The 144,179-nt window shown below is 37.0% G+C and overlaps 2 protein-coding genes across 2 annotated transcripts in view; one reads left to right on the forward strand and one right to left on the reverse strand.

The window, feature by feature from the left end:
- GPRC6A (G protein-coupled receptor class C group 6 member A) overlaps positions 1-182 on the reverse strand; it is a gene marked incomplete at both ends in the record, with an annotated part of 27,215 nt that extends 27,033 nt beyond the window's left edge. Inside the window, 2 exon segments of the mRNA XM_081250493.1 lie at positions 1-125; positions 129-182. The exon segment at positions 1-125 is cut by the window's left edge and continues 12 nt beyond it. Of these exon segments, the coding sequence (XP_081106619.1) occupies positions 1-125; positions 129-182 (179 nt within the window).
- Positions 183-33,812: 33,630 nt separating this feature from the next.
- Positions 33,813-90,853, forward strand: RFX6 (regulatory factor X6; the record flags this gene model as incomplete). The annotated part of the gene is made up of 19 exons (XM_081250940.1): positions 33,813-34,035; positions 34,305-34,461; positions 37,353-37,476; positions 39,177-39,238; positions 51,545-51,622; positions 52,734-52,761; positions 70,685-70,792; positions 74,294-74,371; positions 74,494-74,607; positions 76,757-76,806; positions 79,176-79,335; positions 80,311-80,455; positions 81,765-81,874; positions 82,830-82,947; positions 84,390-84,512; positions 85,173-85,379; positions 86,488-87,000; positions 87,864-88,076; positions 90,678-90,853. The coding sequence occupies 19 exons, from the start codon at positions 33,813-33,815 to the stop codon at positions 90,851-90,853; spliced, it is 2,787 nt and encodes a 928-aa protein (XP_081107066.1).
- Positions 90,854-144,179: the final 53,326 nt, after the last annotated feature.

Consider the following 144,179-nt stretch of genomic DNA (forward strand, 5'->3'; position numbering starts at 1 on the left):
TGGATTTCTGGCCATCTGGGGTAGTCTTCTGAGGACAGCATTTTTTCATGAATGGCAAACAAACCTCCAATCATGATATGCCCTGGAGAAGTGGCAGCCACAAAGTCATCAGGGGTCTGGCAAGGCTAGGAAGTAGCAAAAATAATCACAAAACAGGTAATCAGTACTGTCAGTAGTGCCATGTTTCTATCTCATTTGCTCACTTCTTGCGAGTTCTGAGGAATCATTGAGCTCACAGAGTGCCAGCAACATCATTCTTTTTTTTTTTTTTTTTTTTTTTGCGGTGCAGGCCCCTCACTGTTGTGGCATCTCCCGTTGCAGACCACAGGCTCCGGACGCGCAGGCTCAGCGGCCATGGCTCACGGGCCCAGCCGCTCCGCGGCATGTGGGATCTTCCCGGACCGGGGCATGAACCCGCATCCCCTGCATCGGCAGGCGGACTCTCAACCTCTGTGCCACCAGGGAAGCCCCATCATTCTTATTTAACCTGTAAACACCATATAACGTATTGGATAGTGTCAAGGGCCAGAAACACTTGGTGTTCACATACTTGATGACAGTCAAAACAGATCTTCACCAATAAGAACATAGCAGACTTTCTCACAGTCCGTTGTTGATGTGTGATGGCAGTAATGCCAGGTAAACCTGATAGAATTAGAAACACAGCTCCTCACTGTGATAGCATCTTTTACTCAACTGACATGTCAAGGGCTTTGAGTCATGCTGGCATTTCTTTTGAGGTAAGATATAGAATCTTCAAGAGGGAGCAGTTTGGGAAAGTTTTCCCTCTTCAGAAATGGACAGTTTTGGGACTTCCCTGGTGGCACAGTGGTTAAGAACCCGCCTGCCAAGGCAGAAGACACGGGTTCGAGCTCTGGTCCGGCAAGTTCCCACATGCCGTGGAGCAACTAAGCCCGTGCACTACAACTACAGAGCCTGCTCTCTAGAGCCCGCGAGCCACAGCTACTGAGCCCACGTGCCACAGCTGCTGAAGTCTGCGTGCCTAGAGCCCGTGCTCTGCAACAAGAGAAGCCACCACAGTGAGAAGCTCACGCACTGCAATGAAGAGTAGCCCCTGCTCACTGCACCTAGAGAAAGCCCATGTGCAGCAACAAAGACCCAACGAGCCAAAAAATAAAAATAAATAAATAAAATATTCTGAAAAATTAAAAAAAAAGAAGAAATGGACAGTTTTGCATTTTCCAAGGTATCACATTCAAGGCACAAAAGCTGAAAAGTAGTTTATAAACCGTTTAGAAAAATAGCATCCCAAATTTATTTCCCCAGAAAAGCTCTATGTAAAAAATGAAATTCAGTTATATTTAGGTATTTATCACTGTGATTTTACATGTGTTAGAAATAAGTAGTTTCTGTGGTGATGGGCAAAACTAAAAATGAGATGAAACTTGTCTGATGTAGTAGTATTTTGCTTTGAACAAGAAAGTTCTGTCATAGATCATTGACATTTCCACCGCTGTTTGTGGATTCTATTTTTATACATTTGGAACTCTTCAGGCTACATGTTCTCAGTGCTTCAGAATCTGAACTAACTAACATGACTTTGTGGATATCTTATAGAATTTAACAGAAGATAGATAAACCTCAGCGACTGGCACTATCAAGAAGTTAAAAAAATTTTAATTTACTTTTTAAAATCAGTCTTTTTCAAACATTGGTTTAAGGAGGAATACATCATGGGCAAGCAATTCCAAATCTAATACATCCAGTTTATTTGATGGGTAGCAGATACATTTAAAAGAATTTCAGAAAATAAAAGAGTTCAATGGCAATTATGATATTTTTCATCACTGAAATTATCCTTAGGTTCCATTGACATGTGGAGCTGTGCCAGCTGAAGGGTGGAGAAGTCACAGCCCTTCACATGGCATCACATGTTTCCTTAAGTCTTACCATTTTTACTAGCGGCAGGATTTCCTCTTAGGATCCAATCCAGTGAACTTCAGTTGTCCAGAAAGTTTAATATACAGGAGTCTGAAGACTCTTCAGATGTTTAGCAATTGCATTTTACCTAATTAATCTTTATTATGCATTTGTGTATGTGTATATGTGCAATTGGATAAATTTATGTTTTCATGAATTTAGTTATTTTGCTCAGATATCTCCAAGATCTGCTATGATTATAAGTTCAAAGATGATTCTGGTAAAGATATACTAAAAAATAAGAAATTCAGATAATTGTCTATCAAAAGTATATAATAGGTATTAGGCAACTCAGAATGATTCAGAAGATATGACCCTCATGTGACCATATTGCTCAGACCTGACATTTATTTGAAAAATCAGTGACAAAAGTTATGTCCATGATCTCTTAGGCTGTAATTTTAACAATATTTAGGGTCTTTGTTATCTGACTTTCTTATTTTAATAAATATAATCTAAGTTGTAAAATCTATTTCTATAAAGGAGCCTTCTGAAAGTAGGAAAACAAAAGTTTTCAAAAGCGTTTGTCCTGTAAAATTCAGTGGCAGAAAGTGCTCAAGCTTCAGAAGCTGACAGACTGGGTGACCATGAATGTGACCATGAATGAGTTACAGGACTTTTCTGAGCAATAATTTTCTCATATATAAAATAGGTAAGATACTCTATCTCATGGATATGTTTTGGAAGTTGAGCTGAATCGATTTGTAAAGCTCCTGTATTCTAGTTGGCACTCAATAATTAGCTCCTGTCTTAATCCATCAGGGCTACTATCACAAAAATACCATATACTTGGTGGCCTGTAATCAACAAACATTTATTTCTCACAGTACTGGAGGCTGGGAAGTCCAAGATCATGGCGCTGGCAGATTCAGGGTCTGCCGAGAGCCTGCTATTAACCTCACACGGCGGAAACGACAAGGGAGCTTTCTCAAGGTTGCTTTTATAAAGGCACAAATCCATTTGGGAGGGCTCTGCCCTCCTGACCTAATCACTTCCCAAAGGCCCCACCTCCTAATACAATCACCTTTGGGCTTAGGTTTCAACATCTGAATTTTGGGAGGGCATAAACATTCAGAACATAGCAGTTCCCTCCTTCCCCTTTCCAAAATCAAACTGAAAGTTATTAATTCCTAAATTTGGAATGCTTTCCACAATTGGTTAAATCATTGTTCAGAGCCCTTTCTCAAACATCTTAAATGCATGCCTGGTAGAAATGATGATGTTTGTAATTGTATCATTAGCTGGTTATTGTCTCCCTAAAATATAAATCCATTACTGAGTTCAGGGTGAAGGAAGATACACAGTATACTGATTACTTCAGAATTTCACTGGACACATTATCCTCATTGTTGTAGTTTCTATTATTATCCAGATTTGATTTTGGACCAGGGACTAAACTTTTAGCCATCATTTTGAATCTACAGTTACTGTACATTTTCTTCAATTTACAAAGACTTAAAAATGACAACAATAAGTCTTACTATTTCAAAAGATATTTTTTTAAGCCTTAACTGTTTCTGAAAGACAAAAACTGGAAGAAGTTTTGAGAGATGAATTACTAATGGCAGTAGCTTACTCCTCCTTTTGATCTCAAGGTTCTATATTTCTTTGTAACTATCTTTATATGAAGAGATATCTGCCTAATATTATTGAAAGGGAATAGTACTGAAGTGATAGCACTACCCAAGTAATTCTTATAAAGACACCATCGCCCCATTGGGACAAGTATAGTAAGGGATGTAAAGTCAATGAGTAAGGGTGCTTTGCTCTATCATTAGTTGGTAGCACTTCGATGGGATGACTTACTACAGACCCAGTAAGCTAACCTGAGCTACAGTAGTCACTAGATATGATCAGCATCTTAGATGGCCTATTACTATTATCATTCACTTGCAAAAATCAAATTATCAATTAATATGATGCTTTAGCAGCATTGAATGCTAGAGGGATACCATTGTACTGTAAGTCACAAAGTTCAGCAAACTTCAGCTAGAGGTAAAATTAGATGGCAGAGGCCTAAATCCCCAGTGGACCCAGTTGGCTGCATAGCTAAGTAATTGATTTTGTTTAGTTGGATTTCAAATATATCAATAATTTTAGAGTTGGTTCTTAAGAAGGTTATAAAACAATTGAGTCAAATTTTGGTCATCTTGCAATCTTTCCTCTGTTGGGTCCCCTGTTCCCCTGTACTTACTCAGCTTGTCTCAGTATTCCATCACCGTGTACTCCACATTGAATTGTCAGTTATCACTGCAACACTTCTGCTCCATCATACCCCGTCTGCTGCACTCCTGTCTGTAACTGAAATTTCTCTCCTAGCACTTTTTAATGTAATATATAGTTTTAGCATTAGGAAATTAATTTTCTTTAATGTTCAACATAGAGGATATTATCCTACTCAGGTCATCCTAGGATGTCTATGGATGGACTTCATAAAAGTCTGTGAATCCCTTCAAATTGCATAAAAAGTTTGAGTGAACATGCACATGTGGGTTTTTCTGGGGAGAGCATTCAGTGTTTTTATCAGATTATCAGAGTCTGTTTCCCCCAGAGAAGTTAAGCACTACTGTCTATTATGACTAACTTGAGCCCTGCTTCCCAGGAAACACAGGAATGTTTCCTGAGATAATGATCCTGCCTTTGTTGTTACCTATTTGTAACTCAAATCATCCTCACTAATCTTCCACCCACAACTTCATCGTTTGTTTGATACCCATTCATCATTTAACACCACCAGTCAAAAGACCCACAAAGTACTTATCCATCACAAAGCAGAGGACAACTAGCTCACCACCCGAAGAAGACCAGGCCTACTTACCTTACTTGCCACAAAATGAAGGGAAGGATTGTTGTTTTCCAGTGAAGTTAAGCAGCAGAAACAGTCTATACTGTTTCACTAGTTCAGAACAGAACAGGCCAAATGTTCATTTTTCAAAGCTATTTTCATTTTATTTTTTTCTACCAATCATGCAAAAAATGCTGTTATTAAAATAATTATTTTGTTGTAATTTGAGGGTGTGTGTGTGTTTCCCTCTTAAGAGGAGAACTTTAATAATTTAGGTTACCATTTAGATCTACCTTTCATAATCTCACATGGAATGGTAATGTAGCATTTCATCATCTTCTCTTTTAGCTCTGATATTACTGTTCCCGTTATAAAAGTACTTCTTTCACCCAGCTCATCCCTAATTGTAAAATAGGCAAGGAAATCAAAATCCCAAAGGATTTGCCTCAGTATCCAATCATTGCCTCAACTTTTTATGTATTGATTGAATCTCTCAAATTTCAAATTATATTTTATCTTCAGTGGAGTTATAAAAAAGTTAAAAGGCTTTCATCTTTTGTTTAAATTACACATGCTTTAAAGCCATTTTCAATATCAAGCTAAATTGGAAAAACAAATCTGCTGAATCACTACTTTCATGCTGTTGATACAATTAGTTGATTGAGTGAACATCTCACTTTTCAGTTTTTGTGGTATGCGGGCCTCTCACCGTTGTGGCTTCTCCCGTTGCAGAGCACAGGCTCTGGACGCACAGACTCAGCGGCCATGGCTCACGGGCCCAGCCGCTCCGCGGCATGTGGGATCATGTGGGATCTTCTCGGACTGGGGCACGAACCCGTGTCCCCTGCATCGGCAGGCGGACTCTCAACCACTGCGCCACCAGGGAAGCCCTACTTTTCAGTTTTTTGATGTGTACATACATAGTCCAAGACAAGTGCTTAGCTCTCTTTTCTCTATGGTAAATAAATAATGCATAATTTATAAAATAAATTTTCTTCAGGAATTTGCAAACTGTGCTCCTGTACCCCCACATTCCTTAATAAGTATTCTGTATACAACAGATGCTTATGTTGGTGAGAAACCTACTCCTTCTTACTCAGGTTACTGTGTTGAGCTCAAAGTTGAAAAAGTCTAAAGATAATCTTTTTTTTACCCTAGAGATGTTGATACTACAGTATTTTCAACCTGTTTGTAATTGGGTTTTGGCTTTAACTGTCACTTCCTTAGAGAACTTATTTTCTTCACAGCATTTATTAATATCTCTCACAGTTAGTTATTTGTTTACTGTCCATCTGCTCCATTATATTTTAAAACTCTATAAAGATAGAGATTATGTCCACAGGGTTCCTTGGCTATATCCAGTATCTTTTACAGGGCCTAGCACATGGTAGACACTCAATAACAAGCTTTTGGACAAATGAATGAGTACATCGGAACAGCACAAAAATGGGTGGCTACAGTTTAGACTGCCCTTCTTGGCTGGGTGCGTGTAACTTTGAACCTGCAGCACCCAGAGGAACTCTGAAAGCGGAATATTGGTAAATCCCACTCACAAGCTAAAAGCAGAAACTCCAAGTTCACATTGTTCTTCTCTGGTTTGTGATCTCAGAACGAAGATTTGTTTGGGGAATCAGTGACACCTGCTCCCCTATTTATTCATTCTCCACCCTCCACTCCTAATGAGGTGGAGTAGTAAGCCCCTGGCTGATTTTAGATCCAACAGACTGTTCATGACCTGTTATTTGTTTTCAACATACTCCATTAGGTTCACAGTTCACGTTGTGAATGTCACATGTCTGTGTTTTAAGGATAAATAACTTTTTATATGTGCTTCACATGCAGCGGTTTGTTTCAGTTCAGTAGCAGGAACAGGCCAATGTAAATGATAAGTAATTAGACAACAAACTCAGAAACTCTGTCATATGAACAGGTTATTAGTGGAAAAACTGCAAGATTGCTCAGGAATGGGAGTATTTCCCTTTATAGGTTTCACATCAATATAGGCAGAAATAAAGAGGTTGGTGAGCTTGAGTGGGAAATAAGACATTATCTAAGAGACAAGCTCAGCTCTTCTCCCTTGAGAGTCCAGATAATCAACAGATTTAATCCCTCAAACAAAGGCAGACAAATTTGCTTAAACCAGGTTGGTGAATTATTGTAGATCTGGCTGCTCCAGCTGTCAAGCAATCACTGAAGGGTTTTTTCAAAGTTTACTTATAAAAAGAGATAACAGAGCTATTGAAAACAAACAGGTAAAATCTTCTCTGTTATGATTACAAAAAGACATTGTAACAGATAACTTATTTAGAAAGATAACAATTATACTTATGACTGCTATATAGAATCCTAGTTGGTTAGACTCAATTGACCAGCATCATTTAGCTCTTTGAATCCATCAATTTGTCCTCAAATACTGTAGAAATAAATGTATATAATTCTTTAAATCTGTAAAGTAGAGAATGAGAGTTGGAAACAAGAAATAAAGTTGAATCATAAACATATGTGTGCGGATAGACTATTATCCATTTCCTGAGGTACTATCAAAGGTAAACTGATTATGTATCAGTTCAGTGCTTTTGAGGAAATGTAGAGAGAACTTGGATCATTTATACTTGCAATTCTGTTCTAAGGCATGCTTTATCTAAATTAGTCTCAGTGCCTGGCAGTTGATCAAAGTTACTTTTCATTTGTCTGTAGATTCTTTCCTTTCTTGGTAAAGAGTCATATTAAACTGTGCCTATAGTGTATTCATATTCAGTAAATACTTACTGAGTGTTTGCTGTCTCTGGCATAGGTGCTGGAAAAACAGAAGTGAACAAAACAGAAAAAGAAATCCATCCCTCATGAGGCTTACATTCTAATAAAGGAGGCAAATAATTATACAAAATGTATGTCTTATAATATATTGGAAGGTATTAAGAAGGTTATAAGAATAATGAAGCAGTGAAGAGACATAGGAAGTTCCAGAGTCGGTCTGGAATTTTGGTCAGGCAAGTTGGTTATTCAAGGGCTTGCTGAGAAGATAACATTTGAGAGAAGATTTAAAGAAGGTGAGGGAGAGAAGCCTATGGATATGAGAGGGAAGAGTGATCCAGGTAGAGGAGTACAAAGGCCTGAAGAGGGAGCACCCAGAATAGCAAGGAGGCCAGTGCATTTGGAGTAAAGGGAGCAAGGAGGAGGGTAGTAAGAGATAAATCAGAGAAATGACAGGGACCATATATGAGGACCTTGCAAATCATTGCAAGGACTTTGGTTTTAAATGAGAAGTTATTGGAAGGTTTTGAGTAGTAGAGTGATATATCTTTTTTTTTTTTTTTTTTGCGGTACGCGGACCTCTCACTGTTGTGGCCTTTCCGGTTGCGGAGCACAGGCTCTGGATGCGCAGGCTTAGCGGCCATGGCCCATGGGCCCAGCCGCTCCGCAGCATGTGGGATCTTCCCGGACCGGGGCACGAACCCGTGTCCCCTGCATCGGCAGGCGGACTCTCAACCACTGCGCCACCAGGGAAGCCCCTAGAGTGATATATCTTGATTTACATTTTTGTTAGATCACGTCATTGCTTTTTCATTTTCTTTTTTTAATTTTTTTTGGAGTATAGTTGATCGACAATGTTGTGTTACCTGGTTTACATTTTTAAAGGGTCAGTTTGTCTCTGTGTTGAGAGTAGATTGGAAGCAAGTTGGTAGCCGTTGCAATAATTTAGGCAAGATGAGGCTGGCTCTGATGAGTCTGGCAGCAGCAGAGAAAGTGATAAGTAGTCAAATTCTGGACATATTTAAAAAGTAGAGCCAGCAGAATTTGCTAACATCATTACTTAGAAAATGGCCAGCTCTAAAATATTTTTTTCATTTCTCAGTTTCCATTATATAGCTATGCTAAGGACGCTAGTATAGATTCAGGCAGTCAGATTACTTGGCTATAGAGACTATATTTTGAAGTAGATAAACGTTCAAGAAAAACTACATAATATTTCTCAATATTTTGTACCATTATTATATTTATCCTAAGATATTCAATAAAATGGTATAAAAGATAAAATGCAAAGTTTGTATTTTCTCTTACTAAGTATATAGTAAATATTATTTTTAATGAGCTGTGGCCGAACATTTATTTTGAACTTCATGGTTCTGTCTTTGTGTTTACCTAACAATAACAGAATATGTCCATCTCGGAAAATGCAAAAGATCAAACATTTGGCTTCAAAGACAGTAAAGGGAAAACAGGAAAAGAATAATAGTTGAATTTTTCAACTTTTGAAATCTGTCACTATCTCTTACTTAGTGTGTTTTCACACTTTGCTTTCATGCTTAGTTTAAAACCACTATAACTTGCTTTAGTAAACAAGAGATGATAAAAGCATTTTCTTGTGATTATGAAGTAAACAAAAAATTTAAACTCCACTTAAGAAAATATCTTCCAGGAGAGATAAGAAAAACAAAACACTGATGAGTTACAATTTCAGTGAATGATAGAATGCTAGCAAGAGAGGTGTCTGATGACTTCCTAGTTTGGGTGCTAGGAAAATCTGAGAGAATTTTATGTGAGCTATTAGAGGAAAAGAAAAAATTAAATCTCTAGGTCAAGGTTTCCCAAACCTCCTTAAGATGTTAATAGTTGTCCTTTGATAAAAGGATTTTTTATTTAAATAAAATAGGAAACATTGGGTTAAACTAAGTAGTCATATCCCCCCCAGCCCACCACCGCAGCCCAGGTCTCTGATTTCTCAGCCTTTATTTACCTCAGAGAGAAACAGCCACATGGAGGTATCTTTTACAAAACGCATGTGCTAAGTGCTTTGTCCATTTGAAAATGGGATTTGTCCCTTTTTCTTACTGATTTGAAGGGGTTCTTTATCAATTCTGCTAGACATATGAATTAAAATAATTTTCTAACACTGTATATCTTGTCTTCTCAAACCTCTCTCCATTGTTATTCTCTGAAGTATCAGAGAAAAATAATGTCCCATTTAGGTTAGAATGATAAGTCCAAGGAAAGAACTTCATGGGTAAATCAGGAAGGGATTGTTCTTTTGTTGCTAAACTGGAAGTTTCCATAGATGCCAACAAAACCCCACAATGAAACTGAAGCTGAGGTTTCATTTGAATGCTGTATTTTGGGCCCTGAGGGAAATAATATTTGCTAGTTTCACTTCATCTTTAGGATATTTAGTCAGAATTGACTCCTAGGATAAAACATAGACAGGCCATCAATAAATACCTTAAGCTGAGGTACGACCAACAGTGCACACGTTTAAGTTAGTTTCTCTTTTAATATCTTATTAGGCAGAAAATAAGCAAAACATGAGTCCACTAAGGCAGAGCTGAAATTCTGTCTCCACCATCAAATAGTTGAATGAACCTAGCTAAGTAACTTAATTTCTCAGATCCCTTATCTGTAAACAGGGCTAATAATACCAACCTCCTAGGGTTGCTATGAGGATTAAATAATACCAAGTATGAAAAGTACCTAATTTAGCACCTGGCACCAGTAGTTGCTAAATAGGTATTATTAGTGAAAGGAGAAGGAGTCAGACTCTAGTATTTTCGGCATGTGGATTAGATGCAAGCACTAATTCTTCATTTCTATTTTGTAATCCACTCCCAAAGCACTGGGTCCAAAATTGAGGTGAGACATTGATTTAGAGTCACTAAGCAGCCTCGAGGCAACAGACTGACCCCTGCAGTGAGAAGGCCTTTCTCCAGAAGCTCCAGAGTTCATATTCTAGGCTGAATCCAATCTTTTTTATGGTTATATTGAAAACTTTAAGAAGTTATTTGTAAATTTTGAGAAAAAATTTCCATTAAGAAGAGATTTTGTAATATAATAGGGAAGTTCTTTATTCATAGGCCTATTTTTTTTTTTTAAGTCAGGAACAAGGCTTGTGACAACCTAGAAAAATATTGTTCAACATCCCCACCTACTGGTAACTCTAAATAATATTATTCAACTGGTGAAAGAACTGAAAATTCCTAGTTTTAAAGATATGAAGTACTACTAATAATGATAATGATTAATGTGTACTGAGCACTTACAAGGTCTTGGAGACTTTCTCAAGAGTTTTATGAGACGGTAAATCACAGAATAAGAAACTGTTTTGGATTGAGTCAATATAACCTAAGGAAGCAATAATAATTTTCAGCGTTACCACTGGGCAAGAGAACGAATCACTGACTCAATCCAAAGCAGGATCTTGGGTCCATGTCATCTTGGGTGTACAAGATTGCAACAGCCTTCTAAATGGCCTCTCTGCCTCCCGTTTTTCCCCAAGCCTATCCATTTTGTGCTGTGACATTAATTTTCTCATGATGATTAAAAACAAAGAAAGGAAATAAGTTTCTGAATAGACTTTAAAAAAAGATTTAGGGCTTGCTTGGTGGCGCAGTGGTTGAGAGTCCGCCTGCCGATGCGGGGAACACGGGTTCGTGCCCTGGTCTGGGAAGATCCCACATGCCGCGGAGCGGCTGGGCCCGTGAGCCATGGCCGCTGGGCCTGCGTGTTCGGAGCCTGTGCTCCGCAACGGGAGAGACCGCAGCGGTGAGACGCCCGTGTACCGCAAAAAATAAATAAATAAATAAATAAGATTAAAAAATTTTTATATCAGAGACAACAGTCTTAAAGCTAAGATTTTCAGTTGATAGGGTTGAACCTGTGGGAGAAGAAAAAATATAAAGATGAAGGGCAAAAGGCAAGCGAACATGAAGCATTTGCCTTATAAAGTTGATGTGAAAAAATATATGATGATATCAAAGCAGATTTCCCCACCCTGATTAGAGTAAGATCTCATAGGCCAGGGGAAATGGGAAATTGGGAAAAGACGTGATCTAGATAATGAGCCGGAGCCTGGTGTCATAAGGGAATGACACATTTAGGGATTTGGGGAGAGAGGGAGTGTATTTTAGAAGTGGAAGGAATACAAGTAATCTGTGGTCACAGAATGGACTGGAGAGCTTGCCATATATTCTTTGACACTCCTGTCACTGAGAAAGGAAAGATGAGATCTATGGCCCCTCTCCTTGAATTTTGGCTGGTTCTGTAATTTCTTTGACCCCCACAATATCGCAGAAGTGACACGATGCCAGTTTCCAGGCCCAAGTCTTAAGAAATGGGCCTTTTCCACTTCCTGATTCTTGGAATAGTCTAGGAGCCCTGAGGCTCCATGTAAAATCCAACTACACTGAGACCTCCATGGTGGACAGGCCACGTGTAAGAACTCCATTGACAGGACAGGCCATGTGTAGGTACTCCATTGACAATCTCAGCCCAAACTTCCAAAACACTAAAGATATGAGCGAAGCCACCTTGGACTCACCAGAGCAGCCCTTCCACCAGCAAAATGCCACTAAGTGACCTTAGGTGATGACACATAGAACAGAAGAATTGCACAGCTGAGCCTTGCCTGCATTTTTTGACTCATGAAATCAAGAGGTACAATAAGATAATGGTTGTTTTACAACACTACATTCTGGGGTAAATTGGTAGCCAGCTACAATCAGAACATCCCCATGCAGCCCAGTCTCAACACAGCAGCCAGAGGGAACATTGAAATGTAAGTCAGACCATGTCCCTCCTCTGCTCAAAACTCTGCAAAGTTCTGTCAACTTTTTGTAAACTTTGTTAACACTGTAAACCCCAAAGTTCTTATAGTCGCCTTCAAGGCCTTACATGATACAGTCCCTGTTACTTCTCTAACTTCATTCCCTGCTACTGTCTCCCTTGCCCAGTCACCACCTGCCACTCTGACCTTCTGCTCTCCAGGAAGAAACTCAGCAGGTTCCTGCTAATGGCTCTAGCAGTTTCTCTGCCTGGAACACTCTTCTTCCACAAAGCTACTTTGCTAACTCCCTCACCTGTCTTAAGTATTTTCTCAAATGTCAACTTCTCAATAGGCCTTTCAATGAGACCTATCCTGATGACCTTATTTAACACTATTAATTGTCCCCACCCCTGGCACTCCCACCCTCCCAGCACTCTTGATCCTTATCCTGTACTATTTTGACTTTTTTCCCATACTTATGCCCTTTTAACCTACGACATAATTTATTTATTCATAATTTTATTAAATTGTTTATCTGCTTGGGTAGAATATGAGCTCCCCAAGGGCAAGATCTTTTTCTGTTTTGTTCATGGATGAATCCCAAGTGCCTGGCAATTACTGAAGTACTCAGTAAGTACCGTTGAATACTTGAATGAATGAGTTTACCTCGAATTAATACTGTTACAATGTCTTCTGCTGAACATACATCGGTCTTCAAAAAGTAAGTTTAATTTAGTTTTAAAGAGAAAAATATGTTAAACTTTAGCTAACTTGAATTCTCTGAATGTGAAGCTATTTTTCCTGCTGTATGCATTTGAGCCAGAAGACCCTAGGCAAGCCTTTTCATCCTTGGAAGAAACAATTTTCCAAATAGAATATAATCATCATCACAGTCATTATCATCATCATCATCATCATCATCATCATCATCTTTGTCACTGCTTGAAAACCCAAATTGAAAAATAATTTTACCAGTGCAATTCCTTTTGTGAGACAGGAGTAAAGCATCATCTCAACTATTTTCATTCGTTATTCTCAATAGTTTTCCTTTTTGAGCCCAAATTAAATTTTCATCTTTTCCTAGTTTGCTGAGTGCTTTGGTATGAATGGCTGCTGACTTACGTCAAATGCCTTTTCTATGTGTATTGAGTTTTTTTTTTTAAAGAATTCTGTTAATGTAGTGAATTATACTGATTCATTTTAGCATGTCAGAGTATTCTTGCATTCCTGGGATGAAACCCCTTTGTCATGATATGTCATCCTTTTAATATAGAAGTCACTAAAGAAACCATTCAGACCTCAAGTTGTCTTTAAGGAAAAGTTTTTGATTGTGATTTCAATTTTTTAAAATAGAAGAGGGTTATTCTGATTTTCTATTTCTTGTATTAGTGTTGATGAGTTGTTTTTTAGAAGAAATTTGTCCATTTCACCTAGATTTTTAAATTTAGTGGCCAAAGGTTGTTCCTAAATACTGCCTTATTATCCTTTTGCTATCTGTATCTAAGATCTGTAGTGATATTTCCTGTTTTATACTTGATGTTGGTCATTTGCATTTTATCTCATTCTTTTTATTATTATTCTTGCTAGGGGTTTATAACTTTTATTAATCTTTTCAGATAATCAACTTTTTGAATATTCTTTAATGTTTATCTTTTATTAAAATGATTTTTTTCTCACATGTTTATTATGCTTTTCCTTCTACTTACTTGGTTTTAATTTGCTTTTCTTTTGATAACTTCTTAAGATGGAAACTTACATCACTGATTTTAAACCTATTTTTCTTTACTAGTGTAGTAACTTAAAGCTATATGTTTTCCTTCAAATATTGCATTAGCTGAATCTCATGAATTTTGATCAAAATCAAATTTTGATAGATTGTTTTTTATTATTATTCAGTTCATTTTCTTCTCTTATGATTTTTTCCTTTGACCCATGTTTACTAAGAAGTGTGCTATTTAATTGCCAAATATCTGGGGATTTTCTAGATGTCTTACTGTTGTCAATTCCTAATTTAATTCCATTCACAGAAAATACTTTTTTGTTTTGTTCATATCTTCTAGGTACTAATTTTTTGTCTACTTGTTCTACCAAGTATTAAGAGATGAATGTCAAAATCTCAACCTATGATTGTGGACTTTCTGTTACTTCTTTTAGTTCTTCCAGTTTTTGCTTTATGAATTTTGAAGCTTTGTTTTTTGGGGTTTTTTGTTTGTTTGTTTTATATTAAAGTATAGTTGATCCACAACGTTGTGTTAGTTGCAGGTGTACAGCAAAGTGATTTAGTTATATATATACATATATCTATTCCTTTTCAGATTCTTTCCCCATATAGGTTATTACAGAGTATTGAGTAGAGTTCCCTGTGCTATATACCAGCTCCTTGTTGATTATTTTATATATAGTCGTGTCTATATGTTAATCTCAACCTCTAATTTATCCCTCCTGCCCACCTTTCCCCTTTGGTAACCATAAATTTATTTTCAAAGTCTGTGAGTCTGTTTCTGTTTTGTAAATCAGTTCTTTTGTATCATTTTTTTTAGATTCCACATATAAGCAGTATCATATGATATTTGTCTCTCTCTGGCTGATTTACATCACTTAGTATGATCATCTCCAGGTCCATCCATGTTGCTGCAAATGGCATTATTTCATTCTTTTTTATGGCTGAGTAGTAATATTCCATTATATATATGTACCACATCTTACTTATCCATCCATCTCTTGATGGGCACTTAGGTTGCTTCCATGTCTTGGCTGTTGCAAATAGGGCTGCCATGAACTTTGTCCTTGAAGCATACATATTAAGGTCATAAAGAATTGACTCTTTTATCCATATGAAATGCCTTTCTTTATCTCTGATATTATTGTTTCTTCTGAATTCTACTTTGTCTTATGCTAATATAACTGCAATATTTTGTATAGAACTTCAATAAATGTTGCTTACCATTCAGAAAATCACATCACCAATAGCAATATCTCTCATGTATTTTAGTTGCAAAAAAGTCCCACACCAATATTATCCTACATGTATAACTGTTCTGTTCACTGTGATTCTATATTTAGATACAAGCGCCAGATTTCTTAATAAAGTGTTTTGGTGTATCTATTGAATATCTATTTTGATATGCATGCTACTTATTATTTTCTTTCTTTAGTTTACTCTTTATATTAGAGCCAGTGCATTATATTGGTTAAATATATTTGTGTAGTTATCTATGACTTTCTCTGGCATAGTAAAGACAATATTACAGAATATTTCTTATAAAAACAGGATGTGGGGATGTGAGTTCATAGGGCTGAGAACCACTGGTCCAAGTAGGTATGATACAGACCCTTTGCTGGTAGGAGGTCTAACAAGCTTGGTATTATACTGGTAAGACTATGAACCTTTAAATCAAGCAGGGCTTGATTCCTCATTTACTAACCATGAGACCTTGGGCAAGTAACTGAAATTTTTTGAGTCTCAGTATTATCATCTGTAAAAAAGTCACATTTTTACCTATGTCATAGAATCACTGAGGATAAAATGATATAACATATAAAGTACTTAACATGGTGCTGAGCATATTTGTGTTTGGTATACAATGTATTATTATTAAACCCCAGTAAGTATATTAATTCCTATAATGAGTATTGAGTACCAATTATAAGCAAAGTGTTATATACTGTTAATGATATAGATATTGATAAATGCTTTACATTTATTCTTTCATTCCTGAGGAACTTTTATCTCCATTTTGGCTCATAAGATTCAATGTGCTATCCTTCTACCATATGTTTTTTCCAAGTATGCCAAATTCTACTCCTTTCAGTTTGTCTTGGTTATTTATTCTGGGTCTTGAATTTGCATTCAAATATATCAAACACTTAGTTTTGGGTTTTTTTTAAATGTCCTTTTCTCTCACTTTCCATATGCTCATTAGCATTTCTTATTTCCCTGCTGGACCTCAGGACTGCACACAGGTGAATGTGAGGTTCAGCTTTCTTTGGATGTCATCAATCTGTGTACAGAGGAGATCATTTTGTTGGGTGAGGCTAGGCAGCCTGCTTCCTCAGCAAGCCTGGGAGTGTCCCCTTAATGCAGGAATTAAAAAGCATCACTGAGAGGGAGGGAGCCTCACTTCCTACACAAGGGTAGGGTTTTTCACAAAGCTACCCATACAGAGAGTGCATCATGCCTGCTGCTTATGGAATGAAGCAGTGAAGACATCATATCCTTCCATTCTCTGGCGCAATGAATCTTAAAACATCAGAAAGTCATGAATTTGAAAAAAATCACTTTACAATCTTAACTTTTAAGTTAAACTCAGAATTTCATTATCCATGACATGTATTCACAGTCTCACAAATTTTCATGAGTACCAGTTTTTCTAGGTTAAAAATTTGGATTCATTCACATCAAAGTGGATGATGAAATAATTGGAAGTCTAACATATGACTGCTGTTGGCACCATGGAATTACTTTTTCTCTCTATAGGCTTGTAATTATCAACATACCGGAACAGAGTCAAAACAGAAATCATCCTTACCGTGACCCTGACTCTACTCAAGTCCATCTTTTTACCTTAATCACTTCCTGTCTCAACTATTGCAATTTCCTTTTTTTATGGTCTTCTTTAATCCTCTTATTTCTAACTCTAAGTGAATGATGAAGGCAGCTGGCAATTAATAGATTATTTAATGGAAACTCGTTGTAGGAGAATTTTCCATTAGTTTAATTTTCCTTACGTGATCCACCACCAAATCATATAATGACCTTGACAATTTGCCTACAATCTCTGGAGGGACCAATTGACTTTTATGTCTCCTATGTCTCCCTTCAAAATTAACTCATGGTTAGAAATAGATAATCAAGCAGCTTTTTGATGTGACTTAAGTTATAAATTAGTAGCTATTATAGCTATGTTGTGAGGATGAAGTGGCTATTTATTCAGTTCATAAAATTGAAGCTTACTTCACATTTACTCTAAGTTTGTGAATAGGCTTAATATACACTTTGGTTTTACATCTGATTTTATGTTGCCTTGTCAATGAATTAAGTTCCTAGAGATGTGAGCAAACAGAAATTACCAATAGATCAACCTAAAACCTGTAATCATATGTAATTATTTGTTTTCCACGTTAGTGTAAATGTTGCTATAGTTTACTTTCGGTACTCTGTGCCATTTAATTTTTTAAATTGATATATTATTTTCAAAGTTATGTATCTTCTAATTTATTTTGATGCATACAATTGATGTTGAAAGATACATTGCTAAAATTCAACACAGTCGACTTAATGTATATATGGAAACACATTTTTAGTACTACAGAATTTAGGAAAATGATCAATAAGGATTTGTATTTGAAATATTAATCACTTGATGGTTTTAGCTATTTTTGATTGTATATAGTTAATATCAAAGCCAATTTTTTACTTCTCTGTCTTTTATTGACTCCCCCTCCCCACCTTTGTTTTTTTTTTTTTAAAGCTGAAATGCATGATGTTTTTTGTTTGTTTGCCAACACGATTAGCAAACAGTTTTCATCTCAGGAAAAATATGGGTTCTATCACCTTTCTATATATTCTGCATTTTTAACTTTATATTTCCTTATTTTATGTAGAATAGTAAAAATTCTCTTGAAATTTCACTTCACATCATACATATATGGCTAATCAAAAAGATAACATATGTAACATGCTTTCTGATACAGTAATTATTAAATTATTTCATTCAAATATAAATTATTTCTTGTAGTAATCAAGAAGAATATTCCACATGTAGTGTTCTATCCATTTAATAGTATTCACAAGTTGACTGTGGAAATGGAGAAATTATCCCATGACTTTCTTTATAAGGAGCTGGAGAAAGACCTGGCAACTTCTTGGTATTAGTTTTCCTATTCTTCAAAGCAGAGAAGGTGCAGGCAGTGCCCAGGCATTGCTATACCATGTAGTGATGTACACGCCAACCTAGAGAGTGATGGCTGCTCCCTGGAGGAGTTTCCCAACAGAGTGTCCCCAAGGGGGTAGCATTGATTCCCCCTCAGTCTCTTTTGGGGCATTCAGAGTCTCTGGTCTGCTTACCCCTGTCTATCAGAAGATTCATCTGTTTACCCCAGTGTGTTGGATACAACATTATCATTTTCTACATATGCCATGATGTGAAAAACCAGGAAAGCACAGCTGAGACTACTGAGAGGTTATGACCACCTTCTCATTCCTCAGCCTCCCCTCCATATTGGTCCCCTCCTCCTTCCTCCAACTCTCTCCTCCACACTCTGTTCTCAATGAGCCAATGCTAAATCATAATCTCGTTGACGGATCCTTTATTATGTCTCTAAGGTTTTAGACTGTGGCTTAGGCTGAGACATATTTTCCTCCCTCGTATCTTCAAAAAGCCAATTTTTCTTGTCTTGATGTGAGAAATTTATGACACTATATTGATAAAATCCATTTCATGCAGTGATTCCCTGGTTCTGAGTTAGGTATCTGCATATTTCCTGTGTAATTCTGGTGCAGATGGTCCAACTTCAAGAAGTACCATTTTAAACCTTGCATTAGATCTGACCACCTACCTCTTCTCTTGACCTAATGTTTACTTACTTATTATGTTATTCTATCGTTCTTTATCCTTTACTGGCACCCAAAAGCAATATGTTATGGAAAGAGTAACATTTACTCAGCTCCTCCAATTGATAAATTGTTCGGTAAAGATGATATATTGGGCTCAAAAGCTTTCAAGCAGAGTGAGGGATGAGGAATAAATACATTGTACACACAGCCTTAGAACCACAACCTGCAGTTAGTAGGCATAGTATCCATTCCACTCAGTGACAAGTTACAAAATTAGTGATCTAAGCAAAACTAATCTTGTTTAGCTTGAGGAAATTACATGAGTTCTTAAAAGAGTTATTGATTTCAGTATTACATTTAAAAAGCAATATATTTCATCAAAATTACTAGTGATTATTAGTCAAACTATGATATACAGTAAAGTGATTACAAACAGTATATTCACATGTCAATTTTGTAAAATACAAAAATTCAAAGGCTGAGAAAAAATAAAAGCTACAATCTTCAATATTCATGGAAGGGGGATTCTAAGTAAAGGAATCATATAGAGTGTATGTCACAACTGGGCAATGATGTACAGAAGTATACTTAGAAGAAAAACAGGTTTGGAGCCAGCTATTGACTTAAAAAAAAGGTAAGAACAAAATTATGATAAATAATGTGTGCTGCCTTAAATTAGATCATCTAATTTCTTCTAAATTGTCCATGACAGTAGATACAACATGACTGAAAATTCATACCTACAATGTACATCTTTTAATTTTAATTATTGGCCTTGTTATGATGGAGATATTAGGACTAAAAAGCATCTCTGGTTTTGCCCATTTCTCCCAAGTAAACACTGGTATTACATGAAGTGGTTTACTGTCCATCTTTTTTGTTGTTTTTTTAAAAAATTAAACTATAGTTGATTCACAATATTGTGTTAGTTTCAGGTGTACAGCAAAGTGATTCATATATATATATATATATATATATATATATATATATATATATATATATATATATATATATATTCTTTTTCAGATTATTTTCCATATAGGTTACTACAAGATATTGAATATAGCTCCTTATGCTATACAGTAGGTCCTTGTTTATTTATTTTATATATAGTAGTGTCTATCTATTAACCACAAATCCTAATTTATCTCTTCCCCCTTTTCCCCTTTGATAGCCATAAGTTTGTATTCTGTGTCTGTGAGTCTTTTTCTGTTTTGCAAATAAGCTCATCTGAATCATTTTTTTAAGATTCTACATATAAGTGATATCATGTGATATTTGTCTTTCTCTGCTTGACTTATTTCACTTAGCATGATCATATCTATGTCCATCCATATTGCTGCAAATGGCATTATTTCATTCTTTTTTTATGGCTGGGTAATATTCCACCAGAAATATATATATATATATATATATATATATATATACACACACACACACCACATGTTCTTTATCCATTCATCTGTTGATGGATGCTTAGGTTGCTTCTATGTCTTGGCTATTAGTAATAGTGCTGCTATGAACATTGGGGTGCATGTATCTTTTCAAATTAGAATTTTCATCTTTTCTGGATATATACCCAGGAGTGGGGTTACTGGTTCATAAGGTAACTCTGTTTTTAGTTTTTAGTTTTTTAAGGAACCTCCATACTGTTCTCCACAGTGGCTTCACCAATCTACATTCCCATCAACAGTGTAAGAGGTTTACCTTTTCTCCAGACCCTTTTTGGTATTTATTATTTGTAGACTTTTTTTTTAATAGATCTTTATTGGAGTATAATTACTTCACAATACCGTGTTAGTTTCTGTTGTACACCAAAGTGAATCAGCCATATGCATACACATGTCCCCATATCCCCTCCCTCTTGAGCCTCCCTCCCATCCTCCCTATCCCAGCCCTCTAGGTCATTGCAAAGCACCGAACTGATCTCCCTGTGCTATGCTGCTGCTTCCCACTAGCTAACTATTTTATATTTGGTAGTGTATATGTGTCAATGCTACTCTCACTTTGCCCCAGCTTCCCTCTCCCACCCTGTGTCCTCAAGTCCATTTTCTATATGTCTACATGTTTATTCCTGCCCTGCAACTAGGTTCATCAGTACCATATTTTTTTTTAAGATTTCATATATATGTGTTAGAATACAGTATTTGTTTTTCTCTTTCTGATTTATTTCACTCTGTATGACAGACTCTAGATCCATCCACCTCACTACAAATAACTCAATTTCGTTTCTTTTTATGGCTGAGTAATATTCCATTGAATATATGTGCCACATCTTCTTTATCCATTCATTTGTCGATGAACACTTAGGTTGCTTCCATGTCCTGGCTATTATAAATAGTGCTGCAGTGAACATTGTGGTACATGACTCTTTTTAAATTATTGTTTTCTCAGGGTATATGCCCAATAGTGGGATTGCTGGGTCATATGGTAGTTCTATTTTTAGTTTTTTAAGGAACCTCCATACTGTTTTCCATAGTGGTTGTATCAATTTACATTACCACCAACAGTGCAGGAGGGTCCCCTTTTCACCACACCCCTTTTCACCACACCCTTTCCAGAATTTATTGTTTCTATATATACATATATATATATATATTTTTTTGTGTGTGTGTGTGTGTGTGGTATGCGGGCCTCTCACTGTTGTGGCCTCTCCCGTTGCGGAGCACAGGCTCCAGATGCGCAGGCTCAGCGGCCATGGCTCACGGGCCCAGCAACTCTGCGGCATGTGGGATCTTCCCGGACCGGGGCATGAACCTGTGTTCCCTGCATTGGCAGGTGGACTCTCAACCACTGCGCCGCCAGGGAAGCCCTACTTGTCTTTTTTACAGTTTTTTTCCTGTAATTGATTTCCAATCTCATAGCATTACTGTCAGAAAAGATACTTGATACGATTTCAATTTTCTTAAATTTACCAACGCTTGATTTGTGACCCAAGATGTGATCTATCCTGGAGCATGATCCGTGTGCACTTGAGAAGAAAGTGTATTCTGCCGCTTTTGGGTGGATTGGTCTATAAATATCAATTAAATCTATCTGGTCTATTGTGTCATTTAGAGCTTCTGTTTCCTTATTTTTTTTCTGTTTGGATGATCTGTCCATTGGTGTAAGTGGGGTGTTAAAGTCCCCTACTATTATTGTGTTACTGTCGATTTCTCCTTTCATGGTTGTTAGTGTTTGCCTTATGTATTGAGGTGCATAATGTATATGCATATACATTATGCATATAATAATATAATATATATAATAATAATATTATAATAATATGCATAATATAAATGCATAAACATTTATAATTGTTATATCTTCTTCTTGGATTGATCCCTTGATCATTATGTAGTGTCCTTCTTTGTCTCTTGTAATAGTCTTTATTTTAAAGTCTATTTTATCTGATACCAGTATTGCTACTCCAGCTTTCTTTTGATTTCCATTTGCATGAAATATCTTTTTCCATCCCTCTACCTACAGTCTGTATGTGTCCCTAAGTCTGAATTGGGTCTCTTGTAGGTAGCATATATATGGGTCTTGTTTTTGTATCCATTCAGCCAGTCTGTGTCTTTTGGTTGGGGCATTTTATCCATTTACATTCAAGGTTATTATCGATATGTATGTTCCTATTACCATTTTATTAATTGTTTTGGGGTTTTATTTGTGGGTCTCTTTCTTCTCTTGTTTTTCCCACCTAGAGAAGTTTCTTTAGCATTTGTTGTAAAGCTGATTTGGTGGTGCTGAATTCTCTTAGCTTTTGCTTGTCTGAAAAGCTTTTGATTTCTCCATCGAATCTGAATGAGATCCTTGCTGGGTAGAGTCATCTTGGTTGTAGGTTTTCCTCTTTCATCACTTTAAGTATATCCTGCCACTCCCTTCTGGCCTGAAGAGTTTCTGCTGAAAAATCAGCTGATAACCTTATGGGGATTCCTTTATATGTTATGTTATTTTTTGTTTTTCCCTGTTGCTTTTAATATTTTTTCTTTGAATTTAATTTTTGTTTGATTAATATGTGTCTTGATATGTTTTTCCTAGGATTTATCCTGTGTGGGACTCTCTCTGCTTCCTGGACTTGGGTGACTATTTCCTTTCCCATGTTAGGGAAATTTTTGACTATAATCTCTTCAAATATTTTCTCAGACCCTTTCTTTTTCTCTTCTTCTTCTGGGACCCCTATAATTCAAATGTTAGTGTGTTTAGTGTAGTCCCAGAGGTCTCTGAGATTGTCTTCAATTCTTTTCATTCTTTTATCTTTATTCTGCTTCTCGGCACTTATTTCCACCATTTTGTCTTCCAGCTCACTTATCCATACTTCTGCCTCAGTTATTCTATTATTGATTCCTTCTAGTGTATTTTTCATTTCAGTTATTGTGTAGTTCATCTCTGTTTGTTTGTTCATTAGTTCTTCTAGATCTTTGTTAAACATTTCTTGTATTTTCTCAACCCGTGCCTCCATTCTATTTCTGAGATTCTGGGTCATCTTTACTGTCATTACTCTGAATTCTTTTTTAGGTAGATTGCCTATTTCCCCTTCATTTATTTGGTCTTGTAGGTTTTTCCGTTGCTCCTTCATCAGTGACATATTTTTTTGCCATCTCATGTTTTTTTTTTTTTTGGAGTAGGATTGTGTTCCTGTCTTACTGGTTGTTTGTCCTGAGGCTTTCAACACTGGAGTTTGTAGGCTGTTTGTTAGAGCTGGGTCTTGGTGCTGAGATGAGGACCTCCATGAGACCTCACTCCGATGAATATTCCCTGGAATCTGAGGTTCTCTGTTAGTCCAGTGGTTCTGACACAGAGCTCCCATCACAGGAGATTTGGCCCGACCCCCAGCTCATGAACCATGATCCTGCAAGCCATGTGTGGTGGCAAAAAAAAAAAAAAAAAAAAAGAGAGAACAACAACAAAGTAAAAAGTAAAATTAGACTTGGAAACTAACAGATATGTTGTAAAGAATATAAAAATATAGATGAATCAACAACTGGAAGGTACAATAGTACTACAGTAGTAAAAAAAAAAAAGGAGGAGGGAAAAGAGGGAAAAAAAGAAAAACAGGGAAAAAGCTGTGGAGGGCAGGGCCTAAGCAAGGGAAAGTTTTGGGCAGTGGGCGGGGCCAATGCTCAGGACCCACAGGACTGGAAAAGGCCTTGGGGGCTGTCGGGGGTGGCGCTTAGGCTCAAGGAACAGAAGGCGCCCAGACGTACCCCCCACCCCAGGTCTCAGAGGGCGGGGGACCTCACCTGGGAGTCCAGCAGGCTTCCTGGGCTCGAGTGGGCAGGGCAAACGCCTTCCTCTCCTCTCCTGCTCCTCCTGCTTCTCCTGTCCCAGAGGGCCCCTCCCACCTGCCTCTCCTGTTTTCCCCTTGTCCTTCTTCCTATGACCCCAGGACCAATGCACCCAGGGGGAGGAGGGGAACTTGGAGGGCAGGGGGCTGGCCTGGGAGCTATGCAGGCTCTCCAGGCTGAGTGGGCCAGGAGATTTCCCTCTGCTCCTCTCCCACTCCTTCTGGAGGGCCCCTCCCACCTACCTCTCCTGATCTCCCTGGCCTCAGGGATGCTGATCCTGTCTGGCCTCCACTTCTCCTCCCCACTCTGTCCCCGCACATCCTACTGGTTCACTTGGGGGTTCCTCCCATCTCCTTGGGTGTCAGGGTCCCCCACCAGCAGCCAGCAGGCACCTTTGTTGCAGGGAGACACTAACTCGATGTCTTCCCACACCGCCATCTTGACTCCACCCTTATTATTTGTAGACGTTTTGATAATGGCTATTCTGACTGGTGTGAGGTGATACCCCCTTGTAGTTTTGATTTGCATTTCTCCAGTAATTAGCAATGTTGAGCATCTTTTCATGTGCCTGTTGGCCATCTGTGTATCTTCCTTGAAGAAATGAAATGTCTGTTTAGGTTTTCTGCCCATTTTTTTTCATTGGGTTGTTTGTATTTTGTTATTGAGCTGTATGAGATGTTGGTATATTTTGGAAATTAAGCCCTTGATGATCACGTCATTTGTAAATATTTTCTCCCATTCTGTAGGTTGTCTTTTCTTTTTATTTATGGTTTCCTTGGCTGTGCAAAAGCTTTTAAGTTTGATTAGGTCCCATTTGTTTATTTTTGCTTTTATTTCTTTTGCCTTGGGACACTATACTGTCTTCATCTTATACACTACACATTATGTTTTGAAATTAAATGTTGATAAAATAGCATATCTTTTTACATAAATTATTTATCTGAAATAATAGTAACTTCAGCACCAAGGCCACTGTGTGGTAAATATAATACTGTAACTAAAAAGTTTGAAAATGAATAGAGTTTGCTTAGCCCTCAAACATGCCTAATTTATTCAGAGGGTTTAGTGTTCACACTTGGAAGATCTTGTTCTGTTTATACCCACAGAGTGTGACTCTGTGTGGACTCTTTATTTTGAAGAAGCAAGTGCATAATTTGCTGGGTTTGGGGATAGAAAAAGAGATGTGCCTACAAAAATTACATTCCACCTGTAGCCAGAAACTTTAGAGAGAGAGCTGTTTTAGAGTGTACTGGGCACTCCATGTTGTTTCTCCCAAAAATGGGATGCAGATGCAGATCTGTGTGTGTGTGTATACCCACTAGTGTGAATTTCTTAAAAAGTCAAGTAAAAAATAAAGTTCATATAGTCTGAATATATACAGACGTATAAGGTAACAGTTATTTTTCATTTGGTGTTTTTGTGTGTATTATTGCATTTGATCTTTATTTGCATTTGATCTTTATTTGAACACTTTGAAGTAGGTTTTATTATTCAAAAATCTCCCTAACCTTTGAGTTCTATTCTTCCTCATCTAAAAAAAAACAAACACAAACCAAAAACCCCATGAAAAGCCAAAAATAAAAAATTGCTCTACACATACTTGCCAAATTGCTTTTCCCACGAGCTACTGCTACTTCAGTGTCTCAAAGTTCAACCAACTTTTTGTGATATGCAAGGCTATAACCAATCCATCACTCAATCAGTGAGTTTTTGATGTGTAACAAACCACCCCAAACTTTACTGGCTTAAAGCCACAATCATTTATTAGTGCATAATTTTATGGGTCAGCAATTTGGGTTGAGCTCAGCTGGACTGGGCTTCACTGAGACTCACTCATGAAGCTGCACTCACTGGCAAGTCAGCTGGAGGCTGGTTACTTTACAATGGCTTCATTTAAATCACTCATGTGTCTGGCAGTTGGTTCTTGCTATTAATTAATTCTGGGTGGCAGCTGGAGTGATGGGTCTGACATGTCTCCAGCAAGCTAGCCTGGCCTTGGCCACATGGTGGTATCTCAGGGTTTCCAGCATCAGCAACAGAAGTGGAGCCCAGAGCATAAGTCTTTTCAAGCCTCTGCTTGCATGTTTCCTAATAGACAAGTTCAGAGTCAGCATAGGAAGAAATTACCCAAAAGTATGAATGGAGAATGCATTAGGAGCCAATACTGTAAAAATCTATTACCATCACCATGTATGCATCCTCAATATGTTCTTGAATCACTCCTTTCTTTTCCATTTTCACTGCCGTTGCCCTAGTCTAAGCCTTTGTTTTATCACTTGGTCTTCCTAGCCTTCCTCATCCACAATTCACTCATGCTTTATACTTTTCTCCCTAAAATCTCTCAATGTGACTTGTTGTTTTTAGTTATAATAAACTATACATTTCGTAGCTTGAACAAGACCCTTCAACATCTGACCTCAATTCATGATCCTCCGTGTCCCATGATGCTCCTTATTCTCCAGCTACACCCAACTACTGACTCCACCAACTAGCCCTTTCTTGCCTTTGTGCCTCTGTACACTCTATTCTGTCTTCCACCTGTGAATGCATACCAATCCTTCAAAATTAGTTCAGATGTTCTCTGTGAAGCTTTCTGACTGTCCTCCTTGGACTGAGGCTGCCCTTGCCTGAGATGGTCACTCTTGCCTTTGTGCTCTTGGAGCACTTTGTGCATGTAACCATTATAGTATTTATCTTGTTATATTCTAATTTGTCTGCCTCCTCCAATTCATTGAGAATATTGAAAGAGAGAAATCATGTCTTATTTATTTGTGAATGAAGAGAAGTTGGAGAACTACTACCACTTTCCATTCATTTTTGTAATAAATATTTATAGGTATCTACTATGTACCAGCTATGGTTTAACATATACATCTAATATTTGATTTGCATGTTATATTTTTCCTTTTTACTATATGTATTTATTACAACACTATGTAAGAAGTAGTTCTCAAATACACATAAAGTAGTACATAATTTACTATTATATATGGACTAATCTAATCTATTTTATTCACTGTTGCAAACATACAATTGGTCTTATATTAAAAAAAAGACTGTTAGACTATCTTGTATTTGAAATGGAGAGAGAAGTAAGTGGTTATTTACATGTGAAGGATAAAGGTTACCAGAGACACTGGATGTTAAGGTTGAACAAAGTAACTTTCAATAAGAGTAGAGTGATTTTATTTTAACTAAATAAGTGAATATTCAAATATCTGAAATACACTCTCTCTCCATTTTTAACAGGAGCTTTGTAATAAATATATATATATTTCTCAAGCTTTAATATATTTTACATGTATATATGCACCCCTAGAATTATATAAATATCTTTTATTTATAAGCAACCAGAGGTCAAAATTTTACTAAAGATAAGATTTACCCTGCTTTTTAAATTTTGTTTTGAAACAGTTTTGATCTAGAGAAAAATAAAGTGAGTAACCTAGCACGCACATATGTACTCTCTATCCTGGCATTTTTACTTTTCTAAACAACATATCAAATAAGAAATAAACATATTAGCATCAGTCACTCAGCAGGGTTTATAGTATGGAGAGTTACAAGGCAAGAAAGGTATCTTATCACGGCCCTTAGGAAAATCTGATGAAATGTCTAGACACCTGAATGGGGTTGAGCAGCACTCTCTCAGTAGAGTCACTTCTGGTTCAGGACTGAGTTATTAGCTCTTGACTTCAGTTCAGGCTTAAGTCTCATCTATCTTTGGAATGATGGTGGTAAAAGAGGTAACCATTATTCATGAAATTGTCTGGTAACTGTGTTTGGCAATGGCTACAGTGAATTCTGGCTCAGTGTCAAGCAAGGAGCTGAGTGATTATTTTACATAGCAATTATTTTATTTTATTTTGTTTTATTTCATAGTTCCTAAAAACTGCAACCTGGGAAATAACTTCTTTTTCATGCAAGACTTGTCCATTTGTCACCAGGCAATGTTGATCCTCCCTTTAAATAACATTAATACCTGCCATTTATCCCATTTCCAAGGGCACGTTCCCTTTCCTGGTCCTGATCACTGCCCGGATGGAATCCAGCTATAGCTTCCTTGAAACCTGTTTTCCTGGCTTTTCCCCAAATTAATTGACGTTTTACATTGATTTGCCGTTATGGAAAAAAAAAAAAAAAACGGTTCTGCCTGCATCTAAACTGCAGCCATCAACTAAATTCTAACCAACTGGACATATTTCATCTTTATTTTTATTGACTCCCTCAATCCTCTCAACCATTTCTTGATCCTTTTTCTTTCTTTATCTCCTCTTTGTTCTTTGTTTTCTAGTACTTCTTTCTCATCCTACATGCAGTAAGAACAAGGAAGAAAGGGGTGGAAGTGGGGGAGGGAGAAAGGAGGGAAGGAAGGAAAAAATAACATGGCACACTCAAGACTGAAGGAGGAAGAAATTAGACTTGAAGAAGGAATGTAGACATAATTAGCTGAAATTTATAGGAAAATTGCAAAACTAATAGCTCATATTTTGAGAATAAGCCTGGGAAGTTTGTCCAAACTTTGTAAATTTTCTTCATAGCAAAGTCTTGGACTAAGTAGTCATTCTTATCTGGTAAGATATCCTATAACCTGAACTTGCCTATTTAAATATTTTTTCTTTATTGAGATAAAATCCACCATTTTAACCATTTTGAAGTGTACGATTCAGTGGCTTTTAGCATATTCACAATGTTGTGCAACCATCACCACTAATTCCAGAACGTTTTCACTACCCAAAAAAGAAACCCCATATTCATTAAGCAGTCACTTCCTGTTACTCCCACCTCCAGCCTCTCACAATGACTAATCTACTTTCTGTCTTTATGGATTTGCTTATTCTGCACATTTCATATGGATGGACTCATACAATATGTGGCCTTTATATTTGACTTCATTCACTTACCATTATATTTTCAAGTTTCACCCATATTGTAGCATATATCAGTTCTTTATTTTTTATAGCTGAATAATATTCCTTTTTATGAATATACCACAGTTTTTTTAATCTACTCAATAGTGATGGACGTTGGGTTGTATCTGCTTTGACTATTATGCATAATTATGCTATAAACAGTTGTATTCAAGTTTTGATGGGAACATATGTTTTCAATTCTCCTGGGTAAATATCTTGGGATGGAATTACTGGGTCATATAGTAGCTCCATGTTTAATTATTTGAGGAACTGCCAAACTGTTTTCCACAGTGGCTGCATTCTACATGCTCATCAGCAATGTATGAGACTTCCAATTTCTCCACATCTTATTTTCTTTTTCCTTTTAAAAAATTATAACCATCCTAGTGGGAGTAAAGTGCTATTTCATTGTGGTTTTGATTTGCATTTCCCTAAGAAAAATGATATTGAGCATCTTTTCATGTGCTTATGGAACATTTGTTTATCTTCTTTGGAGGAATGTCTATCCAAATCTTTGGTCCATTTATAAATTGGGCTGCTATCTTTTGATGAATTATAACAACTCTTTATATATTTTGGATTCTAGACCCTTATCAGGCAAATGATTTTTAAATGTTCTGCCATTCTGGGTGTTTCCTTTTCACTTTCTTGTTAGTGTTCTTTGATGCACACATTTTAGTGGAGTTCAATTTATCTTTTTTGCTTGTTGCTGTGCTTTTTGTGTCATATTTAAGAAATATTTGCTTAGTCTCAGGTCATGAAGGTTTACACTTAGGTTTCCTTTTAAGAGTTGTACAGTTTTAGGGACTTCCCTGGTGGTCGAGTGAGTACAACTCCGCAGGTTTCCTTTCAAGAGTTGTACAGTTTTAGGGACTTCCCTGGCGGTTGAGTGAGTACGACTCCGCACTCTCAATGCAGGGGGCCTGGGTTTGATCCCTGGTCGGGGAAGTAGATCCCACATGTATACCGCAACTAAGAGCTGGTATGCTGCAACTAAAAGATCCCGCATGCCACAACTAAGATCCAGCACAGCCAAAATAAATAAATAAATAAATATTTTAAAAATAAAATAAATAAAAGAGTTGTACAGTTTCAGCTCTTATATTTAGATTTCATCCATTTTGAGTTAATTTTTGTACATAGTGTGAAGAAAAGTTTCAGATTCATGTGGAAAGGATTTCCTTTGCGTGTGGATATCCAGTTGTTTCAGCAGCATTTGTTGAAAAGGCTATTCTTTTTTCATTGATTGGTCTTAGCATCTTTGCAAAATCAATATTTGCTTCATGTATTTGGGGGATCTGTCGTTAGGTTCACAACTGATCTTACTTTTATTTGAATGTAGCAACAACATGAAATTTTTTACCTGAAGGTAAAATAAGTAGTTTCTATATTTAAAAAGTAATCTTGGTGAACATAAAAAAAATTAGGTGAGGTATGAACTTTCACAGAAGAAAGTTTCATAATATATGGTCACTGCAGATCATACTACACTCAGAGTCTAGACAAGGAGGAAGATGTTTCTCAGAATCATTCTGCAATGAAAGAAAAAATTTTCTTTTTTTTGCCTATGAGCACTGAAAGCGATCTAAAGTTTCAGAATAAAAACATTAGGTACCTTTTATTGAATGCTTACTGTTCCAGGCACTGTATTAGGGTTCTTTTTATAATGTTTTATTTAATTCTTACATCAGCACTATAATATGGTGTCTTATGTCAGCAGAACATGAGTCAAGCAGTCATCTACAAATGTGATTTTTAAGAAAGTGTTTCTAGGAGAAACAGGTAAAGGAGTAGGGATAGCAGGACAGAGAAGGGGAAGTAGCCAAACAAGGATGGGATTCCAGGAATTATCCAGCAGAGAATGCTTCAGCCTGATCCCACAGAGGAGCTCTGGATTGTAAACTGCAACTCAGATTTATCTACCATGAGGTTAATGAGCTGGACTTTTATTCTCCTTAATCATCAGTCATTGGCTAAGGGCTACCCAGGGGATGTATAAACACTGAGGTGCTTGCTCGCTCTGCCTATGGGCAATGGTGGTCCAGGAGCCAAGGGCAGCTCCTCCAAAGAAGAGTCTCAGGTGCTTTCAGGTGGTGTTCGTGGTGGAGCTGGTTACTGGAAACAAAAGGAAGTTGAAGTTGGAGAAAGGGTGGTTTGAAAATGTGAGGGGGATCCAAGAGGATCTGGGCAAGCACCCATGAGTCTGCTACAGATAATGTACTATTTTTTCCAATTTAGAGAGAAAGAAACAGAAAGGATAAGTGCGCAGAGTCACAAAGAGAATGAATGCTAATGTATCGGACTCCAAATTCCTTTCCTCTTTAATGTGGTGCCTCCAGTCAGGAAGATAATGTCATTTGGGAACTTCCAAGAATCTCCTTTTTGTATATCGTTGTGTTATTTTCTTCAAACAGAATAAACTTTTTTTAGATATTCTTTTTTTGGGATCTGTCAAATTGCATGCAGAATTTTGTATGTGAGTGTATGTGTATGCTTTTTTTCTTCTGGGGAGAGAACCTATGGCTTACACAAATTTCTTAATGGGAATATAAAAGACAAAATGTTTAGAATCACTATTTTAAAAGATCATTCTCTATATTTACCTATTTTCCTGCCTAGGTTTTTATGACTTGCTTATCACTATTACGTCTCTAAAACATTGTTCTCATGAGGTCAAATTATAATTATCACAGATGGCAATTTAGGATGATAGAAGGTTTTTTTCCCCTGCTCACAACACCACTTTTACTGCATCACATAAGTTTGAGAGGGATTGGCATTAACTCTTTTTTAAACATTTGGTATAACTCCGCATTGCAGCCATCTTGTCCTAGGCTTTTATATGTTTTAAGTGTTTTTATTACTAGTTCAATTTCTTTACTTATTGTAAGTCTTTCAGATTTCTATTTCTGACCAGTAGTACAAAGAACTTACATGTTATTTTGTTAGGCAGAGAGTTTACTTAAAATTAAGGCAAAAAGTTCATTTAGAGCCTTAAATGGTTTGTGTTTTCACTGATCAATTCTGGATAAGTGCCAGATATTCACTTAGTGTCTGTATGACTTACACACACACACACACACACACACAATCAACCTGGATATCAAGTGCTATTAAAAATTTTTTTGTTAAATCCCAGTAATTTTCCTGAATGTTTTTCTTCTGATTATGTGATATAAGTGGGCAGAGTCTTGTTGTGTACAGTTAACCACTACGACTTCCTTTACAAAATGAGTCTGAGGGTGTCTCTGTAAAGAAGGAAGATTCTAAAGTTTAGTATTGTAGAGCTAAGCCCCACGGACTGAGAAAACTCTGAGGCTTTGCGGGTGGGGGGACTGGGTAGAGGAGATTGCAAGATTTGCAAGGTTGTGGGGAGAGGTGGTGGTATAGCCTCAGAACTTTGGGTGCCTGGATGGGTGGATGGCCCCAGCCTGGACCCAGCTTCTGGAGGTACAGCGAAGGAGAAAACCTTTGACAGAGAGGTGGTACCTTTCTCATAATCGGTGCTAAAAAATGGGTAAGGGTCAAATACACTCATAATCTTGGCCACCTAGGCAAGTTAATGCTCTTAGATTGTATTACTCCTCCCCAAAATCCACCCTTCAGCCATCTATCACCTTGGGTCCCATTTTGTTTTTTCTGTGTTATATTTTGATGTAATATAGTTTAATATTAAATTAAACTTCAAGGGTGATTTATCTTTCTAACGCTCCAAATGAGGGTGACAGGTTGCAGGTTGTGGTGAGGCGATGTGAACCGAAGCAGGATTCTTGCCCTTTCTGGAGAGCACTAAGCATATAGATAGCAAGCACGGGGCATTATCTGTCAAAAGAACAGAAGGTGAAAGGAATGAAGGAGTATGTGGCAGTCAGGCAACAGAGACCCCAAGTCTATTGACTTCTCCTTCTTAAAGAGAGAACAAGGTATTTTCCACCACATGACTTTCTTGCCATTTTGGATTGGAAATGAAATATGGCGGTTTCTTTCATTTTTCATTTCAACAAACGTCCATTGCACTACTACTAGGTATAAGAGGTGAGGAATCGTCAGGGATGCATTTAAATTACAAACGTGTAGGGAGTGAATGCATCTTTTCCTCCAAGCTCAGGGCCAGATCCTGGAGGGCAGAGAGGCCCGGCATTCTGTGCCCGGGACCAGGGCCCTCTGGACACTCGTGGCATGCGCTGGCGTCTGTCCCAAGTCACTGAGAAGGGCCCTCACCATCCCCTAGGATTACTCCAGGAATAAATCAACCGAGGACATGTTGTGCAAAGACTGAGCGGTGCTCTGGGGTCCTCCTCTCCTGGCCTGGGCCTGCAGAGTCAACGCTGTCCGCGGAAGCATCCTTGTTGTCTCCTTAGAGATGCGGACAGTCGCTTTTCCCCCGAAGATGGCAGTGGAGCTTTCTTGGTTCTTTCTGGGAGCTTTGGGTGTGGAAAGAGTGCTCGGTCCCAGGGCAAGATGAGAGAAAAGGAGGGAAGAGGGGAAAGGAGATGTGGGGAATGGGACTCCATTGCTCCGGCTCGACGAGCGCAGGTGAGGACGTGAGTTCCAAGCTGAGCATCTGCCAGGATGGCAGACAGGTGGAGAGAGGCAGTCCCGCCTCGGCCCACCCAGTTCCCAGGGCGGTCCGAGCTGTACCTGTGCGCGGCCTTCCTTCTCCCCCTCGCCCGGGGGATCCCGAGCCGCAGTCTCCGTCCCCGCCCCAGCGGCCCCGGGTCCCCAGCCCCGCCCCGCCCCGCCCCGCCCCGGCTTCGGGGCTCCGCTGGGAGCCGGTCGTGCGGCGGGTGCCCGAGTCTCCGTGGCCAGGAGGATGGCCAAGGTCCCGGAGCTGGAAGACGCCTTCCTGCAGGTGCAAGCTTCTCCCCAGGTTTCCCCCGAAGTCCGGGAGGAGTGTTGTGTGCAGCTCCTGAGCAAGGGTTTGCTCGTTTTCCCCGAAGAAAGGGTGTACCTGGCGGCTGAAGCGCAGCCCGGGGGTGCGCTGGGCAGCGGGGAGAAAGGGGACGACCCGGAGCCGCCGGTGGGAGTGAAAGCCGGTGAGTGCTCTGCCCCGTCCCGGGACGTGATTGGGACGCGGATGTAGTTTTTACAGGGCATCTGAGAATAAAGAGAAACAAACCGCAGACGCGCATATATTTCCCCTAGGAAAATGATTGTTAACTAGAAATTAAGTCGAAAGGATTTTGCATAGCTCTCCTCTGAACGCCCCCATAGGCCACCCTGTTTGACGCCAAGATACATTTAGAGGCTAATTAATTGATTGTATATTCTGATTTTCTTTATCATCTTTTCAACTTGCAATCAGAAATGCATTTAAGCAATGGTAACTTTTCCTCTGAAGAAGAGGTTGCGGACAATCAAGACAGCAAAACCAAAGCAACCGATCCACACCTCTCTCAGAAGAAAACCATCACGCAGATTATGAAGGATAAAAAGAAGCAGACTCAGCTCACCCTGCAGTGGTAAGACTCGTCCAAGGATACCATTAAGCACCTGTTGAATTTTTAAAGTCAGAATATTCATATTCTTTGCTTTTCTCAATTTGCTTCTCCTTCAGACTTTCTTGGAGAAGTTTAAAAAACCGCTTAGAAATTCATCCAAAAATTGTTTTCACTGAATATTTGGTATAGAGACATACTCTGGTACAGGTGAAAAATGATCTGCAATAAAAAACCATCACTCTGTTCATTATTGACTAAAACTATAATTTCTTTGAATGTAAGCAATAATGAATTTTTTATTACTTATTTGCTTAACATGCAATCAATTCAGTCCTTATATATTTGTTATTTTTATGTTTATAAAACATGATTCTTAAAAACAACTTAAAAGGAGGAAGGATCTTAACGGTGCCTTTATCCGTAGAGGGCAAATTCAAAATTGTGTATTGGCCATAAGATGAAATGTGTTTGAACTAGAAGACATAGAAAAATCAGTTAAGATGACGCTATTAACTTAAAGAAATGTTCAACTACCTTTCACATATGATTTATTACAGTGAAATATCACTAATTGGATTTTGTGGAAAATCTTTTAAAACCAAGAGTTTATCAGTAGGCTCTCTACATATACAGAACATTTTATAATATTCTAAAAGGAAGAGAAATTTAAAGTAAAAACATAATATTAAACTTCCCTATGTAGTGTGAAGAAACAGAACTATAAATTTCCTCCCAAATTCCAAATAAGACACAAATAAGTAAAAATGTCTACTTGTTGATAAGTTACATGATCTGTTTATATGTAAAGTGTGATCTAAATCTTAGAAAAATACAATAGAAAAAACAGTATCTTAAAAAAAACTAGCACATCTTATTTTATTTAAACACTGAATTACAATTTGCATGTAGTAAGTTTTGTAATTATATCCTTAACTCTTTCAAATATTTGAAATATAAACTAAATATCTTTCTAAAATTATGGTTTAACTATTGAAGTTGATATCACATTTACTGGTTAAGAATATACTAGAGCAGTAAATAGTTGAGCTAATTATCTGAAATATTTAGGACACAACTATTTTTTTTAGGATAATTGGAGCTAAAAGGTTTTGACTTCAGATATGTTATAAAGGTCTTTTGAATGATCACTTGCATTATTCAGTTCAACTTGAATGAGTGGAAACAAACTTGGGTTTTTATTTTATAAATATAAATGCATTACAATTAAAGAAAAAAGTCATACCCCAAATTAACATTATACTTATGTCTAGGATTTTTCAGTATTTTGAAGACAAAAATAATGCCTACACCATCAAAATAGCCAGGTGAAAAAGTGGGCATTATATGCATGTCATTAAAATATAGTTTTAAATAGTTGAATATTTCTCAGTAATTTTCATATTTTTTGAAACTATAAAATGTTGTCATTTTGTTTGAATTCTCCATACTCTCTCTTAAAAAAGTGTTACATAATTTAAAAAAATAGCCTAGGTGAGTTATTTACTTTCTGATAATTTTTTCCTTAAGGTTATAGATTATAGCGGGGATGTTAAACAGTAGAATTGAAAATTAAAGTGAAAAATCTGCCTAACAGTAGAATTGAAAATTAAAGTGAAAAATCTGCCTAACTTCAATTTTCACTGTCAACTAGGTGTTTGGTTTTATGTATGCAAATTTTATTGGGTTTTGATTCATTTTTTTCCTTTGTCATAGAAAAATGGATGTCTGATGCTTTACCTGCTTAGGAAACACGTCCTGTAGCTTTTATCTCATGCACCTTGGGAACGTGTTAAATCAGATCTAAAGAGTTTAGAAGAGTTTCACTCAGTTTTAATCTGAATGCATATTCTATATTGCATTGCTCTTGTATAGTAGTAATTATGATTTTACTATACATAAAAAGAGTATAAGTAAATTTTAGCCAATATCATCTACTGAAAGGTTAGAAAAATTGAGAGTAGAATCTACAAGTTCTGATTTCCTGACTGCTGTTCAGATATTTATAACACTTAAATATATGTTATTACATTTATATAAATTGTGTGTAACTGCAATTGCAGGCATCCAAATTAAGTGGAATTACTTCTAAATTTTCAAAGTTTATATAATTATGTTTATAATATGGAGCTGAATTTACATGTCATGTTTGGAGGCATCTATAGAGAATAACAGTATGTTTCTAGTGTACAGGATCTTTTAGGTAATTGTAAGTACTGATTACAGTATAAAGTGTAGAGATAGAAATAGATCAGTACCATTTCAAACTTAAGTGAAGTTAATTTACTCTTATGTATTTTGCAAATAAATGTATCACCATGCTTCCCTAACTATTCAGTGTTTGGAACTAGTTTGTGAATGAAAGTAAGAGATTATAGACATTTGCTAACCTGAAGCATGGCAGCCCTTTAGTGTTGAGAATGTTATTTTTAAAAACCATCACCTTCAATTTCACTATTCGTATTTGATTATCACAGAGCAAAGCGTGATGAACAGGGAAGGCTTACACAGAAGTAAGAGAATGTTTAGTGTTGAGAATGTTATTTTTAAAAACCATCGCCTTCAATTTCACTATTCATATTTGATTATCACAGAGCAAAGCGTGTTGAACAGGGAAGACTTATACGGAAGTAAGACCTATTCTTTGGGATGTGGACCAGGCAGGAGTGGTTTTGTCTTAGCCATGGTATTTTAACTGCACTAGCAGGTGTTCACTGGGGTTATTGCTCTTCTAACTTTAATCCTTGTGATCATATTTTTAATATTATCCAGAAAAAAAGAAGTCTACTCATGTCTGCTCAAGAACTCATTTGTATAGAGTCTGTATTCAAAAGGAGCATTAAATCAACGTGAGAGGGGAAAGGAAAGAAGAAATAAAGAAAAGGTTTGACCTAATTCTTTGCCCTTTTTCTTAGGCTTGAAGAGAATTACATTGTATGTGAAGGAGTTTGCTTACCACGGTGCATCCTTTATGCTCACTATTTAGATTTCTGCCGGAAAGAGAAACTGGAGCCAGCCTGCGCAGCCACCTTTGGAAAGGTAAATAACACCTATTGGCTATACTACCTTACAACTGAAGTCATGTCAGGAAGACAGTATGGAAACAAACTTATCTGTTCAAATTTTCTTATAGAATATTAAGAAATCTGTTTTGTAAATGAAATCTCTTGGCTGCATTTGGAACTATTATATGTTTAACCTAGATTTTACCTACTATTTGTTTTACCTTGAATTACTATATGCTTTGAATATTAGAACCCTGGCTAGTAGAAGAATTTAATGTGACCTTAAAGGAAGCTCTATTTGAGCAATAATATTTCCTTTCAAAGATGGATACATTAAAGAGTATGGTATGGCCTGTATTGGGAAGCAGAATTAAGTGGAGGTGACAGGTATCTTGTTAATGTAATTGGTGACTGTGTTTATTCTATTTCATAAATAGTTCTCCTAATTCTCCATTTGCTCTAAGTATATTTACACTCCAAACTCCAAGATGTCGTGATGGGATTGGTTAAATTTCTCTCATTTAAAAACATTCCTTTTTACCCAATCTGTGTGGTTAGGATGGGAATCTATATAGCTGACATTACTGTACTTATATATGTTGATCTCATTTTAAGAATCAGGAAACAATATCAGTCTCTTGGGAAAGACTTGTTCTTTGAGATTCTTGTCTTGCTCTATTATCTAAAACCAAGGATATCCCAGAAAAATTGTAAGAAGCTTAGATCTCAAATACTGCATCTCTTATAAACTGAAATCCAAATTCTAACCTGTAGAGGGACTCGTTGTCTAGAAAATAATGATTACTATGGTCTGGCTTCCCAGTTTTTTTTAACTAAAATAATTTATTAATTTATTTTGAAAACCTATTGTTTACAGAAGACAGTGTGATAAAGGCATGGTAATCCAGTGATTTAAGTGCTAGGCTAGACTCTAATTTGTTGCGAGAACTGAAAAGCACTAAACTTCCTCAAAACTCAGTTCACTCATTCTGTAAAATGAGGAGGCTGCATCAGACAACTTCTAATATCCATTTTAGCTTTAATATTTTATTAGTGCCCCTTATGGCAGTCATTCTTAACTGTTTGGGGAGCCATAAAACACCTTGAGAATCTGATAAAAACTACAGAACCAGTCCCCAAGAAATTAACACATATTAATACACAGACTGTGCCATGGAGCCTTTAGAAGATCATGTATGGATCTCCGAAGATTCAGGTTAAAAACCCTGTTTTATGTAGAAGAGATTTTTGTTCTTTAATCAAATGCTAACTTTTAGCCAATTTAGAGAAAGGAACGTAGAAAAGAAAAAGTTTCAAACACGGCTTTGAAGATCTGGTAAGGCAAAGAAAATTTCCATGTCCTTTCAGGGTTGGAGATAGATACTTAATTGTGGGTAAATCTCTGCAAAGAATTACTATAAAGAAACCCAAATCTTCCCACAAAGCACATACATGAAGTAATAATTGCTTTGGCAGTAACATCAAGCAAGAGCAGATATTGGTATGATCTGCTTTGGACATTGAGAAAAGGGCAGTAGAACAATGTCATCAAAAAAGCACCTCCCTCCCTTTGCTGATGTGTCATTATGTATCAATATGTGTATGATATTATCTTTTCCAGACTAAATATTTACTCAAAGTTCAACATTTGCTTTCTAGAATTAAATGAATATGAGAGGCTTGCAACAGAACCACGCACTTTCTCAAAACTAAAGTAATTAACTTTCTTTTTAGACAATTCGTCAAAAATTTCCCCTCTTGACGACTCGGCGGCTTGGAACAAGAGGCCATTCAAAGTAAGGCACATGGATGAGCACATTTCAGATCTGTACATATGATGCATTGTATATGAGGACTAATGCAATGTGAAACAAGTATTGTCTTTATCAGTGAATAGAACTAGGTATTCTCTTTTTAATAAAGCAGACTTTTACCAACTCTAAGACCTAAAAAGAAAAATAAGTGGATTTTAGAATAATGTTTAAAAAGCAAAACTTACACAGAAAAATCATAATATATTATTTTTTCTGATGAAATAATCTAAATGAATCATTTTTGTAATCTTAAAGCCACGACTGAAGGTACCAGTGTCATGAAAGGGAATTACATATGGCCACATAAGTGACCAAATGGAATCCACAACCCTTCCAAAGAGCAAGGCCAAAGCCAGGGGTTGAACATGGTCCAGGTTCTTCCTCTGGTTTTCTTTCCCAGATAATAATTTCTTTATATTCCCCTCTTTTCTCTTCAAGACAAATGCCATGCCCATATGACTCAATGGAAATATAAATATAAAATAAGCAGTCATGAATTCTCTCTCTTGATAACTTTAGCTTTACTTATCTCTTGTGGCAACCTCTGTAGAAGCCCCAGTTACAGGTTCATGTTCACCCATTATTTCTTCTGTCCACCGTGTTTTTAGTTGTTCCTTTCCTTCTGTCTACAAACATATCTAGATCTCTTCTGTGTTGATAAAATAAAATTGTCTCAAACCTGCTATACTCTTTGTCATTGCTCTGTTATTTTTCTTCTCTCTGCTATTTCTTGAGAGTAGCTATCTGCTCACTTGCCTTAGCACTGATCACCTGCCTCTGTCCTGTCCATTTCTTTACCTGGGCAAAAACTCAATGGCTCGTTTTTACTGTTACTGATCTTCCTAGGCACCTGTCTAGCATTTGAACCTGCTGATAATGTCTTCTTAAAACAAATAAATGCATAAAACTTCCCCTACAGCTTCTCTGTTGCAACACTACCAAGTCCTCTTCCCTCTTCTGCCACTTATTTTCTAGTTTGTCCAGTGTCTCCTTCAGCTCTAACATCCAGTTCAGCATTGTCCAAAGAAATATAATGTGACCACATATTTAAATCAAAAATTTCTAGTAGCCACATTAAAAAAGTAAGATGGAACAGATGAAACTGATTTTACTATGTTTTATTTAATCCAACATATCCAAAACATGATCGTTTAACCATATAATAAAAATTAAAATTATTAATGAGATATTTTACATTCTTTCTTTCCTACCAAGTGTTTGAGATCCTGTGTGTATTTTATACCTACAGCACATCACAATTCAGACTAATCACATTTCAGATGCTTAATACCCACATGTAACTTGTGGCTATTCTATTGGCTAGCTCAGTCTTTTGGCTCAGTCACTTGCCAAAAGAATAGATCCTACTTTATTATGAATTCTCTTGAATCTCTCTCTCCATTCTCACTTTCAAAAACTGGCCTTGACTCTGTCTTTTTAGTCCGTTCAATACCATTCTTCCAAACTGACCTTCTGAAGTTCAGATTCAATCATTTCTCTGTCATCCTCAGACATTTTCACCTGCTCATGACAAACTTTTCTCACCTTGACATTCAAGGTCCATTATGATTTAGTCCCAAACCATTTTCTTACCTTATTATCTACTTCTCACTTTTCAGCATGCAGCCTATGCTCTCACCAATTTATTGCCCAGTCCCCTTTGCTTCCCTCTCAACCACCACTGTTTTGTTCATGCTGTCTTCCTCCATGAAAAATGCCCTTTCCCCTAGAAGTGTGTTGAAATCCTATCCATTTAAAAGAATGTCTCCTGAACTTCCTCATCTTTTGAATCTTTTCTTAGCCTCTTGATGTTTTGTAGGCTTTTCTTTGCACCCTCATAGCAGTTTTTGATACCTACCCTAATGCGAAATTAACTTATCTCCTCCCCTCAAAAGGTGGTATTTTGAGGACAGAGACTTTGTCTCACCCATTTTCATACTATTTCTGTGGTCTGCTACATAATAGATTATCAATTTATATCTATTTAATTGATTCCTATTAATGTTAATAGTATTGTGGCCTGAGAAATGAAATGCCAGATTGAAAAAAGACAAAATTGGCTCATTCCTTCTAACCAAGTCAGCTTTTTTTCAAAGTCGAATCAGTTTAACTGCCTAATTTCTACTGAATAGATTCCTATTGACTTGTGTAGGTAGAGAAAAGATTAGATAGTGTTTGAGATAGATAGTGGAAAAAGAGGCAAAGCAATGCAGAGAAATCCTCTTCACAGGATCTACAAGAGGACAGGCAGGCAGGCTGCAGAGAAAGTCAATTAATCCTAGAAGGAGCCTTTAGGATTAAGGATGAATCATTAACCTTGTCCATTGTGACACAATGAGGCTCCAGTGTGTAGGTTTATGTTGTAACAATATGTAGTGACTTCAGGCAATTCTGCCCAAGAGCATAGCATTAACAATTTGAATTTTTTCCTACTTAACTGATGTGCCATTTGCTTTTTATAACTTGCATATTATATTTTTGGTATTTTCATATCATGGGGAAAATTTTTTTCTATATGTAAACTATGTATTTTGAAAGATATGGCAAGATGTAGAGTTTGTGTATTTTGTCATTGTTAATATTCTGATGTAATTATTCTTAGCGAGATACTTTTCCTGATTTTATTTATTTCCAAGAAATACCCTCAGATTTTTTTATCTTGGAAGATAATATATCAAAAGGCAGAGTTGCCTAGTGGTTAGGAGCATGAGGTTTAAAATTGGACAAATCTGAGCTTTAATCCCATATTCCCATATACAACTAGATGAGCTGTTCAGCTTTTCATCAATAAGTTGGATATGCCATTATCTACAGGTTTGGTGTGAGAATTAAATGAAAAAGTATAGGAATGAATGGAGACATTAGTATGCTTTCAACCTCACTATCCTTAACAGTAATGAAATTATTAATAATAATAATAATATAAAATTAATAATATGATACAATGTATCCAAAAATCAGCAATGCATTAAAAGTTATTATTTACTGAGCAGCACACACACACACACAGACACACACACTCTCTAATCCTCACAATGACAATACAAGATTGGAATTACTGTGTTTTACAAAGGAGGAAACTGCAGTTCAAAGATCACTGACTTGCTCAAGGCCACAAAGATACTATAAAATAACAATGTTGGCATTTAGATCAAGGTTTATCTGGCTCTAAAGTTTGTGCTTTGTCAACTGATAAAGCTTCTTCTTTCCTATATCAGTCATATCAAAAAAATACTGGTTTTTTTGCGGTATGCGGGTCTCTCAGTGTAGTGGCCTCTCCCGCTCCGGAGCACAGGCTCCGGACGCGCAGGCTCAGTGGTCATGGCTCATGGGCCCAGCCACTCCGCGGCATGTGGGATCTTCCCGGACCGGGGCACGAACCCATCTCCCCCTGCAACGGCAGGCAGACTCTCAACCACTGCACCACCAGGGAAGCCCAACAAAATACTGTTTAATTGAACTTTTGAGTTTTTGAGGTATAAATTTTATTTATTTTTTCTTTTTTTATCATCTTTATTAGAGTATAATTGCTTTACAATGGTGTGTCAGTTTCTGCTTTATAACAAAGTGAATCAGTTATACATATACATATGTCCCCATATCTCCTCCCTCTTGCGTCTCCCTCCCTCCTACCCTCGCTATCCCACCCCTCCAGGTGGTCACAAAGCACCGAGCTGATCTCCCTGTGCTATGGGGCTGCTTCCCACTAGCTATCTGTTTTACGTTTGGTAGTGTATATATGTCCATGCCACTCTCTCACTTTGTCCCAGCTTACCCTTCCTCCTCCCCATATCCTCAAGTCCATTCTCTAGTAGATCTGCATCTTTATTCCCATCTTGCCCCTAGGTTCTTCTGACCATTTTCTTTTTCTTCTTCTTTTTTTTAGATTCCATATATATGTGTTAGCATACGGTATTTGTTTTTCTCTTTCTGACTTACTTCACTCTGTATGACAGACTCTAGGTCCATCCACCTCACTACAAATAACTCCGTTTCATTCCATTAATCTCCAAAACATACAAGCAACTCATGCAGCTCAATATCAAAAAAACAAACAACCCAATCCAAAAATGGGCAGAAGACCTAAATAGACATTTCTCCAAAAAAGATATACAGGTTGCCAGCAAACACATGAAAGAATGCTCAGCATCACTAATCATTAGAGAAATGCAAATCAAAACTACAATGAGATATCATCTCACACCAGTCAGAATGGCCATCATCAAAAAATCTACAAACAATAAATGCTGGAGAGAGTGTGGAGAAAAGGGAACCCTCTTGCACTGTTGGTGGGAATGTAAATTGATACAGCCACTATGGAGAACAGTATGGAGGTTCCTTATTTATTTTTTCTGATCTAACAGTTTTAAATGTTAATTAATATATTAGATTCTTCTTCAGAGAGCTAACAACATTTCTCAAGCATCAATCATAAGGCATTTTAAATTATTTTATATTTGTGTAGAGATATTTATGTTTTCTATAAAAGCAAATTTGTAGCACAAACACAGTTTTGCTTTCTGCTTTTAATTTTTGTCCAAAATGTTCTCTGTGTTGGTATATTATCTTCACAATCATCATTTCTATTGGGTGTTTAATATTTAAAAAATTTACATTTGATGAAAAACATTTTTATGTATATGGAAATATGAACAATTGATGATATAGAAATATAAATGAAGAAGTAAGCATATTTTGGAGAAACAGGAATTTATAATTTCTCCGAATTTTACTAGTAATTTTGTAAAACCTTGTATTGTCAAAGTTCCCAAAACATACTATCACTAAATATCTATTGAATTAGTTCTAATATATGAATAAATTTGGTATTAATTAATTTATAAATAAATAATAAGCTCTGCGCTCCATCCCTTCATTTTCTCTTACCATCCCCTCCCTGCCAAGAAAACCAACAATCCCAATGGCAGATTCTGCACGTTCTGAAAACCAAGATAAAAACTGACTTTGCTTTTGTGTTTTTCTTTTCTTCTCTTTGATTTACCACCAATACTAATAATATATCCTGATTTTCTTCCTGTGCAAAATTAAAAAAATAAATAATTTTATTTATTTATTTTTTAATTTTTGGCTGTGTTGGGTCTTTGTTGCTCTGTGCGGGCTTTCTCTAGTTGCATCGCGGGGGCCATTGCAGTGCTTGGGCTTCTCATTGTTGTGGCTTTTCTTTGTTGTGGAGCAAGGGCTCTAGGCGCATGGGCTTCAGTAGTTGTGGCACCTGGGCTCAGTAGTTGTGGCTCACGGGCTGTAGAGCACAGGCTCTGTAGTTGTGGTGCACGGGCTTAGTTGCTCTGCAGCACATGGGATCTTTCCGGATCAGGGCTCGAACCCGTGTCCCCTGCATTGGCAGGCAGATTCTTAACCACTGCGCCACCAGGGAAGTCCCAAAATTTTTAAATTTAGATTTTGAATAAATAAAAATGAATCAAAATTCTATAGGTACAAAGAGTATCTAATGAAAGGTAATTCTTGCCTATTTTATGTTATGAATGTATTATAGCAAGGATAATCAATCCATTCATATTTATATTGATGACAAAGCATGGTGCCAAAGAGTTTTTGAGGTGCAAACAATAGTAAGATAGGGTACATGCTGTCAAAAAATTTTCACTATTAATATTCATTTATTTAGTAAACATTTTACGTCTGTCCTGGTGCTGACTAGGCCCTAAAGATATAATGATTAGCAAAAGAGGCCATGTCCCACCCTTGCTCAAAATGGCTCAGCAGGGTAAGGGAGAACACAGTTGAGCCCACCGATTAGATTTCATGAGATTTCATGCACACAGTAAACTGTTTGATTTGAAGTTACATTTTAATTTCTTGTAGACTTTGATCAGTCACATCTTGGTTTTCAGACATGACGGATAAAAGCTATTATCTTATTTATTAGTAGTGATTTAGTGGGTTAATAAAACTGATATGGCAGCTGCTCTTATCATAGTAAGTTATTGCAACTCCCTGAACAACTTAATCCCATCATTTCCTTATCAGTTATCATTTGTATAATGTAAACTAACATCAGGGCTACTAGCTCAGTGGGAACATATGTTTCAGGAATTCTATATAATGACAAAATGGAAAAGAAGAAATATAGGTGCAGGTATAAATTGATCAGCAAATGAAGAAAAGTATTAGACACAAGGTAAATACTTTAGTACTAAAAAGAGGAGCAATAATTTCATTTGTCCTATTAAAATATAACACATTCACTGTAAAATGTGGGCATAAAAATTAATTAATTATTCTTCTTTATTCCTAAAATGTAAATGATATCTGTCACTTGATACAAGGCTAAGGACTGTTGATGCTAATGAATGAAGACAATTTTGTTAGATAATCACAAAGACTACTTGTATTATGCAAACATTTTCTTAGAGAAATTAGCTAATCATATCTAGGATTTTTAAGCAGTTATCATATATCTTTTAAAATAAAAATCATATAGGGAGAAAGAACTGTGAAATATTTGGGAATCTTTATTCAGAGTAACCTACAGGATAGGCATTAGCTATTGGTATATAAATTTTAAAAACTAGTTAGCCCACAGTGAGGCAAATGTGACTTTTTATTCAACATTTACCTGTATATATTCTTGTTATGCTAGAATATTTCTGGCAAATATTTCCTAGCAAGATTTATTTTAGGGTAATATATTAACAACAAAATAGTGATATAAAATGTTGCAAGTGAGATGAAAAATCCGTGTAAACTGTGTATGAAATTACTCTCCCCGGTTTTATGAGGTTTATCTTCAGCTGTTAGGAAGACAGAGAGCTGCTCATTTATTATCTCTTCTCAAAGACACTAAATCATCACTCAGACGATAACATGTTCCTAGTTAGACTAAAAGGAAGATTAAAGGGGAAGATTATTATATTGGCTCCAGAAGAAACTGGATATGAAATGTGCTAAAGCATTACAATGGTCATTGCAAAATATTGAGATTTGTATTTCTAGCAATTTCTAGTCTTTCCACCTAAATACGATGATTGCATGTCCTTTATATGCATTGTTTAGGGATACAACTTTTGTTCAATGCCAATATTTTACCAGTAACCTGGAAAGGCACAGTCCTAGGAAGCAGTTATTGAAAACAACTGGGCTTTAAGAGAATTTGTGTTTTATCAGTTTCCAGATTTCTAGCAGAACACATTGACTGGTCCAATAAATAAGGATTTTTCTTTACAGTAATTTCTAAGGGGGAACACAATGAAGGGGAAGATGAAATTCCCTTCCTCCAAATCTTATAGGTTAGTAGGGGAGGTAAGCCGTGTATACATATACCATTAGCAGAAGATGCAAAGCTCCATGGGATAACTGACCAAGAGAGGAGTTCAAAGGACAGAGAAATTAATTTTGCCTAAGAGACCAGGTAAAGCTTCATGTGTTGAAGCTGTGCCTTGAGGCATGGATAAGAAATGGGGACATGCAGGAAGAAGGGCATTCCCAATGAAGAGCTCAAAAAGGAAAGGCACAAAGTGAGGAAAGCACGCGTTATTTGTGGAGGGCAAGTAACTGATAGAAATAGATAAGTTTATACAGTACTAGTGGTAGAGTTAAAGGAATTAATAGATTTCCTTACATCACATTAGACAAGAGGCTTTTCAATCTCTACCAGATTTTAAATTGTGCTATGTTTAAGTATATGATACTATATGCATGCCTTTTATTAAAAATTCCTGCTTATAAAATTTTCTTTATGACACATTGTTATTTTTAACTTTTTTCATATTATAAATTTATTTAGTCAACAAATGTTTATTGAGTTCCTATTATAGGGAGCTTATATTCTAGAGGGAGTCTGTTTATATATGGAATTTCAAATATGAAACATTCAGATCAATGGTATAGTTCTTAATGATTCAAGTTAGTTATCAATTCTTAAAGATTCATGCTGAAGTTGAAGAGAGAGTGTATATGCTGAGTGCGATCATATTCAAACTATATTTCATTTAAGAACTTCTAATTATAAATAAAACTGAGATACAAAATTACATATACATACATATTTTGCATCTTGAGTATCGTCTGTTGAAACAAAGAGTGCTCTGTGGAGCTTTGGGTTTGAATTTTGTCTTCAAACCCATAACTTTTCACATATTTTTTCCAAACAAATCACATAAACTTTTTTTTGTGTGTGTGTGTGTGTTATGCGGGCCTCTCACTGTTTTGGCCTCTCCCCTTGCGGAGCGCAGGCTCCGGACGCACAGGCTCAGCGGCCATGGCTCACGGGCCTAGCCGCTCCGCGGCATGTGGGATCCTCCCGGACCGGGGCACGAACCCGTGTCCCCTGCATCTGCAGGCGGACTCTCAACCACTGCGCCACCAGGGAAGCCCCACATAAACTTTTTTGAACTTTGCTTTGAAATGGAGATATTACTTCACTTGCAGTCTGCTGTGGAAATTTGAGATGAAGTATACATAAAGTTTTTTAGATGTAATAGTTGCTCAATAAATGGTAACTATTTATATTAGGACCTACTATCACCTGCTTCAATTTTAGCACATATTAATTTTGTATTGCAGTTCTTTCTTTGCATGCTTTTTTCCCCCACAAGACTATCAACTCCTCCAGGGCAGAAACCCTCATCTGTCTCTTTTTGAATCCTCAGCACATAGCACACAATAAGCATTAAGTACATGTTTGAAGGAAAGAGTTCACTTTTTCACTCGTTCCCTGTGGGCCAGCGTAATTATAAGATTGTATTGATATAACATGCTCAGCTACATCAACATGTCTAAATTATGAGGCATTGCTAATGAGAAAAGGACATGCTGCTTCTCATTTGTAGAGTGGAATGTAGCTGACCAAGTTACCTTCCTTGGGTGTCAATGTGTGTCTGGTTGATGGTGTCATTTACATTTGGCCTACGAATAAAATACATTACTTAAAAGATTTTTTTTTTTAGATGTAAAATCTTGACTCTAAATGTTAGTGGAGGTATTAAGTACTTCTATTTTTAAAGATATTCTGCCCTAATGATTAGAAAGGAGGAAGCAAAATAATACAGTTGTTTTACAAAAATAAGGAACAAATGAATTGTAATAAAAATATCCTTTCCTTAAATATCCTAAGTAAGTAGTACAAATCCATGTTACTCAGCATTTATTGGGTCCTAAAGGATGTTGCCGTTTTTACAAAAAGTGTTCATCAAGTGATTTTTTTAAAATGGAAGTAAAATTTGCCTCAGGGCTGCTCAGTGTGGTCACTGTTCTGTGACTGGCAGGCAGTCTGGCTCAGGAAACCATGGACTAGGGTGGAATTCAGAAGCATATATGTTCCTGGCTCGATTATCCATGTCAGTTTTTAATCATTGTATTGACAGCTCTCACAGTGGTCAGGATTAGTGTGCCATCTAATATTTGTTGAACTCATGGTTATCCTTTTGATTTATCTTGTGATTTTTGTCTACCACCGTGAAGGCAATGTAGTTTCTTCTCAGTCTGCATGGCAAACCACTTTACCATGGTATAATGTTATTTACATGTTGAGACAAGGATTATAGATGAGAAACAAGAAGATCAAAGTTATAGTAAAAGAAGATTTATCAACTTTTAAAGCAATGCTTAACATGTATTGCTTTAGCAAGTGGCTAGAATGAAGTTATTTAAACTGTAGCATCCATAGAACAAACAGCAAGCTTTGCAAAAGACCATGAAATTGCAATATATTTCCATTGTAATAGATTCTCTTGTTCTCAAGCATCTCTTGCTTTATTTCTTCTAATACAAAGACATTTTCTTTGGTATATTAGTTCTAAAATCTAATAAAGAAAAATAGTTATACTTATTTCAGACTCATGTTCACTCACTAATCCTAATAGGCTTGGCTGAATATCATCTAAATCTGTTCATTTGTTATGGTTTTAGGTATTTACCTTATCAATTTCTATTAATATAGCTGCTTTTTGTAATGTCCTTTGCTTAAGTTTCATATTTCCTTCATTTCTCCCTTTGTTCCAATATACTGTAGAGGTTCTTTTCCCTTATCTACTGGAGGAGTATTTTCTTACTGTAAAAATGGAGTTTCTTCTGTTCAGGTTAACAGACTGCTATTGTCCTTCTACCAAAACTGAGGATTTGAAAACTTGTTCCCAGTCTGCCACACTCATAAAATACCTTCACTACCGTGATCACCCTTCATTACTGTTTCTCAAACATAACAGCCCTTTCTGAAACATTTCTTATTATAATATGTGTAATTTTTTCATATTTAAAAACTCTTTCTTCTCCATCTCAAATGGCCCAGGGTCATTAGAGGCAACTTCTCTGCCCTTAGAACCTAATGGGAGAGAAGCCATCTCTGGGACTCATACTTATAGAGGGCTCTGTTCCTCCCCTCCTCCAGCTGATCTCCTTCCCAGGAGACAAGGAGTCCATTGCCCGAGTGAATGTGTCCCCCGAGACTGCATCCCCCTTCAAGCTCACATTTCAGGTCTGTGGGGCCCAAGAATTTCGAACAGTCTCAGGCCTGCCTCCTGGGCCGAAGTGGGCCTCCTCCCTCATCCATCCTCAGGAGACATAGACCAGATGGGTGCCTCCCCCAGGGGGCAGCTGTCTGGGGTGTGTGTGAGAGTGGATCTTGGACATGGAGGCTGGAGTGTTCTCAAGAGGCCCCTCACAGTGAACAAAGCAGCAGAGGCTGGGGAGATAAGGGAGCTGGGGGCGGCCCTCCTCCCACCACCATGTTTCCTCACGGAACTCCAGGAGTCTAGGCATTCTAAGCTCAGAATTACCTACTAGATCATTATGGAGGTACATTGTCGAGATAGGAGGACAGGGACATTTTATTTCACAATGTGTTCGCTTGATTTATATATTTTAAGTAATTAGGCGTAAGGTATGTGGGCCTCCATTTGTGTACTCTCGTCCTGAGCCTTGAAAACATTTAGGGGTAGAGAAGTCCCTTCTTTTTTTTTTTTTTTTTTTTTGCGGTACGGTATGCGGGCCTCTCACTGTTGTGGCCTCTCCCGTTGCGGAGTACAGGCTCCGGACGCGCAGGCTCAGCGGCCATGGCCCACGGGCCTAGCCGCTCCGCGGCATGTGGGATCTTCCCGAACCGAGCACGAACCTGTGTTCCCTGCATCGGCAGGCAGACTCTCAACCACTGCGCCACCAGGGAAGCCCCCAAGTCCCTTCTTTATTACTGAGGTCAGCAAAGGGACCTTGAAGCATAGATCCTTCATTGTCCTGTCCACTTTAAACTCAGATGGTGATGCTAAGAAATAAAGTTTTAACTATGGTTACATAAACTATGGTTACACTGAAGTCTACTGGAAACCCCCTTATTCTTTTATTTCATTCCTTCCCTGATCTTAGATGAATGCAGATTGAAATGGTAAATAACCAGATAGGTAATGGTGTTGCGTGGTGCACAGAGAGGGGAAAGAAGCGTAAAGGCAGAAATTAGCAGGCTTTGGTCACCCTCACTAAATACCCAGTCTGACTAGCGGTTGTGTCACATGTGTAGCATTTGTACTTGGGCGTGGAGTAAGTCTGGGGTCTGCAGTTTTGGAGAATGAGGTACAACTTGAGAGATGCTACATTTGCCTGTGGCTCAGGATCCATAGATACGTTTATAACAAATTATTCATAACTGTTACAGTCCATGTTTCATATTTCCATTGATTCATCACAGAGATGTTTTTTTCCCCATTGTTGCACAAAAGTTTGAAGTGAAAATGACAGTGACTTGGGCTTCTCATTCCTCATGAGGAAAATAACTTTCAAAGGGTCAGATGCTTCGTACATATTCCGATGCATGACATCAACGTCTTTCCCACACATAATGTTATACTCTTTTCTCCATTCAATAGATGTACTACAAAGAAAACCCACCATTTTCTTATTCAGTTGACCACATGCAAATTGAACCAAACAGTCTGCAGATAGATATGCTTGATATACTTAGAGCCAATGTCTACATTTACAAATTTAAGTGCCTGAAGTTAAATGCCTGCAATTATAATTTTTTTTTGTTTTTGTTTTTGAAACCTAATTTTTTAGAGGTTTGAGGGGGATTAGCAGTAGGCAATTCTCCTGTCTTTTTCAAGCTTGGAGCCAGAAATATGACCATAAGTAGAATTAGTTACCATTAAAGAAGGATTAAACACATTAAGATGTTACTTAATCAGGAAAAAATCAGGAAAGGAAGATGCAACCAAGAGGTCGCAGTTCTTACTTGCGGTTTACTTCAATTCTACTTTAGTCTCTTTTTTTCCCCTTCAAAAAACTACATTAATGCAGAGCTGGTTCCTATTCTTGCTCTAGGTATCATTATTATGGGATTGGCATAAAAGAGAGCAGTGCATATTACCACTCCGTTTATTCTGGAAAAGGCCTGACAAGGTAGAGTTCCACTATCTTCAAGATAAGTTCTGTATGTCTTTAAATATGTATAATATTTATTGAATAAAATGACTTACTAATTTTGCTTATTGAGATATTTTCTTTTAAGCATCAAACCTTAATTTTAACTTTGTATGGGCATTTATTTACAATGACTGGCAATTAATATACTTTGCAATCATTAATAAGAAATTAATGGTGAACCAGGGATCCCAAAGAGATGTAAAAGAGAAATCAGGGAAGCAGAATTGCTTTCAAATTAATATTTACTTATAAGGCTGAATCTGTTTTCAAGCTAGATTCAACAAAATAAAGACAGAAAATGTAATTTTTTTCCTAAGAGGTAACTTGTTTTAAGGATCTATGTGCTTGACCAGTATCTTACAAAGATGAAAGGTTTATTATAATCATCTCTAATCACATATATTTTGATATACCAGCTTACCTTAGTAAGATAAAGCTACTGACCTAAGCTACCGAGTCTCTGTGAAAGAAAAAACACAAATGAATATAAAGAACATATTGCTCTAATCTGTCATCAACTATCAGGTGGAGGTTATTGACAAGTAAGGGGACATCTAATGAAACCAGTGATAATATGCAATTATTATTTTTAAAAATACTGGAGCTCCAAATGATTAAATCTGCATCTGAGATTGCTTTATGGCACGATTTCCCAAGAACTGCTCTCAAAAGAATGAATTAGTTTTAAAAGTAAGGTATCTTGTGAAAAAAAAATAATTTTAGTCACCCTAGTCATACTAAGATGAACTCAGATATTACAAAGAACATAACGGCAACTTACTAACCACTACTCACTGTGAAGTGAAAATACAGGCCAGAACGCACACATATTTAATATCAAGTGTGCTTTGATTGCCTCAGATCTTACCTGACTTCCCTAAATATCCTTTATTTAACTTTCGCGTAATAGACTTATTTTATTAGTAAGTTGAGAAAGATGCTTGGGTCCCTTTGAAAATCAAACAAATTTCTCCAGATTTATTTCACTCATCGTGATATAAGGTTACTACTTTTGTAGGTCCTTTGCATTTCCTTGATAGATATAACTGTATATTTTTAACTAATGAAAAATGTTCTGATTTTTAAGGTTTTCTGGAAGCAAGCTGAAGAATGAGGTAAGAACTAGTTTCATTTCTATTTTACATCTGTTTAACAATAGGAGTTATTCATCCTTATTGGCAAATATAGAAATAAATGTCCTTTATTGAGTCCCTTGAATGGCTGAGGACTTTAGACAGAGCTAAGTTAGATTTGGTGGCAACTAATGATTCTTTACATGGACCTACTGAACCACCTGCAATTACCCTAGGAGGGGTAATTTTTCAAATACCCTTACCTAATATCAGATACTGAAAAGATTATAAAAAAAAAGACCACTATTGATCCAAGAAATTTTTATTTAAATATAAACAGAAAGCCTACAGCTGAGGATATGGAAAGAATTAGTATTTGGCATATACCTATCTAGACAAAACGTTTGCTAGTTATCAAGAAAACCAAATGTTATGCCTGATTGTTTCACTGTGTGTGTGTGTGTGTGTATCAGTCAGTTTGCTGATCTCTTCTGCACTGGGGGTGGAGATGGGGATGGCAGGGCTGGGAACTAAGGAGAAAGGGTCCACCATGTGCACAGCACACACTTTCTCCCTAGACTATCCTCCTCCTTCTCACTCCCAGCCAAAGAACAGATCAGCAAACTGACTTTATCTAAATGAGTTAAACCACCATTAGGGACTGCATGGCTAATTAGGCACATGATAAGGCCTTCATTATCCTCAAGTTCACTAATCATTAAAGGAGGTGCCACAGAACTGAGGGCACATGATAATGTGTTGTGTGGTAAATTTGGACCTGACATAAATTGTAACTCCATTAGTTTGGTGAAATGATGCAGGCATATTAAGAAATAATATAAAGCCCCCAACCCTCTGAAATGACCAATTTCTTTCCACCAGTGCTTTTAATACAGTTAATGGCTAATTACATAATAAAATCCTCCAGATTGCTCTTTTTATCAATGAAATAATAGCTCTTTATTAGATAAACGGTTGTGAAAGTGCAAAAATATTGACTTAGAAATACACTTCAGTTGACTGAAGTTTATGTCAATAGGGAATTTAAGTCATTTTCTCTCAGGTGTTCTTTCTACCACTTTGAAGAGACTGGTGGTACCAGCGGTCCATTAGCTGGTACAGCATGCAGATGGCAAGCCTCACTTTATCGAATAAAAGAAAAATCTCTCTCAAGTCTACTGCTTCCTCCTTAGAAGAGCACAATCAAAACTCAGGTGTAGGTTTTGTTAATAAAGTAAAACTAAAATATTTTGGTTAGGCTATAAAACCTATTTTTCTAAAGCTACCGGAAGCAATAATAGAGTATCATTATTGTGATGATTATATAAATGAGCACAGTTAAGGGCTTTCTAAAGGCTCAAAAATACACTAAATACTTTTTAAAAATTATGATAAAATATTTGTTTAACAAAGTTGAAATTTTAAAAAACTATTTTGTACTTAGAGTGACCAGCCATCACAGTTTGCTCAGGGTGTGAGACTGTCAGTGCAAACTTTCATATACTTCAGGCCATTTGAACATTAAGAACGGTGAGGTAGGGAAAATAGGTGATAATATTGCCAATTTACAGCTAAGGAAACTGAGGCTGAGATATATTTCTTTTCTTAAAAATTCACAATAAAGTTCTATTTTTTTTAACCCATGGTTGAAATGTTAATCAATAGATATGTGGTGATACAGGTATGAGAGGGCAAAATAGTGAATGTATAGATTTGATCCTTTACTGTGTAGCAGAAAAACCTATCTTGAGCACATAATCATAACTAATTATAAAGGGTGTCTTGAGAGTTAACCTGGTTTAAGTGGTTAAGCACATTTCCTACAGGAAGTGACATTTAAAGAAAGAACTGAGAATAAGAAGGAGTTTGGAGGAGGAGTAGGGGCCGAGGGAAGAAGAGTGGTCCAGACAGATGGAACAGCATAGATTAGAGTTTCTCAGCCTTGGTACCACTGACATTTTAGGCCAGATAATTCTGTGTAGTGGGAGATGTACTGTGCATTGTAGGATATTTAGCAACATCACAGTGTCTCTGGTTTCTATCCACTAGAATCCATAGCCTTCCCTCCTCCTCGTTGTGAAAACCAAAAATGTCTCTGACATTGCCAGATATCAAACACTGGCATACGGGAAGGCAAACAAGAGGAGCATCATGTTATAGATGTATGGATAGTCTGGATAAGAAAATATCTGAATGAGGATAATAGCCCTAGGGATGGAGAGAAGTGACTGCTTTTAGCTAGGAAACACTGGAAGAGAAGCAGGTAGAAAGAATAGAAAGATAAGGGGTTCAATTTGGAACTTGCCATATTTGATGTGCTTGTAAAACATCCAGTGTAGACTTGAAGTGAGCAGTTGGATATATGTGACTGGACAAGAGGATTTAGGTATTTGGTTTGATGGTGATTGAAGTCAGGGTAATGAATAAAAATTTCTAGGAAAAAATAAATAAATAAGAAGAGAAGACATTACGAGAAAAGAGTTGTGAAAAGTGGGAAAGAAAAATAGGGTCAGCAAGATAACTGAAGAGAATCCAGAGAGGTAAGAGGAAGGAGAATACAGTGGCACAAGAAGCCAAGAGAGGGCTTCCCTGGTGGCACAGTGGTTGAGAGTCCGCCTGCTGATGCAGGGGACACGGGTTCGTGCCCCGCTCTGGGAAGATCCTACATGCCGCGGAGCGGCTGGGCCTGTGAGCCATGGCCGCTGCGCCTGCGCGTCCGGAGCCTGTGCTCCGCAACGGGAGAGGCCACAACAGTGAGAGGCCCACGTACTGCAATAAAAATAAAAAAAAAAGCCAAGAGAAAAGAGTGCTTCCAACAGGAGGGAATGGTTGCTACTATGAAATGGTGCTAAAAGGTCATCAAGATAAGAACTGGAAAAGATCTATTAAATTAGTTAAGTGGAGATAATTAATGACTGCAGCAAGAGCATTATCAGGGGAGAGCCGGGTTTTGGTTTGTGAAACGAATGGGCAGTGGCATTGAACATAGAAAATTTAGTCAAGTCAAGGGTGACAGTTGGAGGAGGGCTTGACATTTCGTTTTTTAGTTTTTGTTTTTATAAATTTATTTATTTTTGGCTGCATTGGGTCTTTGTTGCTGTGTGCGGGCTTTCTCTAATTGCGGCGAGCGGGGTCTACGCTTCGCGGTGCGCGGGCTTCTCATTGTGGTGGCTTTTCTTGTTGCGGCACGCAGGCTTCAGTAGTTGCAGCATGCAGGCTCAGTGGTTGCGGCTTGTGGGTTGTAGAGCGCAGCCTCAGTAGTTGTGGCTCACGGGCTTAGTTGCCCCCCAGCATGTGGGATTTTCCCCTACCCGGGCTCGAACCCGTGTCCCCTACATTGGCAGGCAGATTCTTAACCACTGTGCCACCAGGGAAGCCTGACATCTAGTTTTGAAGGAAGATTAGACTATGGTTCTAATGTTGATAAAACAGATTCAGTAAAGAGTAGAGACCAAAGATGTGAAAGAGAGGGGAAAGTTGAGAGTGCAGGGAAGAGCTTCCGAGTGGAGAAAGTAGCCCTGGAGAGAAGGAACACTTACTCCATTAAAACTGGAAAAAGAAATGGGTTAGTTCAGATGCAAGTGGATTTGTGGATTTTGTGGCAGGAAATTGAGATAGTTTGGTGGTTTGGGATTTCTCTCTGAGGTATCAGCAGTCATTTAGGTCATTTTCTGTGCACGAAATCTTGGTAAGGAGTATTAGGAGTTTGTAGAAGTTAAAAAAAGTCCCAGCTCTTCTCAGTCAGGATTCCCGGAGAGAATGTAGCCCTAACGCCCCAAGGCATCCATTGTATGTAGGAAATGGGCTCTTTTATGCATCTGGAATGGTACTAGCTAAGTGCCATCCTTGGGAGAACTGAGAAAATGGTCACTCAAATACTTTTCTACAGGACTGACTTTTCTCACAGATTCCCTATTGAGAGAGGTGGGAATAGTCTCTGTGGAAGACAAGAAAGGTAGAATATTATAAAATGTAAATTGCAGGAACCAGCAGAAATGCAAAATATTTGCAAGTAATCATAACAAGAGAAGCATACTACCTATCTGAAAAAAAATACAGGTATAAAAGAAAATTTTAAATGAAAGGACATACCACATGTCTGGATAGGAATGCTAGATACTATAAATATGTCAATTCTTCCTTAAATTGATTTAGACATTTAATACTCTATTAAAATTTTGAGTGGGCAGTTTTTTTTTGGAAATGATTAACTTGATCTAGAAGGATATATAGGAAGTAATAGTTGAGAGAAGTATAAACAAGAATAGTCAAAGGGGACTTGTCTGGCAGATATCAAAATATTATGACACTATGATACTGACTCAAATGTAGGTAAAACAAATCTACAGCAGAAATTAGTTACCTGAAAAAGGGCCATAGTCTGTGTAATAATTTAGTGTGTGATCAAGGAGACATTACAACCAATGAAGGAAGAAATATTTTTCAGTGAATTGTCATAAGTCCTTCATGAAGGAAGATAGAGTACCAAATAAATAAATAAAATTCTTCAGGGCATAATGTTAGAAAAAAATTTTTTTGGAAAAAAATTTCTATACCTCATACCTTTATCAAGTTCATATAAATTATTAAATACAAAAATAATAATTAGAAGGAAACATGTATCTACCTCATTTCTGGGGGGGGCACAGAGAATGACTTTCTACCATGAAAACAATTTAAGAAATTTCAAAGGAAAAAATCAAAATGGAAATTGAAAACTCCTTTAAATCAAAGCATCATATACAAAATCTGAAGTCAGAAGAAAAACAGTAGGAAGATATTCCATTGTCACATGCAAATATGACAATGGGATAATATCTTTACTATATGAAGAAATCCTATCAATTTAAAAAAATATGAAGACCTCAATAAATAGTAAAAAAAAAGATATGAATAGACAATATGCATAAGGAAGAAAAGGCCAATAAATGCATGAAAAATGAACTACCAAATAAATTAAAATTAACATTTTAAATAATAAAGTTATCAAATATTAAGAAATTACTATGAAGCTGGTGAAAGTATGGTGAGATAAGTTCTTTCATACCCTGCTGGTGAAGACAGAACAAACTTTCTGGAAAATAATTGCAAGATTTGTGTTCAAGTCTTTAAAGTGTTTATCCTCTTTCTCCCACTAATTTCACTTTTGTATGGGTGACACATAAAGAAATAATAGAAAATGCAGACAAAATATTATGGACAAAATTGTTATTGACTACAGTGAAAAACTGTATTCAATCTAAATGACTAAAATTAAAATTATTACATAAAAACTGATAGCTAGTGGGAAGCAGCTGCATAGCACAGGGAGATCAGCTTGGTGTTTTGTGACCACCTGGGGGGTGGGATGGGGAGGTTGGGAGGGAGGGAGATGCAAGAGGGAAGAGATATGGGAATATATATATATGTATAACTGATTCACTTTGTTATAAAGCAGAAACTAACACACCACTGTAAAGCAATTATACTCCAATAAAGATGTTAAAAAAAAAAAACAAAAAAACCCACCAAAAGCTGGTATATCCATACAATGAAATATTATTCAGCAATAAAAAGAAATAAAGTCTTTTTTTACAAAAAAAAAGATTACATAATTTATAAGACTTTTATGGGACTGAATATTATATCATTTATTAAAGGGCTCTTTTAATGACATGGAGAAATGTTAATTAGGAAGAAAAACCGGATGCAAAAACAAATATATGTTTATATGGCTTCAAATATGTAAAATGTGTAAAATAAAACTGGATGATAGAGGATTAATATCTATAAATACTATGCTATGCAGTATGGTAGCCACTAGCCACACTTGGCTGTTAATTACGTAAAATAAAATATTCAGTTTCTCTGCACATTATTTACATTTCAAGTGCTGGCTAGTGAATATTGTATTTGAACAGTGCAGATAATAGAACATTTTAAAAAATAGAACATTTTCATCATTACAGAAATTTCTATCAGATGGCACCGTTTTAGAATATGTGTTCAACTTAATAATAAAAAGATAACCCAATAGAAATGTAGCAAAGTATATGAACAGGCAATTCACACAAGATGAAAAAGAATGATTGATAAATAATGTTGGTGCTCGTGGTGCCCATTCTGACTGACCAGGTTCTATAACATATATTCAATAAATATTTTGAATACTATCTCTGCCAATAAACATATCTAATTTTTAATCAGGGAAATGCAAATTAGAACCTAAAAGTAATTATTTCACCACTACTGGAATAATAGCAATTAAAAAGTATCAAAATATGTGTTTTGAATATTGTTAAGAATTTGGAGCAGAGGGACTGTCATGAATGGTAGGAGGGGCAACATCTAGAAAAGTTGAAAGTTCACGCACGTTATGACTGCATTCCTAGAGAAAACTTTACACTGTGCACAAGGAGGCATGTATGAGGATGTTCATTGCAGTACTGTTTATAATTTCAGAATACCAAAAAATGAAAGTGTATTATGACACAGTGGGAAAATAAATTTTTATATATTCAATACAGGAAAATACTATACTGCTTTGGAAATGAGTGAACTGTAGCTATAAGAATCAAATTAGGTTCATCTCAAATACCTAAAGTTGTATGAAAAAAGCTCATTGAATGTAGAAAGATACATACTGCATGGTACCAGTTTTAAAGCAATAGTATATGTTATTTAAGAATATTTACATATGCGGTAAATTTTTAAAGGTTTGAATAATAATGGTATAAACCAAATCCTGAACATTAATTATTCCTTATGGGGAGGGAAGGGAATGAGATTAGGGAGGGCTACAGAGGCTGCTTTAATATTTCAAATGTCTAATATATTAATTGGGATGGTAAGTACATGAGTATTTATTACTTTTTACCTATACCTTTTTTTAAGTTTTAAATAGCTCATAATATGAAAGCAAACAAAATCAACAGCAATGAAAGCAAAACAAAACAAAACATGTGGAGGAAATTAAGAGTAATTATCAGTCAGTGGTATGGATTTTGATTGTTTTAAATTTTTTATTCATAAATGTAGTGGTTCAGGTTTCAAAAATGTCTTAGAGAAAGTCTCAGAATGCTTTAATTCCCAGCAATAAAAAAAATAAATGAAACCTAGTTTTAATACTTTGTCCTGGTCAAAGGAAGCCTTTCTTTTCCTGTGAATCTTTTAGTGTGGGTCAATTTTGTTTTAAGTAGCTCTAGTAATGAAGTTGCCATTATTTCCTAGGGAATAAGTCCCTTGATTTCATACATTTCAACCAGGAAGTTTCCCTGATAGCTTGAGTTTCCTTCTCCTTAACATCAACCATTCATGGCCAGTTTAACAACTTTGTACCAAGATAAACAGCAAATCCTCCCTCCTTGGTATATGCTTTTCAAATATTTGTAGACTGTTATCATGCTCTCTTTTAGTCATCACTTAGCCAAACTGTGCAGCTTAAATCCTTTAATCTTTCCTCATAAATCAGACGCTCTTGTCTTCTAATCATATTGTTTCTTTTCTGTAGGTTCCTTCTTGTTTTCTTTTGGAAATAAGATTCTTAATAGTTCAACCAAGAGTAGTGAAGTCATCAGTTGAGAGAAAAAAAAAAAAACCCAGACCTCCATAGTGGTCTAAGATCTGGCACCTCTTTTAGTGTAATTAAAATAGAAAATCTACTAGTGGAATTAAAATGATCATATTCTAATTTTTCCCAGCTTATCAATCTCTCCTTTCTTTTTGTGTTACATGTTCTAGACAGAATATTATTATTTGATTTATACCATGTAGGCATTTGTTAACATATCCAAACAAATTTAATTTTTGAATTTTTTCTTTAGGCACTCTTGCCCCCTGTTGATGTTCCACACGTGTTGCTAGCTTCTGTTGCACAAAACTGTAATTTATCAACATGAGAGTTTTAAATAAGAATTAAAGACGTATACTCTGTTCCTTAAGTGTGTTTCCATAGCACTCTAACGTTTTTATTGGGTAATGCATTATTTGTAACACATGCATACACACACACACACACACAGTTTTAAAAATAAGCATAAGATAAAAACTCACGACCTACCTCATAGCTGAAAAGAGATAAGTTCTCTGTGTGCCCTCACCCCATCACTTCCCCCTCCCTACCAGAAATTACTGCACTCCAGAGTTTGGTGTTAATTACTCCTTTGTCTTTCCTTAAAGTTTATCACTTATGAATGTATACCATGAATATTAAACACTGTCGTGATGATTACACAACAATATGAATGTACTTAGTACCACTGAACTATATATTTTAAAATGATTAAAATAGTAAATATTATGTATCATTTATTATTGCCCAGTTTGTTATCACCAATATATTATTTATTATTTGCCCTACATAAAAATGGATTCATTTTTCCCTATGACTTTCTGGTTTCGTTCAACATTAGGTTTTGTAATTTATCAATGTTAATATATGTAGTTCTAGTACCTTTTTTGTACTGCTAATATTCCATGGTATGAAAATATCACAGCACATTTATTCATTCCAGTTTGGGATAATTTTTTCCTTTTTGCCTGAAAAACATTGTTACTCTGAATGTTGTCCAGGTGCACATGTGCAGGAGTGGAATTTCGGGTCTTAGGATATACGTACTCATGTTTAACTTTACTAGTTAATATCAAGTTGTTTTCCAAAATGGTTGTATCAGTTTATGTCTCTCCAGCTGTGTGTGAGCATTCCTTTTGCTCCGGCATTCTCAGGAACACTTGGCATTGAATGACATTTGAGTTTTTGCCAGTCCAATAGGTGTAAAATGGTATCTGTGGTTTTCACTTGAAAATTGTTTTTGATAACTACATCAAAATTATGAGCTTGAATATCTTTTGGGATTTTTATCAGTCAATTCTATTCTATGAAACGTTTGTTCAGATCACATAATTTTTCTATTTAAAACTTTGGTTCAGGGCTTCCCTGGTGGCGCAGTGGTTGAGAGTCCGCCTGCCGATGCAGGGGACACGGGTTCGTGCCCCGGTCCGGGAAGATCCCACATGCCGCGGAGCGGCTGGGCCCGTGAGCCATGGCCGCTGAGCCTGCGCGTCTGGAGCCTGTGCTTCGCAACGGGAGAGGCCACAACAGTGAGAGGCTCGCCTACTGCAAAAAAACCCCCAAAAACCAAAAAACAAAAAAAACACTTTGGTTCAAAGACTTTATATATTCTGGATACTAATATCCTGTAGGTTATGTGCTGTAAATTACTTATCTCTGTTGGTGGCATGGCTCAACATTCTATAGTATCTTTTTTTTTTTTTTTTTTTTTTTTGTGGTATGCGGGCCTCTCACAGTTGTGGCCTCTCCCGTTGCGGAGCACAGGCTCCGGACGCGCAGGCTCAGCAGCCACGGCTCACGGGCCCAGCCGCTCCGCGGCACGTGGGACCCTCCCGGACCGGGGCACAAACCCGCTGTCCTCTGCATCGGCAGGCGGACTCCCAACCACTGCGCCACCAGGGAAGCCCTATAGTATCTTTTGATGAAGATCATTTTAAACCTTATGATTAGCATTTTTGTATCTTTTTAAAAAATCTGTGTATAATCTAAATCATAAAAATATTTTTCTATTTATTCTTCAAACACAAGTGTTTATTTCACCTGTAATTGATTTTTTGATTGTTTTTATTTTGGCAAAATATAATTAACATAAAATTTACTATCTTAATCATTTTAAGTACACATATAGTTCAGTGGTATTAAGTACATTCATATTGTTGTGCAACCATCACCACCACCTATCTCCAGAACTTTTACTCTTGCAAAACTGAAAGGCTATACATATTGAAAAATAACTCCCCATCTCCCTTTCCCCCTGGCCCTTGGAAACTAACATTCTATTTTTTGTCTCTATGATTATGACTACTCTAGGTACATCATATATGTGTAATCATACAGTATTTGTATTTCACTTAGCATAATGTCCTCAAGGTTCATCCATGTTGTAGCATATTTCAGAATTTCCTTCTTTTTTAAGGCTGAATGATATTCCATTGTATGTATATACAACATTTTGATTATCCATTCATCTCTCAGTGGATATTTGGATTGCTTCCATGGTTTAGCTGTTGTGAATAATGCTGCTATGAACATGGGTGTACAAATATTTCTTTAAGACCCTGCTTTCAATTCTTTGGGAGATACACCCAGAAGAGGAATTACTGCATCATATAGTAATTTTATTTTTTGAGGAACCATCATACTGTTTTACATAGCACTATACCATTTTACATTCCCACCAACAGTGTACAAGTGTTCCAGTTTCTCTACCTACTTGCTAATACTTGTTATGTTCTGTTTTTCTTTTTTTTTTTAATACTAGCCATCCTAATGGGGATGAAGTGGTATCTCATTTTGATTTTGATTTTGATTTGATTTTCCCTAATGATTGGTAATGTTGAACATCTTTCATGTGCTTATTGACTATTGGTATATCTTCTTTGGACAAATGTCTATTCAAGTCCTTTGTCCATTTTTGAATCAGGCTGGTTGGTTTTTTGTTGGTTTACAAGTTCTCTATATATTCTGAATATTAATCCCTTTTGAGATATGAATTTGTGAATATTTTTTCTCATTTCATAAATTGCCTTTTTACTCTGTTGATAGTGTCCTTTGATGCACAAACATTTGTAATTTTTATGAAGTCCAATTTGTCTCATTTTGTTTTTGTTGCCTGTGCCTTTGGTATCATATCCAAGAAATCTTTGCCAAGTCCAATGTTGTGAAGATTTTGCCCTGTTTGTTTCTGAGTTTCACATATTAAGTCTTATATCTGGGTCGTTGATCTATTTTGAGTTAATTTTTGTATGTGGTATTAGGTAAAGGTCTGTCTTTAGTCTTTTATACATGGATGTTGAGTTTTACCAGCACCATTTGTTGAAAAGACTGCGCTTTCCCTGTTGAACATTCTTGGCATCCTTGTCAAAATCTTTTGAGCATTTTTTGCAAGGGTTTATTTCTGAGCTCTCTATCCTAGTCCATTGATCTATATGCCTGTCTTTGTGTCAACACCACAGTTTTGATTGTTGTAGCTTTATATCAATAGTAAGTTTTGAAATCAGGAAGTGTGAATCCTCCAACTTTGTCCTTTTTCAAGATTGTTTTTACTCCTTGGTGTATCTTGAGATTCCATATGAATTTTAGGATGGATTTTTCTATTTGTGCGAAAAACATCATTGGGATTTCGCATTGAATCTATATAGATTGCTTTGGGTAGTATTGGCATCTTAACAATAAGTTTTTCAATTTGTGAACAAAGGATGTCTTTTCATTTATGTTTTCTTTAATTTCTTTGAGCAATGTTTTGTAGTTTTCATTGTACAAGTCTTTCACCTCCTTGGTTAAGTTAATTTTTATCTATTTTTGATGCTATTGTAAGTGGAATTGTTTTCTTAATTCCTTTTTAAGATTGTTCATTGCTATATTATAGAAATGCAAATGATTTTTGTGTGTTGACTTTGTATCCTGCTACTTTGCTGAATTCATTTATCAGTTCTCACAGTTTTTTGTTTTTTTTGTGTGGGATCCTTAAAGTTTCCTACATATAAGATCATATCATCTACAAACAGAGATCATTTTACTTCTTCCTTTCCAATTTGGATGTTTTTTTTTTCTTACCTAATTTTTCTGGCTAGAACTTCTAGTTGAATAGAATTGGTGAAAATGAGCAGCCGTGCCTTATCCTTGTCTTAAAGAAAATGCTTTCAATCTTTCACCATTGAGTAGGATGTTTGCTGTGGGTTTTTCATATGACTTTTAATATGTTGAGGTAGTTTCCTTCTATTCTTAGTTTGTTGAGTGTTTTTATTATGAAAGGGTGTCAAACTTTTTTTTTAAGAGTGTCAAACTTTGTCAAATGCATCAATTGAGATAATCATGTGTTTAATTTTTCTTCATTCTGTTGATGTGGTGTGTTACATTGATTGATTTTGTGTTTCGAACCATCCCTACATTACAGGAGTAAATCTCACTTGGTCATGTTGTATAATCCTTTTAATATCCTGCTGAATTCAGTTTGCTAGTATTTTCCTGAGGATTTTTGTGTCAATGTTCGTAAGGTATTTTGGTCTGTAGTTTCCTTTTCTTGAAGTGTCTTTGTCTGACTTTGGTATCACGGTAATTCTGCCCTCATAGAATGAATTAAGAAGTGTTCCGGGGCTTCCCTGGTGGCGCAAGTGGTTGAGAGTCCGCCTGCTGATGCAGGGGACACGGGTTCGTGCCCCTATCCCGGAAGATCCCACATGCCGTGGAGCGGCTGGGCCCGCGAGCCATGGCCGCGGAGCCTGTGTGTCCGGAGCCTGTGCTCCGCAACGGGAGAGGCCACAGCAGTGAGAGGCCCGCGTACAGCAAAAAAAAAAAAAAAAAAAAAAAAGAAGTGTTCCTTCCTCTTCAATTTTTTGGAAAACTGTAAGAAATATTGGTGTTATTTCTTCTTTATATGTTCAGTACAATTCACCAGTGAGGCCATCAGGTCCAGATCCATTCTTTCTTCAGGAGATTTTTGATTACTCATTCAATTTCCTTACTAGTTGTAGACTGGTTCAGATATTCTGTTTCTTTGTGATTCAGTCTTGGTAGGATTTGTGTATCTATGAATTTATCAACTTCATCTAAGTTATCCAATTTGTTGGTGTACAGTTCTTCATAGTACTCTTTTAAAAATCCTTTTATTTCAGTAGACACAGTTATCTTCTATTTTTTGCCTTAGCCATTTGAGTCTTTTCTCCTTTTTTAAAGTCAGTCTGCCTATGGGTTTGTCAATTTCAATCTCTTTGAAGAACAAACTTTTGGTTTCATTGATATTCTTCATTGTTTTTCTACTCTCTATTTCATCTATCTCTGCTCAAATTTTATTATTTCCTTCTCTCTACCCATTTGGGTTTAGTGTGTTCTTTTTCAAATTACTTAAGTTGTAAATGTAGGTTGTTGATTTGACATCTTTCTTATTTTTTCCCTTAGTACTACTTTTGCTGCATCCTGTAAGTTTTCTTGTGTCATGTTTCCATTTTCATTCACCTCTAAATATTTTTTAATTGCCTTTATGATTTTTCCTTTGATCTATTGGCTGTTTAAGAGTATGTTTAATTTTGTCAAATTTGTTAATTTTTCCAGTTTTCCTTCTGTCATCCCACTGTGATCAGAGAAGGTACTTTGTATGATCTCTATCTTTTAAAATTTATTGATATTTAATTTATGGCCAATATACATGGTGTCTCCTGGAAGATGTTATATGTTCACTTGTGAAAAATGTGTATTCTGTTGTTCAGTAGAGTGTTCTGCTTATGTCTGTAGATCTAGTTGGTTTATTGTGCTGCTCAAGTCCTCTATTTCCTTACTTATCTTCAGTCTTGTTGTTCTGTGCATAACTGAGGGTAGGGTATCAACATCTCCAACTGTTATTGTAGAACTATTTCTCCCTTTAATACTGTCATTTTTTTCCTTCATATATTTTGATGGTCTGTTATAGGTATGTAAATATTTATAATTATTATGTCTTCTTGATTTATTGAACATTTTGCTAGTATATAATGTCCTTCTTTATCTTCTATAATATTTTGTGACTTAAAGTCTATTTTATATGATATTAGAGTAGCCCCCCACCACCCCATTTTTTTTGGTTTCATTTGCATGGAATAGCTTTTGCCAACGTTTCACTTTCAACCTATTTGTGTCTTTGGATCTAAAGTGAGTCTCTTGTAGACAGCACAAAACTGGATAATTTTTTTTTAATCTATCTGCCAATGACTTTTTTTTGATTGATTGGAGAATTTAATCCATTTACATTTAAAGTAGTTACTGATAAGGAGTGACTTCCTTCTGTCATTTTGCTATTTGTTTTCTATATGCCTTAGAGCAGTTTTACTCCTCATTTCCTGCATTATTGCTCTTTTTTGTTTAGTTGATTTTTTGTAGTGAGCCATTTTAATTCCCTTCTCATTTGCTTTGCTGTACCTTATATAACTATTTTCTTTTTGGTTACCATGGAGATTACATTTAACATCCTAAATTATAACACTCTAATTTGAATTTATACCAGCTTAACTTCAATAATATACAAAACTCTGCTCCTTTACAGCTCTGTCTCTCTTTCAGTTATTGATGTCACAAAATTAGACCTTTACAAATTGTGTGTCCAAAAATATACAATAATAGTTTTTTAAAATAATGCATTAGTCTTTAAATTTTGTAGAAAACAAAATGTTACAAACCAAAGTTACAATAATATTAGCTTTTATACTAATAATTGTTTTTTAAAAATGTCTCTTAAATTATGTAGAAAACAGAAAGTAGACTTACAACTGTTGTTACAATAATACTAGTTTTATAGTTGCCCATGTATTTTCCTTTACTGAGATCTTTATTTTTTTGTACGACTTCAAGCTACTGTCTAGTGTCCTTTCATTTTAACCCATAGGACTCCCTTCAGCATTTCCTGTAGAACAAGTCTAGTAGTAACAAACTCACTCAGCTTTTATTTATCTGCAAATGTCTTAATTCCTCCTTCACTTCTGAAAAACAGTTTTGTCAAGTATAGGATTTTTGGTTGACAATTTATTTCTCGTAGCAGTTGGAATATGTCATTCTGGAATTCAAAGTTTCTGCTGAGAAATCTGCTGATAATCTTATTGAGTATCCCTTGTAGGTGATGAGTTACTTCTCTTTTGCTTCTTTCAAGATTCTCTCTTTGTCTTTGTCTTTTGAAAATTTGATTATAATGTGTCTTGCTGTACATCTTTTTGAGTTCATCCTATCTGGACCTTGTTAAGCTTCTTGGATGTTTATATTCATGTTTTTCATCAAACTTGGGATGTTTTGAGCCATTATTTTTTCAAATAATCTCTCTGCTCCCCCTCCTTTTCCTCTGGGATTCCCACAATGTGTATGTTGGTCTGCTTGATAATCTCCCATGGGTCCCTTAGATTCGGTTTACTTTTCTTACATTTTTTTCTTTCTGTTTCTCAGATTCAATAATTTCCATTATCCTTTTTTCAAGTTCTCTGATTCTTTCTTCTGCCTACTCAAATATACCTTTGAATCCCTCTGATAAATTTTTAATTTAAGTTATTGTACTTTTTGGCTCCAGAATTTCTTTTTGGTTTCTTTTTAGATTTTCTATCCCTTTATTGATATTTCAACTTTATTTTAATATTTGTTGTTATTTTATACAGTATCTTTTTATTGTATGTTAATATTTGTTTCTTGATTTTAGAAATTCAGTTGACTTTTTCATTGATTTTGTATTCAGCAACGTTGCTGAAAATCTCTCTTGTTAACTGTAACAATTTTTGTGCAGTTTGCTTTAGTTTTCAATGTAATCAACCAACTCAGTTGCAAATAATGCTAGTTTTGTTTCTTCCTTTTCAATATTTAATCTTTCATCACTTTCTCTGGTCTTACTGCTCAGGCTATAACTCATACAATGTTGAATAAAAGATAGGAGAGTAGGGAACTTTATCTTATTCGTGTTTTTTAAGAGAAGGTTTATAGTATTTTACCATTGAGGATGATATTTGCTGTGGGTTTTTGATAAATATTTATTGAATGATTAAGGAGTTTTCCTGTTTCTAGCATGGAGGAGGGGAGACAGAAAGAGAGAGAGGGAGAGAGGGAGAGAAAGTAGTGAATGGTAGATGGATTTTAAACAAATGCTTTTTCTGCATCCATTGAGATGGTTATGTAATATATATAATTCTCATTTTTTTTTCTGTTAATGTGATCAATTTAAACCTAAGGTGGCTATGATCACTCTTATAGATTGCTGGATTTGGTTTGCTAATATTTTGTCTGGTACTGTTTCAAATATGATACTAAGCAAGATTGGCCTATAACTTTTCTTTCCTTTTCTGTCCTTGTCCAATTCTGGCATAAAAGTTTTTAAATGAATTGGGAAGTGGTTCTTCTTTTTCACTGTATGGAAAAAATCTTCTCAGTTTGAAATGATTTGTTTCCTGAATGCTTGAGAAAATTCATCTGTTAAATCTCCTGGACCAGTTTTTTTTTTCCTTTGTAGAAAGATTTTTTATTACTAATTATATATGTTTCATGGAAATGAGACTATTCTCATATTCCTAACTTTAATACACCATGTACATTATGTATTGTCATTTTTGGTTTCTATTTCTTTGTCTCTCTTTTCCAATCTCACCAAATTATGCTAAATTAAACATGATATTCCACCCAAGAGAAAATGTATAAGAAAAAGGTGTAAGCTTTCCTAAAGTTAGAATTTAGGTGTATTTTGTTATGTTTATCAAATGCTAGTTTCATATTTTGTCATGTCATTTCCTTCCAGATTAAACTCTTTATTTTCTTGCATTTTATTATTTTTCCCTATTCATTGACAATACCATTCTTTGTCAGCACAATGATAATTGGTGTTCATAAATGACAACCCAAAGCAATTAAAAATCTTTGAAGCATATCTTGAATTAATACTGATTTAATTTGTATCAACCATGCTATTATCTCAGTTTATATTTATGTAGTTCTTTATTAATTTCTTAAAAATTATTTAATCAGAATAATCCTTTTCTACCCATACTTGAAAATAAAGATTTAACAAGGCTAAAAACTAAAACCTAACCTGAAAGTAATGAAATTCTACTGCACTTTTAGTATAAAATTTGTGTGAAAACATATATCAAATCAGTCAATGAGAAATTGGTGTTTAAGGACTCAAAAGTCCCCCCAACTTCTTTCTGATTTATCATGATAATTCTGTAAGAGTCTACAAATGTTGGGAATGATAAGATAGGGTAGGGACCCAATCTACCTATGTAAGTAATGAAGCTTTTGTCTGGTAAACATCTTCAATATGACAAAGACACACAAAGAAACACAAAAACTCAAGAAGCAAATGTAGGAAAACTATGAGAAAGAATGAAATTTGGTCCTTGCCAGGAATACTTTACTTCCTTTACCGTATTCACAATCTTATTCTTTGCCAAACTTTTTTACTAGAATCCAATTTGTTAAAGTTTTGTTTGTGGAGAAAGAACAATCAGTTGTGACCTGGGAGACTGATTCACTAAGGCTCTGGTTCTGTCATGAATATGCGTTCTCTCTTTCTGTGTATGTTTCTTGTAGGGACATTAGCACTGCAGTATTATATGTTACTTATTTGTCATTTTTTCTAATTTTCTGAAAACTACCAGAGGTATGCTTTCCCCAAAGGATTCAAAAGAAGAACAAATATCTGAATTTGGCAGGGGGAAGAAGATTGAGGTGGGAAAATCCAGAGTACTAGTTTGGGACTGCAATCACAATCTTACCATTAATTATCTCTGAGGTTGGATAAATTAATTAACTTATTATCATCTCATTTATTTAATCCATAAATGCTTTGGTAATCCATAAGTAAATTTGGCAATTTCTGATCCTTTCATATTAAAATAAGTTCAGTAGTCTAAAAATAGATCTTTCAAAACTTACATCACTAACAAATGTAAACTTGTGAACTAAAATTAAATTTCTAAAAGTTGAGAAAAATGGCAAGTGTCTGGGCTTCCCTGGTGGCGCAGTGGTTGGGAGTCCGCCTACCGATGCAGGGGACACGGGTTCGTGCCCCGGTCCGGGAAAATCCCACGTGCCGCGGAGCGGCTGGGCCCGTGAGCCATGGCCGATAGGCCTGTGCGTCCAGAGCCTGTGCTCCGCAACGGGAGAGGCCGCAACAGTGAGAGGTCTACGTACCACAAAAAAAAAAAAAAAAAAAATGGCAAGTGTCTAAAACTAAAATCCAAAGTATAAGAAAAATATCCAGACTCTGAAACTATTTATGATTTCGCAACAGTAATTCTGTTGAAGTGTCTAGTTTATTCAGTTATTTGATCTAATAAACAGTTACCCAAATCTCCTAACTTGTCATGGTTTGCAGGATGAAAAAGAATGAAATTTTGTAAGTTTCTATTTTGTTAGAATTGTATTTTGGAGCCAAACAATTGATAATGATTTATTTCTTTTCATTTTTCTAAATTATAGGGTGGCTTCACTCGTAAATATTCGCTTAGCTCAAAAACTGGAACACTTCTTCCAGAATTCCCAAATGCTCAACACCTTGTGTACCAAGGATGCATTTCTAAGGACAAGGTATCAATTAAAGATACTTCTCTATTGATTTTCTGATATGTTGGTTCCATATCTCAATTTGCTGGGAATCTCATGGCACTCGCAGGAAATAGAAATCTACATAATCAAACATAATTGACTGATTTATAGGAGGGACAAACATTTACTAACATCGATTAATGACTTTCCAATTAATTATTTACCATCTCCATGATAGTACATAATCAGAAGGTGGTAAAATAAACCTCTAAAGACTAAAGATTATTTTTATTTAAAACTCAGTATCAAGGAAGAAAATACTAGAATGTGTCTATCACATGCAATTTCTTTAATTATAAGCGTTATATTTTCTATTAGTTTCATTTAATTTCAGTAACTGGTCATCAAGCACTTCTCTAGGACAGAATTTGTTCCTAGCACTGAGGGGGAAATGCCAAGATGAATGCAAGGACCCCACTCGAAGATTCCAAAGATTCCTCTCCATTGTAAAACTCTGTGCTCTGTTGCAAAATTTGTTGAAAATTAAGGTAGAAACAGTTTCATAAAATTCAGTTTATAAATAAACTTTCAGTGCTTATGTAGTAACGTCTAAAGCTAAATCCTCCTCTATTTCTGAACTTCTAGAGTCATTTGCTGGCTATCTGCTGACTAATAGTAGGATCCATTATTAAATCAGGGCATAAAGATTTCTACATTCTTCTTTCAATTAACGTTCATTTTTTATTAGCATTTGAGGAAAACATCTTTCATAGTAAGTTTAAGTCAGTTCATATTCTGAGGTGCAAAGATAGAGGAATATGATTAACAATGTCTACCTGTATTACTTTAGTAATGGGCTTTTGTAGAAACTAGAAATAAAAATGACACATTGATAAAAAGGTCTATTGATAGATAAGTAGAGATGCACAGCAACTTCCGGTGTTCATTCTAATGACAGACTTATTCTCCCAGTTAAGAACAGGCAAAATATTGAAGATAATTCTCAGATGCTGATTCAAGTCTCCTGGAGTATGTCCACTTCCTACTATTCTCCTCTCCCATCACATTCCTCAAGGTTATCACATCATTTTTTAACCATATAGAAATAATGTGTGATATTATGACTTCAGATTTGAGACACCTCCAGTAGATGTTAACATGTGGCAATTTGTGGGGGAACTTGTGGAAGTCTGCAGGACCTCGGGGAACATAGTTCTTTGGGGGAGGGTGTTGTTGGCTCACCTTTGTGGAGAGGATAGCTTACGCACAAACATATCAAGAAGATGTTTACTGTGTAAATATACCAGGTGAGGAGGGTAGATGGAGACAGTAACAAAGAAAAAAAAGAGAAGTGAAGAATACATTCCAATAGTTTATTTCAGCTTCTCTGCTAGTTTCCAAGGACTTCCTTACCTGCCAACTTGAAAAACTGGTCTATAGGTCATTTCTCATTCAGTATTCAAGATGCTTAAATAACCCCTCGTTTCTAAATTCATTCCCAGTCATCCCCATCATGAGCTCTAGGTACTAATACTCTTTGTCCCTTGAGGACATCTGGGCCCTGCCTTTTACCTTCTTAGCCAGTAGCCAGGCTTCCCAGGTAAGTTGTCAGTTCCTAGAAAGACGGGTGGGGCTGAAGCTAAGCACTTTAAGCACCTACTTTCTCGAGGCAGGAAGGATGGAGCCTTCTTAGGGAGAAGCTGACCCCAGTGAGGGGTGCTGGCTGAAGCTGAGAGGCCTGCTTTCTGCCCCCATCACAGTGTCACTCAGGGCAGTTGCCACCCTTCCCCCACTTGCTCACTGACCTTACTAGAGCTAAGCCTTGCCTCTGCTCCTACCCTCTGTAATGTGGTGTCTATTCTCAGAAAATTGAGCAAAAGTATGTTTACAAAGACTGCAAAGTATGCTACAGTGAAAATTTATTGTCTTAAGACTATGTAAATATTAAATAAAATATCAGTTATAAGATTTAAATTTTTTGATGATTTGTGTATAGGAGAAAAAATTCTGACACAAATAAATGGAAATACTTGTGAAGATAAAAGTTTACTTGTACTTTAGTAGGCTTCAGGGATCAAAGGGTTAATTTTGGACAACAATTATGAATTCCTTTCTATCTTTCATGCTGTCCTTATCGTCATTTTAGAAATATGTCTTGGCAACCTATCTAAAAATATAAAATCGTTGCTTAAAGTAAAGAGCATGTCTCATTTGCATCAATGGTGACATGTCCTGCCAGAGGTGTGTAGTCAGCATACCTCCTTGGAAATAGATTGGTAATCTGCATGTCATCGTTATACAGCTTTGTGCTAAACCACAAAGATATGTGCTATCACTGGGCTGCAGGGACAAGTTGGAGAGCAAAGAGTAGGGGCAGGACACCCCCATCATCATGACCACCCTAGATACTATGAAGGTAAAAATAGCTAACAACTGTAAGTTTCTTAACATAAATTATGGATTACTCCAACCACTTTCATGTGTTAATTTATTTAGTCCTCATAACAACCTGACTAGATATTTACTGTTATTATGATCTCCATTTTATAGATGAGGAAATTAAAACACATAAATGTAAAGTAGTTTGCCCAGTATCACGTAGCAGATTAGAGCTAGCATTCAAATCCAGGTATCCTGCAGGCAAAGCTCACACCTCTAACCTCGTTCCTGTTCACATAGAACACACAACCTGTAACAGGTAGGAATATTTCTAGCTTATGAAATAAAGGTGTTTTGAATATGAATACTGTTAGTTTGCCAGAATATTATCAAGTTCTAATCCATCGCATATTTTAAAATATGTTTAAGACTTTCTATCTCTGCAATACAAATATCAGTGTAACATGGAAATAAAGAATTTTCATAACAGACATTTAATGTTCAAATCTTTTTTTGGTCAACAAGTCATTTGATATTATTACTAATTTTAGGTAATGTAGTAAAGTCTTATACTTCATGCCAGGAAAACTGTCCCATGTGCATCATGTCTCATTTTACCTTCTTTAATACCTTATGAATGATATGTTATTACTACCTTACTTGAAGATATAAAGCTTGGGGTCAGAGACAAGGTAACCCATGCAAAACAGCACAGTGGAGCTGATGCTCAGTGTTAGCTGACTCCACAACCGAAACGAAACCACTGCACCACACTGCCCAAGCACCTACTTAATAAAACTGTGTGAAGATTTGATGTATTTTACCATTTTACATTTATTTCTCCAATCAAAGGTAATTTTTTTATTAAGCAGAAAACTACAATGTTGCTTTGGCCCATAGTTTCCTGAACAATCAGCTTTTTCATCATTCTTATCACACTGTCCTGCAATTGTCCATTTGCTTGCCTTTCTCCCTTCACAAGGCAGTGTGCTCCTTAAAATAAGAATTGTGCCTTTATTTTTGATTCCTCAGATTGAGCACAATGCTTGGTACATAACATGAACTTTAAAAATGTGTTTGAATATATGAACAAATGAATGCATGAACAAAATGAAGGCAGCACTGAAAGGGTGCTTTTGTTAAGATTTTTCTTCCTTGAAATAGGTTGATACCCTAATAATGATGTACAAAACTCACTGCCAGTGCATCCTGGACAATGCAATAAATGGAAACTTTGAGGAGGTAAGAGTGACAAAGAATGCTTTGCTGACTATATTATGTAAACGTTCTTGTCCTGTTCTTCATATGAGTTCATGTTAAGGAAAATGTTAATATTAATGTACATACGCTTTGCTCTCAACTAGATCCAGCATTTCTTATTACACTTTTGGCAAGGAATGCCTGATCATCTTCTTCCCCTGCTTGAAAACCCTGTTATCATTGACATTTTCTGTGTTTGTGACTCAATTCTTTATAAGGTAAGCTCCTTAGGATGTCAAACATGAACCATATATTTCTTTAAAAAATATTCCATCTAAATTTTGCAATATATTTTCAATAAATTTGTTATTCCTGGCTGGAGATACACTATTAATTTTTTTCTGATGAGAAAGCAAGCAGTTTAATAGTGTATATTTAATAGTGAATGTATTTTAATATAAATTTTCATTAAGTAAAACAAAATCAGTTTCTGTTTACAGCTAAGAATGATTCTAAATGTGACATACTTCCATAAGAACTTAGTTAATTTTTATTAACTGTTTAAGGTGTTTTCAGAGTAAATAACTTAGTGGCTTTTTCACAGTATCAGTGTTTTGGGGAAAGCAGAATTAAGCACTCTTATGGGACTAATAACTTGAAAAATTTGGAAATCTCTAGTGTTAATGCATTAATGACCAATTCTGTTCTTAAGCCAAATAAGAGTCCCTAAGTGTCTAGAGAAGGATCACAAGGATATCGTAAACAAATAGGAGCTGTTTGGCCATCTAGCCAGCCATTCAGCTGGGAAAAAGGTGAAGCTAATTCCCCCAACAGTCTGTTCCCTACTTAGAGCAGACACAGGCCCAAGCTGAGAAAGAAAACTCTATTGCAATCTGGGTATTTTAAAGTGAGTTTGTCTACATTAACATCCTAAATTGTCAGAAGGAAAAAGAAAAGCTTTCCTTTTAGAACATAATTTGAGTGAGCAAGAAAACCCAAGCTGGAGTCCTGTTAAGTATTTAGGAAGTAAAATCCTTCTAAGTTAGTTGCTGCTGTTTCATTCTCAACTTTGCAGAGAAGTGAAGCAGAAGCTAGATAAACTCAGACCAGAAGCAACTTTGCACATCAAGAACTGTAGGTGGGTTTGAACCAGGATGAGGGAGCCCATATTTTCATCCTCTTTTCCATTCTTCCTCATCACAGTATAAGAAAATAGAGTCTCTACCTTTAGTTCAAGCTAAAGCTGAAGAAGGACAAAGGACAGCAAGGGTTGTCTCATTTTTCTGGGTCAAATAAGAGTATCATCATTTAGAGAGAAAGGGTTTAGTTTGCACTAACAGATTGTCTGAAGTGTTTAAGACATGAGGAAGTAACCAGAAAGGGGAAAGAAGGTGGTTCTAAGAGTAGGTATAAGAAAAGACCTGGACTCATGCACACACATTTACCAGTATCAAGGTAAAGCTGTTTTGGACTGTCATTCAACACCTCCAAGAAATATTCTTAAAGCATAACTCCCCCCCGCCACAAATGGTCTATTTCTTTGAGTCCAACACAAAAGTCCAGACTTTAAGTACCGTTACGTGCACAAAGATTTTCCTCCTCCTGGTGGCCCCAGGGAGGCACAGTGAGCACTGTAAATAGAGCAGTGTAATATGAGCTTCTGTAAGAGCTTCATCTCATCCCTAGAAAGTGGTCAGCTTTTAGTCCATAAAACTGTACATGATTGCCAAGGCCAGTTCATTGGTAACTAGCATACTGGGCATATACAATACTGTCTCTTGTTTTAGTGTTTCATATACACGGACTACATGTGCATTTTGCTGGTAAGCTGCACAGGCCTTTGTAGATGAGTATCTACTCACGTTTTGAAATATCTTTGAAATATCCAAGAGGACCTCTTGGTCCTCTTCTCCAGGCTGGCGCACTCAGTTTATGAGCCAGCCTAGGGGATCTGTACTGTTCATATCCTATCTGGTTCCCCATTTCCTTTATTTATTATAGTTTTTCCTGAGCTGGGATCGGTCAGCACTAATTTTTTCTTTTTTTCTTTTTACTAGTTCTCATCAAGGTCCTACTCACCATATCCCCCACATTTAAGGTTCAGTCTAGCCCTTTATTTTCAGTGTTCTTTATGTTCCAATAATTAGCTCTCTATACCCGGTACATTCGTGTCACCTACTTAACTAGCACTGCAGTGCTTCTATATACCCCCGCTCCCCTTGCCTTTTACACACACACACACACACACACACACACACACACAACTTACATATATACATTCATTTTAGAGATAAAAGTATAACTTTCAGAAATGAGTTAACATATTATTCTCTAGAAAGCTAGGAATAAAAAGTAATTGACAAAGAGTAAGTGTGTTTCTATAGAAATATTAAGGATTTATGTTAACTCTCTTTTGCTGTGATTAAGGTTCTAACAGATGTACTCATTCCTGCAACAATGCAAGAAATGCCTGAAAGGTAGGTTCAGTCAATAAAATATGATAGTTGCTTGTATAGGGTTTAACCTTATACATTATAGTAAAGCAAAACATTAAGTAGAAATTCATTCATTTACCAATATTATTTTCCTATTCCTGTCCCTTTGTATAAGCTATAAGAGATGTGCCTCAATTTTTATATTCAAACCTCAATGAACAAAATCGATGGAACAATCCTGAAATCCCTTTAATTTGAGAGCTGCCCACGTGGAAAATAAATATTTAAGTGTAGTTGACCTTTAGGTTACTGAGGAAACTCTTCAATGGAAACTGGCTAGAGGGAGATGAATGGGGATAATTGATGGAAAATAATCACAATAATAAAACTATAAGGAAAATTATTTTATATTTATTATAACTTTGGTCTTAATTGACAAAATTAGAAAGTAGCATAATGGAATTATCACCTTCTTTTAACAAAGGAATAAGATCTCAAATTGAAATGATGCCTGAAGATTTTTCACAAAGTCTTTTCCTATTGTTCTGATGTGAGAACAATAGGAATGTGAAAAAAAAGCCAATTTTTAGAAAACGAATTCTAGTAAAGTAATGAAATTTATTTTAGTATTTGGGGCACAAATACATACAGGGTGAGCATAGTTGGTTCTCAATAAATACATGATGATTGATAAAACAATCTTTATTTTTGATTTACCTTTTCCTCTAGACTGGTTTATTTATTTAAATAATAATTGGTATTGGCCTGGTCAATAGTTTCTTTTAATTATTAATATGTTGTCTTTAAACATCTAGCCTGAGCTCTGAATTAGGTACACTTAACACTTCTGTGTCACAGCAAAATGGCTATGCTTACATAGTGACAGGCATTCAGCCAGGTAACTAATAGTAATAATAGCTGACTTTTATTAAGCACAGTGTGGGATTTGAGACTTACATAAATTATTTCACTTAGCCTGAGAAGTACTATTTATGTATTTATCTCTTAAGTATGCAAGTAGTTCATATTCATTTAGAAAATGAAAAACATGCATAAATGCATTTAAAAAATCACTCATATAAAATAAAACTAAAAAAATCACTCATTGTCTTACCACATTTTTAATGTCTTAGTTTATTATTGTATCTCACAGAATTTTTTCTAGTAATGTTAAAAATGGAATTATAGTACACATACTACTGCACTATAATATGAAAATCTTTCCACATCAACAAATATAGATTAGCATTTTTTAAATGATTGATTGAATAGAAATCCAGCATCTGAAAAATACTATACTTTATTTAACCAATTCCTTATCATTGAACAATTGGTTATTTTTTAACACAACTTGTCAGACTATTCTAAAGTAACTGTTATGATCCAAATTCACAAAGAGGAACCTGGGAGTACAAATAAATTAATTTATTTGCCCAGAGTCAGCTGATTTTTAAGAAGCAGAACCTAGATTTCAATTGAGGTCTGTTTAACTCCAAATTCTGCCTATTTTTTTCCTGTACTATGTCACTGCTCCCCAACATATGCCCCATCCTAAATATATTTAGATCTGTTTTGTTGAGATATAATATGTAGATTGTTGATGGATTTATAAATTTTTGTATCTTTTCATAATATATACACAACCAACGTTTGCAATTTTCTAAATGGGGTCCTCTAATTAGTATGTTTGTGGTAGTTTGTTCTACAGTTATATTTGGATTATAAGAATATGTTACTAGAAACAAATATTAAATACCTGAAATGGCATTATGATCCCTATGCGTGTCTCTCAGTAAGCCAAAATATGCAAAACCAAGTGCACACTTACCTTTTCCCAGAAATATTTTATAGAAAATGATTGAATTATGAATTAATATTAATAATAAAGTATGTCTTATTGATCACTTTCTGCCTGCCAAGTTTTAGCCTGAACACTTTCCATGAATTATTTCATGTAATCCTCATAATAATCCTGTGACATGCATACTATTCTTTCTTTTTCTTTAATTTTTTTTTTTTGATGTGGGCCATTTTTAAAGTCTTTATTGGACTTGTTACAATATTGCTTCTGTTTTATGTTTTGGTTTTTTGGCCATTAGGCATGTGGGATCTTAGCTCCCCGACCAGGGGTTGAACCCGCACCCCCTGCACTGGAAGGTGAAGTCTTAACCCCTGGACTGCCAGGGAATTCCCTGGATACTATTCTTATTCCTATTAACAGATGAGGAAATTGGACCTTCAGGAGACTGAGTATTTTGACCAAGATGATAAATGGCAGACCTAGGCTGACTTCAGTCATGTTCTTGGAATCAGAGTAATAATATACCTCCATTAAACTGCATTTATTTAATGCATTTTGAACTACTTAGCATTTAATACAGAGTTTTTTGTTCTTTGGGGTTTTCTTGTAGCTTATTAGCAGACATAAGAAATTTTGCTAAAAATTGGGAACAATGGGTTGTTTCATCCTTGGAAAATTTGCCAGAAGCTCTAACTGACAAGAAAATACCTATTGTGCGAAGATTTGTATCATCTCTGAAACGACAAACATCTTTCTTACATCTTGCACAGGTATGTTGGTAAGCCGAGGGTATTTGAGTCACCAAATAAAAAAATGATTTTTATCATTTTTTTGTGATTTGAGTCACCAAATAAAAAATCTGATAGCAAAGATTGGGGAACTTTCAGAGATTGGAGACTAAGTATACAGCAATTAAATGCAACATGAGATCCTAGAGTGAATGCTAGAACAGAAAAAGGACATTAGTGGGAAAACTGATGAAATTCGGTAGTTTAGTTAGTTGAGTTACTAATATTGTACCAGCGTTACTAGTATTGTACCTGATTTTGATAATATACAATGGTTATGTAAGATGATGACATTAGGAGAAGCTGGATAGAGAGTATGTGAAAATACTCTGCACTACTTTTGCAACCTTTTTGTAAATTTTAAACTATTTCAAAACAGAAAGTAAAAAAAGAAAAAAAACCTTTTGAATGAAATGTAAAATGTAAAACTCTTATTTGCCAGATGAATTCAATTAATAAATGAATCCAATTAATAAAAATCATAGGTTATGGGGAATGAGCCCGTGTGATGTTGTGAAACCCACAGCACATTTTAAGCTACCTCTAATTTAGTTCTCTTAAATAGGGAGAAAAAAGTAATTCTTAAATTAGAGTTACATGTTTGTATATTGTTAAAATATATTTGCCCGCTCCTCAAATGATCCTTTGCTTTATGAAGGTTTCTAGCCCCCTAAATTTTGAAAGACTAGCTTGGGATAGTTCCAGATAAGAAATTTAACATTGTGAAATTCTTGTTTTATGACCACGGGTAAGAAAAATTATTTTCTTATTCCGAAAATAGTTTTCAAACCTTTAACAGAGATGATCATGAATCTCAGCTACTGCTTTTAGTTTTAAAATAAAAAGAGTTATTTATGATACTTTTCTCTCAAGGAACTATTTCTCTAGAAGTTAAAATTTTCTTTAAATGGAGGATCGGTGATATAATTTAGTGTCTTTTTTACTTTCTTTATGGAGATTGCCAGACCAGCTCTTTTTGACCAGCATGTCGTGAATTCTATGGTATCTGACATTGAAAAGGTTGACTTGAATAGTATTGGATCTCAGGCCCTTCTCACCATTTCGGGCAGCACAGACACTGAATCTGATATCTACACTGAATGTAAGTCTTCTCTTTTTGTTTAGGGCAGGGTCTCCCAACCTCAGCACTATCGATGTCTTGGGCCGGATATCTACCTCTTTGATAGGGCAGTGGGACTGTCCTGTGTATTGAAGGATGTTTAGCAGCATCCCTGGCCACTATCCCCTATATGCCAGTAGCAGTCTCCTCCGAGTTGTGACAACCAAATATGTTTCCAGACATTCCCAAATGTCCCCTTGGACTACAAAATCATATCTGTTTGAGAAACTCTGGTTTAGAGAAATACTTTTAAGTTTAGAAATTGGTCTCTATTTTAAAACAGTTGTACTTATTGATTGTGAAAAACCTAGAAAATATAGAAAATATTAAGAGGAAAATAAAAGTCATCTATAATCTCATTGCCTAGAAATAATCCAAATAGAAAAAACCTGGGAATAATCAAAACAGTTTTGAGAGTTTTCTTCCAGTTTTATATTACTTGCATACGCATTTCCATGCATTTTGCACTCTTGGCATCATATGGTGTATAATGCATACCAAAATGATATCTCAATGCAATACTGTTTTTCAAAGCCGAAATGCCCTGCTTAGGTTTGGACAATCTGACAGAATTTACCAAGCCAGTACGTGTGACCGGACAACCAAGTTCCATTTCCCAGGGATAACAACCCACTATTTCTCCCATCATCCCTCTCTGAAAACACCAAAAAATGCAGCCTCCTATAGGCTACAGCACACTGCTCTCTGGGGACAGTCCAACCTCAGTCCTGCTTTCTGTTTCTTAACATAAAATTATATTACCCTTTGGGATTCAGTAAACCTCAAACTCTTTAATAAAATGATAGTCCTTAACTGCCCCTTTAACTTTTACATGCTAAAAGATTATTTATTTAAGTGGCTCAATTCTGCAGAGCAGAAGTTAATTTTTGCTAAAGATAAAGGATATTTCAGAAAGCAGGAAATCAACAAGTCTAGCTTAGTTCAGTCATTAGGTTTCAACTAATCTGTTACATTTAATGAAAGCATTGCATTCAAAATGAATAATCATCTCTACTGATAACAATTCTTCCCTAGTATATAGTATATAAACCTGCATTTCAATATATACCAAAACATATACACTTATGATTAAAATTTTGAAGAGTAAAGAACTAAGGATTTTTTGTTAGTTTCCAGGATATGAAAATAATTTCTTTAACACATTTAATTTAATCTACCTGTTTTGCCCTTTTATTCTATAAAATTATTAATGATTTCTACTTTTAGGTTTCCTCTTGGGTTCAAAGTAGTGTGCAATATTCTGCTTTTTTTTTTTCTTTTTACATGGTAGATGACTCTATCACAGTGTTCCAAGAACTGAAAGATCTCCTTAAGAAGAATGCCACTGTGGAGGCTTTTATTGAATGGTTGGATACTGTGGTAGAGCAAAGAGTTATTAAGGTATTTTTCAATGACATATTCAGAAAATAAAATTTTGTTAATAGTAAATGCTAAACTGGCTGTAATTTCTTGAATGGTGGGGGATGGTGATAGGCTGTGTGTAATAATGCTTTGAAAAGCTTTTGAAACCCTAGCAATAAGAGAAGTCAAATGTCAAGAATAGAAATATGGCAGATTTGAGAGCACTGGGCACAGTTGCAATTCTATTTATCGTTTTTTGACAGACTACAAGACACTATTCCTTCTCTATCAGTCAATAAGGTTTCAGCTGTGTAACATCAGTAGTGAAAGATAAACTTAGAAACTGGAAAGAGCTGGCCCTTTTCTTAAAAAGCACGTTTTCATAAAAGCTGACAGAAGATATGGTTTTAAGTATTTACATTTTTTAATTCCAGGAGCTCAGTATTTTGTGTTTTCATGTGGTTTCTTCAACTCTTTCAGTTAACCTTCAAGTCATCCATCATGAAACAAGGCCATAAGAACAAATATATCCATCACCAGTTGGTGTTAGCCATTCCATATCAAGGAAACTAGTTATAGTGTAGGGACTTTTTTTCTGGAAGGAAAACAGATTATCATTCAGGACCAGAGAAGTCAGAGTTAATCATTCACAGAAATATATAACCCTTCCTTCACACTTCGCCTTCTGCTTTTTTTAAAGCTCTGTCAAAGGAAAATTAAGAGAGAAAATATTTTGTAAATTATTTCATTTTGTTGTCCAATTTATTAGGTAACAAAACCATATAGAATAAAGATCTATTAACCTGAAAAATGATGGCAAAGCCAGATGAAAATTAAAATCCCTAGACACATCATTTTATATGATAAAATAAATGGCATGCCCTGTCAATCTGTCCATTTGTCAGACAGTTTTTCTACCTCTTGATCTTACGTAGGAAGCATGTAATAATGAAATGACAGATTTTATAGTTTCATTTTGTTCCTTTACTTTTAGACCAGCAAACAAAATGGAAGATCATTAAAGAAGAGGGCTCAAGACTTTCTGCTAAAGTGGAGCTTTTTTGGTGCTCGAGTAATGCATAATCTCACCTTGAACAATGCATCTAGCTTTGGTATCTTATGTGCTTTATAAAACTCTTCTTAGGTGAATTACATCATTCATTCCTCAGTCACATTTCCTATCAATTTTTAAGCATGTGGCACTGTCATTTCTCAAATTGGACTCTTGAGCCAGTAGAGAATGTTTGGTTTTAGCCTGGGTTTTGTAGTCAGACCACTTGCAGAGTTAAATCCTAACACTGCTTCTCTTTGGCTTGGCTTAACCCAAGTTAGGCTGCTCATTGTAGAAATGGGAGAATATTTCTTTCATTGGGTTATATAGGCACTTGAGTGACGTGATATGTATAAAAATACATTGCCAGAACCTGGTAAACACAATAAATAGCAGCTATAACCGTTACACTCCATCAGTGCCTAGATAAATTTTCTTTGTTAAACAAGCAAATAAACAATAATTAATACATTATTTTCCAAAGCCACTATTCATTGAAATATGGCAAATGTTTGCATCTTTTCCAGGAACCTGCCCTCATAGTTGTATTCCAAGAATCAAAGACCAGCTTAGCAGACATGCTGTCATATGTTTTTGAACCATCTATCCTGATCTATACAACTTATGAAAAAATTGAGTCAAATTAACTTTGTCAAAAATTGAATACCTTCTTTTTCCTAAAATTTCTGAGATTCTTAGTTTGTAGTTATAATGCTATCTCCTGGACAGTACCTCCACATTTAGTAGTTGCATTTTGAGAAATCCTCGCATTATAAAATAGGTTACAATTAACTAAATTGGTTCATTTAATTTTTAACAGAATTAGATAAAATCAGTGAACTTGTATTGAGGGATGAACAAAATATATTGTCTATTATTTGAAATATGTTGCTTATATTTAAGGTTTCTTGAATTATACAATATTTAAACCTGATCTTATTATGAAAAAAGACTTTTGTTGGAAAATCTGTTGAATAGTTAAAAGAAGTTTAAGGTTTTCCAGGACATCTTCTACATGAAAATTACTTTTCTCCTTTTTTTTCAAATGAAAGAGCATTTTGTTTCAGGCTAGAAAGACATCTTCTTACTTGATACTTTTCTCAGATCATGTTGGCTATTGTCTAATTATTTAGTACAAAGTAAACAGAAATAGAGCAGAGTAGAGCTTATCACACTCCAATGTGTGCCCTCTTAAAGCATAAAGCATGTCTCACTTTCATCCGAATTTTCCTTTGATGTAATTAGTGGCCAAAGAGCTGGCAGGACAGTACACACAGTGAGCTGGGCAGGTGGTACACAAAAAGATTAGAGACCCAAGTTAAGCATGTTGGTCTTAGCAGGTCATTTAAAGTCCAACAAGTATTTGTTTATTTCAGTTGCTCCTTGTAAAGTGTTGCGAGATGGTCACAAAGATAACTTGACTTCTCTCTTTCTCTTTCCTTCTCTTTCTCTCCCTCATTTCATCTCACAATGCCCTCTCCCCATTCCCTATCCATAAACAAGGTTCTTTCCATTTGATCCGAATGCTTCTTGATGAATACATTCTGCTGGCCATGGAGACCCAGTTTAATAATGACAAAGAGCAGGAGTTACAGAATTTACTGGACAAGTATATGAAGAATTCAGGTGATTTAAAATGTGTATCTTGTTTTGCATATTTCTTTGTTGAAACCTAAGTTCAAGAATTTGTAAGCACACATGTTAAATGGATTTATAACAGTCTCAGATTTTACCCCCAAAATGTCACTACTAACACAGGATACTAACACTAAGAGAGCCCTATTTTTTCTTTCCTCCATTGGTATGCAGAGTAGTCAAGGTACTTTACTGGAAACTCTGAAGAATACAAATCAATATTCTTAACTTCTGAGAACTCAGATAAAATTGGAGAAGTGACGATAATACAAAAATAACTAGAATTTAAGACAGCACATGTGGTATTCCACCTTATAAATGGTGTAGAGATGAGTTCTATAGGAATTTAAAGAAGGAGGGACACAATATATTTGGGATGTGATGACTTGCATTTTGAAGGCTGTTCACTACAGAGTGGATTATTTAGTGCCCTGAAGAACACACCTACATCCACAAATATACAGTTAACAAAAACCAGCACCACTGCCAACACCAAAGATCTGCCAGTCTTATTTCCATTAAACACTTCTCAGGAATTTCCAGATTTATGACGCAACCCTAGAACATTTTCAGTTTTTTTTTTTAACTTGGGCTTATCCACTAGGAATGTGGCAATGATATTAGCTTTCCTATTTAAAAAAATCTTTCCAGATGCAAGTAAAGCTGCCTTCACTGCTTCTCCGAGTTCATGCTTTCTGGCCAACCGTAATAAAGGGAGCACTGTTCCCAGCGATACCGTGAAGAATGAAAGCCATGTGGAAACAACCTATCTTCCTCTATCATCCAGTCAACCTGGAGGCTTAACCTCTGCTCTGCACCCATTCCCTGCTGGGAATACAGACAACATGCCGCTCACTGGTAGGCTGTGAAACAACCAAGAAAACCACATAGGCTTCAATATGTCTCACAGGAAACTATTCCTTTGTTTTCTTAAAGCTGGTAAACTCCAGGCATTTCAAGAATAAAAAGGCTTATCTTCACTGACTTATAACAAAGCTTTATAATATTTTTGTGATTTTCAACATTTGTCATTCACATTTTTATCAATGCCATTTTTAAGATAGGTATCACATTTTAACATACTCTCTTAGTTATATCAGAGGTCCCAATAATTGGTTATTTTCATTTAGTGGAAGAAAAAAGTAGATTAGGTGTTCACAAAATCATTAAAATACTTTGAAAGTCAAAAAATATGAGCTTCTTATTTAGTTTTGGATTTTGAGGAGACTTTATTTCTCCTCCATTAAAAAGTAGATTCAGCTATTTTAGGATAACCATTACAATAATTTTCCTCTTTGGTCTAGGGTCCCGTTTCTGTCAATCTGAATGTTTATGGCTTAAACTAGCTACTAGATAATACTTTGTCTGCTTATTGCCTTATGTCTTCTTTGAAATCCTTCTATATACCTTACTTCATTGGACACACAAAATTTTAAACCTGGAATGGGTAGTTTAGGGGCGTAATTCCACCAACAGAAAATTGGAGACCCAGGGATTTGGTGGCTTTCATAACTCATTGCTCATCAGTGGGGTTTGTATGAAGTTTTGAATGGACCGCTTTGAAGCCATGGTCATTTTGACATTATTGCCCTTTTCTTTTACCCTAAACTTGAAACCATTTAGCCTTCAGCTTGTTTTTTAATTACAGAGAAATGTGAACAGCAGACCCCTTGCCCTTCCCAAGCTTGATCTCTAATCATCTTTATACCCACGGAAGGATGAAGCCATCCCAAGCTTTCCTCCATAGTCACTAACTACAAAAGTTGCCATTGTTGTGAAATACACTGTTGTGATGCTGTTTTTTAAACCTAGAGTTTTATAGGTCCCTAGTCCCATTATTTTTGGAGGTTAGAAATGAACTAAGTTGGAAAAAGGGTATAGTAATAAATCATGCATAATTTTAAAAGATGTGAAGCCATCTATTTTTAACTTGCCACTAGTGAATGCTCTGGTAACTTTTTTCCAGGTCAAATGGAGCTTTCCCAGAGCTCTGGTCATCTGATGACACCACCCATTTCTCCAGCCATGGCGAGCCGAGGAAGCGTCATTAATCAGGGGCCAATGGCAGGGAGACCGCCGAGTGTGGGCCCAGTACTGTCAGCCCCGTCACACTGCTCAGCATACTCAGAGCCTGTTTATCCTACTCTCCCTCAAGCCAACCATGACTTTTATGGGACCAACTCTAACTATCAGACTATGTTTAGGGCACAGCCTCACACCCCATCAGGACTCTATCCTCATCGGCCCGAGCACAGTCGATGCATGGTCTGGAGTGAACAGCAGCTTTCTAGAGACTTCTTCAGTGGCAGCTGTGCTGGGTCCCCATATAATTCTCGGCCATCTTCCGGCTATGGACCATCCCCACATGGCCAAGATTCACACAGTATGCAGTTTTTAAATACAGGAAGCTTCAATTTCCTGAGCAACGCAGGAGCTGCCAGCTGCCAAGGAGCAACATTGCCTCCTAATTCACCTAATGGTATTGAAATGTTTAAAGAATTTTTCCTGGCTTTTGAGTCGGCAGTAGGGCAAAATCAGACATTGAGTTCTACCTCCGGTGAACAGCATGTCATCCCATGTAGAGCCTTCTCAAAATCATAGAATCTTAGATATTTGGAGCCAATTTCTGCCACATACAAACATATCCCTAATTCTTGTGACTTTATTAAAGTTGCCCTTCTAAATGTCCTGCATGATGCAAAAATATTATGTCAAACCATATGTTTGAGACCAACCTTAATAGCCCAAAAGAAGAATGTTCTGTCCTTTGAAAATTTAGTGAATAATGTTTCTTCCGGAGAACTAGCAGCAGATCTTAAAGATTAGGACCCAAACAGTGCCTCCTGTTGAAGTACCTTGAGGTTACTGAGTTGGAAAAATCTGTGGACTTAGTCAGCCACCAAAGTAAGCTTTGTGTAGAGGCTGCTCTGATGCTCCTCTCCTCAGTGTAGGCCAGTCCTTCTCCCAGAAACATGAATCTATAAATAAAATTGGTATTTGACAAGTAATCTTTGTGAGAGGCTGATAGTGCCTTTTTTTTTCTTCATAAGCATTGTAAGATCTTGTTAATTTAAATAAGGGAAATATAAGAGAGGTGTTGTCTTACATCTCAAAATTGATAACACAATAATGCCTATGTATTTTTTAAAACAAAAAACAACATAATGAACCATATCCATACATAAGCACAAATCCAACCATATTGTAAATGTAGATGTAAATGTAATATTTACAGTATGATATCTCTAGGGCTCTATCCTATTACCTTGTCCTTTTTTATTATTTTCCTGGAACATTACTTGTAATAAGTTAACTCTACATTCTCAACATTTTCTGTTGTAGGGTACTATGGAAGCAATATAAACTACCCAGAGTCTCACAGACTTGGATCGATGGTGAATCAACATGTTTCTGTCATCAGCAGTGTTCGCTCCCTGCCTCCCTATGGTGACATCCATGACCCGCTCAACATTTTAGATGATGGTAGTAGAAAGCAGACCAGCTCGTTTTATGCAGACACACCACCTGCAGTTGCATGTCGAACTCCTGTAGTAGGTAAATTATATTAACATTTCTTGAAAACGTTCTTTAAAAGTTGTTAACCTCAGCTATGCAGTGTTAACTGGGCACTCACGTTCCCACAGTTGGTTTATCACTTTGGATCTGAAGTTATGTTTCTGAATCTGTTAGTAAAAGCCTTGCCATTTTTCTATATACATGTCACCATGCAACCTGCTAGATCTGGTATTCTTTCCAAAACAAATCTCTGGAATCTATTATGTATGCAAAAAATTCATGTAACCTGTCAAATGCAGTCCAAAAATCTGTTAAGTTTTACAAGGGCAGTAATGGTATCTTTTTCTCACTTTCTCTTGTTCACTGTTGGAAGCAGGGCCAGTGTCAAGAGCTGTCTTTGGACTCCATAATCTCCATCAGTATCCTAAAACCACTCCAAGTTTTAAAAAATGGTGACTTGTGATGACGGTTACTATAACTTTCTCAGTTGTATGTAAAATGTGATTAGATACCTCTGTAGAAAATGTTGCTTTCTTATTCTATAACATACATTTTAAGTAAAAATGAACAAAACTGTATGTTTGCCATGAAGTCCCCTAGCTTCTTATTCCAGCCAGGCTCCTGTCCCTAAGAAAATACAGCAACTTGTACTAGATGCATCACCGACACCCAGCAAAAAGTCTGCCACATAGTAGGAACTCATTACATCACTGAGTTGAAAAAAGGGGCAGAAACAAATGCATAGATTTCGTTTCTAAACCTGCTAATAAGGTATCAGAGGGCAAGTATTATATCCACATAAGTATCAAGGCGGAGTGTTAATGTTTATATGAGATGATTGAAATCTTCCAATGGAACTGATTTCAGATTAGCATAAGTAGAGGGCATTGACACCCAAACAGAGCATAAGGGAAAATGAAATAAATTGCATCTCTCCTCACTCAGTGTGTTTTTCCAATAATTCAATAGGAAGCACTTCTTCCCTTCCTATGACCATCACAGACGCTCCCTGAGCAGTCTGATATCATCTTATGCTATCTGCAGATGGTCATTGCTTCTGGGTTACTCTAGTGAAGCAGAAAATTCCACTTCAGGAAGTTTCCTCACTGTGAGACTGAAATGTACGGAGTTGCTATTGTTACTATTAGTTCTGTTTACTTGTAGTGATAGTGGATGCTTTGATGAAACATAGTTTGGGTGTAGGACAGATTCTAAGCTTCAGTTGTCAGAGCTGGCTTACAAGTAACTTGCAAAGAGGGCTTCAGGGAGAAAAGAGGGAATAGAGTAAGTGAATGAGTGGCACAAGGGGAGTTAGGACCTATAATTATATTTCCTTAATTATAAAGCCTGGTTTTTAGTGACAGAGATGATGGTACTTAGAAAAAGAAGAAAAACAGCACTGAGAAGGCAGGAACCAAAAATGCAGGAAAGGTAGTGCTAGTGAGCCAGTTAGTAAAACGTTCTGAGGACCTACTATTATGTGCCGAACCTCATTTTAGGTGTGAGGTTATGGTGGTAATCAGGTCAGAGTTCCTCCTTGTAAGAAGTTTACATTCCAGTAGGAAGAGATAAGGCAATGAAAATATAAACAAATGCATTAAAAAGATAAGTTCAGGGCTTCCCTGGTGGCGCAGTGGTTGAGAGTCCGCCTGCCGATGCAGGGGACATGTGTTCGTGCCCTGGTCCGGGAGGATCCCACATGCTGCGGAGCGGCTGGGCCCGTGAGCCATGGCCGCTGAGCCTGCGCATCCGGAGCCTGTGCTCCGCAATGGGAGAGGCCGCAACAGTGAGAGGCCCGCGTACCGCAAAAAAAAAAAAAAAAAAAAAAAAGATAATTTCAGTTACTCTCAGGTCAATTAAATAGGGTAAAATGACAAATAGTAATGGAGGAGCTGCTTTAGGTAAGGTAGCTCGGAAAGGATTCCTGAGGCAGAAATATTTGAGTTGCAAGTTGAGTGATAAGAAGGAGGCAATGATGTGAAGATTTGATGATGGAGTTCCAGGCAGAAGAAAGGGCAAGTTGCATAGTTTCTGAAATGGGAACATTTTGGGAAAATTCAATGGGCAGAAAGAAGGCTCATGTGTTTTGAGTACGGTGAATGAAGAGAGGGGAGTAAAATAAATCAGAAGGCAGAGACCAATTCATCTAGGGTGTTATGAACCACGGCAAGGACCTAGGATTATGTTCTAAGGGTAATGGGAAGTCATTGTAGCATCTGAGAAGAGGGACAATTTAATATACACATCAGCAAGATTATCCTGGCTGCTCTCTGCAGGGTGAGGGTCATGAGACTAGTTAGGAGGCTGCTGTGTTGGTCCAGGTAAGAGAAGATGGTGGTTTGAACTACAGTTGTGGAGGTGCAGCTGGAAAAAGGACGTAGACTGGGGATATATTTTGGTGATACAGTTGTCTGAATTTATGTTTGAAATTGAATTTTCTTTGTGAAATGTGTTGAAGGAAAATTTGTGGGAGAATAGCAGGGGGAAAATGGAAGAAAAGATAAGCATTGCTCTGAGAAACCATACACACTCAAATTTAGTACAGATATATGTGCTCAATGCACAAGTCGTAAAGTGAGTGGCACAGAAAAAAGAAAATGTCAGTCAATTTTCAATTGCTGATTATATTTTCCCTTACAGCATCCAGCCTGCAAACCCCAATTCCGTCCTCCTCATCCCAGTGTATGTATGGAACTTCCAATCAATATCCAACTCAAGAAACCCTGGATTCCCATGGAGCAAATGGTAGAGAAATGGCATCCTCTCTACCACCAATCAACACTGTGTTCATGGGAACAGCAGCTGGAGGCACTTAAACCAGCACTGTTGGGTAGGGGTTGAAACTTGAAAAGTCTCTAGCACTCACATGCTATCTACTCAGACTGCTGTCAGAGAAAGAAAATGGAATATCCAGTGGCACGGTATTGTTTTTCAGGTCACTGGTGTAAAACTATGGACAACACCATAGTGAATGGAAATATTCGCAGAGTTTGCCTTGCACACAAGTTGTTTAGAATGTGGTCCCGTTATTAATCATAGTTTCAAACATTATCAAATGGAACCAGTGGAGCTTTGAAGATGCAGACATTTCAACTCTGAAGATTTAATATTTCACTTCTTAATTTATTGAAAATCTGTGTGCTGTTTCACTTTTGGTTTTTAAAAAAGAGAAACATTTATTTAATGCTTTTAAAATACCTTTAATTTATTAGGATCTCAGAATCATTGTTTACTATCCCTTATTTGACAAAAAGTCAAATGTGTATGGCTACCTCCTATGGAAATGTTTACAAGATCAACACTTAATTCAATTCAGCCTCGACCAAAGTTGCTTGACTTTCAGTTTCTGTGCATTAGTATGATGATTTCTGTTACATAGCAGTGTTCCAATTCTATGTAACTGAATGGAGATTAAAAATGCTTTCCTTCTTTATTTAAAAAAGATAGGAAGAAATACGGGCTTCCCTGGTGGCGCAGTGGTTGAGAGTCCGCCTGCCGATGCAGGGGACACGGGTTCGTGCCCCTCTCCTGGAAGATCCCACATGCCGCGGAGCGGCTGGGCCCGCGAGCCATGGCCGCGGAGCCTGTGTGTCCGGAGCCTGTGCTCCGCAACGGGAGAGGCCACAGCAGTGAGAGGCCCGCGTACAGCAAAAAAAAAGATAGGAAGAAATAAAGTATGGAAATATTTTTAAAGGCTTGGTTGTTCTCAGGGCTGGTTCTGTTTCTAAAGAATCCTGGGGATTTGCAGGCAAAGCTCCTTTGTATATCAAATTAAAGAGTAAAGTTGGTTGGTCAAAACAATAATTCTAGAACATCTGCATAACAGATCCATGCATATAAAGAAATTGTGATTTGTAGACTGTTTGAACTTCTGCAGATGTGGAAGCAGTCTTTAATCGAGAACTTTGCTTAGAAACTGAGAGTGAATGAGTGTTCAAGGGTCATCTGGATGCAAAAACAAACTCAGAAGTGAAAGATTCATTACATATAAACTAATACAATTTGATACACCATTTATCTAGCTCTGTTTCTTTTTCTTTTTCATATGTCTTAACTGAAAGGTCTGTTGTTAAGACTCATGGTCTATAATGGGAAGCTTCCATTAACTTTACAGGCTTCTCCTTTAGTCTATGACAGGTCTTCTATTATTTGTATTAAGGATTAGGTTATACTGTAAGCCCTGGGTACATTATAAAAGGATCTGTAAGCCCCAAACACCCATTTTACATCATGATGTAATTTGGTAGAGACAAACTGTGGAATTGTTATTCAGCAAGCAATAAACAATTATCTGTGGACTTGTTGGAGTGTTGCTGCCATTTGCTCAGTAATATGTAGTTTATGAGCTAATTAATTAGCAGAAATATTTTGCAACAATAACAAATCATGAGTAGTAGAAAACTAAGTGTTCTATTCTTTGCTATGGTAATATCATAAGAGTGCAAAGGAAATGAAATTAATAAGGGCTTGGACTGAAGAAGAAAACAAAACAGCTTTAAGAAGTGATTGGGGGGCTTCCCTGGTGGCACAGTGGTTGAGAGTCCGCCTGCCAATGCGGGGGACACAGGTTCGTGACCCGGTCCAGGAAGATCCCACATGCCACGGAACAGCTAGGCCCGTGAGCCATGGCCGCTGAGCCTGCGCGTCCGGAGCCTGTGCTCCGCAACGGGAGAGGCCACGACAGTGAGAGGCTCGCGTACCGCAAAAAAAAAAAAAAAAAAGAAGTGATTGGACATAAATCTTAAAAATTGAGAACCAAATCTCCATTTTATGGTAATTAAATATATATTCAGCATCTGTTTCATGTCTGTCACAATGGCAAATACAAAGATGAAAAAGATGAAAAAAACACAAAGATGAAAAAGTGCCAATACCTTTAATAAGTTTTGATGTAATGATGAAGGGGTGATAGGATGTAGAAGCTCAACTGAAGATTTTTGAGTAAAAAACAAGGTGAGGAAAAGATGTTTAGGGAACATCAGGCAGCAGTTGGAGGGAGGAGGTGGACTTGTTAGGAAAGGAATTAGCCTAGGAATGGGCCACTCTGAAGGCTGTTTCTTTCATCCAGATGCTCAGCGGATAAGTGCAGAGACTTAAGGGGAAGAAGAGAGAATGAGGAGGGGAGAGAGAAAGAAGCACAAGCATCATTTTAAAGAAACATGAGGGTAATTTCAAAGACTACATTGAAGGATTGGCGACTGACTAGATAGAAGGGAAAAAAAAGGAATATGTCACTAGTGGCTCTAAAGTTTTCCTTAACACTATTTGCAAAGTATTTCAGTGTAAATAGTTGACCCTATATTGGTACTCCCTCCAGCCCTTTTAAGGTGAGGGAAAATGACTGGAGCAGGGAGAAGCTCAGAAGACAAGTGAGCAGTGTCTGGGTTTCATGTGCATTGTAACAAGGTGCTAAATTTTGACGACAAAAAGACTAACTTGCTCTTTTCCCCAGGTAGTGAACTTGAGTTTATTGCTATCAGAGGTAGCACAGTATTTCTCAGTGCAGGCACCATTGGCTTTCAGGCAGGACAGTTCTTTGCTTTGCAGAACTATTCTGCATACTGAACAAGATTTAGTATTCCTGGCCTCAACACTAGATGCCAATGTACTCCCGACACAGCATCCAAATGCCCCTGGAGAGGCAGTGCTATTCCAGCACGAACTGACAGTGACAGCCTCTTTAATTTTATCAAAAGGAGCTTGAGACATTTAATACCTTTCTGCCCACCAGCTACACTCATTGTTTAAGAATTGTTTCCTTCATGAATCTAAAACTTGGCTGTTTAAGGCATTTTCTGTTATTCTTTAGGTTAACTTTGATATAGTTAAGAGGATCTTGCCTAGGTTTTTATGTTTTTAAAAGTAAATAAGTCATTCTTCAAGTAACTGTTAGAAGTTGTGGAGTATCAGTTATAAAGAAGTGACCTGTTCAAGCTAATGCTTATGCGAATTGCAAAATTAAGGTTAAAATTTTTTAAATGCTAGGTTTATTATAACTCAATTCTTGGGGTACTATCTTTCAAATCTTATGATATGGTGGTTACTAAATATAAAAGACATGAAAAATGAATGTTTCAATTAATTTGGTGGATTCTTAATACAATTCAGAGACCAAGAGCCTATTTTGTAACAACTTGAAGAAAAACTAAAACCCAGCTACGTCATTAGCCTAGAATCACAGATCAGAATGGATCTAGTTTATTTTCTTTTCTCCAGGTAGAATTGCACTAAGAAAAATTAGAGCTATCCTCAGTTATATGTTCCCAAGTACACTTTCAGGTCAGAAAGCGTTTTTTGTTTGTTTGTTTTTTAATAAATATCCAATTTTATTTACAAAGCATTAAAGCTTGAGCAAGAAGTACCCAAGTCTCATCTCATACAAAACTACAGAACATTAAAAAGCAAAACACTGGGGAGTGGGGAGATGACAAAAGGGAAAAAGAGAATATGCATATATTGTACAAATTGAGAAAATCAAACTGAAATAGACAGGTTTTAGGAGCTGAAAAACATTCCAAAAGCATAAATAATTATTAGGAACTGCTGCCAGAGACTCTCTGACAGGGCTGAAGTTGATTTTCTCAGTAGCCAGTTTAGAAGGTGGACAGAGCTTGAACAACCAAATGCTCAGGCTGAGGACACCCAGCTACTCTTCATGTGGAAATAAGGCAGAAACCTCTTGTATCACACAGTTTGCATACTACTGCAGTGTACAGTACAGAGAGAAACGAAATGGAAATAATGTCTGCAAAACAAAAACATGTCTAGTGACCCACCTACCAATCTCAACCACTGGTCTGATATGAAATAGGAAATGAAATTCACAAAATGAGCATCTGAGGAAAAAGCAGTGGCATCTAAAAATATAGACATTTTGCCACTGAGTCAGGGAGAGAGCTCTTGCTTCAACTACTGAAAGTTTTGGTTCTAAAGACGGAATGGAGGAGGCTCTTGCTGATGTGTTCTACTTTGATTTCTATGCTAAAATCCAAAAGGTCATCAACTTGTTTGGCTACCTATCGGAGCAACCACCAACTGACAGAGATTTCCCAATAAGCACAGTGTTTAACTCTCCTTTGAAAATACTGTGAAAATGGTGATCCAGATTAAGCACTTCCAACCAGCTCAAAGCTGTACTCAAGAGAGGCTGGAGAGCCTCCTCCACACCTGGTTTCTTCACTCTGGATTTTCAGAGAATTTCAAACACCTAGTGTACACATCCATCCAATCTGCTACTTTTATACGAAGAACAGCAAAAGCAAAAATTAAAACTTTTTTAAAAAAAAGCTAAGCAACCTTTCACAGAAAGGAAGTGACTGGAAACATGTATGAAGGAAAAGGGGTGTGGATACAAGGAGGGGAAACGCGATGACTGATGGGAAGGACAGATGTCCACGAGCAATGATAAAAAAAAAATGTTCTTTAATTTTTTTTTTTTTTTTTTTTTTTTGCGGTACGCGGGCCTCTTACCGTTGTGGCCTCTCCTGTTGTGGAGCACAGGCTCCGGACGCGCAGGCTCAGCGGCCATGGCTCACAGGCCCAGCTGCTCTGCGGCACGTGGGATCTTCCCAGACCAGGGCACGAACCCGTGTCCCCTGGATCGGCAGGTGGACTCTCAACCACTGCGCCACCAGGGAAGCCCTTCCTTGATTTTTTTATTTGAACTGTGTTGTTGCTGCTTTGATTTTGGATGGTTTTATTTTAGTCCTTGCATAGATTTCCCCACCCCCAGTAAAAAAGAAGCCTGCTGAGAGACACCTCAGTTTGTTTCCGTCTCTAGAAGCCAGTACAGGTAAAGCAATACAAACTACTGATGATTATTTGCTGGAGACAAATGAACTAACTATCTTCAAAAACCATGATTAATGAGAATGAACCAATACTGGAGGGAAACATGAAATGCAAAGAATACAAAGAAAAACCCTGACCCTCTTATAGCTCAGCTTGGTGAGCAAAATGTTACAGTATGTTTAAAAAGAGGGGGCTTTTCTTATCTTTCTTCCAAGAGAGGTTTTTTTTAAAAAAAAATAATTTAAGCTAAATTTCAATTACAGTTGTGAGGTAAAATCTTTCTCTTTGTTTCTGCTTTGAGAGAGAAGAGCCCATGGGACTCTCAAGGTTGCCCAGGTCAAAAGCTTATTTTGGAAAAAAGAAAAAAAAAAGCTTATTTTGGAAATGGGGAGGGGGATATTTTTCATTGACATGGTGCCTAAAGAGGGCAGGTGCACTGGTATTTAGTGTCAGGACCAGGGATGTGAATATCCTGCAGTGTGTGGGAGAGATCTGAAGAACTGTCCCACTTCAAAAGCCAGTAACACTCTATGGAGAAATAGAGGTAGACCACTAGGCTGTGAGGGGATTGCCTCAAAACTTTGCCCAATAATGGCAATCTGTATTAAATGTTATTTAACTAATCAGATCATCTCTTCAGGAACTGTGACTGAGAAACTCACACACACAACCTAGAGAAACAAACAGGCAGAGGAGTAGGGCCAGAAGCAGAGAGAAAGAAAAGGAGAGCTAGAAAGAAGCTGAGTTGGGAGAGGGGTCCAGCAGGCAGCAATGGGTGGGCCCCTCTAACGGGGTGCTGAGACAGCCCCAGAGCTGTGCCTGTGCCATCTTGACCAGTGAGGAACAATGCCAAATGCTCCTCTTTCCATTCAGATTTGCCCTGGGAGCCCTTAAAGGACATGGGCTCCGTTTAGCCATCCAGAGTATAGCTGCTCTGACTACACCCCCAAGTCCACAACAGTATGTGTTTCCTCTTCTTCAGAAAAACATGATAAGCAATAAATTAGAGGCTCACTGATTATGTTTTTGGATCACTGATTTATGCTTATACAAATGCAGTCCACAAAAATAGGACAAAGAATACTGCCAATCCTCGAAAATCAGCTCACATGGTGCATTATCTCTCCCCTCACCTCTCACCCCCAAGAAAAAAGAGAAGGAAGGAAGGAAGGAGGGAAGGTGAAAAGAAAAGAAGGAAGGAGGGAGGGAGGGAGGAAAGGAAGGAAGGAAAGAAGGAAGGAAGGGAGGGAGGGAAGGAAGGAAGAATTCTTTGGCGGTGCAGTGGTTAAGACTTCACCTTCAAATGGGTTGTGGGTTCAATCCCTGGTGGGGGAGTTAAGATCCCACATGCCTCTCAGCCAAAAAACAAAACATAAAACAGAAGGAATATTGTAACAAATTCAATAAAGACTTTAAAAATGGTCCACATCAAAAAATCTTAAAAAAAGAGAGAAGAAAGAAAAAGAAAGAAAGAAAGAGACTTTGAGATAAATGAATTCTGAAACCCAAATCCAAAGTTTCATCTTTTCAAAAAAGCAGGAGGCAAATGAGAGCATGTTCAAACTTCCTGGAAAAGGATATTACAGGTACTCAGATTTCTTTATAAGCCTGAGTAAAAGGGAGTGAAATTAATTGTCATACAAGTCTCACAATAACAGCTATGAGCTCTTATAAGGCCTGCAGTAATAAACTGTTCATACGGTATTTTGAAGGCAGATTTACAATCCTAGGTGAGTTATAGAAATTTAAACAAAAACCTTCCAGAAAAGTAAACAATAATGATTATGGCATACGGGACATTTTGTGCTTTGGGAATGATAAGAAATGATGAATTTATATAAAAGGTCATTATACTATCTCACTCAATTATTGAATTCTAAATTAAATCCTTGAGTTTGTAAATGGCAGAGAACACAACCTGTCTGTTCCAAAAGCACACTGATTAAATGAAAAGAAAATAAATTTCAGTTACTCCTTGATTATAGGCATTAGCAATGGCTGGGAAAGACTGATAGTTTTAAGTAGACTCCAGTGAACAATCTATTCGCTAATTTTGACATATCTGATTACAAAATAAGGTCTTATCTCTGTTCTGATTGGTAAAAAGGTCTTTGATTAGTTTTCTAATATCAAAATCTTATAAATAGTGTTTAATTTTTGTTGATATTGGCTACATAATACTATGGTAGAAATGTTTCCCATTTTAAAAATAGTCTATTTCCAGAATGAGCAAAATAATTTAGTTTTTTTGTAGGATCTAATCCATTTGGAGAGATCTCTGATTTTTTCCCAAATTTCTCTTCTAATGTCTATAATTTCAATCATATTCATGCAGATGTTTAGGAAGATAAAATTCACCATTCATTAACAGTAGTTTGACCTTTTTACTTATCAACATCAGGGGTTCTAGTAAAAGCCTCTTTGCCCATTCAGTAGCATGGGAAGCTTTTTGTGTGTGTGTGTGTGTGGATACTGTATTATTTATTACTCTGTAAAATAATAACAAAGAAACTCAATAATCAAAGAAAATTGAAGCATGAAGAGCATAATACTGTTATATTTCTAAATAGCACAACTAAAAACATAGATTCCTGTTCCTATTAAAAACTTTATCTCATTATTTACAAATATTTCATTTACTCTCAAGACTTAAAATTTACTTATTGCTTGAATATTCTTAATGAAATGTCTTGGTAGTATTCTCAGGCTTGGTTAGGTTTTGTTACTGGGTAAATGTGTTAAAAATGCCAAGAAATACTCCATTTTATCCCACATTTTAACAAATGTGTCGCTCGCACTGGTGATAACAAGAAGAGACAAGGTCCCTTCCTCATGGACCTTACACAGCTGGTTACTGTTAAAAAGTAATTAGTTGAGGTTGCTTCATGACTATTTTCTATGTGGTTAAAGGTTTTTTCTTGTTTGATTAATCTAAACCCACTCCTCCCAGAAACTGCACTGAATTAATTAAATATGGGATATGAAAGCAAAAAAAAAATTCAGGATAACGTTGCAAGATCTCAGTAATAAAAAAGAGGAAGCTCTATTTTCTATTTTATTCAGGTAGAAAATGGACAAACACAAATAAATATCATATTCTAAGATTTTTAAAATAAGATGTAAAAGAAAAAGTATCTTTACTTAATAAAATATTTTGATTCCACAACTTCCATTTATTACGGATTTTGCAAACAACAATTTATATATCCTATTGTAATTACAGCAAAGAAAAATAGACTGTATCTCTTGCCTACCTTCTTACTTTATCACACTTTCCACATGGGAAAATAGTTTTATGAGGTATTCATTTCAGTAAGAATTGACTTTTAATATCTAATATGCGAATGAAAAACCTATTAGCAGAAAGAGAATAGTGGTGGGAGGTTAATTTGTAATCTGTGCCTATCCCCAGATAATTCAGGAAGGTATGAATAAAGATTATACAGGGTACATGCAATATTAATACATTTTAAGGAGGAATGTAGATTGGATTGAATTAAAAAGGATTCAGGCATGCCTGTCTTCAGTCGAGATTGAGTATAAATTCTCTGATTAGATTCCTGTTAGATTAGCTGAAGCAGCAATGTCTTTGATTCCAAAATATGAGTGGTAATTATCTCATACCTATTTATTTGAAAGCCTGCAGCAAAAACAGAGGTTAATGCCTTTTGCAGTTCACAAAAGAATAGGATTGAATTGGAATTACATTGTTTACTACAGCGCTTTCTTATGAACACAGGATTTCCACATGGGATGACAATTTTTTCAGCATTCTCAAATTCACATTACGTGAACTATTTAATATCAGTATCTCTAACCATTTCTTCTTCCACTGAGAGGACTCCTGTGAAATCAGCTCCTCATCTAAGCAAGGGAAAGATTCAAGGACTGAACACCTTGAGTGGGAGGAAATGACAATTGAACCAACTAGACATTTCACAACCTCCCTCTAGTTTGAAGAGTGTTTTGTTCTAGCTGCTTTATGCTTGGAATTTTTTTTACAAACGGTAATAATTATTCTATAATTACATTAAATGCCAGCTTCCGTGATCTTTCTTGAACTCTGTAAAACTGCAAAGCAATTCACCTAGGTGATGATGAACTTTCTAAATTAGACTTAGTATACTGATTTAATGTGGATACAGCTAAAGCCCAGTGGGGGCAGCTGATTACTTATGGTTATAAATGTTAACAAAATGAGCAAGGAGGGTTTTAGTAATTCTCTCTCTCTTACACACACACACATTTCATTAGCTAAATTGCTGCTCAAGTATAATCTTCAAAATGATAAAATCATAACTCTTACATAAATTGAACAGAAATCAAATATTTTCTTTGTCTCTATACTTAAAGGGGGTATCAGTAAGATGTTACTGGAGAATTCGAAGATCAGGCAATCAGGAATGTGGAAATGAATTTGCTAATAGATGCAAAGAGGGTTGAGGCAATAAAATGTAATCTTTGGGGTAACCTTTTCTATAGGTCCAAAATCATTTGTATACCTAGCAAATAAAATTTATTTACATTGTTAAAAAAAAAAAAAGAAGAAGAAGTAATTAGTTGAAATTGTGAAAAGAAGTGAAGGATCTCAGAGAAATTAAAACAAGAATTGAGCTCCTGGAGATGCATACTGGGCAGGGATAAGGTGGGAGACCTTCCTGAAAGAAGTGATATACTGAGACTGTGGAAAAAGCAGGAAGTAGAGGATGTTGAGGAAGGAAGTTGTGGTGACGGAGGGATGAGCAGGCAGGACAAGTTCAGGACAGGAATCCAGCACGAACGGAACCTATGACTGGAAGCAAAAGATGAAAAGAGGTAACACAGCATGGAGAGCTTGGAAAAGCAGCCAGAGTGAGTCTAGAAAGACCCTCCTGAGGCTTTCATGATTGTGGTGATTTACTGATAAAACATGAGAAACTTATATAATTGTAAAGATCTATAAAGTATGAGAAGAGGCTGGTAAGAATGTCAAACTGAGATGTTTATAAACTCTGAAATGCTAAAATATTTTCATCATGAGAACAGCATTGCTTTCTTAGAATCCACTATTAAAAATAGCCTTTAAGCCCCTTTTATGTGTTCCATGACAACACATAATTAAAGAAATTAATCTCATGGTTTTCTTTTTTGTTATTGGGATATATTTGACATATAACACTGTATTAGTTTTAGGTTTTGGCTTTCTTCATGAGGGTCTTAATTAAGGTCTCTTTTCAAAAATGATGATTTCAGCCAATAAAATAAGTTTTAATAGAACTCACTATTCTTTTTCCACAAATTCAGTCCCAGACTTCCTCCCTTGAACTATCAGGGAAATATTTAAATATCATGGAAAGGAAAACTATGTTAATGCTTTTAAGTGGCATTTTTCTATATTGCTGACGTGATTAATTTTAACCCTAAAGTTGAATGGAACTAAAGGTGAAGAGAAGGTGAAAACCAAGATTTCTTAGTGTGGTGCGGTCACTGTACCTCTTTTCTTAAAATAGATGTTGTAGCGTCTTCAGGTAAAATTGGGTGAGGAACACATTTACAAAAGTGAAAAATTAACTGCTCAATATGATACCTGCTCTAAAGTAAAGAGAAACCGTTGTTTTTATTAGTTAAAAACACGGGTGGTGTTCTTACCAATCAATAGCATGACGGTCAGAGATTTACAGCCCTGAAGCATCTTTACACACTGAGGCAAATATGAGCTTCATGGGCAGTTTGTTAATCCAGATTTGTCATCTAGCTTTGAGTACTTTAGCTTATTAATGCTTTATACATGACCTCTATGGAAAACAGAACTGTTTCCATATTTTTAAAATAAATTTATTAATTTCATTTATTTTATTTTTTGGCTGTGTTAGGTCTTCGTTGCTGTGCACAGGCTTTCTCTAGTTGCGACGAGCGGGGGCTACTCTTTGTTGCGGTGTGCAGGCTTCTCATTGCGGTGGCTTCTCTTGTTGCGGAGCACGGGCTCTAGGCACGTGGGCTTCAGTAGTTGTGGCACGTGGGCTCAGTAGTTGTGGTTTGCGGGCTCTAGAGTGCAGGCTCAGTAGTTGTGGTGCAAGGGCTTAGTTGCTCCGCGGCATGTGGGATCTTCCCGGACCAGGGCTCGAACCCATGTCCCCTGCATTGCAGGCAGATTCTTAACTGCGCCACTAGGGAAGCCCTGTTTCCATATTTTATATTATAAAATGGCAAGATTTCTTGCCTTTGAATTTTTGAGGTAATATTTTGTATTATTTGCCATCCCCTCTCCCAACACATGTACTGTTTTTCACTCAATACACCTTGTTTGGATAGCTCTACAACTTATAATATTCATTTCAACTCTCCACTACTGAAAGAAACTTCGCCTAGAATATGTACCTAAAGATGGTCTCTGATGTATTTTCACAGGAAGCTGAATATTCAGTTGCCCGAGGGGTAAGAGGCACTGGGACATCAAACTAGCAGAGAGCCCTCTGAGGAAACACTGATCCTCTGGTGAAAGAGAACCTCCTGGCATATCGGGGGTTCTCTCACATCCTGATGCTCCCCAGGGAGTATAAGGGAAAAGTGGCCAAGAACTGACTAGTGAATTCTGGAAACCAGAAAGAATAGCTTGTCTTTGACACATGCTTCAGTGCTAAGTGACTTGCCCTAGTGAAACTCCTGAATAGCTTTTCGTGGGCTCCTTGCATTTGAGAACATGTGACCATCAAAAGTTCAGAGAGTGCAGCAGGGACTAAGAAGATCAGGATGATGTAGAATAGACTTGAGTTATCCCAGGAAAGGCACCACCCCAAGAACCACAGGCTTATCTTTACACTGAAGTGAGCATTGATGTGGTTGTTCAAGTTTCTGTTATATTATGAAGACAGGAGTAACATAAAATATAATCTCAAAGTAGAAGCAAAATATGTAGCAATTTAAAACATTTACGACAGAGTCAGACAAATCTATGTTTGAAACCACATTAGCTGTATGACAAGTTAAATAACTTCTCCAAGACTCAGTTTTCTCATCTGTAAAATGGGCTTAATAATTTTATCTACCACAAAAGGTTTTTGTGAGGATTAATTGAGCTAATTAATACTTATGAAATATTTAGCATGGTGGTTTCTGACACTGTACAGACTCAAAAATGGTGACTCTTGTTAATTATTATTCAAATCCCATGAAATCAGTTTGCGTTGCTTTCATGCAGTGCAAACTCTTCTTGTGTGTCTTTATGTGTAATATAGACTGCTCTATTACTAGAGTTATCTAGCAAGATAACTTAGGCTGGTGTAGTTAAATAAGAATGTACTATGTAAAAGTAAAGGAAAAAAATAAAACGTGGTAAATCATTAACTACTCCAATATGGTTTTATAGAAATGACATCCACAGAATACAGTATGATCTGATTGTTAGATATAAAAACATGATTATAAGAAATATTTTAAAATAACTGGGCTTCCCTGGTGGCGCAGTGGTTAAGAATCCCCCTGCCAATGCAGGGGACACGGGTTTGATCCCTGGTCCGGGAAGATCCCACATGCCGCGGAGCAACTAAGCCTGTGCGCCACAACTACTGAGCCTGTGCTCTAGAGCCCACAAGCCACAACTACTGAGCCCGCGTGCCTAGAGCCTGTGCTCTGCAACAAGAGAAGCCAACGCAATGAGAAGCCTGCACACCGCAATGAAGAGTAGCCCCCGCTCGCCGCAGCTAGAGAAAGCCCGCGTGCAGCAACAAATACCCAACACAGCCAAAAATAAATAAATAAAATAAAAATAAAAATTTTTGAATATATATTAAAATTTTAAAAAATAATTTGTGTTTATACATATTTTGCTGGTTTCATACAAAGATGCAGATTCTTCCTCTATGAATCAATAATTCTGGGAGGAAATTGTCAATGTTTATTTCAGTCTGACTGCCTTTGTTTTCAGACCTATAATACCCAGCCATAAAAATATGAGATTTTTCTATGAAAATTTCCATCAGAAAGAAAATATTTTTCATTGATTAATTTTATTCCCCATTAAAAGTCAATTAAATTAGTATTTTTAAAATGTAAATAGTTAAATTTATAATCAGAAATTATCAATGTGTTCGATATTTCTAATACCTTCATAACTGCAAAGTTAGGGACAAGCTTTCTCTTCTCTGTTTTATTGTTATTTTTTAACAGATCTTTATTGGAGTATAATTGCTTCACAGTACTGTGTTAGTTTCTGTTGTAAACCAGAGTGAATCAGCCATATGCATACATATGTTCCCATATCCCCTCCCTCTTGAGCCTCCCTCCCACCCTCCCTTTCCCAGCCCTCTAGGTCATCGCAAAGCACTGAGCTGATCTACCTGTGCTATGCTGCTGCTTCCCAGTAAGGAGAACAACCCCAGCCAAAAGCACTCTCCCAGGCTACTGAGCTGAACATCCAGTTGTTAATTATTGAACATCTCCTCCAAGATGTTCTGTAGGCACCCAAAGCTCAGCATGTATGGGGCAGGAGCCATTGGCTTCATTCTCAGATTGTGTTCTCACCATGTTTTCCCTCTCATCATTATGAGCTATGGAAGCCAGAAACCTGGAAGACATCCTAAATTCCCCCTCACTGCCCCCTCTTCCAGTCGCTCTATTCCTTCCGGTTATCTTTCTGAGCTCTCATCTCCTCATCCTCATAGACCACATCCCAGTGCAGACTCTCATCTCTTATCAGGATTATGGTATTAGCCCCAACTCGATCAGTTTCTCCATCACTTCCAGAGGGAGCTGCCTTCAACACAAACTGCACTGCTGCTCAAGATTGGCCTCTGGCTCTTCTCTGACCTCGGAACAGGGCCCAAACTCGTCAGCATGGGTCTAAGGCTTTTTCTCTTTTCCTGCTTGGACCTAATATTAATCAATATAATGTATATGCTCTTTGGAAATTTGTCTGTAACTGGAAGCTTCAGAGGATATTTAGATATTGAAAGTAATCACTGTGTAGGTACTGGGATTTCCTTTATGTTTTGTGGTCAGAGTAGAAAGTATAGAAATATGAATAATAAATGATCAAAAGAGATGAAATGCTTATAAAAATCAATAGATTTAATGGCTCTAAAATATTTCAGGATGTTAGCATTTGACACAAACAACATTGAAGGAAGCCTTATTTAATGGAAAATTTTGGCTCATTTATCAGTCTTCCTAATGTGTGACAAAGTGATATTGAAAGACTGAGGAAATAGACCTTGATAGACCTCAATGACGTACAGGCAGATAGAGGCTTACGGAGTCTAAGCTTGAGATTTTTAAAAAGTTAATATATAGGAATTTAATAAATGCAATAAACTCTCTTCCTCTTCCTTCTGCCTCTCCTGTGTTTGACTGATTCTTACTCAACCTTCCTGTATAGATTTACATTCTCTAAGAAATCACTCCTGAAACCCCAAAGTCCAAGTTAAGGTCCCTCCTATACACTCCCTTTAAGTTCTATATTTCTCCAACATGATACTTATCATGTTAGTTGCTGTCTCCTGAACTAGGCTATAAACTCTGGGTTGGCTGAGGTGATTGTTAGGCTTTTTGATGTATTTCCACAGAAAATACATGTTTAATTAAAATTGCATGTAATAAACACCTTTAAATTCAGAATGAATAATCACTTTTCGGTTCAAGATGCTGTGTATCAAATAACATAATGAGGTCAGAGCCAGGCTGGTCATCTAACAGGGGCCCAGAACTGCACAAAGTATGAAAATTTACTGAGGGTGGGCTTGTCTTGGCATAGTCACCAATCAGAAGCATTCCTTGGAGAAGAAAGTTGTGCTATTTTTTTGTCTTTAGATTTTATTTCATTTTCAATCATAGAGTTGAAACACAAGTGGATTCTAAGAACTAAGATCTAGTTATCTATTTTAATATCCTAAGCCCTCAGTAAATATTGATTAATTCATTGATTGCTTGACTGGGGAGGCTTGGAAGATGCCTTTGTAAGTCATGAAATCCAGATATACATCCTAAATAAACTCTTGCACTTCTGCTTGAGTAGAAAGATGGTAAGATGTTCTTAACAGCATTATTTGTAAAAGGAAAAAAATTAGAATCAACTTAAATGACCGTCAATAGATGGGTGGATAAGAAAAAAAAGAATTCATGCAATGGAATACTATATTCAGGCAAAATTAGTGTATTAAATCTACATGTATTAGGAATAAGTCATGAAAAGATCATGTTAAGTGAAAAAAGCAAGTTCAAAAGAATAAAGTTTAATATTTATGTAAATTTAAAACCATAAAACAAAACTATTTGTTTTTTATGTATACATATGTGGTAAAAGTAAAAATATGTGGTTGGGAGGTATATGTATTATTTTCAGTGTAATGATTACCTTTCGTGAGGGAAGCAGAGGAATAAGACTGGACGAAGGTTTAATAATACCTTAAAACACTTTGCTTCTTTAAAAAAGGTGTGAAACAAATATGGCAAAATGTTATATATTGGTTAAAGTTTAGTGATAGATACACTGATGTGTATTATGTTGTTCTGTGTACTTTTTAGTAAATTTAAATATTTCATAATTATTTCTTGAGTTACAACAGAGAAAAATAAACCATAAGAGGGGAGCGCCTATTCAGTTTTAAAAATTAAAACTTTACCCATAGATGTTAGTTCAGCAGTGAGTTGAATAAAATATATGCTTTTGAGAGTCAAAGGGTTATTTAAGTCCTATTAGCAAATATTTATATCTCTAGGGAGGTCAGTTAGGCAGAAATAAATGATTTTGTTAGATAGAATGGAAAATAATGTCTTTCTTCTTTGCAGAAATTTAAATATTTTTCCTAATTACCAAAGCAAAAGATGCTCAGAAATGTAAAATAAGGGCAGGGGGATCAACACATAATCCTGCCTCTTATAAATAAAATCTATAAACACAATTTTTCACACATGCACATGCCTATATGCATACATGATTTAAAGGCATCTCTCTGTGAATACTGGTTTGCACTTACTATTATATGATGAACATTTTTTCTATGTTATTTAATTTTCTTTGACAGAAGATTTTTGGTAGCTGTGTAGAATTTCTTCATATGGACATGCTATAACTTACTTAACCAATTCCCTAGTATTGAATGTTTAAGAGGCTGCTAAACTTAAAAAAAAAGAAAAAGATAATGATTTCCTGGTTCACTGGAAATAGTATGGTCTAGAATGTCTTCTAATTCAGCATTGTTTTCATCGAACCCCAACATGTAAACATATACATTTGATTTTTTTTTCTAGCATAAGGAATCATCCAGTTGACAGACTAAATTTCCCAGCTACTTTCAGCATGTCTGATATCCAGGAGACAAAACCACTGTAGCATCCTGGCCAGCTCTTAGCATGTCTGGGACTTGGCATGCCTAGACTATGACTATATCCCCACAATGATTTTTACCTGCCTACTTTGGTGGTGAGGAAAATGAAGGTCGCACTAAAAGTGCTCAAAATCAGACTCCTAGGAAATGACTAAACTGTTTAAATATTCTTAAATGAAATTATTTCCAAAACATTAATAATACAGACACTGGATGAGTTCTTTTAACCCTCACAACAACCCTATGTAATATATTTATTGAAATAAATTTCTAGGCCCAAGATGGACCCACTTCTGCCCAGGGTGCCATGTCAGCAAACTGAAATTTAGATAACTTTAGTGTCCCTGTAAATACTCTGCTTGACCAGAAATGCAGTGTAACCAGTCAGCCAATCCCAAAACACCAAGTCAGCTCTTAGCTCTAGACATATTTCTTTGTTCTTTATTCTTTATCCTGTAAAAGCTTCCTGCCTTCTCATCTTGCAGTTCTTAGAATGGAGACTGTCCATTTCATGAGGTGTTAAATAAAATTTGTTTGTATCACCTAAATTGTCTTTAACTATTTTTTAACATATTACATTAACATTCATGCTGAATGTTAGAAGAAACTGCTTTATGATTCCTTTAAGATAGACAATCACAAAATAGTCTTGTTTTCCTAATTGCCAAAAAAGGCCTCTGAAACACAAACATCTATGTTCATATATCCATAAGGATATGACAATAGTCTAGGCAAGAGACATGAACACAATGCACCATGGGGAACACAAGCAAGTAGAACTGAAGTGAGGCTAAATGCCATTAAGCAGCCGCGCTTAGTGAAATTCAGGCACTGTGGGGTCATGATTTGATTCCCTGTCAATGTCAGCATCACAATTCACTCTTTCAAGTTCAGTTAATATTGATGAGGTTATAAACACATGGCTTCCTCCCTTGAAATTATTTATCCATGCAAACACACCTCTCAATAGCCTAGCAACTCATCTGCCTTCTGCTTTCAAGGATAGAGGTATCGCACATTCCGTTATATAAAAGGAATGATTCCGACACATCTTCTGCACATCCCTGTGAAGAAATAAATCCAGTTTTCCATCCAAGGTCAGTGCAAACAACAATGTCTAACAATCAAGGACTTTTCTAAGTTATATGATTGTACTTTTATTTTATATATATATATATATATATATATATACTTTTGCTTGGACTGGGTCTTTTGAGGCAGGTCTATGTGTTCATGGGTCTGCTAGAGTACAGGTAACTTCATGGAAGGAAGCCCCGTGTGTCACATGAAAGCTGTGCATGGCATTCCTTCGGTTACTACAATCTGTATAATCAGTGAGGGAGATACTACAATATTCTAGGTTAAAAAAAAATAGTGAAGGCTTGAACTCTTGTCATGAATTCAATAGGTTAAAAACAAGAAAAGACAAGGCTTGATTAATTGGATGTGGAAGATGGTGGTGTTGGTAAGAGTGATGGGAGAGAAAAGGGATGATCTGGGAGACTTGGTATGTGGTGATACCATTAACCAATTAAGAAATATAGGAGGGACTGTAGTGTTCCTGTGAGGGATATAAAGTTGAAGGCTGACAAGAAACATAATCATTATATGCACATTAATTTTGAGGTGCTTTTGGAGTATGCCTAGATTGGCCTATTTCTGGTCTAAAATTCAGGGGGACTATAAAGGCTGGAAATATGTCCTTGATGGTCTTAAGATAAGGTGTTAGTTAAAACTCTAAGTGTAAAACTCTAAGTGTCAAAATTATTGCTCAGGGAGAATTTATAGACTAAACAGAGCAGTGGACCAAAAGAAGATCCCAGAGAATATCCTGTATTTAAAGAGGAGACACAGAGAAGGAATCCATGAAGGAGACTGATGGTCAAAGCTGAGAGCAGAGAAAGGGGAAAGTCAAGGAAGTGGAGAGTTTCAAGACTATATAATGATCAATAGTGGCAAACACAGCATGAACACTCCATTAAGAAAAGGTTTGGAAAATATCTATTGAGTTTGGCAATATGGAAATTGGTGAGCTTGGCAAGGGCTGTTTGAGTGGAGGGCTCTGAGCGAAACCCAGCTTGTATGGGTTTGGATTGAGTTATAAATAGGAAGTGAGAAAGGAAGACAATGAGTGTGGAACACCCTTAAAAACGTTTCCTACAGGATTGAAAGAGGGCTATTTGTTTTTCTTCTTTTTGACTTGGAAACATTTAAGCATACTTACAGACTACAGAGAAACAACAGAGAGGAAGATATTGAAGGTATAGAAGTGATGGAGACAACAGATGCAGTGACATACTGGATGGAGTGTCCTGATCCAGGCTTGGGTGCATTAGTGGGATGCACTGACTATTACTGTTTTTATTTTCTCACTAACCTACAATGACACCCTCTCTTTACATGCTATTATCTATTCACATACTTTGGCAGGATCTACAACCGACCCATCCATTTGTGAGCCTTGCTCTTCCAAGTTCTCAGGCAAAATCCCAGCAGAAGAAAAATGAAATGAACCTGGTGATTGGTGGTTGAAAGCAGAATCCAAACAGAAAGAATCTCTATTTGGTTGTGTACTTCTTTCTTTATTGCTACACGAGCAATAAAGTGACCTCATTATGGGGTTTTCCTCATCCAAAAGACAAGCTCAATTATTAAAGCAACACAGCCACAAAATCTTCATGATAAGGTAGAGATTTCTGCAAAATCTAAGTGAATGAGCACATCTTCTGGACTTCCTGACTGGCTGAATTGAACTAGAGTACTTTTTAAGCCACTGCATTATACACACATATAAAGAGAACACACAAAGATATATTGTTCTCCTGGCCCTTAGGTGAAGTTCTGATATAGCAATAACAAGCCATAGACACGCTCAAACTAGTCTAAAGGCAGATATTAAACTTTTGTCTTGGGCTTCCCTGGTGGCGCAGTGGTTGAGAGTCCGCCTGCCCATGTGGGCGACACGGGTTCGTGTCCCGGTCTGGGAAGATCCCACTATGCCATGGAGCGGCTGGGCCCGTGAGCCATGGCCACTGAGCCTACGCATCAGGAGCCTGTGCTCTGCAACGGGAGAGGCCACAACAGTGAGAGGCCCGCATACCGCAAATAAAAAACAAAACAAAAAACTTTTGCCTTTTTAATTTCCTAGTAAAATGCACAGTAGGCATTCTTACTCCATTCCTGACCCCGGCCCATCTCTCAGACTCACTTCTCCACCTCCACGTGTGACCTGGAGGACAGAGGGTTAGACATGTGGTGAAGATGTCCTGCTATGCTTATTATATGGTAGTTCTTACAAGCTGAAATTTTAACTCTTTGTCTTTTTAATGTATATAAAATTTAAAAGTCATAATGTGAAAATAGCAACATCAAAACAGCCTGTGAGAATGTCATGTGACTTCCTTAGTTTCCTTTATCTTCTCCTCATTCCTACTAATCTCACCTTTTATCAATGTCCATCTCCTATTTCTCTTTTCCCATCTTTCTCTTCTGAAGTTCATAGCTGATATGACTTTTTTTTTATCCACTCCCTTTATCCCATAGCCAACTATCACTACTTTCCAACAGCAGTTCTAGAAGCCTCTATTGAAGTAACCAGTCAATGTGTCAACCAACATTTATTGTTAAGCTCCAGGTATTATTATCCTGGGGTGTGGTAACACAAGGCTTCCAGGGCCAGCAACCATTGGCAGGTGTACCTTACCTCATTTTATTTTCTTGTGCTTGTCTTTACAGAGAACACTACCAATAATTAACATCTCAGTCCTAAGCCCCAGAAACAGCATAAGGAATCAGATATGGGCAAGAAAGGTGCTTGTAGCATCAGAATGGCCTGGAATCCCATAGTGTTTAATAAGTTTTTCCAGCAGAAACTTGGGAAATCTGATGTATCAACATCTTTGAATAACTTGTATCTGAAAAACAGTCAGAATTCATAGAAATTACAAGATACTGTATAAATTTTCCTCAAGTGCTGGAAGAAGTATACTAGAATAGCAACTACCTAAGGAGCCCTGGAATGAATTCCTCCCCTTTATCATTCTTCACAAATGAACATCACTTGTTCTGGAAGCTATGATTAGCAAACATATATTGCAGAGAACATATATTTTGTTGTTTCTTGATGTAGTCCTGAGACTTTTGTCCTCCGCTTAAAATCCAAAAAAGAAAAAAGATATATGCAAAGATAAAAATGATGATGTAAGAGTAGAAAATTATAAGTAAAATAAGCAAGCCAACAACAAAAGCAACCAATCTATGGCTCTTTTGCTTCACAGAAATGAGTAAAGGACACACATCGATTCATAGAGCATCAGTCCCTGAAGATGCATATTCAAATCAACTTTCAATATCCAGTTCCTGTTACATTCAGCCCCTTTATTTCTGTAGGTTTTTCCTTCTTAATGATGGCACAGATGGACTCACAATTGGAGAGCACGTAAAAAGATTCTATGTCGCAGGTGAACTAGGAAAGCTGACCTGCCTTCCTCTGGGCTTGGTTGATCATTACCCTTGATCAAATAAAAAGCCACATGTTCCAGCTGCCCTTATGCCCTGGTTACCACAGTGAGAAAAAGAAAGAAGAGAAAGAGAGAGAAACAGAAAGAAGACTTGAGACAAGATAGATATCCTTATACAAATTTTCGTATCATCTGAATACAAGCATGTTTTGTGCATCCAAATTCTTCATTTTTTCAAAGGAACATTTAAATGGAACGAAAGTGGCTCACAGTAAATCATTTACTCTTGCCGTGATGGAAATGATAATCTCCTGCAACAAATCAAACTTTTAAAATAAGAAGTGTCATGTAACATGTACTTAGAAAAAAAGTCGAGGTGCTGGGTTAGAAGAGAAGAAGAAAAGAGTGAGGGCTGAAAAGAAGGGATATGGAAAGAGAGGCAGAGAGCCATTATTCCTGCTGACCTCATATTGAATCCTTGTAGGGTGTAGACATTTGGTAGATATTTGGAGTTACATTAGATATTTTTGAAGGCAAACACTCTACAAAATGAGGTTTTCTTTCTTCCTCCAAAATGAGTTTTAAAACCTAGTGCTCTTCTGAAATACATGGAAACATCTCAGTGTGGTAGAGGTTGGTGAAGCAGATTATAAATTAGTATACATGATACCACATTCCTCTTGAAAACACACATTTTGGGGGGGGGGGTATAAAAATAAATAAGAACATGTTAAGGAGGGGATTAGACCTCGAATTGTTGAGAGGGATTTTCCAGGAAATCGACAGGGTGGGGAAATTACTGGGAACTTCCTGTTTAACGATTTCCTCTAATAATTAAATTTTGTTGAGTACTATTACAATTAGAAGAAAATATAAAACATTTTGTACTATAATGTAGACACTATCAAGATTTAGATGTTGGTGATTATAGTTACAGTGGATATCCCAAAAAGTGTTGAATAGTTTGCTAGTGACCAGGGACTAATGTGTGTTTTCTGGAGAATTCTGCTACAGAGCAGGCCCTGCTTGAACTTGATGAACCAGATTTGTGAACAGAAAAACCCGGAATACTTGCCTTGTTTTTAATGAATCTCTTTGCATTATCCCATTTTATTGGTTTCAAATCAAGGAGAAATGATAGGCGTTCTATTGGCTGAGAACAGATATGCACACAGGAAAATTTAGAGATATTGCTGCAGTTGCCCACGACAAGATGAAAACCAAAATATAGCAGATGATTTGTACCTTTCCAACTAAAACCAGAATTAAAGTGATAGCTATTTAATTTGGACACGGAAAAGTTTTTAGAGAATGTGTTTCACAGAGGTAAATAAATAATCTTAGAATATGAAAAGCTTTCAAACTTGAGTGACAAGAGGAGTGGGAATGAAGAGAGGGAGTGAGAAGCAACAAACCAGCCCTAGTGTGACATCACTCTGAGCATGAGATTGCCTGTCTTATAGATAAGTCCACCTGAGACTAACACAATATTGTAAATCAACTATCCTTCAAAAAAAAAAAAAAAAAGTGTAACTTCTTTCAATTTTTAAAGGGAAGTGAAGCTGAGAAAAGGCTTCAGTTTTATTCATTAACTTTACAGGATTAAAGACTAAGGTTTTTAAGTCTAGCAGGAAAGAAATATGACTGGAACACAATGCCATTTTATCTGATACTCTGGGGCTGCTCAGCCAGGGAGGGATTTGACCACTGTGCAATGCACTGACCTAAACATGAGGATAAAACTCAAAGTCCATTCTTCTGACATCAACAAAGGCATTTACTCGATTCTAATAGTTTAATTTCAAATTACAAAGAAAAAGGTTTTGCATTTTATGGCAACTTGAGGCCACATACATCTTAGTAAAGATTACTAAGCTGTTAAAATGGCATCTTTCCTTGTATAGCTATCAGCCAAAGTGAAATCAGAATCTCTTCCCTAAGTCATGAAGATAGCAAAGTTCAAAATGGGTTTTTAAGATTTGTGTCACATGCCAGCAAGTTAACTCTCAGTCATCCGATTTCTATTATTTTGCTCAGTTTTAACAACTCAGGAAGGATGTGTTCCAGGAAGCAGTGGAGCATATTTAGCTGCCTGCGTGTTATCAAGTCTTTCTTGCTACTTCTTCAGATGAATCTATACTATTTTATGACATATGCAATTGTTACTTAGTTGTTGCTGCTAAATTTGGTCTTTTTCAGGGAGACTTTGTAACTAGGATAAATAGATGCCTTTCATGCCATAGTTCATTTCTGGGACTCCTTGAAATAAGCATATCCCAGACTAAAGAGATGGCTTTCATTGTATCCATGGCTAGAAGGTAGCATTTCTTTAGCGTGGTATTGTCTGTAATCTGTTGTTTCTATGAAGAGCATGTGCAACTGGCTTTGTCAAATAGAGTCAGATAGACTGACATCAAAGCTGAGGCCTCCGTGACTGGCTGACTGGCAAGATGAGCACCGTCAGAGAACAATTGGGTGGCTGATGCACAGCTGATGGGTTCCCGTGCTTTCTCTCACATCTGGTTTACCTCGTTTTATCTACACTGATAAGAACAAGAAAAGTATCTGAACTGGACAAAGGCTAATGACAGCATATTATTAACACATTCACATAAAAATCTAAAGGATTACTTATAACTCCCCAAAGAGTATCAGTTGATCTTTAGGTTGTGATTTTTGTTGGCCACACAGTTTTCCTTTCAGGAGTATTTTGAGGCTTTCCATCTCACCTCTTCCTACGTCCCATGCTCCAAGAGAAGGAGTTTGCCCACAGCTAAAGGGGGCACCATTGATCTGTGGCCAAGCTATGGTGGGAGGTTAGATGCTGGCTCATAAAGCACCTATTTCTCAGCCTAGAGGATTGCCTACCCCACAGGGATTGTAAACCAGAGCAAGTTTTAAGAAAGATAGAAATTTCCCTATGATATTCAGGGTTCTAGAAAGTATTGCTTTCTGAACTGATTATGGAATGTGAAATAGGATGTTTTTTATTCTGCAGAATGTTCAAGCAGTTAGAAATCCCCGTAGTTGCCACAATAATTTCCATTGCTCTGAAATTATTTTCCTCGTGTTAGCTTTAATTCCTTTTTCAAGCCTATTTATTTTTACATTTTTTCATAGATTTTCCATGAACTTTCTACCAATTAGAACAGTTACATATCCTAATGTGCCCCTGAATTATGAGTTTATGCAATATATATATATATATATTTTTTTTTTTTTTTTTTTCTTTTTGCGGTATGCGGGCCTCTCACTGTTGTGGCCTCTCCCGTTGCGGAGCACAGGCTCCGGACGCGCAGGCCCAGAGGCCATGGCTCACGGGCCCAGCCGCTCCGCGGCATATGGGATCCTCCCAGACCGGGGCACGAACCCGTATCCCCTGCATCGGCAGGCGGACTCTCAACCACTGCGCCACCAGGGAGGCCCGCAATATATTTTTTTGAAAATATAATCTTGTTTGTTTGTTTGTTTTGGCTGCACTGCTCAACTTGTGGGATCTTAGTTCCTCCACCAGAGATCGAACCTGGGCCCTTGGCGGTGAAAGTGCAGAGTCCTAACCACTGGACTTCCAGGGAATTCTGCAATACTTTTTATAGGTACCTGAATTTGGGGTGATTATTATAAATATACTTATATATACTTATAAATACTTATTATAAGCTCATCATAACAAATGAAATATAAATTATACATATGCATATATATATATCTTCTTTTCCTAAACATAAATAGGACAAATTTTATGAAGTTTTTGCTGGTCTTTTTATATCATTTTTAATCAGAACCACTGTATAAACATTCTCTCACATCCATGGTTTCAAGGATAAATGCCATCAGTGATACAACTCAACTGAATGCACACTCCTTAAGTCATTTTTATGTGCCTAGCATAGTGTGCTGCTATAGGTAAATTACTCTTCATCTTCCTTTTCATGGTAAAAAGGATCATTTACCTATGGACTGTCTGGCATAAGCATGGTTTTAATAACAGCTCCTATTAATATGGTCACAACAACTCCATAAAATTAAAAAACAGTCCTCAAGTTTGGCAGAGGATGAGTAAACTTGTAAAAGAAACTGGATGCTCTCAACTATATCTGAAGCTTCATGACCTCCGTGGCAACTCTCTTATGTTGGATTCCAATGTTCAATAGGCAATCATCACATAATTACGGGGCTTTTGCCATAAAAATAAATCTACTGAGTGTCTGCTATGTGCCAGGCACTGTGCTAAGAAGATTATGTGAGTTCCCTTTGGAAACCTTCACCTCAGCTATATGAGGCAGGTACTCTTGTTAGATGAGAAAACTGTGTACTGGAGACATGAAGTGGGTTCTCCCAAAGTGACACATGAGTAAGCAGCAGAGCTAAGAGTTAAAGCTAGGCGCCCTGAGGTTACAGCTTGCATCCTGAGATCATATGGCTCTGCTGAGGACTGACCATGTGCCCTGATCCCACCCACTCTCCCTTCTCCTCACCCCTATTACATCCCTGTCCCAGGACATAGTCAGCTATTGTTGGCCAGCCATGAGCTGCTTAGGAGGAATCTCTGAATTGGGCCTTTTGCTCAAAGTCTCCAAATTACTTAAAAAAAAAAGAAGAAGAAGAAAAGGAAAAGCTTTAGGTTAATACTGAATTTTGTGATAGTTGGCAATTATTTCCCTGTTTTGTTTCTCTCCCTAAATGGACATATATAATAGATGTCAGCCAAAGAGAATTACAAAATTGCTCTAAAAGTCCACTATTAAACCACATATCTTGTTATTTTTATTGACAAACTACACTGAAACTTAAAGCTGAGATGCCTCAAGAATCTGTTTTCAGGTAAATCAATTAATTGAGATAGAGACATTATTTTACTTATGCTTCCCACGTGCCAGGCACCGTACCAGGTACTTTACCGCAACAACAACCTGTGACAGAGTACTTTTCCACAACAATACTGTGACAGAGTACTTTTCTTTTCACTACTTTGTAGATGAAGGGACCTCAGGTTAGGGAGGTTAAGTAACTTCCCTAAGCCGTGAGCCAAAAAGTGACAAGGCCATGACGTGGCCCCTGGTCTGACTCCAGCATTCATATTTTCAAATTCTTTTTGCTACATTTCCTAAATGCAGAGGGGCAGTCTATGGTCATTCAGACATCACTCATGTCCCCTGTGTGTGGGGGGGTGGGGAGTGAGACTGATCCCATGCCCTTTAAAAAGGTTTATCAGAGTGCAAATTAATCCACTCTTCTGCCTCTTTTTCCTGGGAACAGAAACAAAGCCAGTGTATTTTATAAGCCCCTTATTTTAAAACTGTTTTCCCTTCCCTGAACATTCTGCTTGTGTTGCCTTACTTGCTGCAGTAAGTACCATGCTACCCATGGCAGACGCACTCTTAACAGTCCTGACAATACCGTGGTAAGTTAGCAGGAAGAGTTTCCAGCACTATGAAACATAGCCAAACCTGTCTTTAATATCACCCCACTCAGCCTCGAGTAAATTAATAATATCTCCACATGTAAAGAGGAAACAATATACCTTTGAAAAAGAACAGCAGGCAAGAAGGTACTTTCATCTGCATTTATTTTGAATTCTAAGACAAGCTTCCTTTTCCATCACTCACAGATAATGTCCTCCTTTTTTTCTATTGATATGCTAGTAAATCAAGGACCTAAAATCAGAACTCTGAAAGTAAAAAAAAAAAAAAAAAAAAAAAAAAAAAAGGCCACTGTAGATTTTTTTCCTTACCTTTAAAAAAAAAAAAAAGAGTTTACCCTCTCACCACAACAGATGGTTTTAAATGCAGTGATTACAAAATTCTGAAGGTAAAATGGTTTAATTACAAAGTCAATACTACCTCCAACCTGGGCTGAGTCTTTAGCGTAAAAACAACAGACGGAGCAGTGCAAACGCTAGGGCAATGTTTAACCAGAACTTTGCATAGCTACTGCTGTAGGGTTTTCCATGGGGCTTTAGTAAACTACGGAACACATGATTCTGGGTTCCTATTCATTGAATGTCCTCAGAGGACGAAGAGTTATAGACATGAGTATCTATTGCACCGTGTAATATATGTAAACTCACAAACAGGTCTGATGAGGCCTACTGGAACCCAATATTATGAGATGGGGCTCAACTTCACCAAAAATGAGCATTAGGAAAAGTTAAGAATACACAAAAAAGGAGTTTGTCATAGGCATGAGTTTGCAATTCATTTTAAAAAGGACATCATTCTGAAATTACATGTTAGTAAGTCATTTTCCAAACATTAAATGCTCGGTTTTGACTTACAACTCAAAGGAAAAGCAATGACACAGTAAGAAATGATTCAACTGCTAGATGTTTGTAGAGTTGTTGTTAGTTTTTATTTTTTTAATCTCACAAAAGGGCAAAATTTATGTGGGCTTTCTTTATAAAATTATCATCTTTTTTCCAAAACAGAAACGATTGGAGGACACAAAATATTATTTGTGGGTTAAATCTTGATTCTAATTAAATTTATAATATTGAAAAATAAAATCAGAGTGACTTGGGAAAGCTTTTCTATATGCTAGCAATACATTCAGACATAACAAAAGACTCAATTAGTGAAATTATTTTCATTTTATCCATTAAATGGAATTAGAACCATCCATGAAAACTTATATAAAAGAAAATCACATGCATTTTCCTTAAATGGGTGTATTCTTGCTTCATATTCACTAAACATTTAATATAGGCAATTACAGGATAGTTGGGGTCACTGAGCTGAGCAGGTGTGGGAGGATCTAAACAGTTAAGTAAAATAAACATTTCTGATGGTCTTATCTCCGTACCTTCTGATCTTAATAAATGTCACCAGGATAACCTAAAACAACTCTTCCAGCAGCTCTCTGCAGGGAATTAAAATCAGAAGCATTTGGTGATTTCTAATCTGTTCAGGTTGCTCTGGGAGGGAAAATGCCTCATTCCAGCAGAAAGTACCTGGGATTACATTCAACAACATTTGGAAAGGTTGATGTTGAGGTTAAAATGTGAAGAAAAGAGAAAGTAAAGGTAAATAAACACCATATTCTAAAAATAAAAATGGCTTAAAAGGTGCAATTTTTAAAATATGACATTAAGCCAAAGTAAGTACATTCTCAATGATAATTGCCACACATTAATTTCACTTTGGGAGAAGTATTAAAATTTAATTACCTGAATTTACAGTAATAAGACATATCTAGTTGGTTACTGAATTTCACTCTCTGCCACAAGTTTTCTAAAAAGCCCTAAATAAGCAAAAGCTCTCAACTTCTAAGAGTCATTAATAAAATTAAGAAATTCGTTGGTAATGCTCGGTAATAAGTTCTTGAAAATCACACATTTGAAATTCATTCATTCACTCTCATTTCCTTCTTGATAGGCAACCATTCTAATACATTTAATGTGTAACTTGAAAAAAACACTTTGTACTGCAATATCATCGAGAAATAGACCATTCCACTTATCCTAAGTGTACAACTTGGGGAATTCTCACAAATTGAACACAACTGTGCAGTCAGTCCCAAGGTCAGGAAGCAGACGTTGCTAGCACCCCACAAGCCTTTCTTGTGCCTGTTTCTAGTCACCATCAGCTCAGGGGGACCATTTTCCTGACTTTTAGCAGAAGAGGTTAACTTTGCTGGTTTTGTACATTACATAAACAGAACCATACTATTTGCACTTGTATGTGTCTGGCTTCTTTAGTTCAACGTTGTGTTTTTAAGATTCATTCACGTTTTTGTGTAAACTGAAGATTGTTCATTCTTACTACTGTATGATATCACATTTTGTGACTCAACCACTGTTCATTTCCATTCTATTATTGATGGGCATTTGGGGAGGTTCCGGTTTTGCCCTTGCTAATAGGGCTGCTAAGAACCTTCTGTCGCATCTTTTGGTGAACACATGTCCGTATTTCTGTCAGGATTATGCCTAGGATTGGAACTGTAATTCACAGCATATATAATATATTCACCTTTAGTCAATATGGCCAAAGCTGTACCACAATGAGCTTTTGTGCTGAGCCCTTTGCTTCTATGTCCTTGTACAGTATGAATTATTATTTTGAATGCAAATGTTTTTATTCATATAAATGGTTTTCTGTTACACATCTCATTCTGTTTCCTACTTTTTTCCCACTCAGGATTATGGATTTGGATTATGGATCGAGTCTGTTACTTCTAACTAGACACAACCAAAGGGTGGATAGTGACATTTTTATTAACAACAGGGGAAAAGTTTCATCCAAAAAACACAATTCTATAGGCCCACTGAAAACCAAGTTTTTAAAGACTATTTGATTCTGCGGGAAAAGGACATAAAACTATAAAGTATGGCCCAAATTTTATTTTTAAATATATATATCTGAAAGGAAATATACCTGATATAAATAGTGTTTACTATGATATAGGACTTAGGGTGCTTTTAAAAATTTTTTCCTGTATTATCTAAGGATATTATAGCCAAGAAAAGGTAACTAAAAAAGAAAATATAAAACCTACGAGTACTGTCTTTACGTGAGTTAAGTGTTAGAAAACCTTCTTACTTTTTATATCCTGATCATTTGTTCTTACATTATTGTTTTCATAATCATTATCTGTAGTTTGTGCAAAGTCTACAATTGTTGTCTCTTCAAATACTACCTTGTTTTAAATCTTTGTCTTTCCTCTTTATTTAGTTTCCTTTGTACTGCAACTTTCTTCATTAGAAAGGCCAACTGAAGTCAGCACATCCTTCTCTTCTCTAGGGAGCAGCCCTCTTCCTCCCAAAGCTAACAGTTGAGATTTTGCATAGAGTAGAGTGTTATTATGTAAACTCTACATCCTGTAGTTTTCTTTTAAGACGTCTTTTCTCTTCTCAAACTTGTTTCTTAATTAACTCAATCATTATATCTAACGCACACTGAGAATATTTTAAATTATAATTGTTAGGGTTACTAAATAGAAACAAGGTCTCATACAAGACAGAGCCCTTCTAGAATTTTAACCTACATTAGCGCCAAGGATTAATGTTACTCAATTTTGCTTCTACTTCAAACTGTCCTTTGTTCTCGGCTACAAACAAAAATGTCAGTGGTCATTCTCTCAAGCAGGAACAAAACCCAATATTTAGAGTCAGAGAACTTCTTACAGTTTAGAAAGGACAGTAGCGATTATCTAATTCCAGTGATAACCTTTTCTTATGTTCACTTATTAACTAAATGATTATACCTAACCCACATTGAGAATACTTTAAATTTGGCTTCATCATGACTGTCATGAGCCTGAGGCACTTTTCTCGTTGTGGGCCCCTTTTTCCGTACAAAAATATTAAAAATTGAAAAGCTTGAAAATCCAATAAGATGGGGAAAGAGACAACAGAGATGAACTGGGGAAACCAGGACAAGGGATAGGACCAGAACGCTCCATCCACATGGCTGGCGAGGAAGAGGCTCTCTCATGAGCTGTACCACATTTTTTCACCCCCTTCCTTGCCACATCCATATGGAAGTGCTCTGGGGATCCCTTAAAAGGCCACAAGCACTGTGCTCCCCAACTACCCTGCCTGCTTCCTTTCTCTCTCACAGCACCTTTTCTGTCATGCAGCTTATCCCCTCAGGCCCTGGTTCTCTGTATCTAGCAATCTGGAGGCTGGACAGTCATATCAATAAATAAATGTTCATTGAAGAAAGTGCTGTACAGGATGGAAGTCACCTCTTCATTCTTTATTCCTACTATGGTTAAACAAACAAACAAAACACGCCCTGGTGTTGACTTTGACTCTCTAGAACTGCCTGATCCGCCCTGGTTGTCTGACTTACTGGACCGACTAGAAATGAAAATTCTGGACAGAAAGGAGGGCCTCTTCCTTCTCACACACACTAAGGCAGCTGCCAGCCTCACCTGCACGCCAGGCTGAAACAGCACTGTATAGCACCTCTATATTTTTGATCCACTGAAAAATATCTTCAAAGCAGAATGCAATCCAAGGGTAAATAAAGGAGACAACTTGTGCATTTTTAAGCCTTCTCTTGGTTAACAACTTTTGCTAATGATGGCAACAAAATTATTGGAGCCTGCAGTAAGCCATCCAGTAGTCAAACAGGTCACCTTATGACCAGTATTAAGATTTAAATATCCTTTAAAATTAAACACTTTGGGGTTATTAATGTTTCCTTTCCTCTCAAAATTTTTGTGTTGAGAGGAGGTATGGGAGGAAATGTATTAGCAACAGTAGGATGTGAAGAATAACTCTAAGTACATTAAACATCTGTTGATGGAGCTATTAACACAGTTTGTAGATACCGCCACCTGGCCCTTATTCCATTTTGGTCAAACTTTAGTGCCTGAAAATATACTGTAGCAATCACGTTCCACTTCTATTAAATCTTTTACTACTGCATTAGGTGGAACGTAAGCGTCAATCAGTTCTCATGGACAGAAAAAACACCTACTTATGGCAAATGCCAATAAGAAAATGCCAAGGGTTAACCTCCACTTAGCATTCAAGCTGGCCATGTGAGAGGAAGCCCTTAAGGCAGCAAATGGAGAGAAAAGCAGCTAGAGTTTGTATAATCACGTTATTCAGGTGAGAGAATTTCAGGTCCTTCCTCTTTCACTTCTATAGGTTATTTCCAAATGCAGCATCAGATTTCTCATGGACAGGGAGCTAAATAAAAAAGGACCTCAAAAAACGTCTCCATCTTCCTTGAATGTTAAGCCTATACTGATTGTTCTTTTTCGGAAAAAGCATGTGAACAAGTGCTTGTCCTGAAGTCTCATGAGATTTACAGAGTCCAAATAAAGGCATCAAAATTTTTCTACTGAAAGGACAACTGACTTTCCTGATGTAAGACCACTCATCCCTGGTGTTCTATAAAACATGGTCTATAAGCTACAAAAGCATTCTTCCTCACTCTGCAACTGAACCTGGCTTCCTGTTTGCTGGCTTCTCAGCTCCTCCTATATTACCATTTTCTTCTTATAGAAAGATACTCTACTAAAGAGATTCACCATGTTTGCAGAGGTGCTTCAAGGGATCTAAGGGACTGAAATTTCTTTTTTTTTTTTTTTGCGGTATGCGGGCCTCTCACTGTTGTGGCCTCTCCCGTTGTGGAGCACAGGCTCCAGACGCACAGGCTCAGCGGCTATGGCTCACGGGCCTAGCCGCTCCACGGCATGTGGGATCTTCCCAGACCGGGGCACGAACCTGTGTCCCCTGCATCGGCAGGCAGACTCTCAACCACTGCACCACCAGGGAAGTCCTGAAATTTCATTTTTAAGTTCCTCTATGACGTGTGTCTGCTTCCAGCTTGGCCACTTGAGATTTAAGACCTCAGTCTATGAATGTTTATGGAATGATGGACTCAGTGATGATCTTGAGCTTTAAGAGAGACCACCGTGGGTCATCCTCACCCATGCTAACTGTTCTGTGCAACTGCCTCTGTAATTCCACATACCATAGATATGTAACGTTCCTTGAAATTGTTCATCTCAGCTCCAAAAGGAAATGTCCTCTTTCTGCTTCCTATGTGTCAATATGCCCTCTGTATTATCCATTAGATACTGTAGAACCCCATGGTCAAACGTCTGCCCCAATATTATGACTTAAGGATGTGTCTTGGCCCTAGTTTGATGCAGTTGGACTGGTTTATCAGTCATAGTCATATCAAAAGCATCTACTTTCCATTCTGTGAATGGATGGCATGTGTTGTGGTGACATTTAAGTCTTTGGCATTCTTTGACAATCCAATCTAGTTATTGCATTCGATTTCATTCTGTCTTCATTATGTAATTGGTGCTTTGATTTCCTTCTCTGTAAAATGAGGAAAATGATGCCTGGGTTATATATTTCATGGATGATAGATACAAATGGAAAAAGATATATATCTTGAAGCACAATATGATATGGCTATTGACAGCGTTATCTCTCACCTTTCCCCCTCTTTCCCATTCCCAAAGCCATTACCCTAGTTTAGAAACTTTTTATGCCTTACCTACATTATCTCTATTCTGTCAATTTGAAAAAAAAAACTTAAAAACAAAAAAATCCCTTTCTTTCCTCCTGCTGGCTGAAATACTACTGGTTCTTGAAGACTCAACTGACATACTTTTTCCGCCCTAGAGACTTCCCAGTTCTCCCAGAATTGTTTACTTGCCATATTTTATATTACACTGTTAGCTTCTGATAAGTCTGTCTCTTCACCTAAATTGTAAATTATTTGAGGGAAGAAGTCCTGTTTTTGGTTACCTTTTCTTCCTCCATCCACAGTACTTAGCATAATGCTTGAAAAACTAAAGTTTCGTGAAGAATTGAATCAATTGAATGAGGCTAGTGAAGAGACCTGGCTAGGAATACTATCATATTAAGACCAAAATACATGTCTTGCCAAATTCTGTGGCCGATTCTTTTTATCTTCATATTCAGGGCCTCTTGGCAGCATTTGAAATGGCTGAGCACTTTCTTTTGTGAAGCACATTTTCCTGCCGGTTTTTAGGACACCACACTCTCCTTTTCCTTCCACTTTACTATTTCTCCAATTTATTTTCTGACTCCCCTTCCTCTGTTCACATCTAAACACTAGAACATCCCAGAATTCTGTCCTTAATCCTTCACCCTTTCTACTAACTCTCCCCAGATGATATCATCTTGCCTGATGCCAATAAACATCATTGATATGCCATTAATCCCAGGTTTATATCTCCAGCTCAGAGGGCTCCCCTGAATTCTGGACTTATATATCCATTGTCTTTGAGATTCCACTAGGATGACCGATTTTCATCTTAAATTTAACATGCACAGTACAAAATTCTCGATTCTCTTTCACTCCTTCCCAAGTCTGGTTAGTCCCCCAGTCCCCACACCTCCTTCAAACTGATTAGGCCAAAAATCTAGGAGTCATTTTTCACTCCTCTCAATCCTTCAAAACTTACATCAAATCCATCAGCAAGGCCGGTGACCTCTACCTGCGAAACATATCTCACATCTGACCCCTTCTCTCCATCCCCATTGCTACAGTGCTAGTCCAAGCCTCCATCACCTCTTGCTTGGATGAAGTGGTCTTCTAGCTTCCAACCTTTCCCCACAGTCTTTTCTTCACACTGGTGTCAAAGGAAACTGTTGAAAAGCCTAAGTCCCATCATGTAAATTAAACTCCTTCAAAGGTTTCCTATTGGATCAGAATATAATCTAAACTTTTCCCTCATCGTCTGCAAGGCTCTGAACTCCACCTCAGTCTGCCGGCTCATCTCTTGCACTTTCTCTCTGGAACACTCTGCTCCTGCAAGGCGCTCTCATCCTCAGCTGCTGGGGACACTCTTCCCTCAGATCATCGCATGGTTCCTCCTCATCATTCAGGTCTTGGCTCAACATCGCCCTTGGAGCGACCTCCCCTGACCACTCTAACTATGGTAGCCTTGCCCCCCACACCCTATAGCCCTCTATCCCATTATTTTATTTTATAGTCTTACTAGAAATTATCACTGTCAGGAATTATTCATTTACTCATTTTCACATTTAGTGTTTGCCTCCACCAATCCCTCTTTGTATCAGGAACTAGATCCCTCATGCATGCCGCAACTAAGTGTTCGCAAGCCGCAACTAAGGAGCCTGCCTGCCGCAGCTAAGATCTGGTGCAACCAAAAAAAAAAAAAAATATATATATATATATATATATATATATATATATATATATATATATATATATATGAAAGAAAAACATTAAGGTTCCTGTTTTCAAGAGGAGTAGAGGAGACAATGAGGGACAGGCCTGTCCCTGAGGCACAGGCGGGAGCCACAGGAGCATCTAGGTGAGGTGTGCAACAAAGACCTGGGGTGTCTGTAGGAGGTTCAGGAAAAGACTTTGTGAAAGAGAGTGTATTAGGTTTCTACTGCTGTCATAGAAAATTACCACAAATTTAGCATCTTAAGACAGCATCTATTTATTATCTTATAGTTCTAGAGATCAAAAGTCCCACTGGGCTCAGCTGGGTCTCAGCTTAGAGTCTCACAGGTCGGCAGGGCAGTGTTCATTTCTGGAGGCTCTGGGGGTACGTGGTTTTTCATTCAAATTGGCCAAATTCAGTTTCTTGCAGTTGTAGGACTGAGGTTAGTATTTCCTCGCTGGCTGTCATTTAGGGGCTGGTCTTTGTTCCTAGGAACTACTCACAGTTCTTCTCAAGCTTTCCCTGTAACCTGCCTCCAGTCATGGGGCGTCAGATGTCTCTCACACTTCGAGTCTCTGCAACTTCCTCTTCTGTTGCATCCCTCTTCTGCCTCCAGTCAGGGAAAGTTCTCTGCTTTTAAGTTCTGGTGATTACAGGGGGCCCATCTGGATAATCCAGGATAACTTCCCTATTGTACAGTGTGTAATGTAAATGGTATCTGTAAAATCACGTTTGGCAAGTATAACAGCATAAGTACAGTTTCTGGGGATTTGGATATAGACATCTTTGCAGAGGCATTATTCTGCCTACTGTAGAGTAGACTAATCTAAATCTTTCAGATTAATTAGGAGCTTTCTAGGCAAGAAAAGTGAGAACATTCCAAACAATGGGAAAAAAACAGAGAATCACAAAATCCTTTCCAGTCATCCCATATCGCTAGAACACTGGGATGTCAGTATGCATGGGAAAGGTGTAGGACAAAACATAAGGCTAGAGACGTGGGAAGAACATAGATGTTGAAGGCGTTGTGTACAACATGGAAGAGTTTGGGCTGTATCACAAGGTCAACCAGGAGCCATCAAGGGCTTCTGAGGCTGGGAGCTTATGATGGGATTTAGGGAGAATAGCAATTCCAGACAAGACTGGGTTTGCTGTAAGAGCAGAGGAAATTGCACGTAAAACCAAGTGAACAGGGGATTCCCTGGTGGTGCAGTGGTTAAGAATCCACCTGCCAATGCAGGGGACACTGGTTCGTGCCCTGGTCCAGGAAGATCCCACATGCCACGGAGCAACTAAGCCCATGTGCCACAACTACTGAGCCTGCGCTCTAGAGCCCGTGAGCCACAACTACTAGGCCTGCGTGCCTGGAGCCCGTGCTCCACAACAAGAGAAGCCACTGCAATGAGAAGCCTGCGCACCGCAACGAAGAGTAGCCCCTGCTCTCCGCAACTAGAAAAAGCCCGCGTGCAGCAACGAAGACCCAACACAGCCAAAAATAAATAAATAAAATAACAAACAAACAAACAAAAAACCAAGTGAACACTTCTGTGACCCAACAAGTGAGGAAGAGGAAGTGGCTGATTGTGCAAAAAATTGTGTGAAATGCTCCAGGTTGCCTGGGAAGACTCAAGTGCTCTGATTTCCTACTTCTTGGTAAGGATCATGAAAGGATCCTCAATCCCAAATTATCTCACTCACATATGTCACATATTATACCATAGTTATATGTATATAGTACAAAAATAATACATATATATAATTATATGCATAAAATCTTACACATATGTATTATATATTATATATAATTTTAAACTGTATAATTTTATAAATACCTTTATAATATAGTAAAAATTTATTCCGAATCATCTGGATGTTCACTCTCTAATCAAGATTGTCTAATCCAATTGTCACTGGATTTTGGTGCCTGAGTGTATGTATATGATTCCATGGTCTAAGTCTTAAGGAGAAAAGAGCAAAAGCAGACCCAAATGTTTTATTCATGCTAAGTGAAGGCCAAATGATCTGTGCTTGCTGTCTGAATAACAGTATCACAGTAGAACAAAGAACAGAAGTGATGGGAGATTGAGTCTCAACAGTGAGGGAATGCCCAGCACAAAACCCACACCCAGCAGTCAGCATCATTTCGTGTTTCAAATAGAGAGTTTCAGCAAAACAAAACCATCTGTTATATTAAATTGAATATTAATATGAATAGTGTTGGTTTTGTAGTTTTGTTTATATATAATTTGAAATTTCATTTTGTTTAATAAGGTTTATATCTAGCTTTGTAGGTCTATATATATGTGAGATTATTATATATAAAATTGATTTAACATTGGGGACGGAGTCCATAAAAATAATTTTTATTTGTAATTCAAATTTCAGAAATGCAACTCTATTGTTTTAGTTATTTGACTGCTACGCTTCACAGGACAGGTGATTATATTACAGTCATGTAATTGAGGAGAAGGTGGGGGAGAAGCAGGATTACTTAGAGAATTGTGGTATTAAAACATTTCTGATTTTGAAAGAAATTATCCAGCTTCATAGTGGTTTTTATCTATTCTGAAGAGTTCTATCCTACAAGCATGCATATGTCTCCTTGTTTTGCTATATGTTAATTGCATTTTTATATAGGAATGAAAATCTATAATTTTTTATAATGAAAAATCTATATCTATTTTTGTGCTAATGCTCCTGTTTAGAATATTAAAACTTTAAGAATTAAAAGGACTGTTAAATTCAACTCCATCACAGACACACAAACACACACACACACACATACCTGTCATAAAAAAACAACAGCAACAAGGACTAGAGGAACTGAATGGCTTGTAACACAGCTTTCAGCACTTTATGTTTTCTGTGCCTTAGACCCAGATTACAAGTCGGGCCTGCTTATGACCTGTGCCTACAGTGCCTTATACTTCTTCATCCAGCTCAGAGCAACTGAAATGTCCAAGGTCTGTCTCCCCCACTGGACTCAGCTCTGCAAAGATAGGGATCTCTTATGCCTGATTCCTGCTGTATCCACATTGTTGAGCACATATTTATTGAGAAGGAGAGGAGGAGAAAAGGAAGGGTAGAGGAATGAGATGAGTGGATGAATGGATGGATGGATGGTTTGAAGGAAGGAAGGAAGAAAGGAAGGGAAGAAGGAAGGAAGGGAGGGAGGGAGGAAAGAAGAAAAGAAGGGAGGGAGGGAGGGAGGGAGCAGGAGAGAAGGAGGAAAAGAAGGGAAGGAGAAAGAGGTCTCGTTCAGGTCTCTAAACTCCCAGTCTATTCTTTTTACTATACCATACTCCATGCAAAACCGTAAATCTACATTTTTTTCAGGATTTACACTTGAGATTACAATCCCGCTGTCATACAAAAAGGCCCACAAGAATAGGAGCCAGCTTACCATGATACCATAATTGAAGGAAGCCCCATGGAAGTAAAGGACCACGTACATTTTACTAAAACTATATTCTCAAGCCTAGCGCAATGTCTGGCATATAGTATCTGCTCAAAAAATATTTACTGGATAAATGTATGTAGGCATCAGGGGAAAGACTAAGGAAAAATGTTGCAGCTAATCCAAAAACACTTGTCTCAGTAAAGCAATACATCTGTCTATTTTTACAAGAAAATCAAAACACCTGCTCAGCAAATGGATTACAGGAAAACTGTCTTGAATCTGATGTTGCAAGATGAGAATTTCCATTTATAAGGAGGATACAAATAGAGGGAATTAATCAGAGTGGGAAGAAAATCAAGTTAAATGTTTTAGTAAAACATTAGAGAAAGAAACTTGTTTCCTCTTTAATAAAGATTAGATAGTTGATAAGCTCCTCAAGAGGACATAATGATCTCTCCCAGTGGAATCAAGTATATAGAAGCTGCCCCAAGAATGAATGACTGCTCTTAACCAGTTGTGTTGCCCAAGGTCACGTGCAGATGCTGCAGACCCAGCAAGTGTAATAAAAAAAAAAAATCAGTGGAAAAAGCAAGCAATAGGTAAGGCTGGAGAAACAGTCAGGGAGTCTTGTAGGGGGTTGGTAGTGGGTTGAGGGATCTCAATTATTGCAGCGTGGAGTGGCGAACAGGGCCCAGGCTTTGGAACTGGTAGACTTGGATGGGGACACTCACCAGCTACCTGACTTTGGACGGGTTACTTATCCTCTTCGAGCTTCACTTTTTGGATGTAAAATAAAGACAATGCTATTTGCATTAGAGTTAATGTGTATATAGTTGCTGGCATGCAGTAGGTACTCAATGAGTGGTATTTAAAATTATCATCATCATCATCATTCTAGTATCATGGACCTCTGGACATACAGAGGGAAAAAACGGTTGCAAGACTTCACTTTTGCATTTCTAACAAACTCCTAGGTGAAACCAACGGGGCTGCTCCATGGACCACACTTTGAGAAACCAGGTTGGACCCTTTCAGAACCTCTGGCTCTCCTCTAGAACTGCAGATCCACAAGTTCTCCAAGTGATTCCTGTGTACACTGAAGTCTGAGATGCGCTAGCTAATCTAGAGTATAGAGTCTCTGATGCAAGGCGGTGGGCGGGGTGGGGGGAGTCTTTCTACAAAAGAAACTGTGAGGACTAATTTACATTGTTCTAAATAATAACAACAATATGCTTTTAATGGGAAACATTGTCCAGAATTTTCTACCCAAGTTCTATGGGAAGAATGGCTAACTGAGGATGTAGCTGATGCCCAAGAGGGGTTAATCCACCTTCACGCTCACCGGGGAAGCTAAGCTGGTGCCCATCTCCCTTGCTTTTTATAGAATGAAGATTTTGTAGAGCTGGGCTGGTGTGTTCTTAGAATGTCATCAGCAAGGCCAAAGCAGATCAGCTGTTACCATGGTCCCTTAAACCTTTTTTCTGTGGTTTGGTTCATCTTCAGAGGCAGCAAGTGGAAAAGGCACTAATGCCTCATCCTGTCCATCAGAGCTAACTGCCCCGCAGCTTTGCGCAAAAGGCACCCACTGTAGCCTTGCCTTTGCTCTATCCTCAAGCTTTGTCATGGGGGTGTGTAAAGGGGATAGCTGGTTGGAAACAGCAGAGTCCATTTTCCTGTCTGAGGCTCTGTTCTTAACCTAAAGTGGGCAGCACAGAAATGTATAGTGGCTCCTACCTCACCACTGATCAGGCTTTGAGAAAATGGAAATAGAGAAGGAAAAATGGTATGTGAAAACTAAATAAAGGGAGAGAATTTAAAGGAAATTTCTAGCTCTGAAGAGGTGGATGGACCTAGAGTCTGTCATACAGAGTGAAGTAAGTCAGAAAGAGAAAAACAAATACCGTATGCTAACACATATATATGGAATCTAAAAATATGGTACTGATGATCCTAGTGGCAGGGCAGGAATAAAGACGCAGACGTAGATAACGGACTTGAGGACACAGTGGGGGAAGGGTAAGCTGGAAAGAAGTGAGAGAGTGACATGGACATATATCCACTACCAAATGTAAAATCGAAAGCTAGTGGGAAGCAGCCGCATAGCACAGGGATATCAGCTCTGTGCTTTGTGCCCACCTAGAGGTGTGGGATAGGGAGGGTGGGAGGGAGACACAAGAGGGAGGGGATATGGAGATATATGTGTACGTATAGTTGATTCACTTTGTTGTACAGCAGAAACTAATACAACATTGTAAAGCAATTATACACCAATAAAGATGTAAATAATAATAATAATTTTAAAATCATATAAAAGGAGAATCTTGGCTTCATGTCCCCTGGTTCCAAATTACCACAAGAATCTTTCTATGACGGTGGGGTTAGGACTAAATAGGATCTGCTTATGTATACTCACTTATCAACCTGGAGCTCCAGGGTCCGTAAAATAAAGGTGGAGGAGGAAACAGTCAGGCTCTTAAAGGAACAGTGTGTCTAAATACAATCTATCTGATTGAAGCAGCTTCGTCCTCTTTTGGGTCTGCAAATCCATGGTCACTGCTCCCTCTGCTGGATCTACCAGAGTAGATTGGCTGATTTATAAATTGCAAATCCGTCATTCATTCAATCTGCCCTCTGTGAACCAAGCAACTGCTCTGAAGTGCAAAATGACATTTTGATGGGATGGGGAGAACAAAGCCAGCTTACAATTTCCTGACAGTTTGTTACTGGATGAAGAAAAAAAAAGCAGCATAATTTATTTTCCACAGGAAAGAAAAATATAAGCAAAGGGCCCTAGGTGGAAACATCTAAATATTTAGTGTTGCTATAAAAATAGTCCTAGAAAGGATGAATAAATATTCTCCATGTGCTAGAGAAGCAACATGAATGCAACTTCCTCTCCTCTTTTTCTTTCCCACCAATCCCGCAGCAAGGATAGTAAGTGGGCCCTTCCTCCTCATGGCAAATGGAAATACTATTGCATACTGGCTTCAACGGCAGGTACTGCATTATTTAAAAGGACTTGCAGAGAAAAACAGTAAGAATGAACAGCTTACCACGGACACAACATAATCTACTACAAACATTTCCCTCTTTCTACCTTCTTTCTTGTTCTCCATTTCTAAATAGTTTGTGAAGAACACCCCTCCCCAATCTACCTCACCTTAGTGAAGAAGCTTTTCTTTTATTGGATACTTTTAAAAACTTTAACCTCAAACCTACACAAAAGTGAAAAAAAATAGTACTCGCCTTCATGTGCTTACTACACAGCTTCCACAATTATCAACACACGGCCAGTCTTAAGTGTCTGCACCCCCATCAGCGTCCCCTTGTCCTATTATTGTCAAGTAAATTTCACACATTTTAATTCATTCACAAATGCTTCAGTATTTGTTCTAAAAGATAAGGACTATTTATGACCATATAGTAACATCATTACACCTAAAAATTAATAAATTCTTAATACTGAATATCCAGTAAATGTTTAAATTCCAATTGCCCATAAATGTCATTAATTTTTTTATAATTTGCTTGTTTGAATTAAGTTCCAACTAAGGTTCCCGCATTGTGTTTGGTTGATATGTCTTTTACGGTATTTTAATCAATAGATTTCTCCTCCGACTCTTCCTTTTCCTGCAGTTTATTTTTAATGAAACCAGGTTGTTTGTCCTATAGATTTTCCTCCATTCTGAATTTTGCTGATTGCATCTCTGTGATATAGCTTCATAAGTTTGGGCTTCAGTATATTGGTAATTGGATCTAGAGCTTTGCCAGATTTAGATTCTTTTTTTTTTTTTTTTTTTTTTGAACAATACTGCTTCATAGGCGGTGTGTTCTTCCATCCAGAGGCATCTAATGTCTGGTTGTCACTCCTTTTGTCCTGTTAGCAGCTACTGATGCTCAATGCCTAAAACATTAATTCACTGTGATATTCTAATTATATACTTTCTTCATTTAACTGGAATACTTCTAGAGAAGTATACTTGTATTTGGTTATCCGGTGATATAGTTTGCATAGGAAAGGCAAAATAAATGACCGATTCTCTTTATTTGCAAGTTATCAAAATAATGAGTTGGGTTCCCTGAAATGCTCCAAAGGTGACAGATTAGTTTTGTTTCTAGTCATGTGTTCTTAAATAACCTCTAAGGCCGGTCTTGGAATGTTTGGGTTTTGACACAATTCATAGGTTACCAGAAATTAATTATAAATTTGCTTTTTTTATTATTCTCATTCTATCATTTTTTACAGTGATATAAGTTTTTAATCTTTTAGTTGGATAGGTCTCCTCTTTCATCCAGCTTGGGTTTACCTGTTCTTTTTTGAGTAGCCTTGAACATTTATTCATAATCAAACTCTCTCTTGGTCTCACACATAAGCCTACTCACTCATTTATTTATTTGTCATCCATTAAACAATGTCCATTGAGGGCCCACTATGTGCCAGGCATTGCCCTAAAACATACAAAAATCGCTTTCTTCTTGGAATTACATTCCAAAGGGGAAGACAGGAATCACAGACACAAACAGAGACACACACACACACACACACACACACACACACCCCTCGTGATTAAAAAAACTCCCATTCCTGTTTTCAGTTTCAACACCACCCCCCCAGTTTTGTTTGCCTTTCTTCCCATGAAGGTTGCCATCAGTTTTAAAGCCTTCTTAGTTATAGGAATGAAGCTGTGTTTTGGTTGGAAGTTATCAGGAAGAGCGGCTCCTGCAACTGTGAATGTATGTGTGTTTCTGCATGCATGTTTCACATGCTGCTGTGCCCATGTGGTGACCTAGCCCATGATTAATCAGGGAAAATTTTGGACTAGAAACCGTGTCTCTGACAATGGCACTGTGGAACAGATGACAGAGACTAGTGATCACTGGTATGCTAAATTCTCTGGGGCAGGGGTACAACTTTTTTTTATTGGGAATACTTTATTTCTGTGTCTCAACTAGCATTTCTGAACGTGATGCATATTTGAATCTCCTGGGGAGCTTATAAAAATGACTCATGCCAGGCCATAGGTGAATAAATCAGAATCATCATCAGGTGGTGGGAATGGGGATTGTTTTACAAGCTTCTCAGATGATTCCAATATGCAACCAGGATTGAAAACAGAAGCCTAAATTAACAGGTTTTGTGCTAGGTGATGAGAGTGAAGAGTAAATAAAGCAAGTTCTCCAATACTGTCAGTAGAGGGCAACATGGCCCCAATTATTAAATAATCCAAACTCATTGATGTCTCATTGGACTAGCCCGATAGATTTTTTTCAGCATTTTAAATTAAATATTCTGCTTTCATAAAACTGTGATTTTGGTTCCAGAGCTATATAAGCTTTAACTATATTTTATAACTGAATAAAATTTAAATTAATTTAGAAATTAAACAACGAATTCAGCTATTTCAACAATACTGAGAGGTCATTTTAAACTACATTATTTTAAACTACAGATGAAAAAAATTTGAAATGCAGCCAGAATAAATAACATTTAGGTTTTGATAAAAGTTAGGGAATATATTTCTGGATTTGGTAAATTATTTTTTTTTAATTTAAATAACATAAGTTGTCAGCATGACTGATTTTCAGCCTAAAGGCTCAAACTAAAAATTTGACAAGAAGATCTGGAAAGAATTCCTAGGAATGTATTTTACAAAGCTGCATTAGTGTCAGAATAATCAATAAATGTTTGCTGTACTAATCAGATTCAGCAGATGGGAGAATTCTTGAGTCAATAACCCAGCCCTATTTTATATAAAGATTCTATCTGAAACATAACAATACATGCTATTTTTAAACAGCCTTTACATCCACCTTGTATTTAGTGTGAGTGGGACCCAGTTATAATGCGGTAGAGAGTGCAGCCCATCTGATAAAGATTAGGTTGAAAGTGATTATTCCCTAAATCTTCTTCGGGAGGAGGGGTGTTGGGCATCTACTGCTTGAGAAGTAGTATTAGGCTTACTTACACACAGATTTTACAACACCAAATGGGTCTTCCTTCCTTCTTACCTTCACTCATTGTGAATATATAATAATTTTAAAAAGTAGACTCGCTTCCAAGAACTAAAGAGTCCCACAATAAAAGTCTAAAGATCAAAGGGCTCATTTTACGATGGAATCTGTTATCTGCCTTATTTCTCTGTACTTTATCACATTTTGGTACCATTTCAGGTGAATACTGACTAAATCTAGTTGTGTGAAGAATTAATATAGCTAAGTCCAGTAACATGAACATTTTCTCATATTCATATTTGTACATATATAGTTATTTGCATATAGAAAACATCCTCATCTATAAACATATGTATATAAACACCCCCATACCCTCTTTACCCGTTGACATTGGATTTCAATAAAATCATGTTTCTATTAAAATTTCAGTTCCATCCATAGACTATACCAAAACACTCTCATTAATGTAAAAATGATCACTCAACAATATAGCCTCAGAATTCACATACATTGCAGTTTGTTTACTTCAGAAATCTTGACGTATGCAAGCAAGACTTGAGATGTCTTACTACATCCCTACAGCACTTGAACTACACAGATAGATTATCAACTAGTCATATGCACGTTAATTTGGTGGAAAGTTGTTTAAAGCACAATAAGAAACGTAGCAACCATCAAAGGCAGCTTCCTTCTTATAAATAATATCTTGTCTTCTTAAGCAATATAACTTTGTACTTGATGCCTCTAGTGGAAATACTTTTTATCTCGAGAGATGCCAAATTTACTGTCTGTGTACATGTGACACTCACGTTTTAGCTTGTGTAAATGAACACATGATAAAGTCCGGTACCAACAGACAGAAGAGACTTCCACAGAAGGGTACAAGGACAATGAGCACTTGCCACTCCCATGACTGCTGGTCTCTTTTCCTATAGTCATGGAAGCTGTTGGTCATTTTGCTTTAGTGGGCAAGAGTCAACTGACTCCCCACTCCCTGTGCCACAGGCCTGCAAGCTTAGGATGGAAAACAATTTCGACATTCACCACTTGGACTCCCGCCCTTAGCAAGCACATTTGTTGTTCATACATGGTCTTTTGGCTGCCTTCTCTCCCAGCCATCTGTTAAGAGAGGCATTGTGCCTGCTCAGATGGGATGGCGCCACTATTTCCAAGAGACTCTCACAAAATACATGTGTCTTAACTACCTTGACTTCACGAAGTTCAAAATACATTTACTGACTGGAATTGCATTTTAAAACCCCACAGAGCTGAGTGGTGAAGGACTGAATTCTGTGTCCAGATGAACTGTGAGATTCCTAAAAGAATTATTCAAGACTTACTTTCAACGGTGGACAATGAAATCGAATGCTGCATTTTCCATGATTGAACACGGGATATAAATACAGCTGCACACATCACTGCTTCTCCTTCATGTGACCAGCTCTGAGCAAACAGCGACTATACACCTGTTATCCCCTCTTCCTCAGGGCTACACATTTCATTGATTCACAGAGATTGTTTATACACTTGGAATATTTGATTTGCATGTGATTGATTATGGCTCAGCCCGTGTGAGCCCCAACTGTCATTAGCAAGGCTGCAGTAGTGATACTAGATTTACTATATGAAACCCACCAGGACAGAGATTGCCTTTCCAAAGAGGGTTGGGTTGAGCTTTTTGCACCTTTCAGCTAGTACATTTTCAAGTTCATCATTTCCCCTCAAGGTTTAAATGTGCCTCTTACCAGATTTTTATGCATCTCAGAGCGGAGTTTGAGCCCACCTCCAGGTCTCTGTCAAGTTTCATCTTTCCACTAGATAGGTCACCATGTATTGCAGCCAACTTGTGTATCCTTCTGCATTTGTCTGATGGTCATTTCACATATCCACACCTGGATCGGAAAGCAAAGCTAATTTGGGATGCAAGCCTAACAAAGCCAGCCAAACACCACCTGAATGAGCTCTAACTCTGAATCAGACAATAAATATTGTTGTTGAATATGAATACCACCAAATTTCACCACTTCTAAGTCTTTTTCCTCTAAAATTCTAGTTAGAAAAGTAATGATTTCTTAACTGAAAGCTAACATTAAAAGAATTACCTAGGGCTTCCCTGGTGGCGCAGTGGTTGGGAGTCCGCCTGCTGATGCAGGGGACACGGGTTCGTGCCCCGGTCCGGGAAGATCCTACATGCCGCGGAGCGACTAGGCCCATGAGCCATGTCCACTGAGCCTGCGCGTCCGGAGCCTGTGCTCCGCAACGGGAGAGGCCACAACAGTGAGAGGCCCGTGCACCGTAAAAAAAAAAAAAAAAAAAAAAAAAAGAATTACCTAAAACTACACATTTAAAAAAAAAAAAAAGATTACCAAATTTATAGTATCATGCTCCTGCTCGACTAAATAAATATTAGAAATTTGATTTTATGTAGAAAATGGAATTTATAGGATTTTTTCCCCCCAAAGGATGTGTTAAGTGATGAAAATAAACTATCTCACTTGATTCAGAGAAGATTTTGTCCAGATGATGGGCAGCTTTGAGTGAAGTGGTTATATTGTGTGTGAGGAACATTCTGCACAGGGTGGCAGGTGAGGTAATAAAAACCCAGAAGAGGGATAATTTGGATGCAAAGAGCAAACAGCAGAAGGAAGCTCTCATGAGCTGAACAGTGGTAATGGGATGGGGAACACAATGATACGAGCCCACTGAATCAGTCAGGAGTGTGTAATAGGGGCCTTGTAACTGAGGATAAGGAATCTGACCTTAAAGCCCAGTGTGATGGGAAAGTCACAATGGTCCCAGGAACTGGGTTGTGGTGTGGTAGTCTGGCCCGAGGCTTAGGTGGAATGTAGCCTAAAGAATCAGTCACAGTGGGCAGGGTCTAGGAAGGCTGACAGCTGACTGCAAACCTGAGGTGTTCTAGCTAGAGATAGGTGAGTAATTGCCACTGAGTCCAGCTCTGTGAGAAGCACCATGCATACCTTATCCATCATTGTATTTCCAGAATCGAACATAAAGCCTAGTGTATAGTAAGTGCTCAATAAATATGGTGGATCATGTGAGGGAGATTGAGTTTTGTGTGATGGTTTGAAGAAAAGAGCACCAACGTTTGGCAATGGAATGGCAGTCATGTATGAATGACAATTATTATTCCAAAGCTTCTTGACTGAGGACTAGAGCTGGATTTACAAAAAGCCTCATAATCTTAAACTTCAGGGCCCCTCCCTGGTACAGGCCCCTTTCCAGATCCTGGGAGTGACTCTAGCAATGTGTATATGTCATCAGTTTTTGTAAAATTATCAAAAGGAGGACATTTGAACAACAATAGATAAGACTACTGTCCTTTTCCACATTGACTTTCCCTCAGTCACTCCACTTTCATGCTGGGGATGGTATTGTAGAGTAGCTGTGAGCCTTTTGGGAATCTGGCTAACAGGAAGCTGAATTGAAGAAATAATTTCAGTTAATGAGATCCAGTTATGTGGTTTTCAGCCCTTTTTGAGTGTAGCTAAGCCCTAGATACTCCTTCTTCTACTATGACAACTCACCTGGTGCTGTGACACAGAGGGACAGGAATAGAGAAAATATCAAAATCGTTTACTGTCAGAGACAATTCTCTGACTGTGTCCTACAAGGCCAGTCCCCAGTGTGGGGTGGAGGAGTAGCAAGGTTTGAATTGTTTGGAGGTAGAATCTAGTTATGGAAAGCTTTTTCTCTTACCCAATTTTCATTAACACCTCATCAGAAAACCCTGTGACTACTGCCCAGTAATGCAGCGCAGAGTATTATAAACTCACCACATATTGTTTTCCTTTTAGATGGGAATCTCATGAAATAGAATTTATCAGAATTATTATAGAGGTAGGGTATAAACTTTTGTCAAAACTGCAAGTAGTACATGTGTGAATTCACATATTTTATATGTCCAGCAATTCATAATAAAAAACAAATTTCTATCATCCATGTTAGAAGAAAGACTGAATTACCTTTCTACTCTGTCTATAGGATATATTTTTAAATTGCTTGGCATATAATTAGGTGATCCAAAAGTAGACAGACAAAAAAAGTAGAAAATGTATAAAAAGTACACTGGGCAAAGTAATAGAAAATAATATGTTGTTTTTCTTTTGTTTTGTAGTGTTTGTGATATTTGTCAGCTTTTCAACATTGGTAACTTGTCATTGCTTTTCTCATTCTGAATATTTGCCTAATTTATAATCAGAAGTTTGCATTCTCTCTCTTAAAGAGCCCCTCCCCCCAAACTGTATAAACCTCAAGACCCACAAAGCCTGATTAAAACAGAGGTGGTGAATCTGATAAGAAGAGTTTAGAAGAAAGACAAAGAGAAATGTTTCTGTATATAAGAATAGAAAAAGTTCAAGATACCTGTTGGCATATTTGGATGTAGACTGTAGCAGAGAAATTGAGGATCAAACCATGTAAAATTGTCTCTCATTTGTATACATGGGATCCAAGACATTGAGGAGATTTTTAAAAACTGAATTATGGAGTATAGAGACACCAGTAGAAATGAACACTAACAGAAATAGGTACAGGTCAGAACCTGAAAGACTTCTATTTTCAGTGGAAAGTAGGAGGATATAATCCTAAAGTTGAGATTATCAAGATAGAAGATAAAAGTAAATTCCTGGAAACTAAGATAAGAAAAAGATAATATAGAAAAGCACTATAGAATTTAAGAACGAGTTACACATACACAGTTGGTCCTGCATATCCACGAGCTCTGCAGCCAAACATTCAATCAACCGCGGATCGACTGGTGAAAACGGAGGCCTGACTGTGCCGTGCCCCTTTATCGGAAGGGACTTGAACATCAGCGGATTTTGGTATCCACCGGCTCAAGGGGCCTGGAAACCAATCTCGCACGGATACTGAGGGGTGATGTATTATCTACCAATAAAGACGACTGAAGGTGAAACCAGTTTTTTCTTCAACATTTTGTTAATGTTAGTACTGATAAACTCTATAATAATATTAATAATAATGCAAATAATAAAAATTTAAAAATTAATATCTATTCAGAGGATTTTTGTGAAGATTTTAAAATGCGTTTAAAGTGCTCAGCATAGTGCCCGGCATAGAACAAGAGCAAAAATTATATATTTGAACTATATATTATTAGAGTAAGTAAAAATGAAATCAGTTGAAATCTGCAAGAAACAAAGGGAAAAAAAGAAAAGAAACACTCCTGATAGAGCAGGCTTAATGGAGATTTACAACTTCGTTGGTAATGATCACCATGAAAAATAAATATACAAGCATATATTTAACATTAATTGTTCTTTGAAAATGTTTATCCTTGAGAGAAGTTTGAAGAGACTGAAAGGAGTGAAAGGTTAATAAAAGAGTTGAATTAACAGTGTTAGCTGTTTGAAATTGCAAGGCTTTATTTCCACTAATAAGCTGTCAGTGCTATACAATAAAGCTCAAGGAAATTTCACAAAGCCTAGATTCATCTTACTGTTTTTCTAACTCCTAGAGAATATCTTAATTATAGCAAGGATAAATCTTAAGAAACAAACTGTAGAAAAGTCAGAAAGACTCCCACACATAGACAACTTTCAAAAGCTTCCCACCATGTATCTTTTCAATATGTTAATGCTGTAGTTAACCAAGTCGGGAGAGAGTTTCCAGTTTTTCTTCATCCTGATTTTTCACATCAGAATATCTGAGAAACAGGGACTTCCCTGGTGGTCCAGTGGTTAAGACTTCACGCTTCCAATGCAAGGGTGCATGTTCGATCTCTGGCAGGGGAATGAAGATCCCACATGCCGCGCAGCCCCCAAAAAATAAAAATAAAAATAAAATAAGCTGAGAAAAAAGAGAGTTCCAATACAATCCCTAATATCTCAAGAATTAGATAACTGGGCAGGGTGATCAATTTTTTATGACTTCATTATAACCATTCTCATAGACTTTGTTTCCAGCCCTTAGTTCCATTTTTATCCTTTAGCATGTAGCTTTAAATTGTCCACTGAAATATTTTATTTAGAGCTGCAATGTATGAAGAGAGACCTACAGATTCAAAGAAAATGCCAATTGAAATGACATGCCACTGCAGCATATTAAAATATCTAATACTGAAAGATGGAACATAGAAACTGTTGATGAGGATGTGGAAGAAATAGAAACCTCATGCACTGCTGGCAGGAATGGAAAACAATACAGTCAGTTTGGAAAAGTTTGTCAGTTTCTTTAAATTTTCAATAATCATCTAATATAAAACCCAATCATTCCACTCCTAGGTGTTTATCGAAGAGAAGTGAAAACGTATGACTATATAAAGATTTGTATGATGCAAGTATCCATAGCAGCTTTATTTGTCAAAAATTGCAAATTTAGGGCTTCCCTGGTGGTGCAGTGGTTGAGAGTCTGCCTGCCGATTCAGGGGACACAGGTTCGTGCCCTGGTCCGGGAAGATCCCACATGCCGCGGAGCGGCTAGGCCCATGAGCCATGGCCACTGAGCCTGCACGTCCGGAGCCTGTGCTCCGCAACGGGAGAGGCCACAACAGTGAGAGGCCCGCGTACGGCAAAAAAAAAAAAAAAAAAAAAAAAAATTGCAAATTTATTTGCCAAAAATTGGAAACTACCCAAACGTCCATCAACGGGTGAATGGATAATCAAATTATGGCATATCCATGCAGTGGCATACTTCTCTGTAATAAAAAGAATGAACTTTTTTATGTACAACAACATGGATAAATCTCAAAATAATTATACTGAGTGAAAGAAGCCAGACAATGAAGAGCAAGTATTGTATTATTTTGTTTATATAAAGTTCTACAAAATGCAGATAAATCTATTGTAATAGAAAGCAGATCAGTTGTTGTATAGGGATGAGAAGACAGGGAGGACCAGGAAGAAGGAATGACAAAGGTCATGAAGAATTTGGGGGATGATGGATATGTTCATTATCTTGGTTTTTAAGTACGTTTTATATGTTTATTATCTTGATTTTTGTGATGTTTTTATGGGTGTATATAGTCATGTTTCATTCTTCTCAGGGGATTGGCTCTAGAACCTCTCCTTGGATACCAAAATCCATGGATGCTCAAGTCCCTCATATAAAATGGCGTCGTATTTGCATATAACCTATATACATCCTCTCTCAGACTTTAAGTCATCTCAAATTACTTACAATTAAGTAATGTAAACGCTATGTAAATAGTTGTGAATAAATGTAAATGATATGTAAATAGCTGCCAGTGTGTGGCAAATTTAAGTTTGGCTTTTGGAAAATTTTGGAGTTTTTTTTCTAAATATTTTTGATCCATGGTTGGTAAGAATCCACTGATGCAGAACCCATGGCTACAGAGGGCCAACTGTACATATAAAAACTATCAAATTGTGCACTTTAAATATGTATGACTTAACTAAATGTCTATTATAACTCAACAAAGCTGTTTAAAACTAACTAAATTAAATTAAATACATACCATTAAGAATCAACCAGAAATGAATGAGACCAGCTTTCTATTAAAATCACCCCCAGAGGGCTTCCCTGGTGGCACAGTGGTTGAGAGCCCGCCTGCCGATGCAGGGGACACGGGTTCGTGCCCCGGTCCGGGAAGATCCCACATGCCGTGGAGCGGCTAGGCCCGTGAGCCACGGCCACTGAGCTGTGCGTCCGGAGCCTGTGCTCCGCAACGGGAGAGGCCACAACAGTGAGAGGCCCGCATACCACACACACAAAAAAATCACCCCCAGAAAATAACCTGCTAAAAGAGACATTTCTAAATTTCAAAATGGAACCTAAAAGCTTTATTAAAACCGTTTTGAAAAAACAGTAATCTAAAATCACAAGAGACCAAAGTGATATTGTTATAAAATGGAATGGTCATTGCAAGGACTGGGAGAGGGGAGGATGGGGAATTAATTGCTTAACGGGTATTGAGTTGCAATTTTGCAAGATGAAAAGAATTCTCGAGATGGATGGCTACACAACAATATTAATGTATCAATACTTAATGCTACTGAACTGTAGACTTTAAAATGGTTAAGATGGTAAATGTTACGTTATGTGTATTTTACAACAATTTAAAAATGGATCAGGTTTAAACATAATAGCTAAAACTATATTTTAAAAAACTCTTAGAAGAAAACATAGGTGTAAAACATCTTGGATTTATCTTGGATTAGGCAACGGTTTCTTAGATATGACCAAAAGCATAAGTGACAAAAGAGAAAAACATAAGTAAGTTGAACTTAAATTAAAAACGTATGTGCTTCAAAGGACAACATCGAGAAAGTTTTTATACAAACCACAGAAAGGGAGAGAACATTTGCAAATCATATGTTTGATAAGGGACTGTATCCAGAATATATAAAGAACTCTTATAACCCAACATAAAAATATGCAAAGAATTTGCATAGACAATTCTGCAAATAAGATCTATAAATGGCAAATATGCACATGAAAAGATCATCAGCATCATTAGTCATTAGGGAAGTATAATTCGAAACCAAAAGCACCATTTCATACACATTAGGATGGTTATAATCAGTGAGGTGAACAATGACAAATATTGGTGAGGATGTGGAGGAATCAGAACCCTCATACACTCCTGGTGAGAGAGTAAAATGATGCAGCCTTTAAGCTTTGTTATGCACATTTAGAGCAGCCTTTAGACTCAAGCAAGTTTTTCTGAATTACTGAGGCAATACCCTTCAGAGTAGTCTACCCTGTGTCACATATATTACAAGGTTTTACATTTTGGTTGTTAGGACATAATACTATTCCCAGGGAGAGCTCCTAGGATTGCTCTACCTGCTCCTTTTAGGTTGTTTCTCCCACAAGTTTCAGATAGTTTCCTTACATGCATGTGATCACTATTCAGGTATGGGGCGGGGGCGGGCTTTCTGCAGATCTCCCAAATTCTCTATCTCCAAACTCCCAACCCATCATCTCTTCAAATACGGGAAACTACCAGTATCTGCCTGGACTCCTGTTCCCTGCAAAGTGGCCTGGAGACTCTCCAGGTGTTAATTAAGCAGGGGCATGGAGGGCTCCTCTAATTGGTTTGTCTTCTATCAAGAATTGTTGCCCTGTGCTGTCTGGTGTCCAATTATTTCATATATTTTGCCTGGTTTCTAGTTGTTTAAGGTGGGAGGGTAAATCCTGTCCCTGTTACTCCATCTTGGCCCAAAGTGGAAGTCAGGTTATGCATCTTTTCTATTCCCAAATCTATGAAATGAGCCCTTTCTAGACTGAGTATAGAAAATTTCACACTAAGTTGTCCCCCAACTAGTCTCAGTTTCTGAGAGTTTTTCAAGTGCTTCCTCCCATATGCTCAGGAACACATTTCTAAGGTATTCATTCACTGATTCACTTATTTATACAAGAGTTATTTATTGAGAGCTTCTAATATTCCAGGTCCTGTTAGAGGTGCTGAGGATACAATGAAAAACAAGAAAGAACACATTCCTGCTTTTAGAAGTTTACATCTTGTTGGAGGGCAGCCACCATCAAACAGGTACATTTCAGAAAGTAACAGGTACATTTCAGTAAGTACCATGTAGAAAATAAACTAGATGCTTTAATAGAAAGTGACTGGGCGGAAGGATGCTAATTTAGGTTAGGAATC

The sequence above is a fragment of the Mesoplodon bidens genome, assembly GCF_964165515.1.
Source record: "Mesoplodon bidens genome assembly, chromosome: 12".
NCBI classification, from domain to species: Eukaryota; Metazoa; Chordata; class Mammalia; order Artiodactyla; family Ziphiidae; genus Mesoplodon; species Mesoplodon bidens.